General features: G+C 39.2%; 1 protein-coding gene across 2 annotated transcripts; it reads right to left on the bottom strand.

Annotated features, from left to right (window-relative positions):
• Positions 1-40,709: 40,709 nt before the first annotated feature.
• CDH17 (cadherin 17) lies at positions 40,710-142,808 on the bottom strand. 2 transcript variants are annotated; one of them, XM_066266056.1, is made up of 18 exons: positions 142,661-142,808; positions 105,582-105,651; positions 100,462-100,560; positions 89,128-89,262; positions 88,168-88,306; positions 85,699-85,857; positions 85,392-85,591; positions 82,964-83,095; positions 82,491-82,641; positions 78,081-78,296; positions 74,248-74,324; positions 71,788-71,979; positions 60,281-60,525; positions 56,957-57,087; positions 54,392-54,631; positions 47,492-47,608; positions 47,251-47,364; positions 40,710-41,597 (listed from the first exon to the last, which is right to left on the bottom strand). In XM_066266056.1, the coding sequence occupies exons 2-18, from the start codon at positions 105,627-105,629 to the stop codon at positions 41,497-41,499; spliced, it is 2,496 nt and encodes an 831-aa protein (XP_066122153.1). In that variant the 5' UTR covers positions 105,630-105,651; positions 142,661-142,808; the 3' UTR covers positions 40,710-41,496. The 2 variants fall into 2 exon arrangements, with proteins under 2 accessions (XP_066122153.1, XP_066122151.1); XM_066266054.1 differs by lacking the exon at positions 142,661-142,808 and adding an exon at positions 131,148-131,277.
• Between the last annotated feature and the right edge of the window lie 1,371 nt (positions 142,809-144,179).

Genomic DNA, 144,179 nt, shown 5'->3' with positions numbered 1-144,179 from the left:
ACTGTGCCAGGAAAGTACTGGGGAATGCTTACTGAGTGTGTGATGGAAGATTGGCTATTTGGCTGGCACTCACTTTGTTTATCTGGGTCTCTGCACAGTGGCACGGCCTCCTTCCACCGTAGAATTGTCACGCTCTGATTGTTCAACTTTGGCATTTTAACTTGTTTTTCATTTCTATAAGTAAAAGACTATTCACTTAATAATCAGAGGGTTTTGGGTTATTTTAAAACATCCTGTAAGAATTACAGGGATCAGACAGTCCTTGACCTTAGAAAAAAGAAAACAGACATTCAGAGAATGATAAAAATCCAGCTTAGGAACTGTAGTGAAAGAAGGTGAATGTCAGCAGCATTTTTGGAGGGTACTTCCAAAACTTCATCAAGAGTGACCTGGCTTTGTAGAGCTTAGGGTCTTACAGAAAAACTATTTATTTACCTATATGAAATCTTAAACACTGAACAACATAAAAACACTTACTAATCACCTAACACATGTGCCCAGCTCTGTTCGGGGTCCTGGGATCCCAGAAGGAGGGGCTCCCAATGGATCAAGGACAAACATTGATCGTCAGTTATCTCAGGGGGACCTCCAAACTCATTAACAGAAATTTGAATAAGATGAGAGCAGAGCAAAGGACATCCATGTTTGCATGTGAAGGTCAGAGAAAGCCTCAGATCCTTACACCCCATTTCAAGAGGACTTTATATAAATTACTCACTTCAAAAATAATTTGTTTCCAGTACATTATAGTTTAGGGTCTTCTTTCTCTACTTCTATAACTGTCACCACTGCTATGTTTCTTCATCAGAGAAAGGCTTCTAATTGGGCTCCTGGCTTAGTGGTAATAATGAACATTTATTGAGCTCTTACCAAGAGCCAGCCACTGCCCCTAAGTAAGCCCTATCTCATTTAGTCTTAGAACAATCTCATGAGGCAGCTTTTATTTCCAACCTGACTTACAGATAAGAAATTCAAGAATTGAAGGGATTTAGCTAATTGTTCAAAGTCCCACAGTTCAATGCAGCAGGCTGTAAAATGGACAGTCTGGTGGCAGAGAGTTTGCTCTAAACCAGAAATTAGCAACTATGGCTGGTAGCAGTGATGGGATTCAAGTAATTTAACAACTGATTCTCTGCCCTAATGTCTATTTTATTTTGGATTTTATTTATTCATTTTTTTAGAGAAAGGAGACAGAGAGAGAGAAGGGGGGAGGAGCAGAAAGCATCAACTTTCATATGTGTCTTGACCAGGCAAGTCTGGGGTTTCAAACCAGCGACCTCAGCATTCTAGGTCGATGCTTTTACCCACTGTGCCACCACAGGTCAGTCCCCTAATGAGATTTTAAATATAAAAAAGTAATATATGAAAGGTAATTTATTATTTCATACATTTAATACTTAAGTTCAATAAAAGAGGTACCGAAAACTAGATTATGTGATAAGTTTTAAAATATTAATGAAAAAATATTTAATAATACCTGACAAAATCAATAACATTGTTATTTAAGATATTTGCATACTGCTTCTTGATTGGTGTCCTCAGACTTGCAATTTTTTTCACCTATGGATGGAATGAATATTACTACGGGCACTTAGAATACGCTGTTGTGCAGATGAACGTTAAAAAAGAGTAAGCAGCCCTAGCCGGTTGGCTCAGTGGTAGAGCGTCGGCCTGGTGTGCAGAAGTCCCGGGTTCGATTTCCAGCCAGGGCACACAGGAGAAGCGCCCATCTGCTTCTCCACCCCTCCCCCTCTCCTTCCTCTCTGTCTCTCTCTTCCCCTCCTGCAGCCGAGGCTCCAGTGGAGCAAAGATGGCCCGGGCGCTGGGGATGGCTCCTTGGTCTCTGCCCAGGCGCTAGAGTGGCTCTGGTCACAACAGAGCGACGCCCCGGAGGGGCAGAGCATCGCCCCCTGGTGGGCATGCCGGGGTGGATCCCGGTGGGGTGCATGCGGAAGTCTGTCTGACTGTCTCTTCCCGTTTCCAGCTTCAGAAAAATACAAAAAAAAAAAAAAAAGAGTAAGGAGAGGAGGAGAGGGAGGGGGTTGGGGGAGGGGAGGGACACAAAGGAAACCAGTTAGAAGGTGACAGAAGACAATTTGACTTTAGGTGATGGGAATGCAGCATAATCAAATGTCAAAATAACCTAGCAATGTTTTCTCTGAATATATGTGCCCTGATTTATCAATGTCACCCCATTAAAATTAATAAAATTTTAAAAAAAGAGTAAGGAATGTAAGTTTGTGATTTCCACATTGGGCAGCTGCACAGGCTCCCACCTTAGAGAGAACTCTGTTTACAAGTGCCATTTTTACAAATGGTTTGCCAAACTCAACAAAATTTAGGTATCAGTTCTGCTGAACCGGTATAAACCGGCTGAATCCCACCACTGGCTTGTGAGCTATATTTGGTCCCCTGCTTGTTTTTATAAATAAGATTTTATAAAAACATAGTCATGTCTATTTGTTTACTATTGTATGTGGCTGTTGTCATGCTGCAAAGGCAGAGTTGAATAATTGAGACAGAGACCCAATGGCCTACAAAGCCTAAAATATCTGACTTGTTTCCGAAAAAGTTTGCCCATCCCTGCTCTCAAGCACTACACTAAACAACCCCCCTTCCAATTAAATCAGGGTCTACCAGAGGGCACAGACTGCCTCATTCATCCCAGCCAGCCCCTCAGCCTCCAATCTGGGAGATTCCATTATCGATTGTTATACTTCAGTGGACCTTAAAATGCTTGCTTAACTAAGTGGATTTAATCTATATTTAAACAATGCCAAACTTCCTTCTAAAACAATAAAAATTTAGGCAAATATTATATTTACTGAAACTTACATTAGGTGAGACAAATCATGGAGGTTAAGACTAATTGTTCTAACAGTCTAAGAAGGACAACCTTAAAGAACAGGCAACATCTATAGCAATTTTTTTTTTTTAATTTTTATTCTGTGAGTAGCTCTGCAGTAAACTGACCGGAAAAGAAAAAGACAATATATCATTCAGCACTTTGGAGACAAAAACATATAAGCAAAACCTCAAGGAGACAAGAATAAATAAAAGCTTACACTGAGACCCTGCCTTCTTGCAGGCAGCTCAGGAAGGAGAAGCAAAGAATGAGGGGTGATGTGGGGAAAAGATGTGGCCAGTAGACACTTCATCAGTCCTGAAAAGGGCTGTGCATTTCAGCATGGTGTCTCTGACCCAGGTGAGACCACATACCCCAACCCCACTCAGTCTTTGGGTATGTCCAATTTTTGGTCACCAGGGCTGCAGTAGTGTGAGAGGTAGAACAGCAGATTGGTATGGGAGATCCGGGGTATAGTCCCAGCTGTTTTATCCCCTGGTGACTTCCTTGCTGTGTCACCTGAGTAAGTCAGTGTGTTGGGCATAGTGAAATGAACACGAGTATGGGAGCCAGATAGTTCTGTATTTAATTCCCAGCTTTGCTTTTACTTTCAATGTCTTATGCAAGTGATTTCTCTCTGAAGGCAGAACTACATCTTATTCATTCTAGTGTTCTTAGCACCTAGGAAACAATAAGCACTCAATTTTGAATAAATTAATTTCTTTAAACCTGAGTTACTGTGAACATTAAATGAGTAAATAAATGTCAAGCCTAAACACATAGCAAGTACTCAACAAGTATGGCAAAGATGACAATGGGAATAATAATAATGATTTTTATTTTTTATTAAGTGAGAGGTGGGAGGCAGGTAGGCAGAGACAGATTCCCGCATGTTCCCCAACAAGGATCCACCCAGCAAGCCCCCTACAGGGCAATCCTCTGCCCATTTGGGACGCTGCTCCATTGCTCAGCAACCGAACTATTTCAGTGCCTGAGGTGAAGCTACAGAGCCATCCTCAGTGCCCAGGGCCAAATTGCTTGAGCCATTCGAGCCATGGCTGTGGGAGGGGAGAAGAGAGAGAGAGAAAGATGGAGAGAGAAAGAGAGAGAGAGAGAAGAGGGAGGGGGATGGGTGGAGAAGCAGATGGTCTCTTCTCCTGTGTGCCCTGATTAGGAATTGAACCCAGGACTTCCACATGCTGGGCCGATGCTCCACCACTGAGCCAACAGGCCAGGGCCTGGTAATGATGTTAAATCAGCTTTTTTATGCCTTAATTTTCTTGTCTATAAAACTGAATAATAATTATTGCTTCACAGGATCATGTTTGTAAAAAATTAAGATAGGATGAATACAAAAGCATTTCTTTTTCTCCCATGGAAAAAAAGATGAACTCTTTTTCTTGCAGCACTAGTTATACTACATGACAATTGCTTTCTTACTCAGCTCAGTAGCTGAAAAATACAAGGTGCTTAATAAATGTAGGCTAAGTTAATAGCTTTTATAATACATACAGAGTAGCATAATCATAGAAAATGACACTAGACAAATATAACTTGCAATTTTGAAGGTAGTGCTTACATCTCAGCAATACCTTAAAGAATCTTTATAAATAGAAAGCAAGTGGCATACAAATTAAACATTTTATGCTAATGCATGTTTATTAATAATCTCCCATAGTTGCCAATTTTAGGAGGGTTTCCCATTTACAGAGTCAGTATTTCAGATAATGTGCCTTCTGGAAATGAAAATTTTGGGGTTTTGTACCATAATTCTTCCACTTCAATATTATTTGAATCATTTTATCAATGTCAGTAACACTTTCCAAATTTGGTTGATTTCATAAGTTATATCACTACGTTGATATTTCAGGTCAGAAATAAAGGTATTTCACTCACAGAAGCCTACTAAGCATCTCAGGCAGTTAAATCATACTATCCATCACCATCACTTTTGCTCTTCTCCAACTAGTCAAGTCCCATGATATATTTTTAGCTGAACAAATTTTATGAGAAAACATTTCAAGAATCTGTATAGAACTCAAGATGCAGTTAACTTATTTTACTCTGTTTGTAAATCCTGCTATAAAACAAAACAGTTAAGGTCCTCCCACCTACAGTAAAAGTGGACATTTTGAAGGAATAAGACTTGTACACAGCCTAGTAAAAAATAACAAGCTCAAGAACACCAAGGCAAAGCTTCTCACCTCATTGTTGGTAGATTAGTCAGTTGATTGATAGACAGCAGTTAGACCTGCCCAAAATGCTTAATCTCCCTCCCCCCAATGGGACATGAGACAAATGGCTCCTATGCGGCAACATGCAATTCCTGTTATATCCTTTGCAGCTCCATTCTTCTCACACACTCATGGAAGCACTTCCAGATTCAAGTGAGTTGGAACAGTGACTCTATTGGGAGAACTGGAGACCGTGCAAAATTTTTTCCTAACCACTTTGTTGAGGTATAATTTATATAGCATAAAAATCACTCTTTAACAATGTACAAACCAGTAGTTTTAGTTGCTAAATTCAATTACTGATATTTTCTTTAGGATATTTTACCTATAACTTTCTTTTGCTATATTTGTGTAGTTGGGTTTCTTTTTGTTTTACTTATTCTTTTTTATTGATTTTAATTTATTGTGTTTACATAGATTCTAGTGTTGCCCCGATTGCATCCCCCCTCCCCCGTATTCCCCTCAACATCTCCTTTCCCCACTCACCATAGTTCCCTCCCCACTTCCCTTCAGGTTTATCCCGTCCTATCATTCTCTTTCCCTCTGTCCTCTTTTCCTCTGGTCCCTTTGATCTCTCCTCTGTCTCAATTCCATTTCTCAGTTCACACTGTTCATTGGATTCCTCAAATGAGTGAGGTCATATGATATTTTTCTTTTTCTGCCTGGCTTATTTCACTTAACATAATAGTTTCCAGGTCCACCCATGTTGTCGCAAAAGGTAAGATTTCCTTTTTTTTCATGGCCCCATAATATTGCATTGTATATATGTACCACTGCTTTTTAATCCACTCATCCACTGACGGACACTGGGCTGTTTTCAGATCTTTGCTATTGTGAACAATGCTGCCATAAACATAGGGATGCATTTCTCCTTTTGAAACAGTGCTATAGTGTTCTTGGAGTATATTCCTAAAAGTGAGATAGCTGGATCAAAAGGCAGTTCAATTTTTAATTTTTTGAGGAATCTCCATACTGTTTTCCACAGTGGCTGCACCAGTCTGCATTCCCACCAGTAGTGCAGGAGGGTTCCGTTTTTTCCACATCCTCGCCAGCACTTATTCTGTGTTATTTTGTTGATGAGCACCATTCTGACTGGTATGAGGTGATATCTCATTGTGGTTTTAATTTGCATTTCTCTAATGATTAGTGGTGTTGAGCATTTTTTCATATGCCTATTGGCCATCTGTATGTATTCTTTGGAGAACTGTCTATTCATTTCTTTTGCCCATTTTTTTGATTGGATTGTTTATGAGACCTTGCAAATTTTTAAGTTAGTCATTGGCAGTAAGTATAAACATATACTGGTAGCAAGTTTTATAGTAATTAATTACTATATGTCCTGCACCTTATTTCAACACACCAATTGTCATTATTTTGTAAGAGTCTTCAAGAAATGTTGAGATAATAATCTAGATAGGTACCTAGAATGCTTATCCTGTTGCCACTCTATTTCACCTAAAGGGTGGACATGTATTTACCCTAGAGAAGTTGTTTCTCTGTTTTAACAAAGATTAAATTAATCATTTAAAGAAAATATTAACCTTGTATTTCATTAGGCACTCCAAATACACAAGTAAATTCAGTTTGCACACTTTTATTTGGATATGTAACCAATAATATAAATAAAGCCACTTTAAAATGGACCTGTTGGCCTGACCTGTGGTGGCGCAGTGGATAAAGCGTCGACCTGGAAATGCTGAGGTCGCCGGTTCAAAACCCTGGGCTTGCCTGGTCAAGGCACATATGGGAGTTGATGCTTCCAGCTCCTCCCCCCGTCTCTCTCTCTCTGTCTCTCTCTGTCTCTCTCTCCCTCTCTCTCTCCTCTCTAAAAAAAATGAATAAATAAAAAATAAAATGCTCAAAAAAAAAAAATGGACCTGTTGATGACAAAATTGCAACATGCCCTCACCTCCAAGTAAGCAATTCCACCGCATTCTGCCACTCAGGGCCAGCTAATACATCCCAGTACCAAACGAGAGGCTTAGGTCATTGCTTGGCTGGTATACAATGCCTCTTGGCTGCAGTAAGTTCAATGAGGAAATGTTCAAAAAATTAAGAGTAAAAAGAGCCTTATACAATTGTTCTTGTAGAGTGTCTCCTCCTGGTTCCCCCTTTTTTGTTTGTGCAGTTGGTGCTTAAGAAGGCCATTGGCTCTATTTGCAATACATGTAAGTTTGGGTGAATTCTTCAAGCTCCTGAGGCTCCCAAGAATTTCCCAAGGTCTGTTTCTATTTTCCTTTCAAAAGTACCTTTATACAAAGCTTTTATCATTAAAACCGTACAATTTATTTCCAATTAATCAGAATTTTCCATTTCCAAAAACCTTAACTTTCAGTGAGGAAATAAGTTAATACTTAGCAATTTTAGATTGATACTTTTATGAACATATTTTATGACATTTAGAAAGAGATTTTTTCATTGGCAAACAAACTTATATTTTCAAAAGATATAACAGAGATAACAGAAACCTTTGGTAATCCCAGACAAAACAAACATATTTTCTGTTAAGAACTTCAAAAGACATTAATTAAATTAAACTAGTAGTAATATCAAATGCTTTTCTAGACCACCTGGTTAAAAAACACATTTGGAATAGTTTTATATTTTACAGTGTTATTAGTCATTGCAGGGAAGGCAAGTCTCTTTATTTGTCCTTGGCAACCTTCCAGCTTGACTGAAGAGAAGGGAGGAGATGGGCTACTGAGCTGCTTGGATTTTAAAAGTGCCTCTTTGTTTTCCTCCCTTTACATTGAGGTTGTGATATGACCCTTCTCATTTTTATAGCCTGCACAGGGTCTGGAGAGTTGTAATTCTCCTATTGTTCTCAGGATTACAATAGTTCCCAGGCAGGTCTCCAGAAGAAGGCTTTAAGATATTTAAATGACCTTGTTTCTCTTTTTCCTTCCTTTTTTCTGAGTTTTACTGTCTGGAAAGGGGAGTAAGTTCTTTTCCCCACTTTGAATTATTATTACTTTTAGTGGAGTCTTTAATATGAACAAATTGAAAGCTGGTGAATAAAATAATAACCAAAATCTAAATAAAGACAAAACTCAAACAAAATATATATACAAACCAAATTCTGTAGAAGGAGGGACTGAGACACTAGTCTTTAAACCTTATTTCACATTAACCAGTACTATAAATGACCTTTACAATGTCTAGGTGGGACAAAACCCAAATGGTAAAGGCAGAATATTTCTAGTACACATAACTTAGTAAAAATTTTAGACAGACAGATAGACGAGACAGACAAAAGCTTTCAAACTAAAACTGACTCCTCCTATTTCACAGACTGGAGTACAATTTGACATACAAACAAGACAATTACAGTACAGAGACATGGGCATGACGCATAAGTAAAACATGATTAAACCTAATAGCAGAGTTGTTACTTGGTTCTTAACTCTGAAGACAATGAACACAGAGCAAGCAATTAGTATGGCAAGAACTTAATTTAAACCTCAAAAAAGCCACATCCTGGCTATCCTGAGTTGATATTTCATAGATTTATAAGCATAGGTCAATCAATTAGCCAGAATTCACCTTAGGCTATCCTTAAGAATGGATGGTGTGTTACCTATTCTGTTACAACAGCAGACAAAAACTGAAATAGAAACCAGAATCAGACAAACCAGAGAGGAACCTCTAACCTGTTACACAATATTGCAACCCAGGATTTCAGAGCACAACCAGACCAGAAAGATGCCTGCTTGATCTCAGGGCATTCTGGGACAGGGGGTACTGGGGGATAAAACTAGAACTTCCCAGAGTAAATACACACTCAGCAGCTTCTTGAGAAGTACTGTAGTCAGATCCTCCAGGGTCCCCTAGTCCGGGAATAATTTCAAGGCAAATAGGAAAGAAACAAAATAATAGTTCAGAGGGTTATAAACAAAACATTCAAGAAAATCAGAAAAATTCAGGATCCAGTCAAGTTTCTGATATTCATAACTGTATGTTAATGGATTTTACTAAAATATAATTTTTCTCCCTAAAATTACCCTTAGTTTTTACCTGACCAGGCTGTCGCACAGTGGATAGAGCATCAGACTGGGATGCAGAGGACCCAGGTTTAAAACCCTGAGGTTGCCAGCTTGAGTGCAGGCTTATCTGGTTTGAGCAAGGCTCACCAGCTTGAACCTAAGGTCACTGGCTTGAGCAAGGGGTCACTCGGTCTGCTGTAGCCCCTCAGTCAAGGCACATATAAAAAAGCAATCAATGAATAACTAAGGAGCCACAACGAAGAATTGAGGCTTTTCATCTCTCTTCCTTTCTGTCTGTCTGTCCTTACCTGTCCCTCTCTCTGTCTCTATCTCTGTCACACACACAAAAATTTACCCTTAGTTTTCTTAAAGAGCCAAATTAAGATTTTCTTAGTTACAATATTAGGTCCAGTTTTAACTTGGCCTGGTGATTTGTATAAACACAAGAAGAATGGCAATTGATCACATTGGCTTTTTACAGTCTGCTTTGCGAGAACTTTATAAGGAATTTTCAGATTGAGTTTTAATTAACTCCTCAGGGCACACACAAAAACAAGATACATAGCTGCCATTAAGCTCTGTTTGCAATCTTTCTGAAAATGTCCTACTTTGCTGCAATAAAATGTGTCTGTGGTTATAATGTGGTGGCCAAGGCTTGGGCCTTGTGTATTTCTGTCCCTATATTTTTACATGTTCTAATATTTCTGCTATATTAGGGTGCTGCCCTTAAGAGGAACCAATACCTTTTGTCAATCAGCATTTGCATTCTCATAAGCCAACTGTAAGGTCAGCACCTTTGCTGCTTGTTTGTTATCTATCTGTCATGAGATGGTAGTTTACAGGTAATTAATGAAATCAATATAGGACTCATTAGGTCTTTGATGGATGCTTGCAAAAGAGCCTGTAGGGGCCTTGGTATCTGGAATCTGAACCCATGACTTAAGAGCTGCTGTAAAAACCTGAGAAAAAATGGCACAGTTCATGCAAACCTGAGCCTGGGAGTGTCGTAAGTCCCAGCTCTTATGAGCATACCAACACCAATTGGAGCTTGCATTCAGATTCTCTATAGTTTGTGTCTGAGCAACATCCTGGTATTCTTATAGGCAGACACAGTATTGAGCAGTAGTGGTTATTTATTTCACTAACCCCTTCCAGTCTCATAGGGTCATTTCATATCCTGCCCCTAAAGCTTCTACAATTCCTTTGCTAATGTACTTTGTAAACCATTTTTTGAGCCAGCACCCATTCGCTCATGGTCTTCAATGTCTAGGCTTCCTTCTTTCAAATGCCAAGGACACTGTTGATACACTACAATAAACAGCTTTGTGAGCTGCCTATTGGTGACCTTACATCCACATTGCAGAGGAGGTCATGGAGTTGGAGCAAATGGTTGTGCTGCTCAGGGGACAGGAAATTTCACATGCTAAAGGTAAAAGAAAGAAAAAGAGGAAAAAGGGTGCGGTGTCTCCTGGTCTGATCCTTATTAAGATCTCACTGCAGATGTACAGAGGCTATTTCTTCATCTGTGTCCCACTCACCAGGATATGTCAGATGTTCTTTCCCTTTTCCAGGCTTTAGGAGGTCATTTCATTCTTGCGCTCCATGTTGGGTGCCATTTGTCACAGAGACAATAACTACTTGGAGACCAGATGAAGTGCACCAAGGGACCTAGGGTAGACCACTTCACAATTTCCTATATATGATAAATTCATGAGATGGCCCTGACCCCCAGTTCCTATGGGTATTTATTGATACACACAAATGAAGCAGGGACAAGAATGAGGAAGTCGGGAAGGGGAACTTCTTTAGAGCAGACAAAGAAGTTATGGAATTATCTCACTTTTGAGATATCTATCCCAACTATTGGTAAACTAGAATTGCTGATTCTATCCCTATTGTGCTGTGTTCAGCACAGTACAGCATTCAGTACTTTCTGTCAGTGATGCCACTGTGGCTTTTGCTTTGGCCACTGAACTCTGTCCTTATTTTATGTTCCTATTCAGTGCCCCTACAATTACTCTAAATGTAAATGGACTTAACTCACCAATAAAGAGACACAGAGTAGCAGATTGGCTCAAAGAGCAAACCCCACTGTATGCTGCCTTCAAAAGACACACTTAAGCTCCAAGAAAAAAGTAGACTCAAAGAGAAAGTTAAAAAATGATTGTCCAAGAAAATAATATCCAAAGAAAAGCAGATGTAGCCATATAAATACCTGACAATGCTGACTTCAAGACAACATAGGCAACAAGAGACAAAGATGAACATTTCATAATAATATAGGGGATCTATTTCAAGAAGACATCACACTTTTTAAAATATATGCACTGAATCAGGGAGCACCAAAATATATAACACATCTACTAACTAATCTAAAAATACAAACAGATAAAAACACAATTATACTTAAAGAGCTCAACATCCCATTGATGGTTTTAGATAAATCATCCAAACAGATCATCAATAGAGAAATATCAGTCTTAACTGACACACTAGACCAAATGGGAATAATAGACATTAACAGAACATTTCATCCCAGTACACCAGATTATACATTTTTGTTCCAGCATGCATGGAACATTCTCAAAGATAGACCATATGTTGGGCTACAAAACTAACATCAACAAATTCAGGAAGATTGAAATTATACCAAGCCTATTTTCTGACCATAGGCTTTGAAATTAGAATTCAACTGCAAAATGGAAGTAAAGACACCCACAATGATGTGGAAATCAAACAATATACTTCTAAAAAATGACTCGGTCAAAAAAGAAATGAAAACATAGAATAAAAGATATATACAAACAAATGAGAATGACAACACAACATATCAAAACTTCTGGGGTGCAGCAAAAGCAGTAATAAAAAAGGTTACATCATTACAGGCTTATATCAAGAAACAAGAGAGATCCCAAGTAAACAACCTAATATTACACCTGAAAGAACTAGAAAAGAAGAACTTAGGCAACCCAATGTTAGCAGAATAAAGGAAAGAGTAAAAATTAGAGTGGAACTAAATGAAATAAAGAACAAAAAAACTATTAAAAAATAAATGCAAAAATGAGCTGGTTATTTAAAAAGATCAATAAAATTGACAAATCCCTGGCTAGACTCACTAAGGGAAAAAAGAGAAAGGACTCATACAAAATATAAAATAAAAGAGGAGAAACTACCATAGACATCATAGATATACAAAGGATCAGAGTAGAATATTATGAAAGATTATATGCCACCAAATTTAACAAGCTAGAAAAAGTAATAGTTCCTAAAACTATAAAATCTTCCTACACTGAGTCACAAGGAACTGGAAAAGCTAAATAGACCCATAAGTAGTGAGGAAATAGAAAGAACTATCAAAAACCTCCCCCAAAAATAAAAGTCCAGGATCAGATGGCCATACTAGTGAATTCTACCAAACATTCAGAGAAAATGTGTTCTCTAGCCTTCTCAAACTCTTCCAAAAAAATAGAAGAAACAATACTCTCTAACACATTTTATGAGGTTAACTTAACCTTTATACCAAAACCTGACAAGGACAACACAAAAAAAGAAAACTATAGATCAGTATCTCTAAAGAATATAACACAAAAATTGTAAACAAAATATTAGCAAATTAAATACAATACATTTAAAAAATATGTCATGATCAAGTGGGATTTATTCCAAGAGCACAAGGATTGTTCAACATATACAAACTGATTAATGTAATGCACCACCTCAACAAAACAAAGAACATAAATCATATGATCCTATCAATAGATGCAGAAAAGTCATTCAATAAGATATGACATCAATTTATGGTTTAAAACACTCAAAAAATGGGTATAGAATAAAAGTACCTCAATATAATAAAGGCCATATAACACAAACCAGCAGCCAATAGCATACTAAATGGTGAAAAACTGATGGCTATTTCTCTAAAATCAAGAACAAGACAAGGCTGCCCACACTCTACACTTTTATTCAACATAGCTCTGGAAGTTTTGGCCAGAGAAATCAGTCAAAAGAAAGAAATAAAACGCATCCACATCAGGAAAGAAGAAGTAAAGGTATCACTTTTTGCAGATGATATCATCCTGTACATAGAAAATCCTAAAGACTCCAACAAAAAACTATTAGGAACAGTAAACAAATACAGTAAAGTCGCAGAATACCAAATCAATACATACAAGTCTACAGCTTTTCTATATGTCAACAATGAAATTTTAGAAAATAAGCTAAACAAATAATTCCTTTTACAGTTGCAACAACAAAAAAATACCTAGGAATAAACATTACTTTCTTTTTCTTCTTTTCCAAGTGAGAGGAGGGAAGTTAGAGAGAGAGACTCCTGCATGTGCTCTGACTAGGATCCACCTGCAACCCCCATCTGTTACCTAAGCTCTGCCCTTTTGGGGCCATGATCCTAACCAAGCTCCTTGTAGCACCCAAGGCAGAGGCTTCACGAAGCCATCCTTGACACCCAAGGCCAATGAGCTCAAACAAATCTAGCCATGGCTGTAGGAGGGGAAGAGAGAGAGAGAGAAAAAAAAGAGAGGGATGGAGAAACAGTTCATTGCTTCCCCTGTGTGCCCTGACTGAAAATTAAACCAAAGACAACCACACACTGGGATGATGCTCTACCACAGAGCCAATTACCCAGGGCCAGAATAAACTTAAAGAAGAATGTGAAAAACCTATACACCAAAAACTACAAAGCATTGTTAAGTGAAATTGAAAAAGACACAATGAAATGGAAAAATATTTCTTGTTCATGGATCAAAAGAATAAACATAATTCAAATGGCCTTATAACTCAAAGCAATATACAAATTTAATGCAATCTCCATTAAAATCCCAATGTGATTTTTTTTAAAGAAATAGAACAACATATCACCAGGTTTATATGATACCATAAAAAAACCTGGAAGGCAAAGCAATTCTGAGGAAAAAGAATGAAGCTGGAAGTATCACATTACTGACTTCAAATTATACTATAGAGCCACAATAATCAAAACAGCATATTATTGGCAGAAAGCAGATATACAGATCAGTAGAACAGAATTGAGAGCCCAGAAATAAAACCCCTTATATATGGACAAATAATCTTTGACAAAGAAGCCACAAACACACAATGGAGAAAAGAAAGCCTCTTCAGTAAATGGTGCTGAAAAAATTGGAAAGCCATATGAATGAATCTTAACTACACCTGTACTCTTGCACAAAAATTAATTCAAAATGGATCAAAGACCTAAATAGAATATCTGAAATAATACATTATACACAAAAAAACATAGATACTAAACTTATGGAACTTTTCCATAGACAACATTTTATGAATTGACTCCAAAGGCAAGGAAAGTAAAGACAAAAATAAATGAATGGGACTATATCAAACTAAAAAGTTTCTGCACAGCAAAAGAAACTAACAACAAAACAAAAACACAGACAACAAAATGGGAGATGAAATTCACAAACAATGGCTTTGATAAGTGATTAATATCCAATATATATATATAATATAAAGAACTCACAAAGCTCAGCAGCAAACAAGCAAATAATCCAATTTAAAAATGGGGAGAGGACCTGAACAGACTGTTCTCTCAAGAGGACATATAAATGGCCAACAGCTATATAAAAAGATGCTCATGTTCACTAGCTAGTTGAGAAATGCAAGTCAAACTACAATGAGATACCACCTCACACCTGTCAGATTGGCTATTATCAATAAGACAGGTAATAACAAGTGTTGGAGAGGCTGTGGAGAAAAAGGAACCCTCATTCACTGCAGGTGAGAATGCCAATTAGTTCAGCCATTATGGAATAAAATATGGTGGTTCCTCAAAAATTAAGAATAGAACTACCATATGACCCAGTACTGCTTCTTCCATTTTTGGAAGACTTTGAGGATAGGTATCACAACTTTTTTGAACATTTGGTGGAATTCACTAGTGCAGCCATGTGGTCCTGGACTTTTGTTTTTTGGGAAGTTTTTTATAGTTGTTCCTATTTCCTCCCTGCTTATGGATCAGTTAGGTTTTTCTATTTCTTCATGACTCAGCCTAGGAAGATTGTATAGTTCTAGGAATTCATCCAATTCCTCTAGGTTGTTGAATTTGGTGACATATAATCTTTCATAGTATTCTACTATAATTTTTTTTATAATTTTTTTCATATCTATGATTCTATAGTAATTTCTCCTCTTTCATTTCAGATTTTGTTTATGAGTCTTTCCTTTTTTTTTTCTTAGTGGGTGTATCCAGTGGTTTATCACTTTTATTAATCTTTTCAAAGAACTAGCTCTTTGTTGTATTAATTTTATTTATAGTTTTTTTGTTCTCTATTTCATTTAGTTCTGCTCTAATTGTTACTATTTTCTTTCTCTTGCTGACTCTGGGTTGCTAACTAATCTTAGAATGGGCTATTTATGACTGGAAGAAGAGCCATGGAAACAATGACCCTCCTAGGGGCTGCGATGTCAGAAGGGAGCTAGTGTAAATCTCTTCAAATGTTCCTTATCAGATGGGGAGAGGGATTAGAGCAGTGTTTTTCAACCAGTGTGCCGTGGCACACTAGTATGCCGTGAGACATGGTTAGGTGTGCCATGGGGAAATTAAACATGGGTCCCCAAACTACGGCCTGCGTGCCAGATATGGCCCGAGGAGGCTATTTATCCGGCCCACTGTCAGCCGCCTCCATCCGAACATAAACATGCCCCTCACAATCCCTCCAGCTATCAGCGACAGGAAGAGTGGAGGCACCGGGTACACTCACTGACCAATCACCTTCTAGGATTCATCCCGACCACTAGCGATGAACCAATAATAGGTCGCCTCTCATCCACACCCAGGAAGGTCCCCGCTTGGGCTGCCGCGCACTTGTCATTGTGTGGCCGCAGCGAGTAGTTGAAGCTGCTACTCCTCCCCATGGTCCCGATTTCTAATCCTGCTCAGGACTGGAGGTAAATGTTGCCACCATTAGATGAAGCCTCAGCCTCAGCTGGTTATGTCTATCCTGATGGTGTATATAGATATTTGACCTTTTTCTTTTTAAAAGAGGCCCCCGCAGACGGTGATATACAATGCATCACTATGTTATCTATATTGTATATGGCCTCCTGAAGGGTCATCTTCTTAAAGAGCTCAAATCTCTATATACACCATCAAAACAGACAGAACCAAGGCTCCTGCACCCAGCTGACCATGGGATTTGAACCCACAACCTCAGGAAGAACTCTAGTATTTATCAGAATCCTTACCTAGAAAGCAAATTTCTCAATCTGACAGTAGAGATGCTCTGAGGACTTATGATGTTACACAAGTACCTAACATTTTCTAAAATTGATTTTTTCCAGTCTCTATATAGAGAGAATATTTGCCAAATTGATTTGAACCCACAACCTTGATGAAAGCTCCAGTATCTATTAGCAGGACTGTATATATGAGGGGATACATGGGACTATATATATGAGGGGTTACATGGGACTGTATATATGAGGTTACATGGGACTGTATATGAGGGGATGTTATGTGGGACTGTATATGAGGGGATGTTACATGGGACTGTATTTATAAGGGGATGTTACGTGGGACTGTATATATGAGGGATGTTACATGGGACTGTATATATGAGGTTACATGGGACTGTATATGAGGGAATGTTACGTGGGACTGTATATAAGGGGATGTTATGTGGGACTGTATTTATAAGGGGATGTTATGTGGGACTGTATATATGAGGGATGTTACATGGGACTGTATATATGAGGGATGTTACATGGGACTGTATATATGAGGGAGTTATCCTTTTTTATTTAACTTTTTTTTTAATAAATGTAACTTATTTAAAGGACCTCTGCCAGGCATATTTCACTCTTGTGACAGTTTGGGATCTCAGCAAGATGAGCAAGTGACAGTGATGGAGAAGTTTTTGAGAAGGGAAAATGCAAATGCCGAACAGGACCCTGGACAAAATTCTGACCCAGATGAAGGCCCTAGTATGAGTGGTCGACAAAAGAAAAAAGACAAGACGGTGAGCTCAAGGCAATACAGTGAAAGCTATCTTTCATTTGGATTTACTTTCACCGGAGATGAGACAGCACCGACTCTGCTGTGCTTGGTGTGTGGTGAGAAGCTATCCAATAGCGCCATGATGCCAAGCAAGCTTAAACGCCATCTCCAAACGAAACACCCTTCCGTTCAAAACAAGCCGATGGACTATTTTGTATGCTTACGTACAAACAGTGAGAAACAGGCAACTTTTTTGAGAAAAAACACAAAGGTAAACGAGAGAGCCCTCAAAGCTAGCTACCTTGTTGCTGAACTTGTAGCTAAATCAAAAAAGTCCCACACTGTGGCAGAAACATTAATACTGCCAGCTTATAAAGCCATTGTAAATGAGATGCTTGGCCCTACCACGGCCAAAGAGATAGCTAAAGTGCCTCTCTCAGATAACACAATTGCCAGACGTATTGATGACATGTCTGTGGACATCGAAACTGTTCTTTTGGAAAAGGTGCGCATCAGTAAGAAATTTGCCTTGCAACTTGATGAGTCGACGGATATTAGTGGACATTGTCAGCTCTTGGCTAACATGCATTTTGTGGATGAAGAAGCCATTAGACTCTAGAAAACTTCCTATTTTGCAAGGCACTGCCAGAAAAATCAACAGGAGAGGAAATATTTTGGGTCACGTCGGAATATCTTGATAAAAGCGGGCTTACATGGGAAAACTGCACAGGTGTCTGCACTGATGGAGCCACAGCCATGGTCGGGCGCATCAAAGGCTTCGTAAGTAGGGTCAAAGAAAGAAACCCAGATGTTATTGTTACGCACTGTTTTTTGCACCGTGAGGCCCTCGTTGCAAAGACCTTACCAGCAGATCTAGCTCCTGTGTTAGATGATGTTGTGAGCATAGTGAACTTTGTGAAGACGCGACCTTTGAGATGTTGCTTATTTGTGTCTTTGTGTAAAGAAATGGAAGTGGAACATAAAATCTTATTGCTCCACACAGAGGTCCGGTGGCTATCGCGTGGCAAAGTGCTGGCCCGTGTGTATGAGTTGCAAAAGGAACTTAAAGTATTTCTGACAAATGAGAGGTCCAATTACTCAAAGCTACTTGCAAGTGATGAGTGGTGTGCAAAGCTGGCATACCTGGCTGATATATTTCATTATCTGAATGAACTGAACACACGGATGCAAGGCTGAAATGAAAACCTGCTTACAAGCACTGATAAAATGAACGGATTCCATTTAAAGGTGCAGCTCTGGCAACAACATGTGCAGCGTGGCAACCTTGAGATGTTCCCACTCACTGAGAAATAGCATGATGGCAACACTGCTGCAATGTGCGAGGTGATTGGCAGACATTTGAAAACTCTTGAGAAGACGTTGTCATTTTATTTCTCTTCAGTCTTCACAGAATGCCTTGACTGGGTTAGGGACCCATACAGCTCAGTATCCGTTGCTGGAAAGGACATGACTTTAAAGGAGCAAGAGGAACTCATTGAACTGAAACAAGATCGTGGTTTAAAGCTAAAGTTTGCTGATCTTCCTTTGGACAGTTTTTGGTTATCTGTTGCCAAGGAGTTCCCCATTCTGGCCAACAAAGCTATTTTGACATTGCTCCCGTTTTCAACCATATATCTATGTGAGCTGAGCTTCTCAAGCTTGACTGCGATAAAAACTAAAAAACAGAGAGAGACTGAGAACTGTTGAGGAAGAGCTTTGTGTGTGTCTTTCTACCATTCCTGCCAGGATATCCCTTTTGTGTTCATCGAAACAGGCCCAGGTTTCACACTAAGTGAGTATAAATACATTTAGAAACTATATTATTAACTATATGTATAATATGTACTGTGTTAGAGTGTCATTTTGTGTCATTTTGGTAGGTGGTGTGCCCCAGGATTTTGTAAATGTAAAAAATGTGCCGCTGCTCAAAAAAGGTTGAAAATCACTGGTTAGAGGCAAGGCCTCTTAAGCAGCCAGAGCACCACCTTTGGATAGGGCAGGCAGGGCCAACAGTTTTTGCCCCTGGGGTCAGGTTAGAAAAAAATCTTTTCACAGGCCGGATGAATTTTTTTTTTTTTTTTTTTGCATTTTTCCAAAGCTGGAAACGGGGAGGCATCCAGAGCCACTCTAGCGCCTGAGGCAGAGGCCACAGAGCCATCCCCAGCGCCCGGGCCATCTTTGCTCCAATGGAGCCTCGGCTGCGGGAGGGGAAGAGAGAGACAGAGAGGAAGGAGAGGGGGAAGGGTGGAGAAGCAGATGGGCGCTTCTCCTGTGTGCCCTGGCCGGAAATCGAACCCGGGACTCCTGCACGCCAGGCCAACGCTCTACCACTGAGCCAACCGGCCAGGGCCAGGATGAAATATTAAAATTAAAAAATGTTAAATACAAAAATGATTCTTTTTAAGTAAACAAAATTTTATTATGTAATTTGTTTATGAATAAATGTAAGTGAGTGAAAAATTTAATATACAATATTATTTTAATAAAAATATTACATACTGCATAAATATCCAAACTATCACATTCAATCAAAACAATATTTAATTAATAGAATGAGCTTGAAGGGGTTATATCACAAATAAAACAATTATTTTGTTTTACAAACAGCCTGGACATGTTTTCAGTTATCAACTGCAGCTATTGTTTATGCTACAATGCCACTTGATTCAGCATACTTGACCACAAAAATAACGAATTGTTTGACCTTGGGTGTGCACTGGCAAATTCCACCTAAAAGAATGTGGGTTTCAAATTGCCGCTAAACATCAAACAGTTCATATCGAGTACAGATGAGTACAAAAGTTGTAAATCTTTATAATAGATTTTTTTTAAAAAATAAGAGTATCGCGAATCCATTCAACTAGTTGTTGGAAGTTAACCCTAGATTAGTCACACAAGAATTCTTTTCCATGTATCACTGTCTTCTTAAATATCTCGATTTCCAATAATCAAAGATGCTTCCACTTCTGAGTAGCTGAGATTTTAAAAGTAGCAGAGAATATTAAAATTTTAATCATAGCCGCATAAACTCATTACGCGGGCCAGATCCAGGCCGCGAGCCATATGTTGGCCGTGCCTGGGATAGGGAGTAAAATGTGTGCGTGGAAGAGGCTCCTGGAGGACATTTTAGAAGCAGTAAAGGCATTTTCATAATATTAAAAAATAACATTTTTACACATTTTCTCCCATGTGCAAGGTGCTTTTGTGATATGTGATTTCAGTCATTCTGATTTTTTTAATTTAGAATTTTTTTTCTTTTATTGATTTTAGTGAGAGAGGAGGTTGGGGAAGGGGGGAGAGAAAGACAGGAACATCATCTGTCCCTGTATGTGCCCTGACTGGGGACTGACCCGACAACTTCTGTACTTCAGGACAATGCTCTGCCAGGGGTCTCCAAACTTTTTACACAGGGGGCCAGTTCACTGTCCCTCAGACCATTGGAGGGCTGCCAAATACAGTGCTCCTCTCACTGATCACCAATGAAAGAGGGACCCCTTCCAGAAGTGCAGTGGGGGCTGGATAAATGGCCTCAGGGGGCCGCATTGCGGCCCGCAGGCCGTAGTTTGGGGACGCCTGCAACCAATCAAGCTATTCAGCCAGGGCTCATTCTGATTCTTTCAAGAATCCTACTGAGACATGCTTTTGCCTCCACTCTATAGATGGGGAAACAGGCTCTGCAAAATTATAGGACTTGCCCAAAGACTCCCAGACAAGTGGTAAGTTGGGGCTTGATCCCAAGTCTCTGATTCTAAATTAGATGCTCTTCTCTTGTTATTGTGTTTGTCAATATGACTCTTGTTCTTGCAGGTGACATACTTGAGGCCACATACTTTTAAAAGATGTTTGGCAAAAAAAAATTGAGGTAGGGTGGCTTACTGGGCTGATGCCATGACTGAGTGATTTAGAGGGGGGCCTATCCCATTCTCGAGGAGAAGAAAAGAATGAACTGCTGGAAAGTTCCCAGCCAAGTATCATCCCCAGAGCCCAGAATCTTTATTGTCTGGAAATAGGAGAAGCTTTTTAGAGCACACTGCAAAATCTTAGATTAGAATTTCACAGTGCATTGACCTTTAATTGAAAAGCTCTTTGCTCTCTACCAGTAGTACCTTGAGGCCACAAGAGAAGACATTTCCAATATCAATCTTGGCACATGGCAAAGGAGCCGAACTGAGAAAAACTGTCATAAATCAAGGCAGAAATTTAAACTGTTGGTCTCCTAATGTTAGTTGCTGAAGTTTCCCTTTGGTTGTTCATAAATATGATTATAAGTTGGGTTTCTTAAAGCAAGCACCCACCCACCCAGAACTATTCTGTTGCATTTGCCTGAAGCTGTGAGCATTGGGGGATTCTGTGTGGGGCTCTTTTCTGGTGTTGGGTACTGACTGAGTGCCAGACACTAAGCTTACCTTTAATCCTCACAACCATATAACAGCAAGTATTATTATTATTATTGATGATGAAAAGACTCAGGTTTAGGGTGACTTGTTCAAACACACACAGCTAGAAAGGGGTAAAGACAATGATTCTGTGAGGGTCTGCTTCCATTGTAGGTCTGTGCACTACGACTAGCCCATAGTGACCAGAGTGACAAGAGCAAGATTTCATGGCAGTTTTGGTTTATGAGACGTCAACTATGCATATATATTATGTAGTGCTTGGTGTAATCAGAGTTGTCAAATCCCTGGTATTCAGTGAGCTTCCAGTCTAGTGGAGACAGTTGTAGAAGAGACGTCTAGTTGAAATCCAATATTCACGCTCTTTTTCTTCCAAAGTGATGTAATTTTTAAGTAGCTGTGTAAATTACTGTATTTCACAGTCAACTGTCTGGCCAGGGGTGGCTGTGTTACAAAGGTTCACCAATGGGAAGTAAGAAGTAGTACGGATTAACCCGTACTACTTCTTTGTTGTGCTTTTTAAAAGAGTGAGGTCCCTACACTGTCTCCTTCATTTCTTTCTTGCTGCTTAAAATGGAGATGTGATGGCAGGGGCTGGAGGCACTACCTAGGACCCTGCAGTGGAAGCCACATATTAAGGATGACGGAGCAGCAACATAGGAGGATCCAGGGCTCTGATGATTATGAGGCTGTCACATTGAGGCAGGATAGTAAGAAGCCAGGAAACTTCCTAGGCAAGTAAATAGAATGGGAAAACTGAGACAGTTGAATAATCTAGTGAAGCAATTTACAGCAAGATGCAGAATGTCACCTCCTTACAGATAACGTCTAAGCCTTGATTGTGTTTTGGTTCCAGGCCCAGGTGCCTGCAGTGGCTGATGATCCAGGCAGGGCACACCTGGAAAAGCTGATGAATATTCTATTGAAAGCCTCTCCTAAATTCCCAGACTTTAAAAACCCTCTCTTTCCTGGGTAGAGCACACCTGTACTTTCCCTCCCATTTTCCCCTCTCCTTCCCTCTCCCCCCACGTCAGGCGTGCATCTCTTAAACTCTAAGGGTCTTCAGGAGACTTACAACCAGAAGAGCAGTAGGCAGTGGCAGCCCCACCCAGGCTGACGCCCTGAACCTATCTCCAAGATCCCTTCTTCTCCACTCGTTTCTTTCCCATAAGGTTTTTTAGAGAGCCAAAACATCCCTGCTTAGGCTTTCTCCTGTTGCTTCTTCTATGCTAGGCCCTTCCTTGTCTCACTGCCCCCAGCTTTAATAAACTTACTCTCAAGATCACCTGGACTCATGTTATGAATTTTTTCCTGCACAAAATCAAGAACCCACACATTACTGGCTGGCCCCAGGCAGACCTGGAGTGCCAGGTACCCTGTCTGGTAACAGTATCAGCCCTGGATCATCGCTAGATGACCTAGACATTTACCTGAGAGAGAAGTTAACTTTTCATTTAAACTACTGTAATTTATGTATCCTTGTTAAAGAGGCCAACTTTATATCTCAAAAAATAGAAATGTGAACACAAATACCTATAAATCAATGTCAACTAACCTGGTAGTTCCCATGTGTGTAATGGTAGGACTCAGGCAAGGTGTTCCTCATTTACTCACGTGTGCCTCCAGAAAGTGCTTCACGAGTGGCCTACAACCAGTTTGTTCATGTGCACACTTGCTCTGTTCTTCCTTTTCTGCTCCTTGTCATCCAGATTGCCTTCAGTGTGACAAACCTTGGCACAGTCACAGCCCATCACAAGAAGGCTACCACCCAGGCCAAGAATGCTGTATCCACTTCCAACCCTCCATGTTTCTGGATAAAGAGAGGCGCAGAAGTTCTTTGCCAAGCTGCAGAGAGTCTTACGTTGGCTCATCATTCACTAACTGCACTACAGGGTAAACTGGTTCACCTCCTGGGCTTTAGGATCCTCTCCTGTAAAACGGGCATAAAAAGACTGCTTTCTCATAGAGTTTCTGTGAGTAGTAAAAGGGATGATGCATTAAAAGCATAACACAGTGCCTGGCACATGGTGAGTGCTTAATAGATGATTAGCTATTGGTATATTAGCATTAGCATTACCAACCATGGCCCTTAAAATACTCAAACATTTCCAATTCCACCCTACCCTTCTCTATTTGGAGAAGCCCTAAGGTGCAGCTGGCTGCCACCCGCTCTGTGAGGGGTTTGCACAAACTTCAGGTGGCAGTGCTGATTACTACAGTAGTGCTAATATTTGATACTCACCACATTGTGCACGATGGTCAGGCCTGCCTCCCTTATGCAATTGTGAAGCCCATGAGACTATTTTAACAACTCTGACACTGAGGATGCATCTTACCAATGATGACATGACGAAGATAATCGAAAGTACTTTTTTTTTTCTTAGTGTCACATAAAACAATGATGTGTCTTACAACAGATGGCATCTTAGGTAAAATCTGTAGATTTGGGCATGGGTTTTACAATAATATTACTGGGGTCACTTATTCTGTATGTGACTTTGAGCAAGTCACACACTCAGCCTTTCTCTATTGCAGTTTCTGATCCATATAATAGACATAATAATAATTGAATCTCTTATACAGTTGTTGCAAGGATTCAATAGCAATATATTGTAAGACATTTAGAACAGTGTCTGACACATTGTAAACACTGTAGAAGCAGTAGTACAGTTATCTGTGTTCCCAGTGACCAATTTAATATCTTGCCATAGTGGGGTACAATAAATATCTAACAAGTACACCAAAGAGCAAAAGAGTAAACTATCACAGCCATGGGGCACAGACTCAGACTGGCTTCACAGACCCTTCCTAATGAAGCTAGCAGATTTCCCTCCCGTCCTAGGTCATAGCCCCAGCTGGTGATAGAGAGCTGTTTGAGTTCTAAACCCAGGTGGTTTCTGCCCAACATGAGCTCCTCCAACAGACAGTCTTTGCTTTGGAAACTAGCATCTGCCTGGCCCGGACTTTCTCAGAGCCGTGCGATGCCTGAGACTCTTCCTATCAACCTTCCTTTCTTCTTTTCCTCTTTTAGCAGCTATCGAACCTCCATCGTGGTCCAGGGCTCACCAGCAGCCCTCACAGGACTTTCCTCCCATAAAGCTCTTCCTTGTCTAATTCTGTTTGGCCTCTGCTACTTGAGGAGATCCTAGAAAACATATTAGTACTTCCATGGACCAAGGCAACACTTTCTTTCCCATTCTCTGACTGGACAAGCGTGGTGCTGCCAGAGGAGAAGCTGCTGAGCTGAGAAGTGGAACAGCCCAGGAAGAACTTCAACTCATGGGAAGCTTATCCCAGTGCCCACATTTGGCACAAACTGTGCCAGAATTCCAGGGAGCCATGCACCAGGCTACACTTGCTTATTCATGGAAATCCCTTCCCTGTAACTGGCCACAGGAAGACCGTCTGACATCCTATTGCAAAAAAACCTCAGGCAGGATCTTTCCTCTCCTGCCCTGCAGTGAGCCTGACCACTTAGAGGACTTTCCCTGGTTCTCTGTGCCCACTGCCAACCAAGGCCCGTGCTTGACTTTGGTTGTGCCTGAGCACAGCCACAAAATATTCTGCCTTTGGGATCTTTCTTGGCAAGGAACCAAAGGGGTCCAGTTTTATCTTCTGTTACCAAAAATATATGGTTTCTACCTAGTCCTATGCTTAAATCAAGAGAGTAAGGAAAAAGGTTGGGTAAACACAGTGCCATTTTTATTTCCACTTCCCATGTGCCTACCCACCTCTTCTTTCAAATGCAGGCTTTCAAATCCTGGACTTACACATCAGCCCAATTGTTGCAAAGGAAAAAATGAAAATGCTCTTTCTCAATCACAAAAGTACTTGTTTCAGCTGCTTGCCCCTTCTTCATTTACCCTTCCTGTCTCATTGCCCGCTCAGCTGGCTCTTCCAGAGAAAAGGATCACATGAAAAAAGCGTAGGCTTTAGCTTCTGTCCAAAGAAAACAATGACTGTTAGAGACAAATAAATCATAGAGGCCTCAAGTATGACTTGTGCTTGAGCCATCGATATAATTAGACCTTGATTCCCTTAGCCTGGAGAATTATCTACCATCTCAGGAGACCATTCTTCTTGTCATAGGGCCCAGATGGCTTACAAATGACTAACACATAGCACACACATAACACTAAGGAAATCATTTTGAAATGTCAAATGGAGCCAGTATCATGCTAGTATATAAGAAAGAAAAAACAATAAAATGGGAAGTAATGGTATGTATTATAAAAACTATTCTTTGTTTTTTAAATTATCAATAATATTCCTTGAAATAGCCAGCTCTCCAATCACAAGCATATGTCAAATGTTGTGCTTTACAAAAACATATATTTTTAAAGTAATTTTGAGAGATGCATCTATTATATGATGAAAATGAAGCATTGTTGCTCCTTGCTCAGCTCTGGCTCACAAAGGGGGCTGCTCTCCTGCGGGAGAAACCAGCTTCTTTCTTCTCAGCTTCATGTTTAGAATTCACAGGTTCTGACGTGGTGGCAGAGTGAACTGGGTCTGGACCCAACAGGCGCCTCTTAGTTAAAAGACCTCTGTGGGCAGTGGCGTGGCTCCTGACCGTGGGCCCTGGTATGTTCCCTGAGCTCTGGGCCATGATCTGTGTTTGCATCTGGGCACGGGTCCGGGAAGGACTGGTTAGGGTGAAAGATGCCCAGAAAGTTGAGAGGACTGGGGAGCCAATGTTGTTCGGAAGGATGTTGATTTGGATCCTAAAATGAATCATTCTACAGCAGCCTGGTACTAACCTGGCCCTCCAGTGTTGTCTGCAGCAAGAGTTCTTAGCTGTGTTGCACATTAAAATCACTTGCAGAGATTTCTTAACATTCTGAAGCTACAGATGCTGATTCAGCTGTAGATGGGGTCTTAGCATGAGTATTTTTTTAAAAACTCCCCCAGGTGATTTTAACACGTATCCACTGAAGACAGCTGGCCATTTGACACCTCACCACAATTCTTAGGACTCAGCCAGAATGAGATAGGCTTAGGTGAGGAGAAATGTGGGTGCAATGCCAGTGTGAGTGGTGGTTGGGGAACATATGTACATTGTGTATACATTGTGTAGATATCTTCATATATATGTAAAAATGTACAGATAAGTGTAGACAAAATAAAAAGTAGAATTAGCTTTGAAATAGTCTCTTCTTGAGGAAACTTCTGAGTTTGATTGCTACTCTTTCTCTCTTGGTTACTATTTTAAAATCAGTTTTAAAATATTGATATTATGGGCAAATATTATATGATTCCATTTACGTGAGGTGCTTAAACTAGTCAAATTCACACAGTTAGAATAGTGGTTACAGGGGTTGGGGGGAAGAAGAGAATAGGGAGCTATTGTTTCATGGGTAGAATTTCATTTAAGAAGGTGAAAAAGTTCTGGAAATGGATGGTGGCGATGGTTGTATAACAATGTTAATTTACTTATTGTTACTGAACAGTGCACTTAAAAATAATTTAAATGACTTTTCAAAGTTGAGTTGTAAGATATTTTATCTTTCCAGGTAACTAATATTTTTTAAATTTTTAACACTATTTTATTTTATTATTTTTTATATTTTTAATTTATTCTATTAACATGATTTCAAGTTTCCCATTCAATATAACACCCTCAACCCCTTTCATCATGCCTCCCATCTCCCTAAGTATCTTTCCATTCCCATTTCACCCCCTTTACCTCCCTCCCTCCCTCTGCCTCCATCTCCCATTTACCTCTCAGACTTACTGCTCGGTTTTCTCTACCTATGTGCTATGAATATATAATTTGGCTAATTCCTTTACCTTCTTTGATCCTGTCCCCTCATCCTTCTGTTCCTTGTGACTCAACTTCTGTTTCTATTTTGTTTCTCAGTTTACTGTGTTCATTAGATTCCACGTATAAGTGAGATTATATAATATTGTCTTTCTCTTCCTGGCTTATTTCACTCAGCATAATAATCTCCAGATCCATCCATACCATCATAAAAGGTAAGATTTTCTTCTTTTTCAAGGCCGCATAGTATTCCATTGTGTATATGCACCACAGCTTTCTAATCCACTTGTCCACTGTCAAACACTTGGGCTGTTTCCAGATCTTGGCTATTGTAAACAATGCTGCAATAAACAAGGGGGTGCATATCTTCTTTTAAATTAGTGTTTTGTGATTCTTAAGATATATTCCTAAAAGTGGGATAGCTGGGTTATAAGACACTTCCACTTTTAATTTTTTGAGTAAATACCATACTGTTTTCCAGAGTGGCTGCACAAGTCTGCATTCCCACCACCAATGCAAGAGGGTTTCTTTTTTTCCACACACTTGCCAGCACTTGTTGTGGGTGTATTGATTTGTTAATGAGCACCATTTTGACAGGTGTTAAGTAGTATCTCATTGTGGTTTTAATTTGCATTTCTCAGATGATTAGTGACATTGGACATTTTTTCATATGGCTTTTAGCCATCTGTATGTCCTCTGTGGAGAAGTGTCTATTCAGTTTCTTTACCCATTTTTAAATTGTTTACCTTCTTGGTGTTTGTTGGGTGGATAAAATGTATTATGCTCACTTTGTTAAAGATGACGCTGCCCACGTGGAGGCCATTACCCAGGTGATATTAATGTGTGTTGGGGACTGGCTGTGGGCAGGCCGAATCCCTGTAGCCTGGGGCTTGGTTTTGGGATTAAGCCTTTCCCACCCTTTTTGATGTGGGGTGGTACAATCCAATCATGCCTCAGAGAAATGACTTTGTATTAGAGACTTCCCTATTTTGTATATTGGATTAAAGGTTTGGATTTCTACACTATAAAATAGGGGCAGAACGGGAGCTTGCTCTTGGTTCCTGAGATTATCATTAGAGGAGAGAGCAGACAGGAGAGCACATGGAGGAGGCCAGGGGAAGCAGCCAAGATGGCAGAGTGTTGATTGAGAGGCCAGTTTGTGCAGTTTGACGCTGGAGAAGGAAGGAGATGGGAAACAGGTGAATAAAGTCTGGTGAGCTAGAAACCTTTGATTCTAGGAAACTCGGATAAGTCAGTAGCTTTGTGAGCACTGAATGTGAGTGGGTTTTGGAGCCCAGTGTGTGTTTTTACTTGCCCGCCGAGTGCAAGCTAGGTTTAAAGACTATGGCCCACCAGCTTTTGGCTCCATTGTTTCTTTATCGACTGTCCGAATCCAATGCAAACCTGCATGGCCCAGGCTGCTTTGATAGTGGCCGTGGCTTCTGGCTTTACAGTGTTGAGTTTTAGAAGGTCTTTATAAATTTTTGTTATTAACCCCTTATCAGATGTATCAGTGAATATGTTCTCCTATTGAGTGGGTTGTCTTTTTATTTTGTTAATGGTGTACTTTGCTATGCAAAAGCATTTTTAGTTTGAAGTGGTCTCATTTGTTTATATTGTCCTTTATTTCACTTGCCCACAGCCATGTATCAGTAAATATATTGCTGTGAGAGATATCAGAGAGTTTACTGCCTATGTTTTCTTCCAAGATTTTTATGGTTTCATGACTTACATTTAAGTCTTTTATCTAAATTGAGTTTGTTTTTGTGACTGGTGTAGGTTGGTAATTTAGTTTTATTTTATTTTTTTTCATGTACCTGTTCAATTTTCCCAAAGAGACTGTCTTTACTCTATTGTATTCTTGTGCCTCCTTTGTCAAATATCAATTGACCGTCAAGGTGTAGGTTTATATCTGGGTTCTCTGTTCTGTTACATTGATCTATATGCCTGTTGTTATGCCAGTACCAGGCTGTTTTGATGACAATGGTCTTGTAATATAACTTGATATCAGAAAGTGTGATATCTTCCACTTTGTTCTTCTTTTTCAAGATTGCTGAGGCTAACTGGGTTTTTTTGTTGTTGTTGTCATTCCATATAAATTTTTAGAATATTTGTTCTAGATCTGTGAAGTATGCCATTGGCATTTTAATGGGAATTGCATTGAATCTATCAATTGCTTTGGGTAGTATGGACATTTTAATTATGATAATTCTTCTTATCCCTGAACACAGTCTATGCTTCCACTTGTTTGTACCTTCCTCAATTCTTTTTTCAATGTCTTATAATTTTCCAAGTACAAGTCTTTTATCTCCTTGCTCAAATTTATTTCTTTGTATTTTATTATTTTGTTGCAATAGTGAAGGGGGTTGTTTCCTTAATTCTCTTTCTGACAGTCTGTTGTTGGTGTATAAAAAGCCACTGATTTCTGAGTATGAATTTTATATGCTCTCATCTTGCCAAATTCATTTATAAGGTCTAGTAGTTTTTTGGCTGAGACATTAGGGTTTTCTATGTACAGTATCATATTATCAGCAAATAATGATAGCTTTACTTCTTTTTTCCCAATTTGAATGCCTTTTATTTCTTCTTCTTGTCTGATTGCCGTGGCGAGGACTTCCAGAACTATATTGAATAAGAGTGGTGAAAGGGGGCACCCGTCTTGTTCCAGATCTTAAAAGAATTGCTTTAAAATTTTTCCCATTGAGTATGATGTTAGCTGTTGGTTTGTCATAGATGGCCTTTATTATGTTGAGGTATGTTCCTTGTATTCCCGCTTTGCTGAAATTTTTTATCATAAATGGTGCTGGATTTTATCAAATGTTTTTTCTGCATCTATTGATATGATAATGTGATTTTTATTCTTCATTTTGTTTATGTGATGAATCAAAATGATTGATTTGCAAATATTGTAGCAGCATTGCCTCCCCAGAATAAATCCCACTAGATCATGATATATAATCTTTTTAATGTATTGCCAGTTTCCTAATATCTTATTGAGAATTTTAGCATCTCTGTTTATCAGGGATATTAGCCTATAGTTTTTTTTTCCTTGTAGTGTCTACTTGGTTTTGGAATTAAAATAATGCTTGTCTCGTAAAATGAGCTTGGAAGTCTTCCCTCCTCTTGAATTTTTTGAACTAGTTTGAGAAGTTTAGATGTTAGTTCTTCTTTGAATGTTTGGTAAAATTTGCCTGTGAAGCCATCCAGTCCAAGACTTTTGTTTGCTGGGAGTTTTTAATAACTATTTCAATTCCATTTGTTGTAATCAGTCTGCTTAGGTTTTGTGATTCTTCCAAATTGAGTTTTGGAAGATTATATGTTTTTAGGAGTTTATCACCTAGGTTGTCCAATGTTTTGGCATATAGATTTTCATAGTGTTTTCTTATATTCCTTTGTGTTTCTGGAATGTTGTTTGTTACTTCTCCTCTTTCATTTTTAATTTTATTTATTTAGGTCTTCTCTCTTTTTTCTTAATGAGTCTAATTAAAGGTTAATCAATCTTGTTTACCTTTTCAAAGAACCAGCTCTTGGTCTCATTGATCTTTTGAATTTCTTTTTAGCCTCTATGTCATTTATTTCCACTCTGATATTTATTATGTCCTTCCTTCTACTTCCTAAGGGCATTATTTGTTGTTCTTTTTCTAGTTCTTTTAGCTTTAGGGTTGGGTTGTTTATTTGAGCTTTTTCTTGCTTCTTAAATTATGCCTGTAATGCTATGAACTTCACACTCAGGTCTGCTTTTGCTGTGTCCCATAGATTTAGGGTTGTTGTATGTTCATTTTCATTTGTTTCAAGGGAATTTTTAATTTCTTCCTTGATATCATTGTTAATCCATTTATTACTTAATAACATTCTATTTAGCATCCAAGTGTTTGAATGTTTTTTAGTTTTTCTATTGTAGTTGATTTCTAGTTTCATGCCTTTGTAGTCAGAGAAGATGCTTGATATGATTTCAATCTTCTTAAATTTATTGAGACTTGTTTTGTGTCCAAACATGTGGTCTATCCTAGAAATTGTACCATGAGCAGTTGAAAGGAATGTATATTCTGCTGCTTTGTGGTGAAATGTTTTGAAGATATCAATTAAATCCAGTTGATTTATTGTGTCACTTAAGGCCACTGTTTCTTTGTTAGTTTTCTGTATGGAGGATCAATCCATTGATGTTAGTGGGATATTAAAATTCCCTACTATTATTGTATTGTTATTGACCTCACCCTGTTACCAGACTACAATTGGTCTGGAATTCCCATCACCTGCCACCACAATAGCTAATAAGTAGAGACTGGGTTTGCGAGGGAAACAGGCATCTTTAATCAAGATTTCCAGCAATTTGAGAAGACAGGGGGCATATCCTAGCCCAAACCCTGTCTTACAATCTCAGTTGCAAAGACTGATTATATACTTTTTCAGATAAGGTTAGTATAATGGGGGACATGCAGTTAGTCATAAAGCAGAATAGCTGGTTCCTGGCATTGTAAGAATCATCAAGCAGGATGGCCATTTCCTGGAATTACAATATAATTTCTTCTCCATGCCATTTCAATTTAATTGCTGTCTTTATTGCTTCTTGGGACAGCAGTCATCTCCTCAGAGGGTATGGGAATGTACTGCTTCAGTAGTTCTCCTCAGGGGATATGTGAATGTCCAGCTTTAGTAGCTCTCTTGTATTCTTGGGGGAGGGGGGTGGTGCTAAAGACAATCTAGGAAATAGGTTGCATATAGTGCACTAGCAATCATATATATATATATATATTATTGATTGTATACTATATTGATACCATATCAACTCTTTATGTCCATCAAAAACTGTTTTATATATAAAATATTTAGGTGCTCCTATATTTGATGCATAAATATTTACAATGGTTATATCCTCTGGTTAGATTGTTCCCTTTATCATTATATAGCCACCTTCTTTGTCCCTTACTATAGACTTTGTTTTAAAGGCTATTTTGTTGGGTACAAGTATTGCTATCCCAGCTTTTTTTCTTTTCCATGGAAAAATTCCATATACATGGAATTTTTTTTCCATCCCTTCACATTTAGTCTATGTGTATCTTTTGTTCTGAGGTGGGTCTTTGTACACAGCATCTATATGGGTCTTGTTTTCTTATCCATGCATTTGGTTAAGGTTTCTTAACCTTATGTCTTTTGATTGGAGCATTTAATTCATTTATATTTAATGTTATTATTGATATGTACTTAGTATTCTTTAAACCTATAATTCTTTCTCTTGGTTTCATTTTTTCCTTTCCTCTTCTTATAGTAGCCCTTTTAAAATTTTCTTGCAGTGCTGATTTGGTGATAATAAACTCCTTGAGCCTTTTTTCCCCATGGGAAGCTCTTTATTTCACCTTCAATTTTAAAGGACAGTTTTGCTGGATAGAGTAGTCTTGGTTGTAGGTTCTTGTTTTGCATCACTTTAAATATTTCTTGCCATTGCCTTCTGGCCTCAAGTGTTTTTGTTGAGAAGTCAGATGTCAGCCTTGTGGAGGCTCTTCTGTAGATAATTAATTGGTTTTCTCTGCAACTTTCAGTATTCTTTCTTCATCTCTTAACTTTGGCATTTAATTACGACGTGTCTTGGTGTGGGTCTCTTTAGGGTTGATCAGTAATGGTTTGTGCTTCTTGAATGTGTATGGCTTCTTCCTTCATCGGTTTGGGAAGTTTACACTATGATTTCTTCAAACAAGTTTTCTATCCCTTTGTCATCCTCTTCTCTTTCAGAAACCCCTACGATGCAGATGTTGTTTCTCTTCATGTTGTCTCAGTGGTCTGTTAGAGTTTCCTCAGTCTTTCTGAGCCTCATTTCTTTTTGCTACTCTACTTCTATGCTTACATTTATCTTGTCCTCTTAATTGCTGATTTGATCCTCCACTTCACCCAGCTTTCTGTTGATTCCTTCTAGTGCAGTCTTTATTATTATTATTATTATTATTATTATTAATTATTTGAGAGGCAGGGAGGCAGAGACAGACTCCAGCATGCACCCTTACAGGGATCCACTCAGCAAGCCCCTTATAGAACAATGCTCTTCCCATCTGGAATCATTGTTCCATTGCTCAGCAACCAAGCTATTTTAGCACCTGAGGCAAGACCACAGAGCCATCCTTAGCACCTGTATCCAACTTTGCTCAAACCATTCAAACCATGGCTGCAGGAGAGAAAAAGAGAGAAAGAGAGAGAGAGAAAGAGAAAGGTAAGGGGAGGGTGGAGAAGCAGATAGTTGCTTCTCCCCTTCTCCCATGTGCCTTGACTGGGCTCAAACCCAAGATTTCCACATGCCATGTGGGTGGAGTGCAGAGCTCATTCCTAACAGCTGTGGCTGATGCAATGCTGTGAGAACACTCCAGCTCCCAGAAGCCTCCTGGGCACAACTGGGAAGGGTGCTCGCCTGCTGTAAGGAAGTGAATCAGTGTCAACCACACAGCTCCCTGATCTTTTCAGCCATTGGCTATGAAGGACATTCTGTAACATCCTATTGGCTGAACCCATGTATATAAGCTAGTTTACTTCCTGAATAAAGTGGATCTGTGTCACTAAACCTGGTCCCCAGAGTTGAGTCTCTGTATCTCCATCATCCTCACCCCCGATGGACCTTGTCCACAATGCCAGACCTACGCTCTACCATTAAGCCAACAAGCAAGGGCCTTCTAGTGCAGTCTTTATTTCTGCAATTGTATTTCTCACTTCTGACTGGTTCTTTTTTATGATTTCAATGTCCTTTTTAATGTTTATGATCTCTTTGTTTAAGTTCTCATTGTGATCATTTGTTGTTGCTCAAAGATTCTTGAGCATCATAAAAACCATTATTTAAAACTCTGCATCAGGTGGTTTGGTTACTTCCATTTCATTTAGTTCTTTTTTCTGGAGATTTCTCTTGATCATTCATTTGGGTCATATTTCTTTTTCTGCTCATTTTGTCTGTATATTTGTTAGCTCTGTTCTGACTTTCAAATTTTTGTGGTATCTATATGAGGAAGATGGGTTCAGTGGTACTAACCTCTAGGTCACCTGAGTTCCTTGCTTCTGGAATGCTTCTTGAGGGTTTATTTATACTCCTGTTGTAAGTGAATATTGACTGCAGTGGATCCTTTCATGGGAGAGGTTATCCCTTCAGGCTGGATAGCTCTAAGGGGGGTCAACCTTGATTATATGTATTAGATCAGGGGTCCCCAAACTTTTTTCACAGGGGGCCAGTTCACTGTCCCTCAGACCGTTGGAGGGCCAGACTATAAAAAATACTATGAACAAATCCCTATGCACACTGCACATATCTTATTTTAAAGTAAAAAAACAAAACGGGAACAAATACAATATTTAAAATAAAGAACAAGTAAATTTAAATCAACAAACTGACCAGTATTTCAATGGGAACTATGCTCCTCTCACTGACCACCAATGAAAGAGGTGCCCCTTCCGAAGTGCGGCGGGGGCTGGATAAATGGCCTCAGGGGGGGGCCGCATGCGGCCTGCGGGCCGTAGTTTGGGGACCCCTGTATTAGATGCTGTGGTTTGTCTGTCCTGTTGGGCGTTTTAATTCTCTGCTGTGTCTAGTGACTGCTGGACTCCACCTTTGGGCATGCTGCTTATGTAGCCAGCTGGGTCTAGTGTTGATGTGGACTGCCAGCCACATCTAAAAGGTTCTGGATCCTCTTGGGTGGGGTTCAAATACGGGATGTTGTTAGCAGTTGTTTGTAACCCTTCATGGACTACTTGATTGGAGCTAATGCTCTGTTTGTTATATGTGTCTGTATTTTCAGTGCCTGAGTAGTGTGGGAGACCAACCTGTGTATAAGGATTAGCTTTCTCCTGCTGAGAACTGACAGCAGCTCCATAAAATGTCAATTTTCTATAAGATTTACTTCTACTTTATACCTTCTCCACCTCCTCTTGCAGCTGCCTGGGTCTTCTGTAGAAAGACTGTACTGTGGTCTCAGAATGACCTCACCCTGCCAACCACTCTACAGGTTGCAAGCTTCTTTGATTAGTGCAGCTGAGGTTAGGAATACAATGTTAGTAGAATCCTCTACTTCAGGGGTCTCTCAGTCAGGAGCTTAGTACAGGGAAAGTGGCCCCTACTCCAGAGCTTAATCTGTCAGACACTGATAGATACTCCAATTCTATTTCTCCCCGTGAGGTGAGCAGTGGGTTCAGATTTGGTGGGGCTGACAGTCTCCTCTGCAGAAGGTTTTCCAGCTGGGGTGCTCCCAGTCTCAGGGAGGAAGACTAAAGTGTCCTCCCCTGGGGCTGACTGTGTCTCCCAGAAAGTGGTTAAGTCCCTTGAGCAGTCCCAACGATAAGCTCCAGGGAACCCACAACTTGAATGTCCATGTCCCAAGCTTTTTTTCCTTCCTCCAGTGGGACAGGATATCCAGGACCTGGGCTGGCTAACTGTGAATATCTACCCTGTCCAATGCACATGCAAGCCACTGTACAGGTGCTGAAGGCAGAAAGTGGAACTCGCCTCGGCTGGGCCCAATGTCCAACAAGCCCTCCCTTCAGACATGCTACCAGCAAGGGTCATTATGTCTTGAACTACTGCTCTCTGTAGCTGGCCACTGGATGTGCCAACCCTGGCCACCCTGGAAGGAACCTGGCACAGACCAGTGCAGGGCAGGACACTGCCAGTGACTGGCCCTGAGCAACTTCTTTTTTACTTTTTAACTCTTTTTTTCTTATATCTTATTTAACTGAATTTTGGAGAGAGGGGAGAGAGGGGAAAGAGAGTGGGGGAAAGTGAGAAAAAGGGGGGAGAAGCAGAAAGTATCTACTTGTTGTAGTTGCTTCTTGTATGTTATGTTCCTTGACCAGGCAAGCCCAGGGATTCGAACCGGCGACCTCAGCATTCCAGGTTGACATTTTACCCACTGCGCCACCACAGGCCAGGCCCTCAGCAACTTTCTTGGAGCTACAAGCAAACCAGAGTTTGTGGCTTCCTCTGCTCGGCCCAGGTGGACATGGAAATACCAAGCCACAGACCTAGGCTGGCTTTTACCCACTCTGGGCATGGGGGAAATTCAGCCAAAGACCCAAAGTTCCCTGAGAATTGCCTCCTGCTGCCTCTGTCTGCTAGCTGATTGTTGGGCTTGGCCACTGAAAAACACTCCCTGGTAAAGTCTAAAACCTGGAGCAATTTGGGGATTAAGGAAGGTGGTGAGTGTGGCTCCCACCCCTGGCCCGAGGTGTCAGTCTGTTCTGACTTTTTCAGACTTTAGTAGGGTGTGGCCACCAGGAGTCTGGTGGTTGTAGCCTTTGAAACCCAGAGATTTGGCCCACCCAAAGTCTGGACAGTGTCCACTAAATCTCCTATGAGGCATAAGCACCAGTCATAACCTCAGGAGAATGTGGAGAGAATCTCCAGTCTCAACACCAGAAAACTGAGTCACTGATACACCCCCTGCTTCCTGGCTTACTCCTTAGAATGGCCCAGTCTCCATAGGGTAGGGCAAGAGAGGTTCCCGAGGGTGGGGCAGTTGCTTTCTCCCAGGCTGATGCTGCAAGGAAAGGACTACTCCACCCAAGAATGATGGTGACTGCAGTACAGGGGATCCTTGGGTTACAACACAATTCTGTTCCTACAACAGTGACATAACCTGAATTTTGTTATAAGTTGAAACACACCCTAGCCTAAGTCACTTACCTATCTTAACACAGTTTAGAAGCCATGATAAGGTCTAGAAAGTTGCCAAAGCAACATAAATGGAACATTTGCACTTTTAATAGTCCAAAATAGCGTAATCAAGCTTACTGGGGGGATGTCAACTCCCTCACTCATACGCCACATTACTGTGTATTTCTCTGCCATGTGCAACCGAACTAGCTCACCCATGTAGTCTGTAAGTATGATGCTAACAGTATAAGCTGAAACACTCATGTCTCAACTCTTTAAAGTTCTTATGGGAGTGAATGGCATAAACTTGAAATGGCATATGTCAAGGCTGTCATAACCTGAGGACGCCCTGTATTGGAGAATGACTCAGCACAGTGGTTCAGGTGGCCATCTCCCACAGTGTCTCTTCCTGGGCCAACTTTATACTCTTCTCATATAAGTCTAGTCCTCTCAGCCCTCCCTCCACCAGAGCCCTGGTAAGTGGCTATGAATAAGATCTTTGTATGGGCCCTTTAAGATGGTGACTGTGTCTTTGAGAGCTCTCATCTCTTTCTCACAGACAGAAATCTCAGCTCTTTTCACTGCCAAATGCTATGTGTACCTCTTCTAGGCTATGGAGCTCTAGTCTTGGGCACCAGCCTGGGGCTTAGGACCCTCACCTCTCAGGGTCAACCTCCCCGCAGCTGGGAATCCCTCTGGATCCTCAGCTGCCACTCACTTCTGGGAGCAGGGTCACCCTTTTTGCATCTTTGCCTTTCTTACCAGTCTTGCTGTGATTTCTGTGACTCCTTGGTTATTTAATCCTCTTCATTTAGTCCAAAGTTAGTTTTTCAATATAATTGTTCTTAAATTTAGTTGTAATACAATTTGGTCTGTGAAATGGCAGTTGGAACGTCCATCCATTCCATCACCATCTTGGACTCCTTTCTTTTTGGGTAACTTTTAGAGTTCTAAGTTTAACAAGCTTCCATGATGCATATAGCATTGTACTAAATGCTGGAAACAAATCATTTCATTTCCCTCTTGCACTAGATATCTCAGAGGTAGCCTCAACTTCCTGCCTATAGGTTACCTCCTATGCCAAGACCAATACCCTGAGGTCTCCATTCTTAATTTACTGCTCCCCTAAAACCCCTGAGACTTTTTATATAGTTTCTTCCAAGTGTTCCCACTTATACCTCTCAACACTACCACTGAGACACTTTCAATCTCACAGCTATTTTTTAACTATCCAAAAATTCTTGGGGGCATTATAATTCATAAGACTCATTTGCCACTACAGATAGCTCTGAAGGTGTTTGAATGAAGTATCAGGTTTGTATACAGAGAAAGGAATACAGTGAAGTAGGAGTTTAAGAAATCTTTGAATATAATTTAAGTAAACACAAAGAATTAGCAACAATCTTGTCAAATGGGTAACACTTCAATGACAACAGCATATTGGCCAAAACAAGTTAACCATTTCTTTTATCCATTCTTCAAAAAATTATGTGGGAGCCAATATGAGTCCAAATTTGTCATATTGGCATTGAGAGAATTCTTTTATTCCACAACTCTAACCTTAACCCCAACCTTATTAACTCTAACCCTAACCCTAAAAATAATTCAAACTCAAAATGTAAAACCAATCCTAACCTTATTCTTTAAACTACTTCTAACAGTAACCCTAATTTAAACCCAAATCCCAACCTTAAAGATACTGCTAGCTCTACCATTAACCCTAACTCTTATCATAAGCTCAACCCTAACTCGAACACTAGACCTAAATCTAATTCTAACCCTAAGCCTAAACCTAACTTAAAACCTAACCCTAACCCTAATCTTATCTTTACCTCTTAAGCTAACACTAACCTTAACACTGCCCAAATTTAAACCCCAAACCTAACTTCAAAGCTAACTCTACTCTAACCCTAACCTTTATCATAAACTCAACCTTAATCCTAACTCTCACCCTAACCATAACTCACACTGAGATGATTCTGAGAAGTCCCAGACCAGTTGGGGAGATTAAATGGGCACTAATTACAGAACATGAGAAGGGCCATAAGCAAGGTAAAAATATCCACTCTTTTTGTTGCAAGGAGCATAAATTCATTGAGCTTTAAGTAAAAAAAAAAAGAGAAAGTAACAGCTCACAGGATGGAAAAGTCCAGACACAATTGAATCTGGGTCCTCTTAAATAACTCTCCTGTAATATCCTGACTCTCTGTGGTCCTCATTCAGCTGAGAGAGGCTCACCTCTTGTGTTACCAGATTGCTCTAAGTTTACTTCCTACTAGTTTAGCAAATTCAATATAAAGGGAGCTCTTTCCCTAAAGTTGCAACTAAAATTCTAGAAGTGAGTCTTACTGAGATAAAGTACTAATCTCTAAAGCAGGAGGAATAGAGAAAAACAGTATGTGGCTCTACTCAAACTACATAGATTGGTTAGGTGGCAAAGAAATGTTTTCCAGTGAAAAATATAAGTGCTCTTCCCAGAAGAGAGAATGAATCCTGACCTGACAGATTTTCTCACTACAATGTGCAATTTTAGATGAGGCAGTAGGGTGGTCTTCTATGGGAAATCAGAGAAGGCTTCCTAGAGAGACCAATAAATATTTAAGTGGTCTTTTTGACCTTAAGAATCAGTAAGATCTGATCATGGAAAGAAGAGAAGGTTGAGAGAAGGGGCCCATCCAAGGAAGAAACAGCACAAGAAATATGAATATTAATCAATGATTTTAGATGTAAAGATTCTATGTGATCAGTCTATTAAGTGATACAAGTTGTTCCAGAAAGGACATTAAGTTGAGGCAGGAGAGACTCCCTGAGCCCACCTCAAGCAGATTTGTCTTGGAACTGCCTTGATCTTTAAGTAATAATAATATGATTCCTTGAAAATAAGCAAGACAAGCAATAATGCAATTTTAAGTGCCCTAACTGTTAGGTCACAGTCACTCTTGGTCAATAACACACAAGTAAAATAACTATAAAAGTTGCTATGATTTGCCTGACCTGTGGTGGTGCAGTGGATAAAGCGTTGACCTGGAAATGCTGAGGTCGCTGGTTCGAAACCCTGGGCTTGCCTGGTCAAGGCACATATGGGAGTTGATGCTTCCAGCTCCTCCCCCCTTCTCTCTCTCTGTCTCTCTATCCTCTCTCTCCCTCTCTGTCTCTCTCTCTCTCTCCTCTTTAAAAATGAATAAATTTAAAAAAATAATAAAATAAAATAAAAATAATGAAAAAAAAAGTTGCTATGATTTTAGATTATTCTGTAGGTTGGGGTATAATTTGTGAAGTAAATTTGCTTTTGGTGCTCTTGTATTTTGTTTTCTTTTGTTTTGAATTTTAATGTGTGTTAATACAAGAAAGAATCTTACCCTTATGAGACTCCCAACGGCCTCGTGTGAAAAACAAAAACAAAAAATGGTGAAATAGTTTGAAGCACAGGATAAAAGAAAGCAATACTGATGTCTTAGAAACTGAGTTTGAATATTTTCTTTTGTTTTACTTTTTTTACTTTAAAAATTGAAGCCCACAGAGGATTATTTATGAAAAACACAACTCTGTGGCCTGCTTCAGCCATTATTGTTCCTCTCAGAAAATTCTTGAAAATTTTGAGTGGTAGTGTAATGTTGAATGCTGTCAAGCTCAAATCAGGTGTTGACAACAGCTCTGGGTCCAGAAATGCTTCCAAATCTCTAAGGTTCTCATTTAAATTTTTTAAATTCCTAGCATATCTGCCTTAAACCTTTCAACCCATGGTCATGAGAACAGTGAATTTGTATTTCATTATAGACCCCCTCCTCTTGGGATAATTCTACATAGAAGGCAATTTTGATAAACAATAGGTGAGTGTTGTTATCCAGACCTTTTCCAATAAATGCAAAGAACAAGGAAGCAGAGCCAGAGATTCAGGAAACAAAAACAACCACATCCAACATTTATTCTTGATTTTTGTCACTACTTCTTTCATGCTTCCTTATCTCCCCACACACGTTAAATATACAGTAACCAAAACTTCATTAATATACACATAAAGGGAACCATGCGCAGCATGTACGAGGAGTAGGTAGTAAGTAAACCCGGCCAGTGGTTAGTTTCTGCAGTGGGCCTTTACGTGGCCCGTAGTGGGCTTGCGACATTCCCAAGTGGAAAGACCTCAAATGAAGAGCAGCATAAGCCACACTGAACTAAAGAGGGCTGATAACATCAGAGGGTTTCTGTTTAAACTAAGGGATGAGGCTTTTCTTTTCATTTTTAATAAAACTTCACTTTGCCTTTTTTCCAACAAATGTTTTTAAATTACTAAAATACTAAAGGAGATAAGAAGGAGACACAGGATGGATAAAAAGCATAAATGGAATCCAGGAAGACTGATAAATCTCCTTGATGCAGCAAAAATGTACAGACTATTTCATCATCCCATTTTTCCCTAAAAGGGAGAAACACATACATTTTGTTTTGGAATAAATAGTGAAGATTTTTTTTTTGCAGAGGGGAACAGTGTCATGAGAAAATGGAAAATATCTGTAATGTCTATAGTACACAAAATAATGAAAAGCAATAAAATATTAAAAGGCAAGAAGTTATATCTGTAAAAAAATTATAGTGTACATTTTGGATGAAAAGCAAAATTATGGGATTAAATGGTTGTGTTACTGAAATGGCACTTGGTACATAAACTCAAATATTTAAATTCAGTTTCTCAGAGGTTTGGCTTCAGATGCTTGAGCATTTTCAACATTCTCTTTGCCTTTATTTTTCTTCATTTGGAGAAATACAACTGTTAAAATTATACCTGAAAGAAAAAACTTAGGGTCAAATAGATGGAATCTTAATATACACTGTCACATTAATTTATAAAGTAGTACCCTAGTAGGAAAAAAATGACTCATTCAACTTCATTTTTGTTTGTGATACAACAAAGTTTCATTGTCCTGGTGAATAATGGATTCTAGGCCTTGGCCTTCTTGGATAAGCTTATCACTTATCTTGTTGTCAGTAAGTATTCACCAAGTCATAAATCCTATCTAAGCTGGTGGCTATTGCTTGGTCTCTATCAGGGGATATAGAACTTAATGCCTGCACTACTCTGAAAGCTAAGTGTATAAGCATCTGATAAGTTTCTGAACCTTGTCCATAGTCAATAAATGTTGATTCCAGTCCTTCATCCCTTTCTGTAGAAGAAATAGTCCAATCAGAATAACCAGAAAGCTGTTCTCAAATCTGTGCACCAACCTAAAGTCTGCTTTCATTGTGTCCATATCACATTTTCTTTGGCATCTTCTTCATGACTACAGTTTGAGTAGACTACCTAACCTTTTATATTTCCCTCATCTCTGAAATCCTACAAAATTATATTATACATTTTAGCACTAAATGTGTACTATAAATCAGAGACCAATATGGAAAAAGGAGTTGTTGTTTTTTAATTAATATGGCAGTAAGTTCATGGGAGGAATGATGACAGGAAAGACTAGATGCTCAGAGACCCATTAAGAAACTTAAAGGATTCTGGAAGGTGGCCCCTGGTGACCCTGGAGCCCCTCTAAAGCAGTGCTCCAAACCAGAGGGCTAGTTCCCACATATCAATGCATCCACAAAAGCAGAGGCTGGACCTCACAGCCACCATACTAGAGGTCCAGATGGCATATCAGTGAATCAGCAGCAGCTGTGCTGAACACCCCAGTCAGCTAAGCCAGGGGTCTGTCCCATATACCAGTGCAATCATGACAATTGTGGCAGGGCCTTGCAGCCAGCAAGGCCAGTGGCCTGCACTGTCCAACAGCATGGCCACAACAATCGTGGCACAACCACAACAGGAGAGTGCATGCAGCCCACATGTGATATTCCTGGAGTCCCTGGCTCTGGTGAACAGGAAGAATTGTGCCAGTGGGCCTCACAGGACACCTTCTACATAAAGGCACTCTCAATATTTCAAGACATGACTGATCTACCTAATATGTAGAACAAATACAGAGACTTAGACAAAATGAGAAGACAGAGAACTCTGTTCCAAATGAAAGTACAAGATAAAAATCCTAGAAAAAGAACTAAATGAAATGAAATGGAGATAAACAATCTATCTGATAAATAGTTCAAAGTAATGATTATTAGGATGCTCACTGAACTCAGGAGAAATATAAATGAACATAGAAAGAACTTCAACAAAAAGAAAAAAATAAAAGAGAACCAATTAGAACTGAGGAATACAATAACAGAAATGAAAAATACACTAGATGAAATCAACAGCAGATTAGCTAATGCAAAAGAGCAGATATATGATATGAAAGACAGAGTAATGAAAATGACCCAATCAAAACAGCAACAACAAAAGAAAATCAAAAAAGTATTAGGAGAGTGTAAGAGAGATCTGTGGGACAACATCAAGTTTACTACCATTTGCATTATAGGGTTCCCAGAGGAAGAACTAAAGGACAGAAAAGTTACATAAAGAAATAATGGCTGAAAATTCCCTAACCTGGCAATGGAAACAGATACACAAGTACAGGAAGCATAGAGAGTTCTAACATGATGAACCCAAAGAAACCCACACCAAGAAACATCATAATTAAAATACCAAAAGTTAAAGGCAAAGAGGAAATCTTAAAAGTAGCTAGAGAAAAAAAGTTACATACAAGGGAACCCGTATAAAACAATTGGTTAATTTTTTAGCAGAAACTTTGAAGGCTAGAAGGCAGTGACACAATATATTTAAAGTGACTAAAAGAAAAACCTACAACCAAGAATACTCTACTAGGTAATGTTATCCTTCAGAATTAAAGAAAAGACAATGAGTTTCTCGGACAAGCAAAAGCTAAAAGAGTTCATCACCACTAAACCAGCATTACAAGAAATATTAAAAAAACTTTTGAGCAGGAAAGAAAAGACCTAAACTAGGTATGAGAAAATATGTGAAAGAAAAAATCTCACTGGCAAAGGCAAATGTGTAATAACTGTAGTGGATTAACCACTTTTAAAGGTAAAATGAAGATTAAAAACTGAAGACATAACTGAGATTCATGGACATATGTCAAAATGAAATGGTTACCTGGGGAAGGGGAGAGATGGGGAGGTGAGCAAAGAGGGACAAATATACAGAGACGGAAAATGATTTGACTTTGGGTGATGGGCACACAATGCAATCAACAGTTCAAATGTTCACCTAAAGCCTATGTACTATGATTGATCAATATCACCCCATTAAATTTAATTGATAAAAAACAAGTAAAATAATTTATATCAACAATAATTAGGTAAGAGATACAAACATAAACACACAAAGATACATAATGTCAAAAATATAAACAGGTTCAAGTGTAGAAATGCGGTGCTTTTAGAATGCATTTGAATTTACACAATCATCAACTTTAAAAAAGGCTGTTAAATATAGTACATAGGTTGTTATATATAAAGCTCATGGTAACCACTACCAAAAACCTGTAATATATTCACAAAAAAGAGAGAAAGAAATATAAATATAACACTAAAAATATCCTCATCAAATCACAAGGGATAAAAGCAGGAGAAAAAGAATGAAACTGAGAGTTCCAAACAAGATAGACCCAAAGAGGCCCACACCAAGACACATCATAATTAAAGCTGCAAAGGTTAAAGACAAAGAAAGAATCTTAAAAGTAACAAGAAAGACAGTTACCTATAAGGTATCTCCCATAAGACTGTCTCAACACAGGCCGGTTGGTTCAGTGGTAGAGTGTGGGCCCGGTGTGTGGATGTCCTGGGTTTGATTCCTTGACAGGGCTCACAGGAGAAGTGACTATCTGCTGCCCCTCCCTTCTCTCTCTCTCTCTCTCTCTCTCTCTCTCTCTCTCTTTCTCTCTCTTCCTCTCCCATAGCCATAGCTTGATTGGCTTGAGTGAGTTGGCCTTCACCTCAGCTGTTAAAAAATAGTTCCAGTTGCAATGGAGCAACGGCCCCAGATAGGCAGAACATTGCCCCCTAGACTTGCCGGGTGGATCCCGGTCGGGGTGCATGCAGGAATCTGTCTCTCTGCCTCTCCTCCTCTCACTAAAAAAAGAAAAAAGAAAAAAGAAAAAAAAAAGACTGTCAGCTAATATCTCAACAGAAACATTTCAGGTCAGGCCAGAAGGAATTGGCATGAAATAGTCAAGTGATAAAAAATAACAACAACAAGGACCTACAACCAAGATTACTTGACCCAGCAAGGCTATTATTTAAAATTGAAGGAGAAATAAAGAGCTTCCCAGACAAGAAAAAGCTAAAGGACTTTGTTACCAACAAACCAGTATTACAAGAAATGATAAAGGTCCTGCTTTAAGAAGAAAAAACAAAAGAAGAAGGAAGAAGAGGAGAAAAAACACAGAGAAATACAATTAAAAGAATAAATGGCAATAAATATGTACCTATCAATAATCACTTTAAATGTCTATGGCTTAAATGCTCCAGTTGCAAGACATGAGGGAGCTGAAGGGATAAGAAAGCAAGACCTATATATATATGCTGTCTACAAGAGGTCCACCTCAGAATGAAAAATACACACAGAATAAAAGAAAAAGGATTAAAAAAGATATTTCATAAAAATGGGAAAAAGAAACTGGGATAGCATACTTATATCTGACAAAACAGACTTTAAAACAAGGCTGTAATAAGAGACAAAGAAAGACGCTACATAATGATAAAGGGAGTAATCCAACAACAAGATATAACCCTTGTAAACATTTATACACACAAGCTAAGAGCACCTAAATATGTAAAGCAAATACTGATGGACATAAATGGAGAGATTGACAGCAATACAGTCATAGTAGGAGGTGATAGTAGGGGATTTGAACACCCCATTGACATCAATGGATAGATCTTCCAGACAGAAAATCAAGAAGGAACCCTTGGCCTTAAATGACACACTATATCAGATGAATTTAATTGATGTATTAAAAGCATTATACCCTAAAGCAGCACAATATACAATCTTTTCAAGTGCAAATGGGGTATTTTCTACAATAGACACGTTAAGACACAAAATTATCTCAATAAATTTAATAAGATTGAAATCATATCAAGCATTTTCTCTGACCATAATGGTATGAAACTAGAAATCAATCACATAAAAAAAAAAAAAAACAGAAAACACACAAGACATGGTGGTCAAATAACATGATGCTAAACAATGACTTGGATAACAGTGAGATCAAGGAAAAAAATCAAAAGATACCTTGAGACAAATGAAAATGAGAAGACAACCCAAAATCTATGGGACACAGTAAAAGCAGTCTTAATAAGGAAATTCATACCATTACAGGCCTATCTCAAGAAACTAAAGAGATCTCAAATAAAGAACCTAACTTTACACTTATAGGAACTTGAAAAAAGAGCAACAAACAAAGGCAAAAGTGAGTAAGAGTAAGGAAATAATAGAGATCCAGAAATGAAAGAGAAGTAAAATCAAACACCAAAGAAATTCAAAGGATTGTAAGAAAATATTATAAACATCCATACCGGATGAAATGGAAAAATTCCTAGAAACATGCAATCTTCCAAAACTGAATCAGGAAGAATCAGAGAATTTGAATAGACAGATTACAGCTAGTGAAACTGACCAGTAATCAAAAAGATCCCAACAAACAAAACTTCTGAACTAGATGGCTTTACAGGTAAATTTAGTCAAACAGCCAAAGAACTAATACCTACCCTTCTAAACCATTCCAAAAAATTCAAGAGATGAGAAGACTCTCAAGCTCATTTTACAAGGCCAGCACTATCCTAATTATAAAACCAGATAAAGACACTACAAAGAAAGAAAATTGTAGGCCAATATCCCTGATGAACATAAATGCTAAACTCAACAAAATATTGACAAACTGGATCTGGCAGTATGTTGAAAAGATCATGCATAATGATCAAATGGGATTTATTCTTGGAATGCACGGAGTATAATCGCTGCAAATCAACAAACGTGATACAGCACATAAAATGATGAATGAAAATCACATGTTCTTATCAATAGATTTTAAAAAAGAAAAGCATTTGATAAAATTCAGCACACATTCAAGATGAAAACTCTAAATAAAGCGGGAATAGAGGTGATATGCCTCAATGTGATAAAGGTCATATATGACAAACCCACAGCCAACATCATATTCAGTGGGCAAAAACTACAAGTGTTTCCCTTAAGATCAAGAATAAGATAGGAATGTCTCAGTAACTAAGCATAAAATATAACCACTTATTCTCTAAAGCCTCTTATATTTCCCAAAGTAACCAACAAGGCAATGATAGATAGAGAATGGTACTAAAACAGCATCTCCCAAACAAGAAAGTGTGATATGGTTTACTGGTTATCTCTATTCTTGGCTATTGCTTAGATTGCCATTTGAGCAGCCACGAGAGCAGCCCATTAAGACAGACGTTTAGGTGAGCTAATGTTTCTGAGGACAGGACAGAAATACCTGAATCTGAGATATTATACTCACCAATGACCACAAAAGTGGTCAGGAGTGTGCCAAGTGCCATGCCCAGAGTAGGCATCCCAGAATGATGACCTGCTGGCTGGAAACACCTTCCTTCCATACATGAGCAGAAAGTAACTAAAAAGCAGAACAGTATTTGGTGGTTTAAATTCTTAAGTGCAGAATTTCATATCAAAGACAAGAATTACTTCAAACTACCATGGTAACAGGCATTATCCCAGCTTGCCTACAGCAAAATACCTACCTGGTAAAGAGACAGTCCCTTCCATGGGTGGCCGGCCACCGTCATTGATGCGGATTGGGATGTTATAAACTCTCTCCTCAAAGTTTGTGTGTTTGGTGGAGAGTCTGGCATGAGTTCCTGTCCGAACAGGGGTAAAATAAATAACAAGGAACATCTTTAGACCCTGGATCAGCAAGCATAAAGTTCATCTTTGCATCACATACTAAGGGTGACTGGGAAATGGTGAATTGTAAGTATGAGTTAGAATACGCAAAGTATCACCACTCCACATATACCTTCCATAATGTCATAAAGGGCTAAAACACTGTAAAAACAAATACTAAATACAGTCAGTTATCATTATTTCCAGTAGTAATGTTCTATAAAGTTACCATGAACACAAAATTAGAAAGAAAAACTACTTGAAGAAGTAATTGCTAATTTACCCACTAAATTTAATAAAAACTAAATCCTTAACCCAAGAAGATTAGCAAATCTCGGGGAAAAGAAAATAGAACTAAGACAAAGCACATAATAATCAAATAGCTTACAGCTAGTAATAAAGAGAAAATCTTTAAAGCATCCAGAGAGAATATTTCTGGTCAAGATGGTGGCCAAGGTAAACATGGTACTCGCATCCTCCCACAACCACATCAAAATTAAAATTAAACTACAGAACCACCGTCATTTAGAACAGCCTGAAATCTGGCTGAGTGGAAGCCCTACAACAAGAAAATTAAAGAAGCCACATCAAGACTGGTAGAAGGAGCAGAGACACAGGACAGGCTGGTCCCACACCCATGTGTGCCAGTTTAAAATCTGGACAGATATCTTGGCTGTGCAGGTTCCCTCTGAGGAGCAAGGGTTCCAGCCTCACACCAGGACCCCCAGCCCAGATTTCCAGAGCCAGGAAGAGAAGTTCCCACAGCCTCTGGCTGTAAAAACCAGTGGGGATTGTGGCTGAGTAAGACAGAGAGCTACAAGAGTCCTAAGCAGTTCCTCTTAAAGGACCATGCATGAACTTACTTGAACTCACTCCCTCTGAGGTCCAGCATTGGGGCAGCAGCTTAAAAGGAAGCAGGAACATATGGGAGGAACTGGATTGTTGGGCATCAAGATAGGAGCTGGGGGGGGGCAGCTTTCTGCCAGACAAGAGTGCTGGCAGGGATCATTGTTCCTTTTCTGAGATCCCCTAATCCCAAGCTGCCATATGTTAGTTTCCATCAACCTGGCTCTCACTGTACCCCCCCCACACACACACACACACTTAGGTGATTCCTTAAGACCCTGCCACACCTAAACTGTGGGTTACCCAAGTTGTTTTCAGGGGCTTTTCTATACAAATGACCTGTGTTGGCTCATGTTTTGGACTTTCCTAAAATGTCTCAAACACACAGCATCATGCCTGTGTGTACCACACACCTCTTGTAAAGTGGCCACAGGCCTGACACTAGCAGCAACTGGCCTTGACTCACAGTTTGGCCTACCTCAAATCCAGAGCAGGCAATAGCCATCTGCACATCACTCTGTAACTCATGCTGTGTAGCCCTGGCAGAGTACAGGCAGGCTGACTTTGAACCTCCTGTGAGACTCCATAGCCAGTGTACCCATGGACAGTTTCAGACCATGTTGGAGTACAACCCTACTAGCTCCACAAGCAATACACTCCAAGAGAAGACTTGGTGAGTACCAAAGCCCCAGCGAAGCAAGAGTGCTCCAAAGGACCAACTCCTATATAACAGCTTGTCTGCTGTACTTGCAGCCAATCCTCAAAGCTGATTAACTTGGGGGTCAATCTTTCCTAGTGACACCAACAACCAACAACGTTCAACTGCCACATGACAGTACACACAGCCCACCCAGGGTGTCCCTGGAGCACCCAGCTTGGGTGACAGGGGAGGCTGTGCCACTGGACCCTACAGGACACTTACTTACATAGGCCACCCCACCAAGTCTAGAAGACATAACAGCTCTACTTAATACATAGAAACAAACAAGGAAGTAGCCAAAATGCAGAGACAAAGAAAAATGTTCCAAATGAAAGAACAGGAGAAATCTTCAGAAAAAAATACTTAACAAAATGGAGGCAAGCAAGCTATTAGATACAGAGTTCAAAACAATGGTTATAAGGATGCTCAAGGAACTTAGCTAAGAGATAGAAACCATAAAAAAGAACCAGTCAGAAATGAAGGATCCACAAACTGAAATGAAGAATAACTTTCAGGGAATCAACAGTAGAGTAGAGGAAGCCAAGAATCAAATCAGCATTTTGGAATATAAGGAAGCAACACACACACACACACACACACACACACACACACACACACACACACACACTAAAACAAAACAAAAAAAACCCAATCAGAACAACAAAAAAGATTTTTTAAAAATGAGGCTAGTATAAGGAACCTCTGACACAACTTCAAGTGTACCAACATTCACATAACAGGGATGGCAGAAGAGAGAGAGCAAGAAATTAAACACCTATTTGAAAACAAAAAAATAATGATGGGAAACTTCCCTAACCTGGTGAACAAACAGACGTAAAAATCCAGGAAGCACAGAGAATTCCAAACAAAATGAATCTAAAGAGGCATACACCAAGACACATCATAATTAAAATGCAAGAGGTTAAAGACAGAACTGAAACAGACTCATAGACACAGAGAACATGTTTACTATTGCCAGATGGGAAGGGATTGGGGAGGAGGGGTGAAAGGGATTAAGCAGTAAAAATGGGTCGTCACAGAATAGTCATGTGGATGGATGTAAAATACAGCATAGGGAAAATAGTAGTGTTCTAATAACTAGGTATGGTATCAGATAGTTGTGAAACTTGTCAGGGTGATCACTTAGTAAGTTATATAAATCTAATCACTGAGTTGTACACATGAAACCAGAGGCGGATTTAATGGCGGGTGCAACGGGCACATGCCCTGGGCCCCAACTTCTGAAGGGCCCCACAAAACCCCAACTTTATACTTTTTTCTAATGACCAAGTTTGGTTTCATATGTGCAATTTTAACATTAATAGTACATAATATTTTTTATTTATTTAAAAATATGGTTAACATGTATTTTTATTTTCCCTGTCTCTCTCTCTCTTTTTTAAGGGGCCCAATATTTTCTTCTGTGCCCAAGGCCTCAGCCGACCTTAATCCACCTCTTCATGAAACTAATATAATATTATATAGCAACTGTAACTGATAAATATAAAACAATTTTTTAAAAAGTGCCTAGCAAAAAAGGACACATTTTCAGGGAACAAAAAGGAAAAAATGCAATATATAATATTGTGGAGAAATATCTTTTGAGTACTGAAATAAAAGGCTCAATAAATTGAAAAGTATCCCAGCCAAATGTTCTCTGGTCATTATGGAATTAAATTAGAAATCAGTATTCAGAAAGATATAGGAAAAACTCAAATAGTTGGAGACTAAATAACACACTGCTGAATAACTCATGGGTCACAGAAGAAATCTAAAGAAAAATTAGAAAGTATTTTGAACTAAATAAAAATGAAAACAAAATACATCTAACTTTGTGGAATGCAGTTAAACTGGAACTAAAAGATAAATTGATAATACTAAATGCTTATGTTAACAAAGAAAGAAGCTCTTAATTACTTCAGCTTATACCATAATGAAATTAGAACAAGAAAAAATAAAATGTAGCATAAGAAAGATAAAGAAAATACTATACATCTGAGCAATTAAATACAAAACAAAAACACAATAGAGAAAAATCAATGGAATGAAAAGTTGGTTCTCTGAGAATATCAATAAAATTAATAACCTCTATCCAGACTGACCAGGGAAAAAAAAGAAATATTATTTTCCAACATCAGAATAAGGTCACATCACTAGCTAGTCTGCAGATATTAAGAGAATAATAAAATAGTATTATAAATAACTTGTGCCAATATATTAGACAAAATCAAATTAAATAGACAGATTATTTGAAAGATACAAACTACAAGCTCAATGAAGAAGAGATCCATAACTTGAATATCATTGTATCAATTTTTAAAATTGTATTTGTAGATAAAACTTCCTAAAACAAAAACTCCAGGCCTACATGGCTTCACTACCAAACTTTCAAACCATTTTACACAACTATTCCAGATAATTGAATAGGTAGAGCACTTCCTCACTCATTTTATGAGGCTAGCAGTATTCTGACATCAAAACAAAGACACTACAAAAAAGTGTAGAATAATGTGCCTTGTGAATGAATATAGATGCAAAACTTTTTTAAATTATATCAAATCAAATCCAACAATATAAAAGTGCTAATATTTCAAGTAGGCTTTATCCCAAGATCAGAAGACTGGTTTAAGACCCAAAGTTGATTGATATAATTCACCAATTAATGACAAAAACCCCTACAAATCAACAAATCATTTTAATAGATGCAGAAAAAGCACTTGAAAATTTTAACATCCAATCTTAAATTTATAAAAGGAAACACATCTCTCAGCAAGTTAGGAATAAATGATAAAGTCCTCAACCTGATAAAGGTTATCTACAAAAACTTACAGCTAACTTTGTACTTAATGGTGAAAGATGGGATGCTTTCTTCCTAAGATCAGGAACAAGCCAGGTTATTTCTTCTCTCACTACCTTCATTCAACATTCTATGTAAGGTTTTAGCCAGTAATAAAGCCAAAGAAATAAAGACATTCAGATTGAAAAAGAAATAAAATTGTTATTCACAGATAACATGATTGTCTATGTAGAACATTTATGGAATCTTAAAAAAGAGAAAGAACTGATACAAAACCAATACATAACAATCATCAATTATATTCCGATAGCCTGACATTACTTAAAAACTAAAAAATTTTAAATACGATGCTTAGGGGGAAATGTGAAATGCTTAATGGAAATTTTGCAAGAATTACACACTGAAAATTAAACCACATTGCTCAGAGAAATTAAGAAAGACCTAAATAATGAAGACATATGTCATGTTCATGGGTTAAAAGATTCAATGCTATTAAGATGTTAATTCTCTCCCAAATTCACTACAGATTCATACAATCCCCATTGTAAACTCCATAAGCTTTTTTGGTAGAAATGGATAAGCTAGATTTTAAAATGTATATAGTAACATGAAAGACCTACAACAGATGAAATAATCTCAAAAAAGAACAAAGTTGGAAAAATTATACTACTTAATTTTAGGACTTATTATAGAACTAGAGTAAAAAAAAAAAAACAGTGTAGTATTAGTATAAGAAAGATAAAGAGGCCCTGGCTGGTTGGCTCAGCGGTAGAGCATCGGCCTGGCGTGCGGGGGACCCGAGTTCGATTCCGGCCAGGGCACATAGGAGAAGCGCCCATTTGCTTCTCCACCCCCCCCCTCCTTCCTCTCTATCTCTCTCTTCCCCTCCCGCAGCCAAGGCTCCATTGGAGCAAAGATGGCCCGGGCGCTGGGGATAGCTCCTTGGCCTCTGCCCCAGGCGCTAGAGTGGCTCTGGTCTCAGCAGAGCATCGCCCCCTGGTGGGCAGAGCGTTGCCCCTGGTGGGCGTGCCGGGTGGATTCCGGTCGGGCGCATGCGGGAGTCTGTCTGACTGTCTCTCCCCGTTTCCAGCTTCAGAAAAATAAAAAAATAAAAATAACAAAATTTAAAAAAAGACAGTATAAGCCTGGCCAGGAAGTTCAGTGGATAGAGCTCAGTGGATAAAGCATCATCTCCATGCTCCAAGGTCATAGATTCAATCCCCAGGCACAGCACATATGAGAAGCAACCAATGAGTACACAACTAAATGGAACAACTAAGTGGAACAAGTTGATGCTTCTCTTTCTCTCTCTCTCTCTCTCTCTCTCTCTCTCTCTCTTTCTTAATATCCCACTCCCTTTCCTCTGTCCCTCCCTCTCTCTCTCTCTCTCTCTCTCTCCCTCTTGCAAATCAATGGAAAAAAATTTTAATAAAAAATAAAAAGATTGAGCATAGCAAGTATTGAGGAGAATGCTGAGGACTCTCATAACACTGGTGGGAATATAAAATGTTACAAACTATTTGGAAAGCAATTTGACATTTTCTTTAAAATTGAACCATGCAGCTACCATCTGACTCAGCCACTCCACTTCTAGATATTTAACCAAGGAAATGAAAGCATATGTTCCAACAAAATACTTATTCACAAATGTTTATAGCAGTTTTATTTGTAACAGCAAAAATTGGAAGTAACCTAAATGACAATAAGTGAATGGATAACAAACTATGATATAGTCACATAATAGAATACTACTCTGCAATAAAAAGGAATGAAGTTGGACACATACAACAACATGGCTAAGATCCAAAATAAGTCTGCTAGGAGAAATTAGCTAGTCAAGGGAGATTACATATTGTATAATTTTATTTTGATAAAATCTTTGAAAATGCAAACTAATCTACAGTGGACAGAAAGCAGATCAGCGGTTACGTAAGGATGGAGGAGGGGCAAGGGATTGTAACAGGCATTTAAAACTTTTGGGCGTGGTGAAAATATTCTTATCTTGTGCTGACTGCATTTGATGTTGTATACATATGTCAATTTTCATAATATTGTATGCTTTAAATATATGCTGTTTATTATATGTTAATATATTTTAATAAAGCTGTTTTTAAAAATCATTATGAAATCTGTTTCTCAACTGTCAATGGAAATTTTGCAAATGCTGCTCCGATTGTCCAACTATACATCTACACAAACTAAGTGCAATGGCTCGGTGTAAACAATCTTTCCTTCCTCCAAAGCCAAGGCTTTTTCCTCTCTGTAAAGCTTCCCTGTGCAGGTTTCTAAAGCATGAAGTTCCTTCCTGGTGCTTGGGGAAAAGCTTTGTGTTAAGTGTTGCAAACACAACAAGGCAAATAAAAACTGACTTCATCATCCATAAGAGTTTTCCTCCATGTACTTTTGACAACTCACCATTGATTTTGGAAACTTCCCAATCGTTCTGTAAGCTTTCACTGCCAAGGGAAAATGTAAAGTGTGGACCCCGAAATGACTGCTGATCATCATCAGTAGCTTCGAAAATGAGACTTCCGGGTTGTCTGAGGGGATAGCAGAAGAACAAGCCTGTGTACTCCTTCACCAGCCGCGGGGGATTGTCGTTCACATCTGTAAGGGTCAGGTGGAAATCCGCCGTGGTGCTCAAGGAGGATCCACCTAAGGAATTGAGTGATTGAAACAGAGTGTCAGCTTTCTTTATTTCCCCTTAACAAGAAAGAATATTTTCTTTTTCTTTCTTTCTTTCTTTTTTAAAAATATACAATTTAAATAGTTGGGTATATTGAGGTAGTAGAGAGAAAACAAATTTAGAATCAGACATGTTTTCATTTCTTGGTTAAAAAATCATAATGATAATAATAACTAAGATGTATGTGCTAATATTTTATATACATTACTTCAAAATATTTCTAATTTACATTTACAGATAGAAGATTGAGAGTCAGAGAAGTTGTGTGACTTGCCCAAGATCATACAGCAAGAGAGGCTTCCAACCCAGGAGGTCTGATAGGAGAGCCCACGCCTTCCATTGTTCCTCAACACTGACTTGGGCATGCTCGTTAAGTTTTCTAAGCCTCATTTCTTCAGCTGTATGTAATACGTGTGGCTTTGTGAGGATCCCAAAGCCACTATTTTCTAGTGTTCTTAGAAAATAGTGCAGGGCTACACAGTTGTTATTAACTATGGTAGAGTGGTAAAACATTTGGATTCTGTAGCCTGAAAGGTTGGTAGCTGTGTGATTGTGAGCAAGTTACTCAACTGCTATTGCCTTGGTTTCCTCATCCATAAAATATGATCAATAAGTGTTGTATCAGGAATAACATTATACTGAGTGCTTAAAACATGGCTGTCAGTTCAGTGTAAAAACACGGACTGTTCTCATTCTTCCTGACTTCAATCACAGATACTGTTTCTACCATTTCTGGCTCAAACCTGCTCCAGTTCCAGTGAACCCTGGAACCGCTTTTCTTTCTAACTGTCTTCTATGTCCCTGACTACACTTCACTAAGAGAGGAAACACCACAGTGCTCGTGAGGTCACTTCATCTATTAGATCATTCAGGGTTCACAACTGCAAAATGGAGCGGGGTTTTTGAACCCCTGGTTTTGACTTATAAATCTGCTAAATTGTGAGAGGCCTTTTATGCAAAGTGTAGTATTGACACCAGAGTATGTTATAGCAGAACGTACAGCATGAAGGCCCAGTCAGAAGCTTCCTCCTGATTAATTGGGAGCTGTTAAATCAAGAGTCTAAAATGTACCAGTATACAATGTGATAGTATATAGAATGTGCTTAACTAGAAACAAATGAGAAAGAGAGCCAGTGCCCGACCTGTCTCAGCAAAGCTCCTCCGTTCACACACACCACTTCCAAATTCAGCACACTGCATTTCTATCCTCGTTGGTTTCACTTGACTGCAATACTTTTGTTTTCATTAATCTCTTCACATATGGGAACATTTTTATGATTCCCACCTACTGAAACGTTTCCTATTCCAGCTTCCAAACCTAGACCTCCCGTTTTAAAAGTTTATTTTTTGGTTTAAGACTGCATTTATTTAATCATAATTTGTTCAAATCTCATTTTTTTGTGAACCAAGCAGATATATTTACTATCTAATTAGAGGCTCTAATCAGCATAAGATGAACAGAATTCTTACTCTAAGTTGAAAAATTCCATTTAAATGCAAAGAAACGCAATGTTTTAATCACCAGTCTTATCACTGGTAAGCATACTATTTCTGTGAAGTTATTTCAATTTTAATTTTTTAAATTCCATAAGACTCCACATTCAGAACCAGTGGGTGATATACATCATTACAACTGAATTAAATGAGATGCGAAGTTTACGTAAGGATGATTCAAACATCCTTGGCTTATCTAAATAATAAGTCTTTCCAAAGTTCACTCTATTTCATCAAAACACAGACAACCAGGGCCACTCAAACCTACTGAATCAGAATCAGTGTGTGAACTCCTTGTGTTTGTACTGACCAATTTTCTCAGGTGATTCTGGCACAAATCAGGTGAGAACACTGCATAAAACATTTTATTTCAAAAAGGATGAGACTTGAGGTGTTGCAATTTTTAGTCTAAAGAAGAAAGTAATGGTGTGAGTCAACCAGGCAATGGTTGACCCGACTTCCAGGAGAAACCCTCAACCACTTTGGAGAAAGCAGGTAGTTGAGTGAGCACACAGCAACCTTCCTAGAGCTGTAGTTCCTTCAGAAAACGAGAGTGGGCAGCACCCATGAACTCTACGCAGCCGGTAGAAACAGCCCTGCCGATGACCAGGGCACAGGTAGTTCTCACCTTGTACAAAACCAGGAAGTAGTTCCCTCCATTTCTGTACCCTTCTTGTCTTTCCACTATAAGATATTCTGACAAGCTGATCCAGTAAACTTTCCCATCCACTTTCCCTTCCTCCTCTTGCTATTGATGTGTCCCAATCATTTACGTCACCTTTTTTTTTTTTTTTGCTTACCTACTTCAGTTGCCACCACTTGTACCCGATACAGACTTTCTGTTTCCCTGTCCAGCAAAGCCGCGCTAAAGATCTCACCAGTGACAGGGTCAATTTTAAGCCAACCTCTCATGTTGCCTCTCAGTGAATAACTTCATACAGCAAAAAGAGCAAAAGAAAGCCCATATTACTTTACATGAAAATATGAAGATAGTTTATGTATCACTATGCTATTATGTCAACAGTATCTATTGCATATTATTTACCACACATTTAAAATATCATTATTTAATGTTAATGTTTTGTTTGCATACTGTTTTTCTTCAAAACGAGGATTTACTAATCTTTACAAAGTGGTAGTTATACTTGTTTTATTAGAAAAGGTATAGTCACAAACTCTGGGGGGAAAGCAGTTAAACTTTTCTGGCAATCAATTCCAATAAAAACAACCTGGAAGTATCTTATAAAACTGATTAGCAAACCACCCTTCGAAGAAAACTTGAACACCCAATGGTGGAGATGTGTGAATGGGTAGCTACTCAGAGGCTGCTGGTAGCCCAGTGAATTCTCTCATTCAGCAAACATCTATAGAGTGCTGAGAAAGTATCAGGCAGTGAACCAAGACAGGAGATTACAAAAAGGGGCTTTTAGGCCAGTAGAGGAGACAATCCCAGAGAAAGACAATACCAGTGAAATGTGGTAAATGCAATTGAAAGGACCCTATGGAACCCCAGAGAAATTCATGGGAAATCAGAGCGGTCTTTCTGAAGGAGTAGATGTTAATAACTAAGGTAAGAAAAAGGAGGCTGCTTTAAGCAGAAGGGACTGCACAAGCTAATGCAGAGAGGCTTGCAGTGTGGGAGAGTCAGACAATCCAGCAGTGCTGGGATAAAAATGGGAAGCGGTGGATGGAAAAGTTGAAGCCAGAGAGACTAGAAAGAGACACATCACGGGAAGCAGTGGGCAGCCATGGAATGGTGTTAAGCAAGAAGGTGACATAGTCATATTTGTGCTCAGAGGAATTCATTGGTACATGTTAGATGAATTTGAGAGAGACAAAACTAGAACCACAGGAAAACCAATCAGTACAGCCCTTTGAAAAGCAACATATCATAGCCATAAGGATATTCATATCTTTGGAACAAAGAATTCCGCCTCTGGAAATTTTCCCTAAATAAAAAAACAACTTAAAAGAATTATATGCATACATATATTTAAAACATTTGATATAATAATAATAACTGGAAACAACCTACATGTCCAGGAAAAGATAATGATTAAAAAATTATCTGAAACCTATATAATTTTGTTAACCAGTGCCACCCCAATTTAAAAAAAGATACAAAAAAAGTTATCACCCTGGCCAGTTGGCTCAGTGGTAGAGGATTGGCCTGGTGTGCAGAAGTCCCGGGTTCGATTCCCGACCAGGGCACACAGGAGAAGCACCCATCTGCTTCTCCACCCCTTCCCCTCTCCTTCCTCTCTGTCTCTCTCTTCCCATCCCGCAGCCGAGGCTCCATTGGAGCAAAGATGGCCTGGGCGCTTGGGATAGCTCCTTGGCCTCTGCCCCAGGCGCTAGAGTGGCTCTGGTCACAACAGAGTGACGACGCACCGGAGGGGCAGAGCATTGCCCCCTGGTGGGCAGAGCGTCGCCCCCTGGTGGGTGTGCCAGGTGGATCCCGGTCGGGCGCATGCTGGAGTCTGACTGTCTCTCCCCGTTTCCAGCTTCAGAAAAATACAAAAAAAAAAAAAAAAAGTTATGATGCATTAGTTTATCAAATTATTTTTCTCCAATATTAGTATATTTAATATGCAAAGTACAGTGTTAGGCTCTGTGTACAAGTAATGAACAATAAATGGCTGTGAAATTATAAACATGTGTCCTCCCATCAGAATTTGTGACTGCTAAATCATAGTATAGCCCCCACGGGTCTTTCCTTCTTTATAGAACTAGAGAAGGCGTAAACTAATAGAGTAAAACAGTGGGTGAGAACTTTATTTCTTGACAGACAATCAGAAAAAGGTCTTCGAATTTATTCCAAGGGCTTAAATGACAGCTCTTTGGAAGGCAAGACTCCCTTCAAATGTTTACAGAAACTTAATGTATTATCATTAAAACCACATATTTTGGTTTAAGTCATGCTGAACTATTTGTCATGGCTTAGACAGTAGGGCTATTATATAATAAGAGTAAAAGATCTAGGTTTAAGTCGGGTCTATGTGTTCATTAAATATGTGACCTTAAAGAGGTTATAGAGGCCTTGGCTGGCTGGCTCAGTGGTAGAGTGTCAGCCAGCGTGTGGATGTCCTTTGTTCAATTCCCAGTCAGGGCACACAGGAGAAGCGCCCATCTGCTTCTCCACCCCTCCCTCTCTCACCCTTGCTTCCTTTCCTGCAGCCATGGCTCAATTGGAGTGAGTTGGTCCTGGGCACTGAGGATGGCACCATGGCCTCTGCCTTAAGCACTAAGAAGAGTTTGGTTGCTGAGCAACAGAGCAATGCCCCAAATGGGCAGAACATCGTCCCCTAGTGGGTGTGCCAAGTGGATCTCGTTGAGAGCGCATGTGAGAGTCTGTCTCTGCCTCCCTTCCTCTCACTGAATTAAAAAAAAAAAAGAGGTGATAGACATTGATACAGATAGAGATATATATCTCTACATATATTTCTTGGGGATATCAATTCTCATTGTACATTTTTAAGGCAAAACTGTGTGAATCCTACTGCACTAAAAAAAATGACTGAGACTTGCTAAGATGAAGGATTTACACATTTGTTTAACCGCCTCAGCCTGAGCACCGGCCTCCCAGGGATGTGCCCTGGAATAAGTCTGTTGCTCCAGATCTGCTCCCCGGAGAGCCCAGGAACCTAGACACACCGCATCCAGAAGATTTTCTTAACCTTGCCAGGTGGCTGAGTCTGTCCAGTTGGACTTTTGCTTCACTCTCAGTCTAGACCTCCAGTCCGCTTTAGGGGCTGGGCTGGAACTCTTCCCCAAACCTGGGCCCCTGGGATTGTTTCAGACCTGGCTTTAGGCAGCCCTGTCTCTAGACCCGATCTGCTGAACTTCCCAGCTCTCAGTGGGACCTGCAGTGAGTGCCCAGATGGAACCTGACATGCTTCCCACTTCCTGAGCCTGGGTTTTCTCTCCTCTCCACCCAGGCTACTGACCCCTGCAGGAACTACGATCAAGTTCACTATGTGTACTGGCTATGGCTTCAGACCACCGGCTGCTCTTTGAGGAGAGAGCCCTGGAGTAAGGCCAGCTCCTCTGCCCCTGCCAGCCCTTCCTCCTTCCCACTGGCCTTGGTCACAGCACAGCTAGGCTTGCCCAGCCTTGCTCTCTACCTTATGTCCAGACCTTCTGGATCCTTGGCAGTCACGTTGCCCACTTTAGTGCCTATAGCCACATCTTCACTGACTTTTGCTTGGAATACATGCTGGGAAAATTGAGGTGCTTCATTCACATCTGTCACAAAAAGACTGAATGTGGCAAATGAGCTGGCATTGTACTGTACACCAGGCACCAGAGGCTCAGGATTTTCTGCTTGGAACACAATGTTGTGAACGGCTGCTGTTTCAAAATCAAGAGGCTGTGTAGGGAAAAAAGAAAAAGAAAATTAGTTTGGGGTGACTAACTCTCTTTAAAGACCCATTCCTTATTCTCCTTTAAAAACTTACAGTTCTCAAGTCAGTGCCAACCAGCACCTACTTCTCATAATGATAACAGAACCATGAAAAAGTCTGTGCTACAGGATTTATCAGAAGTTTTAATGGGCTAATAGGCATTAATACTCTCCTAAAAGAGCAAATCAATGCAATGCTCCTCAAATTTATTTAACCCTGGGACAGTTTGTTCATTCATTCAGCAGAAACTTATTGATTCTCTCAAAAGAAGAAGACAGTATGGGAAATGCTTAGATAGAGATTTCCACATTATACAGAGAATAATTTTCTGGGAACCTCAGGATCCAAACCCCCCAAAAAAGTCCTTAAATTCATGGGAGGTAGAAGTTAGAAGAGATAATCAAAAGATAGATGACCTGCTCTTGTTCCAGGTCACTCCAGACAGGGCAAGAAACCAATTTTGTTTTAGTGTGAAGAATAATTTAATAGTTAGGGCTACCAAGAGAGAGTTACTTCTAAAACAATAACTTGTCAACTCTAGAAAGTTTTGAAAAATAGACTTAAACAATACGTGACAGGCTAGCATAGAAAGGACTTAAATATCATTTAAACAATTGGTTCTATGGGACATTTAAGGTTTTCCTCAAGGCATAGAGTCCATGATTCTGTGGGGGAAAATTCCTAATCCCAAAGAGTGAAATAACCCCTAAAGTTGGGCTTCTTAACTGGAATTAAAGGGCTTCCAGGGATCTATGATACCCTAGAAACCAAAATCTAAATACTGTATGTATGTGAACTTTTTTCTAGAGAGAGGATATATAGCCTTGTTAGAGTCTCAGGGATACCCACCACCTCTTGATGAGCTGTCTGTCCTTTAACTTTAGTTTATATCCATTTATATAATTGATTAAACAGAATGGTAATATCCATTTGTGAAGAGAAAAACTCATGGAAGGTTTGACACATGATTGCATTAGCTCAGCCTGCACTTCCTTAACATCTGGGGAAAAAAATTCTCCCCCTGACTCAGAAGTTGGCTCAGTGCTGTCCTCCCCAGATTGGCTTCCCTAATCCTTACACTCCATCCCCATAGACAAACTCCGCGTCTTCTGCAATCTCCCAGATTGGCTTCCCTAATCCTTACACTCCATCCCCATAGACGAACTCTGCATCTTCTGCAATCTCCCAGATTGGCTTCCCTAATCCTTACACTCCATCCCCATAGACAAACTCCGCATCTTCTGCAATCTCAAAGGACCTGACCCAGGAGTATGATTGTTTCATTATCTATTTAGATTCTTGGCCCTGGCCGGTTAGCTCAGCGGTAGAGCGTCGGCCTAGCGTGCGGAGGACCTGGGTTCGATTCCCAGCCAGGGCACACAGGAGAAGCGCCCATTTGCTTCTCCACCCCTCCGCCGCGCTTTCCTCTCTGTCTCTCTCTTCCGCTCCCGCAGCCAAGGCTCCACTGGAGCAAAGATGGCCCGGGCGCTGGGGATGGCTCTGTGGCCTCTGCCTCAGGCGCTAGAGTGGCTCTGGTCGCAACATGGCAACGCCCAGGATGGGCAGAGCATCGCCCCTGGTGGGCGTGCCGGGTGGATCCCAGTCGGGCGCATGCGGGAGTCTGTCTGACTGTCTCTCCCTGTTTCCAGCTTCAGAAAAATGAAAAATAAAATAAAATAAAATAAATAGATTCTTGCCAACTATAAACTCTCTGGGAGGAGGAATTGTGTTATATTCATCATTGTTTCTCATCTCTTTCTTGACAAAGAGCACCCAGTACCCATAATATATCAGTTAGAAAACATAAAGATGAGAAAGCCTTGGTCTTCTTCGAGCCTTTGAGGGCTCCGGTGGAAAGGAGTTCAGAGAAGATCTCCACTCTCCAGAAACCCCTTTCCTCCATATACACAAACACACAACATTACAGCCCAATTTATAGTTCAACAGAATGTACAATAGAAAGACTGCCCCTATGAAAGAGGAAGAATTATTGTGAAGATATAAAGTCATTTGAGATATAGAAAATAAGAAGCAATTGACAGAATATAAAAATACAAGATATAAAATGTTGTAAACCAGCTGAGATTAAAGAGAGGATGTTCACAGATATAAGCACCTGCTGTCTAAAAGGTATGGCCCCATGAAGACCTCTTGATCACTACTACATGTTCTAATAGGGCTTCTCTCCTGAGGGTGGGAGTTGGGGGCAAGCTGGAGCTTCTGACTCCCAGAGACCCACTCCTTATCTCAGGGGATAAAGGCAGACTCTCAAAGGCCTACTTTTCATCTCAGGGGAGGAAGGCAGAGGCATCAAATGAAGAAATCTTGGCAGATAGAACAGAAAAGCAGCAGTCCCCACAGTAAGCCCAAAATGATGACAGAGGACTCTGTTCCCACATGGTCCAGCCACTCCCAGACTCAGACAGGCAGCATAGCCATCTGTGTGCTCAGGCAGAAGAGCTGCATCCTATCCTCACCACCAAACAGATTCTAATCTCCTCCCTGGGTTTTCATCCCAGCACTGTGGGCCCCAGAAGTGAAGGATAAAGAAATGTGATGGTATGTCTACAAATGAGAAGTAACATGTGTTACCAGAACAGAACATGTGAGGCCGAGTAGAAAGAGGTGATGGAAAAGACCATGTACATCAAGCTAAACCTCGGGGCTTTGAACATTTTGTCTTTGAGGAGCAGAGAGAGGTGTTGAGCACCAGACTGACAGAGTCAGATTAGTGTTTTAGAACGACAACTCTGGGAGCAGCCATGTGAGGGGTGGATTTCAGATGATCCAGATGCAGACAGGGAGACCACTCAGAAAAGGTGTCAGTGCCTCTTAAACACTTATTGAATGGAAAAAAAGGAGCAGTTTGCCATTGATCAGTTTGCTTAACTTTCACACCAGGAAAAACAGAGCCAAATCTTCCAGGGAAAAAATTAGAAATGAAAGCTGCCAAGTCAGCTAATGATAATCAGCAGAACTGAATCAAGGACAAGTATTGTCAAACCATGTATATCATCTTTCATAATACAGGGATGCACCCACAAAGCCAAGTCAAGGGATCCATCATGGCTGTTGGGATGGTCTGAGATCTTGTCTGGGAGACACAGTCATTAAATAAGCTGAAAAAATATGCTCACACAGCAGTTCCTCTTCTGCATATAATTGCTTGAAAAGTCAAACTGAGTGATTTAGATTCAACCTGAAGGCCGAGATACAAGTGCTGAGGAAGAGGAGTTACAATGGGAGATATTTAACATTATTACTAATGATTGGTGATGAGAGAGAGTGTGTGTACATTAGTTTTCCAAATGACACTGGGGTTGATTAAAAAAAAAAGTCATGTACTGAGAATTCAAAACAACTAGCTTAATGAAGACGTGACAAAATTTGCATTTTTTCTGAGAGACAGACAAACAGGAAAGGAGAGAGATGAGAAGAATTAATATACAGTCGCAGCACTTTAGCTGTTCATTGGTTGCTTCTCATATGTGCCTTGACCAGGGGGCTCCAGCTAAACCAGTGATCCCTTGCTCAAGCCAGAGACCCTGGGCTCAAGCCAGCGACCTTGGGTTTCAAGCCAGTGACCTTGGGCTCAAGCCATCAACCATAGGATTATGTCAATGGTCCCATGCTCAAGCTGGCAACCCTGTGCTCAAGCTGGTGACATCGGGGTTTCGAACACAGGACCTCAGTGTCCCAGGTCAATGCTCTATCTACTGCACCACCACCTGGTCAGGCTAATCTTTGCATTTTAAAAAATTAAAACTGAAACAAAAATCTGAATTTCAAGCAAGGGTGTCCCAGGAGAGTTGATAAACTGGCAGCCTTCAAAAAAATGGCTTTCTTGCTTCGGACACATACTTGGCCTCAAAAGTATCATGATCTACCACAACCACACAACAGGCCAGAGATTTGGGTAGTAATTAATATTGAGTAGAACAGCATTTCCAAAATTTGTTTAATCCTAAGCATCACTTCAAGCATGTGACATAATAAAAAATACATATACTGGTCTCTGTCCCCAGTTCCTGGCACAGAAGCTCCTAAAATCCTTGAAATTTTCTAAGTGATAACAGCACTAAGAGCATCTTCTGTTCTAATGTTTGGCCTTTGACCTCAGTTCTTGAGACTAAGCTTCTAAATTCCTTGGAGTTTTCTGAGTAATAGGAATGTCTTTGGTCTAATGAGGCAACTCTTGGTGAGTTCCTGGATGGGGTCTAGTCACCAGAAAAACCAAGCCCAGATTAGAAGCTTGGAACTTTCAGTCCCACCCCACCCCCCCTTCCAGGAAAGGGAAGAGAAGCTAGAGGTCGAGTTAATAATCAATTCTGTCTACATGATGAAACTTCTATAAAAATCCCACAAGTATGATGTCTGGAGAGCTTCTAGGTTGATGAACACGCCCATGTGTTAGGAGAATGGTACATCCTGGCTCCTAAGGACAGAAGCTCCTACACTCAGGACCATTCCAGACCTTGTCCTCTGTATCTATCTGGCTGTTCACCTGTACCCTTTATCATATGCTTTAACATATAATAAACTAGTGAATGTTAGTGTTTCTCTGAGTTCTATGAGCTGTTCTAGCAAATGATAGAACCTGAGGACGGATTCATAGGAACCTCTCATATATAACCAGTCAGTCAGAAGTATTGATGACAACCTGGGTTTGCAATTGGCTTCTGAATTAGGGGCAGTCTTGTGGAACTGAGCCCTTAACCTGTGGGTTCTGTGCTGTTTCCAAATAGATAGTTTCAGAATTGAGCTGAATTGCAGTGCATCAGGCTGGTGTCAGAGAATTGCTTGGTGTGTGGAAAACCCACACCTCAGGTTTCAAAAGAAAAATGCATTGTGGGAGTAGTACGAAAGTAAAAGAGAAAAACAAAGGTGTTTTCTTTTCCCCTTTGCAAGAGTCTTTTAAAATTACTGATTTCCAGGCCCTTCTTGGGAGAGGCTGAGTCAGCAGTCCCCAATGGGTACTATTTGAATTATCTTGGATTAAACAGATTTGGCTCCCTTAGCAAGAGGGAAAAGCACATCTTTCCACAGGTAGAACCCTGGCTTCAGCCCTAGTTCTAAATGATCAGAATTAAAATAACCCTGAATATTTCGGTTTACTATCTGCTGGGTGCTGTGTTAAGAGCAATATATGTGTTTTCTATTTTCAGATTTAATCTTCCAACAACCTTATGAAGAAGGTGCTACCATTTTAACCATTTTTACCGATCAGAAAACTGAGTCTTGAGAGATTGCATCATTTGGTCAAGGTCACAGAGCTAGTAAGGACAACACGAGGCCTCAACAGAAATCATTTCCTAGGAAAACCAGAAGCCCGGGGTCAAGATCCCAGCTCTGCCATCACGGGGGGGGGGGGGGGGGGGACCTGACTGTATCTTGCCGTGGGCCTGCACCCCATCAGTACCTGGGACTTGTTTCTTCTGCTTTTGTCATAATCAGTGTGAAAAGAATAGGAGAGCATTTGCAGAAGTGCTTCGTAAAGTAAAACAAGCTACAGCTGGGGGTATGGGTTCTCAGTGAATTTTACCTACAATTAGCACATTTGTAATTTAGGTGAACAGTTGCTGATAGAATTGTGATTAAGAGACTTAGTTTCTGAATGTGATACCAAAAGCAAAGGCAACAAAAGCAAAAACACAACAGCAGGACTATATCAAACTAAAAAGCTTCTGCACAACAAAGGAAGGAATCAGCAGCTTGAAAGGGAAACCTACAGAATGGGGAAAATATCTGCAAATCAGATGTGGGACAAGGGGTTAACATGTAAAATATATAAGAAACTTCTACAATTACTCTCAAAAAATCAAATAACCTGATTTAAAAATAGGCAAAGGACTTCAATCGACATTTCTTCAGTGAAGACATACAACTAGCTAACAGGTATATTAAAAGATACTCAACAGTACTAATCATCAGGGAAATACAAATCAAAATCACAACTGTTAGGATAGCTGTTATATATATATTTTAGGTGAAAGAGGGGAGATAGTGAGGCAGACTCCCACAGGTGCCCTGGCCAGGATCCACCCAGCAACTTTGTCTGGGACCGATGCCCAAGTACCGGGTTATTTTTAGTGCCTGAGGCTGGTACACAGGGACCAACTGAGCTATCCTCAGTGCCCAGGACCAGACTTGAACCAATCAAGCTGGCTGTGGGAAGGGAACAGGAAGAGAGGAAAAGAGGAAGGGGTAGAGAAGCTGATGATCACTTTTCCTGTGTGCCCTGGCCGGGAATCAAATCTGGGATGTCCATACACAGGGCCAACATGCTATCCACTGAGCCACCAGCCAGGGCCATAATTTTTTTAAAAAAGAAAGAAAATAAAAAGTGTTGGTGAGAGTGTGGAGAAATTAGAACCCTTACTCACTTTGGTAGGAATGTAAAATGGTGCATCTACGATGGAAAACAGCATGATGTTTCCTCAAAAATTAAAACTAGAACTACTGTAGTACTATAGCAGTTCCACTTGTATCCCAAAGAACTGAAAACAGAATATCTGCACTCTCATGTTTATTACAGCATTATTCACAATAACCAAGAGGTAAACGCAACTAAAATGTTCAGTGATAGATGAATGGGTAAATAAAATGTGGTATATACATACAGTGGAAAATTATGTAGCCTTTAAAAAAGAAAAAAGGAAATTCTGTCATATACTACAACATAGAAAAACCTGTGGACATTATGTTTAGTGAAATAAGCCAGTTAGAGAAGGAAAAATATTTTATAATTGCACTTATATGAGGCACCTGGAATAGTCAAACGTATAGAAAAACAATGTAGAGTGGTGATTGCAGGAGCTGGAAAGAGGGAGAAATAGACAGTTACTTGTTCAAAATTCATCAAGTTTTATTTGTGTAAGATAAAAGAGTTCTAGAAATCTGATATACAACAATGTGCATATAATTAACAATGGTGTACTGTACACTATAAAATGTAAGAGGGTAGTTTCATGTTATGTTTTTTTACCACAATTTTTAAAAACGTAGTTTAAACATTTTTTTTAAAGTCTAGTTTTTTTTTGTGTTTTTTTGTTTGTTTGTTTTTTAATATTTTATTTATTGGTTTTTTAGAGAGAGAGGAGTGAGAGAGAGAGAGAAGGGGGAGGAGCAGGAAGCTTTGACTCCCATATGTGCCTTGACCGGGCAAGCCCAACGTTTCGAACCGGCGACCTCAGTGTTCCAGGTCGACGCTTTATCCCACTGCGCCACCACAGGTCAGGCCTGTAGTTTAAACATTTTAAAATGTATGAACTAAGGTGCCGCAACAAAGAATTGATACTTCTCATCTCTCTCCCTTACTGTCTGCCTGATCCCTATCTGTCTATCTGTCTCTCTCTCTCTCTCTCTCTCTCTCTCTCCCTCTCTCTCTCTCTCACTAAAAATGATTAACATGTTGGTTCAGAATCAATAGTAGTCCCCTTATAGCTAAATGGATAGGGAATTAGAAGTAAGCCTAAGTCATATACAAGAAATCACATTATACATTCAAATTTATTTAAAACACCAAAAAAATAGCAAATACATATAACCTAGGGGCAGTTGGTGTATTCTAATTCATACCTCAAGGGTGGTTGTTGCTTAGCATTTGAAAAATCCTAATCAGAGATTCACACCAGAAGCAGCTACTACAGGTAGTGGTAGAATTTAGCTGGTTTGCACCAGTTCGATAGAACCAATACCTAATTTTTTGTTGAGTTCAGTGAACTGGTCGGTAAAATGGCACTTGTAATCAAGGTTCTCGCTAAGGTGGGCACCTGGGCAGCTGCCCAATGTGGAAATCACAAATTTACATTCTTTACTCTTTTTAAACATTCATCTGTGCAACAGTGTATTCTAAGTGCCTGTAGTAATGTTTATTCTGTCCATAGGTGAAGAAAATTGCAAGTGAGAATGCCAATCAAGAAGTAATATGAAAATATCTTAAATAACAGTTTTATTGTTTTTTTTGTCAGGTATTACTTAATATTTTTTCATTAATATTTTAAAAGTCTTATAACCTAGTTTTGCATACCTCTTTTATTGTACTTAAATATTAAATGCATAAAATAATAAACTACCTTTAGGTATATTGTTTTTTATATTTAAAATGGTCATTAGGGCCCTGGCTAGTTGGCTCAGTGGTAGAGCATCAGCCCAGCGTGTGGATTTCCCAGGTTCAATTCCCAGTCAGGGCACACAGGAGAAGCACTCATCTGTTTCTCCATCCCTCCCCTTCTCACTTCTCTCTATCTTCCTCTTTCTCTCTCTCTCTCTCTCTTCCTCCCTCCTGCAACCAAGGCTTGGTTAGAGCGAGTTGGCCTCAGGCACTGAGGATGGCTCCATGGCCTCTGCCTCAGGTGCTAAAAAATGGCTCCAGTTGTAACAGAGCAAGGGCCCCAGATGAGCAGAGCATCTTCCCCCTAGTGGGTTTACCAGGTGGATCCCAATCAGGGCATATATGGAGTTTGTCTCTGCCTCTTCTTCTCTCACTAAATAAATAAATAAATAAATAAATAAATAAATAAATAAATAAAAAAAATGATTATTAGGGCAGAGAATCGGTTGTTAAATTATTTGAATCCCACCACTGACTCTAGGTCTTAAGTTAGCACTCTCCCAAGCAGCACTAGGAAGTTTGTTAATCAGCAAAATTATCATACAAAGAACTTTTGGGACATTAATGGTATTCAAGACATGCAGTTTGGTTGAAAATATCTCTGTCATCACATGAACATGAGTGTAAGAATCTGGGTAGGCTAGCTGCTTATAATTTCCAGAGTTCCAGGACTCCCGTTCTGTCTAGGGTCACCTTTCTATGGACAGTCAGACCAATCTTCTCAGTAGAATGCTATTATCACAGTGCCTGAGGGACAGAGAGCAGGACTTCACAAGCCCTAAACACAAATTGGATGATCGTTTTTTGTGCCTGCTTGTTAACACTTATATATGGGAGGGAATTCAATTACTTAGTCAATTAATATTTATTAAACCTTTACTGTATGTGCTGGACACTTTGGAATACCACCAAAAACAAAATAATAATGTAACAAACATTTTGGTCAGAGGCCTGCTCTATTGTAACATATGTCCTCAAAGTTATATGGGAGGATACTTGCAGCTCTCACCTAACCACACTGGGGTTACCAACATCTCCCTGGAGGTGCCCATTAGCCACAACTACTAAAATTAAGCTGGTTCCCAACAAGCCACCATGAAAAAATGTTGACATGGGAATCATTCTTACTGAGATGGACAGGACTCTATCTTCTTATAGATCCCTAGAGAGCTCTGGTCCTGAGGGAGGATGGAACATATGCTGTTAGGAGCACCAAAGGCAAACTGAAAAATACCGTTTCCTTTCTTTATTTTTTCTTTTTCTTTCTTTTCTTTTTTTTTTTTTTTTTAAGTGAGAGGAAGGGAGATAGTAAGACAATTCCCACATGTGCCCTGACCAGGATCCATCCACAACCCCTGTCTGGGGCTGATGCTCAAATCAGCTGAGCCCTGGCCGGTTGGCTCAGTGGTAGAGCATCAGCCTGGCGTGCAGAAGTCCCGGGTTCAATTCCCGGCCAGGTGGATCCCGATCGGGCGCATGCGGGAGTCTGTCTGACTGTCTCTCCCCATTTCCAGCTTCAGAAAAATACAAAAAAAAAAAAAAAAATCAGCTGAGCCATCCTCAGTGCCTAAGGCTGATGCTTGGACCAAATGAGCTATCCTCAGTGCCTGGGACCAATGCTAGAACCAATCAAGCACTGGCTGTGAAAGGGGAAGGGGGAGAAAAGGGGAGCAAAGCAGATGGTCACTTCTCATGTGTGCCTTGACTGGTGATCAAACCTGGGATTCCACAAGCCGGGCCAACCTTCTATCCACTGAGCCAACTCTCAAGGGAAAAATGCCCTTTCCTTTATTCTTTCATCTATGGTTCTTTTTCTTCATGTATATAAGCTGAGCCAAAGGGGAAGTGCCATCTTTTCCAAATGTCAGACTGACACAGAATGCTAATGGTTTGAGTTGGTCCACACACACACATCTCGCTGCTGAAACCCAGTGAGACACTCTGTCAGAGGTGATAATGGGATCAGAATTCTGACACTGGCCCAGGGCTTGCTTCAGGACTAGCCCTCTTCTTCTGGTGCATCTATCCATTTCCTGTGAAATTATTTTCTTTTGTCTTAAAGAAAGCCTTTACTTCATTTTACCTTATTCTGATTCACACTTTTCTCCAGAGCTTTTCTTTTCCTTTTCAGCCTCCAGTACAATACACTGCAAAGCTTCAGCATTCAACTATGCTTGCAGACATGCAGAATCTCTTTTGCTATAACTGACCCTTTTTAATTCTAAATATATTGAATGACATTGAGTTCTGCTTCCTATCAAGCCATTTGGTAAACCATTTCTTTTTTTTTTTTTTTTTGGTAAACCATTTCTATGATCAAATGTATAGATAAGGCAGCCACACAGAAAAGGGTTAAGATTTAGGTGTACACAGTGGGGATATGAGTAGATTAAGGGAGCAATGGAAAGATCCTCTACAAAGAAGGAAGTACTATGGTAAGCCAGACTTTGGCTTCAGTCTGTCTAGTCCTTACAGAGAAAGAGACAAAGTAAGAGCCAGTGAGCTTGGCAATATGATAAAAGATCAAAGCAAGGGGCAGGCAGAGAAGCAATAAAAAGATAAACTTATTTATTAAAACTTGAAAGGGTATCTACCAATTTCCAGTCATTTCTAAAGAGGAATCTATGGCTGGCATTTTAGAATAAAAGGTCTACAGTCTAAATGACTCACAGAGTTAATCTATTCTAACACCCCACATTTGCAAAGGGAGAAGTAAAGCCCTAAGCACACACACCCCACCCAAATTTAGCAAATAAAAATATAGACCTCATTAAATTTGAATTTCAGATAAACAACAAATAGTTTTTAATATAAGTATGCCCCAAATATACACAGGACATACATATACTAAAAATTGTTTATCATGCATTTTATGTATTTTATATGGCAATCCTACCTCCCCCCACAAAGCTTACTTGGTCAGTTAATGACAGACTCAGAACTAGATTCCTGGCATTTTGTCTTACAGGAGGATAGGAATGACTGAGAGTAGGCCAGGATTCATTGCCATGCCTGAGAGGTCACTGCAAATACATGGCTTCTGCCTATAGGTCCTTGCGTGGTCATAAGTAAATTAATCAGTGAAAAAGACAAATTCCATTAAAGGGCCACTTACCTTTTTAATTATGACATATCCAGCGTTGGTTTGGGGATCTGTGAAAATCTCCAGTCGCCCCTCATCGTCTCCCTGTGTAATTCGATACAGGATTTTAGAACTCCCAGTAAGTGGCTCATCATCATCTGTGGCCTGGATGGTTAAGATGGTGGACCCAATGACTGTGTCTTCAGGAAGAGTTAGGTTTCCATACTAAAAAGAAAAAAATGAGATTGTCATCAAGAATAATTGCCAAAGGGGTAACTTGTCACTTTAGCTTCAGAATAGACACAAGTCATAATTTGCATCAGCATTCATCAAGTATGTTTTTCTATTGATAAATATGTTGCAGTTGGTTTTGACATCAGTAATACTCATAGACTGATATCCATCATACCAAGAAACAACATCTCAGAAAGCTACTGGTAGGACTCTTAAACAGATTCATTACTCTCACATCCAATACATTTAATAACTGTAATTATTATATCACTGATGATATAAACACTATATATTGAGTATTTATAATGTGGCAGGGACTTTACATACATTAATTAGTCCATAATCAACCAAGGAATAGTAGTTAAGTGCCTGAACTTTGGAGTCAAAGAGTCAAACAGCCTCGGTATATAGCCTAGGCTTGCCACTTCTTAGCAGAATGACTTGAAGCAAGTTACCTAACATATTAAGTCTCAATTTCATCATCTGTCTAATGGAGATAATAATAACATAACTACTTTGTGTTTGCTGCGAGGATTGAAAGATAATGTATGTCAAGCCCCTGATGCCTGGCACATAGTAAGTCTGTATTCAATCAAGATAAGCAACAGCCCTACTGAGTAGCTCTATCATCATTTCCATTTGACAGAGGAGCAAGGAATTAGAAGGTAAAACTCACTCAAGACCACAAAGAATTAAGATTCATACCCACGCCCTGGCTGGTTGGCTCAGTAGTAGAGCATCGGCCCAATGTGTGGAAGTCCCGGGTTTGATTCCCGGTCAGGGCACACAGGAGAAGCACCCATCTGCTTCTCCACCCTTCCCCCTCTCCTTCCTCTCTGTCTCTCTCTTCCCCTCCTGCAGCCAAAGCTCCATTGGAGCAAAGTTGGCCCGGGCATTGAGGACAGCTCTGTGGCCTCCACCTCAGGCACTAGAGTGGGTCTGGCAGCAATGGATCAACGCCCCAGATGAGCCGAGCATCACCTCCTAGTGGGCATGCCAGGTGGGTCCCGGTCAGGCGCGTGCAGGAGTCTGACTGCCTCCCCGCTTTAAACTACGGAAAAATCCAAAACAAAAAAAAAAGAATTCATACCCATGTTTGTCTAATTCTAAAGTCAGTGTTCTTAAACACTAGCCCAGACCATCTCCTGCTCCTCCGCTGAGAATCCGGTCATCTCTTCTGGCTGTCATCACCTTAAAGATGGAAAGAGCAGGGCCCAGGAGAAGACCACAGCAGTGAAAGCACCAGACTCATTCTCTAGAGCCTAGTTTGCATTTCCAACCTCTAAAATCTCAATGCTGGATTCTCACCTTCAATTTAAAATCACTGTCTAGATGTAATACAAGGAACTCACAACACAACGAAGGGAGGAGCATGGAAGCTGAGAAGCAAGTGGTTCTATCTCAAGTTTGCTTTATATCAGTGCCTGTTACACAAGTTATGTTCAATCACACCTCTTACAACCCCGAACACTCTCATAAGTCAACTGCCCTTCTTTGTCACGGTCTTCTTTCTATTTTGATTTATAAGCATCATCACAGGGCTCTGGGCTGACTCATAACTAACTTCAAACAACCTAGTTAAATGGGCTTCTCTCTGCTCCAGAATAAATAAACGAAGACATCCATTCTAAGGGGAACAGTGATAGAACTAGCCCTAAGTTTAAATCCCACACCAACAATAAGGTAAACATTTCTCTTGATGCACTCAACTGATCTTTCTCTCCTGTTTTTTCTTCCCAATGTTTCTAATTCTTGCAAACGTCTTGAGCACATTTTTCTTTGGCTTACACCAGAGATTAGTTTTTTTCTTTTCCTTTGCTATTACTCAAATGTTGTAAAATGAGTTTAAATTGCCAATATTCCAAATATTAAACTTTTTACTAAAGATATTTATTTGAAATCTAGCATTAATTCATGTACTGTCCTACACACCAAATGTATAATGACAAACTGCAAGTAGCCATTCAACTCCTTTCAATTTGGCAAAGATTGTGGTTGCAGCTTTAAAGCAGCCCTTGGAATAAATGAGCCATTGGCAGAAATTTATAAACAGATTGTTCCAGATACTATAACAGTGAATGTTATTGTTCCCTCAAAAATTTCACTGAAGAAGATGTCTGGGTTTGTTACCATGTATTGACTAAGATTACCTGTGAAGTCTGGCATTTTCCCTAACTACTGTCTGTGTCTTTATTCCAGAAGTAGGGATCAAGTAATATGAACAAAGTAGAGAAAACACAGAAGGTGGCAACTACTCACATCTGATTTTTCAAAGATGGGGATCTGATCATTGATATCAATAACGTTGATCTGCACATTACAGAGGGTCTTGAAATCTGAAAATCAAAGTCATATCACAAAATTTTTTCACTGAAAAATTATGCATTAATATCAGAAACCCACAAAAAAAAACATTGGCAAGTGAAGTGACATCCATAGTCACAATTTTGCTGTTGAAATGCAATTTATGTGGAAATGGTATTCACTTCTCCCCACCTGAACCCACAAGCAGGTCACGACAGGAGGTTGAAGAATGTCCCGAAAGATGTTTCCCTGGGCTTCCCATTTGCCTTCACCTGCCTTCTCCACAGTAAGGCTTGTTCTTGAGCAAGACTGTTCCTTTTCTGTGAAGCAACTCGTTTTCTAACTAGTGAAAGTTATGTATCATTCAAAACCCAGTGCAAAACTATGCTCCCAGGAAACATTCCCTGAGCATCCCAGCCAGCTCCTTCCTTCTCTGAATACCCAGCACTTACCATCCTACATCTCCTCTCTCCCCGTGGTGGGAAGGGTCAGGGTACCTGTTCCCTTTACTCCAAGTAAGGGAGGAAGTGGTACAATTAGTCCCCTGGCCTGACTTCCCAGTTTGCTAGAGGCAAGAGAAGTGCAGACAGAGGTGGCTCGTGGAACCCGGGAGAAATGACAGGCTTTGCGGATGGGTTTGACAATTCAAAGACCGACTCAGAGACAGCAGGGTCAACCTGGGTCCAAGATGAGCATGGAGGTTGGGTGGGAACTGGGGTGCCCAGGGAAATACAGAGAATAAGAAACAGCATGATATGTTCTTTATTGGGATCACCATTCTCTTAATAACTATGACGTGCTATATTATACAAAGATCAAGAATCTGGCCTCTGGAATCCCACTGTTTAAATTCTTGCTCTGCCACTCATCAGGTGTGTGAGAGCTTGATGATATCACTCGAAGTCTCTGTGCCTCAGTCAGTTTTGCATGAGATTTAGATAACAAAAGAACTGAGGTTCTTGACATAATAATAATTATTAGCACACTGTAGGTACCAGGCATTCCATTAAGTGCTTTGCCTCAATTAGTCATTCTATCTTCATACTAACTTCATGACATAAGTTCTGTTATAATTCTCATTTAGTTCACAAATGAGGAAGCCAAGGTATAGGGAAATTAGGTAACCTGACTAAGGTCACACAACCAACTAGTGATTGAGCCACAATTTAAATCCATGTGCTTCCTTTGTCCTCTACATCTGCTCCCCACTCTCCTACCTGCTCTGTGTCTGGGAGGCCCACCTTATGAACTGCATCAGTGGACACTCTGGCCCTTTGGGTAGCAGTTGGGTTCTGCCAATAGGAACACTTGAAGGAAGTGGGAGAAAGGGCAGCAGGTGAAAGGTCTGGTGGAGTTCCCCATTCCTAGCAGCCTATGCATAGCCACAGGCACAGGGTCTGCCACTTCCAGAAACACTCTCTTCCCTCAACCCTGTCCTCTGAGTTTCATGTGTTGGTTTTCTTCACCTTGTCCACACCTTTACAAATAATCCCTTCTTTAACTCTTTCTGGTTACTCCTTTAGAGGAGGCCCCTCTATTTCCTGCTGGGATCCTAATGAATATACTCAGTCATTCTTACTCCAGAGCTCCTGCTCAATGCCCTGAGCATATAATCTAATAATAATTGAAGTATAAATAAGTAAATACTCATTAAAACTGGGGCTAGGCCCCAGAACATTTAGAGACAACAAGAATGGCTCAAGATTGAAGGGTCCCAGGACCTGCACTCACTGGCTCCCTGTTCTGTATAAACCTCATTAGGGCCAGCAGGGGTTCTCCAGGGTAATAAGCTATCCCTGATTTTATGTAAAATTATGTCAATTACAACCTACTCTCTAATTTTCTTTTTTTTTCTGTGCCTTGATGGTGGGGGGGATTCCAGCTGAGCCAGTGACCCCTTGCTCAAGCCAGCAATCTTGGACTCAAGCCAGTGACCTTGGGGTCATGTCTATAACTCACAGTCAAGCCAGTGACCCCCACACTTAAGCCAGTGACCTCAAGGTTTCAAATTTGGGTCCTCCGCGTCCCAGGTTGATGCTCTAACCACTATGCCACTGCCTGGTCAGGCTAGTCTCTAATTTTCTGTAGTGTACACTTGAATGTTTAATTTCATCAACACACATACACATATACTGTATATTTATGCATAAACATATTTTATTATATGTATTTCCTATAGATGTATTCATGTATATAAACAATATGTAATCTGATTTTCACTTTATGCACTTACAGCATTGAATTGCTTCAGTTTCCCTTTCATTTGCACAGGGGATCTCTTTCACTTCTCTCAGAAAGCCTTACCATTTCTCTCTCCCTCTGAGTCACTCATTTCTTTCACAAGCCACCTTATACATGTTTATTTTAAATAAAATTTATTTGTTCACTCGTCCATCTTCTCTATCATGAGTGTTTCTTGAGGCCAGGCAATGGATCTTAATCACAGATGTATACTCAATTCCTTAAAGGTGTTTCAAACAAGGCAAATGCTTGATAACTATTTGCTAAAAGAATGGATGGCTGTTAGTGTGAGACTGTTAATTCACCATGGCTTATTATATTCATTATCACCTTTGTTATAACTTTTAACATAATGCTAAACAAATGTTAGGCCCCCAATATTTGCCAAATTACTAAGTTTTGAACATTCTGTATTGGGGGCCTGTCAAACCCAGTTCTATTCAACATCAGTGTAAAGTAAAATATATATATATATATATGATGCCTTTTATTCTCCATACCTATATAATCTGTGCCTCCTAGAACTCTTAGCATAACACTTACTGAACTATTTGTTAATCTAAGATTCAGTCCTAACTCAAAGGAAGATTCTTAACCAAAGAATATGTGTGTCCCTACAATAAGTCTGTCTCTGAATACATGTATTTTCTGTGTCTACACATTTGTCTGAGAATGAGTGCATTTGTTTAAGTGCATAGTTTTCATCAGATTCTGAAAGGGTCTTGAGACTCAACAAAAATCAAGAACCACTGCCTTTGTAATTGTATAAGGAATAAGAAAGAATATCTCCTGATATTGTCAAATGGCAAACTAGAAGCTAATAGGAGAAGACAGAACTTCCTCCTAAATGCATTTTTCCTCCATTTTCGCATAGTAAATCTTTTGAGTCCAAAAAGAAAATTGGAAAATACAATTGATTCTTTTGTTTATGATTATGGTGGTCATTACAATGCGCCTTGCGAACCTCCAACAACAGGGATATTAAATGACAATGGCCCCACTGCTGCACTCTGAAATCCATTATCACATTTGCATAGAAGCCTGTATCCCATGGCTGCCCCGAGCCAGTGACTGAAGAAGGCAGGTGTGCGAAGGTAGGTCCATTCTTGAAAATCATGGACTCCTTCAGCATCCAATTTTGGATTCCCCAATGACCTTGCCAAACTTTTTTATGACTGCTCAGTGGTCTGTGATACTCCCACCAGCCTTTTTTCCCTGTCTGCTTCACTCAGAGTCAGGCTTGTATTACAGTCTGATGGTTCTCCCAGCCTTCTCTGTAAGGCTCCCATTTTTTTCTCATAGGCATTTCCCCTAATAAAATCATTGTATTTTTAACCCCCTCTTGGCATCTTTTTCTTGGAGGACCAACACAATATGTTGCCTGAACTGTAACTTGGACCAGCTGCCTCTGTGCTGCATGTGTATTTCACATAGGAAGCAAAAACTCTTAAACAGCATCCTTCTATAATATACCCAGGCATTAGAACAGCCTAACAAATCACAACTGAAAGGAAAACAACTAAAAGGACAGCAAATGTGATACTAACCTTTGTCAGACACCTCTACTGTCAAGTGGTACTGAGGAGCGTCTTGCTTCTTCAAGGACTGCCTAGCTAACTGGAACACCCCACTGTAGGTCTGGACAAGGAAAAGTCCTTCTCTGGGAGACTTAGGGATTTGATCCACAATTTTGTATTGTAAAACACTGTTGACAGTATTTGCTTCATCCATGTCCTGGGCAATAAGAGTCCCAATGTCGCTCCCTGTAAAGAAGAAAAGAAGAAAATTCATCCATTACAGGCTCTATTTGACCTATTTAAAATGGTTCCACTGGATAAGCAGGTTCCTAGAAAGATTTGTAAATAACATTGAATAGCTGACTAAAGTTCTTAGATTTATTTTGGTTCTTCTAACCCTCTCCATAGTTGAGTAGTTTACTAGCTTGATAGGGTCACCATCACAAAATACTGCATTCTGGGTAGGTTTAACAACAGAAATTATTTTCTCACAACGTCTGGAAGCTACAGGTCTGAAATCAAAATGTCAGAAAGGTTGGTTTCTTTTGAGACTTTTCTCTTTGGCTTGTACATAGCTGCCATCTCCACGCGTCTTCACATGGTCATTCCTCTGTACATGTCTGTGTCCAGATTTTCTTTTCTTAGAAAAACACCATATTAGGGATGGATTCAGTATGTTGTGTTGAGTCTATTCTATATATGTAGGTTAAAAGAGGTACAAAACAATGGCCCTGCCATTTGAGGGGCTTGTGGTCTAGCTCAATAAAATACTAAATTACTCCTTTATTATTATCCAAGGCAAATGATATAACTAGTATTATTCTATAGTCTCCAGTTTGGTATCTTATATTAGCCTAAATCTTCTGGGACTCATGTCCTCAAGTCCTAGCAATACCAATATTAATTCATATTGAATTAAGACCTACACTAATGACATCATTTCAACTTTATTTATTTAAAGACCCTATCTCAGTCCTTGATGGTTGGCTCAGTGGATAGAGTGTTGGCCCAGTGTACAGAAGTCCCAAGTTCAATTCCCAGGCATACATGAGAAGTGACCATCTGCTTCACTTCCCCTCCCTCTCCCCCTTCTCTCTCCTTTCCCCTCTCACAGCCAGCGGCTTGATTGGTTTGAGCAACAGCCCTGGGCATTGAGGATAGCTTGGTTGATTCAAGTATTGGCCCCAGATGGGGGTTGCCATGTGGATCCTGGTCAGGGCATATGAGGAAATCTGTCTTACTATCTCCCCTCCCCTCACTTAAAAAAAAACCCTAAAAACCCTATCTCTAAATAAGTCACCTTTTGAGGTACTTAGAACCTTACCGTATGAATTTGAGGGAGGCATTATAATTTGGCCAATAACAACTAGTGTCCCACAAAAATTTAGGTTCACTTAAAACCTCAATGCAATCTTATTTGGAAATAGGATCTTTGCAGATGTGGTTAATTAAAAATCTTGAGATAAAGTTATACTGGATTTAGAGTGGGCCCTGAATCTAGTGATCAGTGTTTTTAGAAGAAGAAAAGACACAAAGTGACACACTTTGTAGAGGCCGTGTTGAAGAAGCAGAGACCAGGGTCATGTTGTCACAAGCACCTGGGATTGCCAAGAGCCACCAGGAGCTGAAGAGTCAGGGAAGAATTCTCCCCTGGCGGGCGCCTTGATTTCAAACTCAAGTCTTCAGAACTGTGAGAGAACACATTTGTTTTTTTAAGCTACCAACTTTATGGTGCTTTGTTACAACTACCCTTGGACACTAATATCCAAGGCAAATGGTATAACTAAAAAAGGTCAAACCAACAGTGGGTCACTTCTCAGAAACTTTATGAAACAATTGCAGAAGCTGACTCGACTCCAAAGATAACACAGGGCAAAAAACAGGCATGCGTCCTCTCTCCCTCACTGCAGTTTATGGCCGTAAATATTTATTTCTGTGACTGTTTCAGTCCAGAGAGTTCCAAATGTCAGATGCTATGACTCAGTACTTCACCCAGCTCTGGGTGAGGTCTGATAGGTTCTGACTCATCTTGCTCTATGAAATGGAAATTATGTATTTTCCTACAATGCCACTGTGGAGCTAAAACTTGAAAATATCCCATTCGTGGAGCTAATTTTTACCCCCTGTCTCTTATCAATTGGCATCTACTGACTTATATGGAAATCTGAAGGATTTTTATTTGGGAGGAAACATTATGTACATCTATAATGGAGCTGGACACATGTAGATGTATCACAAGCAATAGAGCAGAGGAAAATACATATTTAGTATAGTAGCAGTTGATAGTATCAGTTGCTATTTCTGAATCCATCACAGCCAAGTCAGCTTTGTGGCATACATCAGTTATTGTTAAAAAAAAAAAAAAAAAAAAAAAAAAAAAGTATCTGTGTGCAGGAATGAAAAAGTATCTTACTAAATTCTATGATCCTTTGATGTCTAAGCAGTCCAGCTTTGGACCTTTCCCCAAAACAAGTGAACCTAACACGGAAGACACTGTTCTTCTCTCACTCCACAGAAAACCCTAGCTGTCAGAGGCATCATGAGACTGTTGACATAAGTGACCAGGGAAAGTCCAGCAGAGGGTGCCAATCAGTATGAGTGTAGTATTTGGTGGATGAGCCAGTAGTGAAAGGAGTGCCATGTCTCTGAGTGACAAAGGCCAGGAGCAAGTAACAAATCAAAACGACTCTTTGAGCACTCAGAAATACTGTAGAGAAGTGGTGCTTTTATGAAAGGCTAAATTTCTGTATGAATTTCACATAACACTTAGTAGCAAGTGGGATTCCAAAATTAATATAGGCATTGTTAACTAAGACTTGGATACATGAACCTCACAAGATTCTGATGCTAATATAAAACACCAAACAGGAGAATACAGACTTATAATGGAGTATTTTCATATTTTATTGAGCTAAGCAGTAAACCCCCCAAAAAGCAGGGGTATCATTTTATATCTCTTTAGCCTACATATATAGAATAGCTCAATATGAGTTGATTTATAAGAATTCCTAGCCCATTTCTGACTCATAGAAACTGTGAGATAATAAATATTTATCATTTTAAGCTGCTAAATTTGGTAGCAATTTGTTATGCAGCAATAAATAACTAATACGCCAAATGTTAGGGCTGATATATACAAAGAGTCCTGAGGCATCCTCTGGAAAGGTCCTCCAGGGTTTGTGCCTTCATTCAGCACTACAGGCCATCCCAAGTTTCCAAACTGTTTGTTGGCTATTGTCACACATTACATTGTTACACAACTGTCACTTTTAGAAGGTTCTCTCCTATAATTAATTAAAATCTTTCAACTTGTCATCTAATACTTCCCATTGCAGCAAGAATTAAAATAAATGAAAAGGAGAAGAGTTAAGCAAAACATACTGACAATAGACTGCATATGCATAACTCCTGAGAGCAAGAAGAAAAATATAAGCATTGAGCAAACAAGTCATGCAAGCAGTGCCCACTAAGCCACCAGGACATCACCTAATGTGTCAAAAGTGTGTGCCAAGAAGAATAGAGAGATCAAGAGAAAATGATGAGAACGTCCACAGGCTTGTGAGGATCTGCCCAGAAGGGGGAAAAAGCCTCAGGCATGGTAGTCATAAGACAGTGCTCACCTTGTAAAATCTCTGAAACTTACAGAAAACAACAGACAAAAATATTGCAAGAAAAGCCAGCCTTCTCAGGCCAGAGGCCAGTGGGCTCAATGCCAAGGAGTAATAGATAAGAGATTTCCCAAATCCAGAGAAGTCATAAATCTCCCAGAAATCATAATGTTCTCCTACTAGTCATTCCAGTACAAAACTAAACCTGTCACGAGACACAGTAAAAGAAAACAAAGCAAGTCAAGAACAAAAGGACAGAAATGGATAGGACTTGAATTTTACCCACCAGCCTCCTGAACTTTATTATCAAATTTCTAGAGGGGAGCATCAAGGGTCAAAAGTCTATTTCCAATTGCCATGCTTACTTATTGCAGGGTATTAGGCCTGGGGTGTAAATGCTGATTTAAATTATTTAGCAAATTTGATGAGATTTTTTTCTGTTACTGATTTTGTTAGAGGGCAAATAAGAAGCCATGTAAAAAAACTTTGCAAATAAGATAACCTTATATATGAATACAGAATAGTGGTGTAAGGGGCTATGGTGTTAGTGCTAGCGGTGAGGGTGGCAGCAGCAGCAGCAATAGTGGTAGTGGTGGTGAGGTACCCATAAAAGTTCCAGTTTAAGAACGCTACCCAAACAGTAATTGAGCCAGAATTTTGTACCTATGTGAGTTTCAAGGTGCATTCAACCTCTACAGTGTGTCAGGCATAGACACCTGATCACCAGTCAGGTTTACCTGCCCACCTTGTACAAGACAGAAAGGACAAAAGGGATTGCAGAGTTAACATAAGAATGACACTTCCGCAGCTTTGAACAGTTCTTGTTTCTTACCTATTCTTTCGTTCTCCTGGACCTCAAATATAGTCTCTGTAGATGGACACGTAGGTGGATTATCATTAATGTCTTTAACTTTGACATGAATTTGCAGTGGGAATGCAAGTGGTTTTCCAAGCTCGTCCTTTGCAACCGCATAGAAAACATACTACAACAGGAAGATCAGAGTTACGACACTACTTCATCACTGCCTTTAAAATCAGAGAAAATGACTGTTTCGATTCGATTTCATTTACTCCCTTATTTACAATTTACTTAGAACTGGGAAATGAGGAGAAAAAAAATGAAATGGACCGGATTTGTGTGGATATTATCATGTCTTTGAGAGCAATAATGTGCCGGGATTCAGAACACAGAAGTTCCAGATTTTTTATAACTGCTTTAAAGTAAAATCATTTCTGCTCTCGGCTCGCTGTGAGCATAGGATTTGGTCTTGTCACTTCTGTGAAACTTCTCCCCGTTTTACTCACTGAATCCTTTTCTTCTCTGTCCAAAGGCTGAGTCACATAAACATCTCCTTCCTGGTCAATTGAAAATGGGAATCTTGGCAGCTTCTCCTTCTCAACTAGGAAATACCGAGCACCTGGCTCGTTCCACCGCACCTGCAGGGCCCAAAGTGACCAGTGAGGGAAGACACATCTGGACCAGGAGAACAAGGAAAGAGACCATTTTCTGGTTCTCAGTTTAAAACTTCTGACAACAATGTTTGTATGTGCATGGTTTCTTATGACTACTGAATTACATATTTTATTTTCAACCTAAAATAAGCTTTTTTTTTTTTTTTACCAAGTTATGTTGTTCCAAAAAAAGCACAAAAGGGGTATTTTTCTTCTCTAAAGCAATCTTTTAAAAACCTTCTCAAGAGTTTGTAGGTCATTATTTTGGAAGTCTGACTGTGGAGGCCTCCTATCAATAAAACATCAATCTAAGAAACAAAATATACTCTGTAGCTGCCATTATCTGAGGACTAGGCCGTGATGTAGGATGAGCTTCAAAAATTCACCAATGACTAGCAAAGGAGATACTTTAAACTTTTCTCCATACTATTATTTAAGACAAATGATATATATAAATAAGACACATTCCTTCCCTAAATATTTAGTTTTAAAGGCTTCAGGGATAAGAATAATTACCAACTCCTTGTGCTGTTCTGTAGACCCCTTGGCAAAACCAGTAAATAAAGTCAATTATAAGGCTGGTCTACTTGCTACAGACAGAGCTTGGCTTCTCTGATGTTCTAACATCAATAACACTTATTGAGGGTTTACCACATGCCCAACACAATTCCAAATACTTTTATCTATTATTTCATTAAATTCTCAAAAGTCTTATGAAGTAGAGACTACTGTTACCCCATTCTATAAGTGAGAAAAACGGGGAACAAATAGTTGAAGTGATTTGCCCAAGGTCCTACGGCTGTTTGGAATTGTCACATTAAACTACTCTCTCAGACCAACTTGGAGATGTATCAGAGAAGCAGCATCGTCCCTTGCTGGTTGTTTTAGCACCACCCTCTGCCAAGCCAAAAACCACATTTCTGAGTCTAGGTGAGTACTTCTTCTGCCCTAAAAATTCAGTCTAAGATTTCTCTTGAACTTTCCCCTCCAGTCTTCTTCTTGGGTTTCAAAATACCCAAAGCACTTTCCCCAGGCCTGGGTGTTAGGTGTGGCACCCCCAAATTTCTTTTCTTTGACAGTCCCCCTAGAAAACAAGCATATGCAATTTTTTTAGCATTTACAAATCTTTATGGGGATCATGTAAAATAATAAATAAGAAGACTTGAGTAAAAGCCCTAACTCTGCAATTGTCATGGTATTTACACTTTAACACCTTCTTAGCTGGCAAAGCAGAATAACTCTTGCTTTCATTCTTTTGTTTTTCCCTAATGGTGAAGTTTATTAATTCAACATTAAATAAAAAAAATTCTTTTAGGCTATACACAGTACATAAAATGGACCATTCCAGGGCCCCTTAACAACAACAGTGTCATTTTAAACAATCATAGGGCAAACACAGACTGGGGCTCACTCATAACATTAATACCTGTTATCTACTTTCATAAACATGATCTCCATAACCAGGAGAGGTGTTATTAACCACATTTTACTGTTGACAGGTTGGGACTCAGAATAGTTAAGTGACTTATTCTATGATCAACCATTAAAGTAATAGAGCAAGAAATGGTTTTGGTCATCGGCTTCCCAAGCCAGTGCTCTCACTAACCCACAGCTTTCATGCCAAGGAACATCTGGATCTTCCAGAAAAGATCAGATCTGGGTGGAGCCCACAGTATATTTATAACAGCTAAGGAAGTAAGGGACTTAGGGTGGGATTACCAGCCACAGAGGTGGGAGGGGGAGCATGTTAATGGAAATGAGATGAAGTTGGGGGAGGGTGGTCTCCGATAGTAACAGTTGCCTACTCAACTCTTACTCTTGGCCAGTCTTGTCTATGGCCCTCAGCCTATGATGGGATGAATTTACTGTACAGAGATTTATCCCACAAGAATAAGAAGCAGCCTTTCAATATTCAAATCATTTACATGTACATGATTTGTGTACCATATAAAACCCACTCTAGTGTAGCTATATCCCAGACTACTGACAGGGATCAACAAATATCAATGGAATTGATAACAAAAATCTTTGGAATCTTGGACGAAATTTTCTTTCAAAGATATATATGTATATATCTGAATTCAATTTGGTGAAGCCAAGACTTTATCCATGAGGGTAAACTCCAGACTCTTGGGGCCAGAGACTTTGCTTATTTAGTTTGCTTTATAATTATGTTACATAAAAATGTATATACTGAATGTATCAGTGAAGACCATGAAAGTGGGTTTATACAAAGTGATGCCATTTCTTTAGTGGGTTATAATCATTCCTTTGGCACTACCTGAGTGATTTTGATAGGGTGAGGATCAGTCGAGTTTTCTACAATCTCCACTGGTTCTGGTGCTTTCCAAATATTCTCCATCACTGTAATATCCACAGATGCACTGTCACTGAAGGAATTCTCAATCTGGCCTCCCATGTCCTTCACTGAGACCACCAGATTATAGAAAGAATTCTTAATGGGATCCAATTCTCGAGATCCTAAGCAAAGTAGAAAAGAACAGAAAAGGAAATGTCTCTGAAGATGACACAGATCTATGCCCCTTTTTCTGACTCAGTCAGTTCTCTGAGGGTGTCATTTGACTTACCTTCCTGGGTAAGTGATATTGCCCCTGTTTTGTCGTTTATCTGAAAGTACATGACATCATTGACCCTGGGTAGCTGCATGACAATCTGATAAATAAGCTGGGCATTGGGAGTGGCTGGATCATCCAGATCTGTAGCATTGACATACATGAAAGGCTTTCCTATTTAATGAAATGTAACCAGAAAAAAAAAGATATTAATTGAAACCCAAACCAACCATACCCACTTTTGCCTTCTAAGAGGCAGAGATAGAATGGAGAAAGATGTCATAATTCATATCAATAAGGAAATAAATATTTGCTTCCTTTACTTAGAATGAGGTTTCTTGAAGTATGGTCCAGGGACCTCTAAAGGTCTCTTAAACTGTTTTTTAGGGTCAGTGGGGACAACTTATGTACATGTAAAAACAGATCCACTCAAAGCACAAGTTAATTCAATGGATTTAAGTGTAAGGGAGTACTAAAATAAAGACATTGCTATGGTTTCAGATTCCACATTGTAACCAGCCTTTAACAAAGCATCACTTGTTAAGGTATAGTATCAAAGAATATCCATAGTTATCTGAAAATGCTATTACAATATTCTTCCTTTTTCCAACTGCATATCTGTGTGCAGCAAGTTTTTCTTCATGTGCTTCAACTAAAACAGCATAAAACAACAGAAAGACTGCAGAAACAGACAGAAGAGTCTAATTCTCTTCAATTAATTCAGACATTAAATATTAAAATAATGCCATTATTCTTAATAATTCTTTTTGCCTTTGAAAATATAGTTTTCATTAAAATGTTCATTATTTTAAAAGAATTAATAAATATCTTAAAGTTTCTAGGTTTTAATTTCTAATATGATAAATATTAGTAGATATAACTAGTGATATAGAGGAACCAGCTTATGAGAACCAATTGTTGAATTTCCAGAAGTTTTGTGAGTAAATTATTAACATCATTAGTAACTTAAAATAGGCATGGTAGAAATATTTTTACCACAGAAATTGGTAAATGTTATAAGCAGGGCTTCCTCCCCCCACCCAGAGACAGGCTATTAAACATTTACCAGCATTCCTCTGGATATAACCCACATGTAATATAATTGGATATATCCAAAAGTTCTTTGGAGTCCTTAATAATTTTTAAGGGAATACAAGAGCTCGGAGACCAAAAGTTTGAGAATCACTAATCTAGAAGATCCTATTGATGAAGAGAGAAAAGGAAAAAATGAAATAATCTTATTTAACAGATTCATAGACAAAGACAGTGAAATTGCTCCACATAATAGAGTAGAAAGAATACTTTTCCTGAGTAATTACAAGTTGGAATTTTCTTCTTTGCCAGAAAGAGACAGATAGACAGACAGACACAGACAGACAGAAAGGGAGAAATGATAAGAAGAATCAACTTATAGTTGTGGCAAGTTAGTTGTTCATTGATCGCTTCTCATATGTGCCCTGATGGGGGTTGGGGAGGTCCAGCGGAGCCAATGATCCATCGCTCAAGCCAGTGACCTTGGGCTTCAAGCCAGCAACAATGAGATGTTTTTTATGACTCCATGCTCAAGCTAGTGATTCTGCACTCAAGATGTAAGCCGACGCTCAAGCCGGTGATCTTGGGGTTTCAAACCTGGGTCCTGAGCATCCCAGGTCAATGCTTTATCCACTGTGCCACCACCTGGTCAGGTGCAGATTGGAATTAAAGAAAGAGATAAATTTAATGTAGAGGGAAGCTTGAGACTGAGTTGACAGACATGGCCAAGAATGTTTCTGAGAACTCAGAAATCTAATATTTATGGTTATTTTGTGTACTGTTATGATGTAATGCTCCTTCATCCCCCTAAATCTTCAGTAACGCCTGTGGTACACACTTATGCTTTGATGAGGGGCTTTTCTGGAAATGAAGGGTAGGAACATAGTGAATGGATAAGTCACAGCTAGGTTTGGAAGTAAGAGAAGAAAAAGAAATGGGAGCCAACAGTGACCATGAGAATGTGAGATTCCTGGGAAAATGTGGGAGTGAGCTCACCTTTCCAGAATATTCTAAAGTGTTATATAGCTCTAAGATATTCTCTCAATCTCACTCTAGAACAGTGGTTCTCAACTAGGGGTGCGTTTTCATCCTCCCAGAGAACATTTCGCAATGTCTAAAGACATCTTTGTTGTCACAATTTACGGGTAGGTGTTGCTTCTGGCATCTGTTGTAGATGTCAGGGATGCTGCTTAACATCCTACAATGCATATGACAGCTCCTGACCAAAAAGTAAAAGGGTTAGCAGGCCCAAGGTGTCCATGGTGCCACGGTTTGAGAAACTGTACCCTAGAACAAAAAGAATAATTAAACAACTCCCAGAGGATTGCTGTGAAATTTAAGAAAGTAAGTGTTTAATGAGTGACAGCTCCAGCCGGTAGCCAAACAACTCTTCCCCTTCTGCCTGATACCCTTCCATCTTTCCTCAAATACCTCCAGGCTCCTGCCTATTACCTGGGCGAGAATTCTGCCTTACTGAGCCTTCATATTTTGACTGGAGAAACGTGGGCCGATTATCATTGATGTCCTTTACTTCTATTGTGATAGGGACTGGGCCTTCCACTGTAGTCCCGTGAGCATCCAGGGCTGAGACCTGATGTAGAAAGGAAAAGGAAACCAGCTTGGTGAATCTGGACTTCAAATTACACACAAAAAAAGTCACGAGGGAAATTAGAGCTCTAAGAACCAATACTTGGTAACTATATGGGAGAAAGACAACCATAAAGACCTAAATTGGGACCTGCTAAAATAGGGGCACTATCAGTTAAACCTGGGTTATTAGGACTTTTTCCAGTAGTGGGGTAAGCTAGACACTAGACATGCTTCTTTTCTAAATAGCTGGAAATAAGAGCACTTTGACCCTGAGGCTATGGGAGTACTGTGATGTCCTCTTACAGAGGCATTTCAATGGTCAACCCGAAGATTTAACAGTAGAAGTTACCAAACAAAAAACTTTTGGCTTGCTCTTTTTCCCCAGGATTGGGGAGTGCATTATGCCTGTGCATTCAGATACTAAACATAAAAACTGCTTCTTGCAAGGTCCGAAGAAGCTCCATACCAGCACTGATGCTGCCTTTTTTGTGGATCCAGAGCCCACCCAACAGACACAGGCAGATACCAGTGAAAACCAAGTGTTGGCTTAGTCTTGATCCAGGTACCTGAGCATGCCATACTTTAATATAATGCCATCTGAGGGCATTGCTATGCTAAGGAGCCTAAGGAAGAAGGGATTTTTGCCATACCCTTTAGTAGTTGGTAAAAACAATGGACAAATGGTGTTTACAAAGCATGCCATTAATGTTAGGAGAACCCCAACAGGATTCCATGCAAGGGGTGAAGGTGCCAGTGATACTTCCAGAACAAAGGATGCTCAGAAAGATTGGAGTTAGGTGACATTTTCTGGTCTCAATTCACCTGGAGTTTGTGGAAAGCCCTTGTTTCCCTGTCCAGAGCTCTGATGTGATACAAAAGTCCATCTGGTTCTATTTGAAATATTCCATCTGTCTCCCCAGCTAGTTTGAAAGTCACAGCAGGAGGATTGGCCTTAAACTGGGAAAAGCAAAAGTTAGATGAGTTTGTAAGAAAAAACAATGTTATGGAATTTGTAGAAAGTCACCAATTTCAGGTAACATTTTTATTGTACAATCACTAACTAGGAAGCTCTGAGCTTTTAAAGTAATATATTCTAAACATTTGCTTGAGAATTAACTAACATTCAAACTACAATTCCTTCAAAAAACAATGTATAATATACTTTAATATATTGACAAAAGTCAACTGATGCTCTAAATTGTAACTAGAGCTAGGTGAGATTTGTCTGGGAATATATGAAAGCTAAATCATTACTAACTTCCAAGAAATATTTAAAAGTGTGGCTTTATTGGTAGGATAACAAATGTTGTCATTTAGTACTTCTAAACATTGTGACAATGACTGAGAAATACTTAGTATTAAAGAAAACAATTTAAAAGTGGCTTTAACTTGATAGTATTCTATATGACAATCTCTTAATTACCTTTTAGAAGTGAAGAAAAGATCAACTATAGACAAAGCTAAAATTTTATTTTTCAATTACTTTCAATGTTATTTTTGAATTGCTATTACTATCAATTAATTTTTATCAATATTAATTATATTGATTTTAGGTCTATAGCATATTGGTTAGATAGTCACATACTTTACAAAGGGTTCCTCTTGATATTTCCAGTACCCAACTGGCACCATACATAGTTATCACAATATTATTGAAAAGTTATAGTACTTTTAAGACCACAAGAATAGAAAATTTCCATAAAATAAAGCAGACTTAAACATTGTTCAACCTCAGTAATAATATTTAGTATATTTTATTTATTTTTATTAACAAATTTAAAAATTAAAAATGGCCAAGGTTTCAGGATTGTAGAAAGGATATAAAGAAACATATATTACTGATGGAAATATAAATTTGTATAATCCTTTTGGAAATAACTTGAGGCATTAAATAAAGTGTTTGTAGCCTTTGATAGCAAACATTACTAAACAAAATTTATTTTAAGAAAATAATTTTTAAACAGTAAACACATTTGTTGTGTGAGTAGATTTATTTATAATACCAGTAAAGTTGACAATGCATAAATGGTCCAAAAGAAAGATGATAAAATTATTATAGCACATAAAGTTGACAAAATTTTAATCATTAAAATGTTCATTCTACAAATTATGAAGCAGCTTAAGAAACAATGTTATGATGTAAAGTAACAAAAGTAATATAAGCATAAGCCTAGATTATAATTATAACAGTATCAAAAGTATTCATGTCAGTGGGCAAGAAATGGAATTTTAAAAAACAGTTTTAAAGGGGGTAGGAATGTGGGGAGTTTTTTTGTTATTGTTTGCTTATTGATATTATTTTGTTTATATAATAAATAAAAGTGTTATTATTTTTCATTTTAAGTAAAAGACCTGTATATCATTGGGAAGAGGAGGGGCTATGATTTCTAGAGCTGCCACATCATAGTATTTAACATATTCAGTTTTCAACAAATGATTCTGAGCCATGAAAATTTTAAGAAACAGGCCCATATACAGAAAAAGAAGCAGGCAATAGAAATTGCCTTGAGAAAGCCCAGATGTTAAACTTACTAGATAAAAACTTTATGTTGTCTATTTTTAAGAGTCAGAAAGCATTTCTAAATATCTAAAAGAAAGTATGAGAATACTGTTTCACCAAATAGAGACTATCAATAAGCCATAGAAATGATTAAAAAAAAATAGAAATTTTGGAGTTTATAATAACTGAAAGAAAATTCATTAGAAAGAGCTCTGATCTGAGTGAGTAGAAGTATCAGTGCGCTTAATAGATCACTTGAGATTATCCACTTTGAAGAATGTTAAAAAAACAATGAAGAAATATAATTAACAGAATTCTAGACACAATGAAATACCATCAAGCAAACACATGCATAATGTGATTCATAGAAGGAAAGAGTAAAAGAACATATAGATTATTTGAAGGAAGAGTAACAAAAACTTCTCAGATTTGAGAAAAAGCATTAATCTTCATATCCAAGAAGTTGAATAAATTCCAAATACAATAAATTTAAAGAGACCCAAATTTAGATATATCATAATCAAACATATGAAAAACAAGGAAAGAACCTTGCAAAGATTTATTATATATAAAAGATCTTCAATAAACAGAACAGTAGATTTCTCATGGAGGCAGGAAGGCAATGAAACAATATAACAAAAGTGCTGAAAGAAAATGACTCCCAGTTGTATATCTAACAACGTTATCCTTCAAAATGAGGGTGAAATTAATCTGTAATATTAGAAGAAAAACAAACTTTAAAATAATAGCAATTTAAAACAAAAATTCATATCAGAGACAAAAAAAAACATTCTATAAGCGTCAATTTATCAAGAAACTATAAGTATTATAAACATATATGTACTTACCAAGACCCTAAAATATATGAAGCAAAAACAGAATTAAAGGGAAAATATTGTTGGTGGCTTCAAAACTTCACTTTCAATAATGTATATAACAAATAGAATATTACAGAAATTGGAGGAAATCACAAATATGTGGAAATAACACACTCTAATAACCAACTGGTCAAAGGGGAAATTAAAAAGGAAACTAGAATATATGTTCAGATGAATGAAAGTGAAAATACAGCAGACCAAACCTTATGGGATGCAGATTAAGCAGTATCTATACAAGTATATCTCATTTTATTGAGTTTAACTTTATTGTGCTTTGAGTTTAACTTTATTTGTGTTTTTTACAAACTGAAAGTGTGTGACCATCCTAATCTAGCAAGCACTATTTTTCCAACAGCATTTGATCACTTCATATCTCTGTGTTACATTTTGGTAATTCTTTCAATGTTTCAATCTTTTTCATTATTATATTTGTTATAGTGGTCTGTGACCAATGATTTTTGATGTTACTATTGTCATTTGGGGGGGAGGGCACCATGAACCATGCCCATGTAAGATGGTAAACTTAATTAATAAATGTTGTTTGTGTTCTGAATGCTCCACTTACTGGCCATTCTATTATCTCTCTCCCTCTCCTCAAGTCTCTCTATTCTCTGAGACACACCAATATTATCATTAGGCCAATTAATAACACTTCAATAACCTGTAAGTGTTTAAATGAAAAGAGTCAACCTATGCACAAGTTTCATTGTTGTCTTATTTTCTTAAAATTGCTATAGCCACCCTAACCTTCAGCAACCATCACCCTGATCAGTCAGCAGCTATCAACATTGAGACAAGACACTCCACCAGCAAAATATTATGTCTGACTAAAGATTCACGTGCTTGTTAGTATTTTTAGCAATAAAATATTTTTAAATTAAGGTATGCACATATTTAGAAAATGCTATTGCATACTTAACAGACTGCAATATAGTGTAAACATATATGCATATATATAAACATACATGCACTGGAAAACCAAAAAATTCATGTGACTTGCTTTATTGCGATATTTACTTTAATTGTAGTGGTCCTGGAACTGAACCTGCAATATTTCGAAGCTGTAGCTGTAAATGCTTATAAAAGAAAAATGGTCTAAAATAAATAATCTTCCACCTTAAGAAACAGGGGTGAGGGGAGAGGTGAATAAACTAATGCCAAAGCAAGTAGAAAAAATGAAGATTAGAGTACAAATTACTAAAGTGGAAAATAAAAAAGCAAAGGAAAAAAATCAACAAAACCAAAAATTGATTTTTTGAAAAGATCAGCAAAATTGAGAACTCCCCATTTGGATTTACCAAGAAAAAAAGAGACAAAATTCAAATAACAAAAGTCAAGGCCCTGGCTGATTGGCTCAGCAGTAGAGTGTCACCCCAGCATGTGGAAGTTCCGGGTTCAATTTCCAGCCAGGGCACACAGGAGAAGCACCCATCTGCTTCTCCACCCTTCCCCCTCTTCTTCCTCTCTATCTCTCTCTTCACCTCCCACAGCCAAGGCTCCATTGGAGCAAAGTTGGCCCAGGCGCTAAGGACGGCTCTGAGGCTTCCACCTCAGGTACTAAAATGGCTCCAGCGGCAACGGAGCAATGCCCCATATGGGCAGAGCATCGCCCCCTGGTGGGCATGCTGGGTGGATCCCGGTTGGGCGCATGAGGGAGTCTGTCTGACTGCCTCCCCACTTCTAACTTCGGAATTTTTTTTTTTAAGTCAAGAATGTAAGAGGGAACATCATTACCAATCTTACAGAGATTTAAAAAAAATTTAAGAAAATACTATTGGCCTTGCTGCATAGTATGGTTGGTTGGAGCATTGTCCTAGAACACAGAAGTTGCCCATTTGATCCCCCAGTCAGGGCAGATACAGGAACAATTCAATGTTCCTCTCTCTCTCTCTCTCTCTCTCTCTCTCTCTCTCTCTCTCTCCCTTGCCTCTCAAAAATAAATAAATAAATACTATCATTGTTTTTCATAAATTATACAACCTAAGTGAAATGGATAAATTCCTATACAGACAAAAACTACCAAGACCTTCTAAAGAATAAACAGAAAATCTTAATAGAACTATAACTAGTAAAGAGATTGAATTAGTAATCAACAAAGTTCTCACAAAGGAAAGCTCAAGACCAGTTGGTTTTATTGGTGAATTCTACCTAACACGTAAGAAAAAAATGCTTCCAAAAACTAGAAGAGTAAGGAATACTTCCCAATTCATTCCATGAAGTCAATATCATCCTGATACACAAATCAGAAAAGACAATGCAACAAAATTACAAACCTATATCTCATATGAAATATAAATGCAAAAGTCTTCAACAAAATACTAGCAAACTGAATCTGTTACCATATAAAAAGATTATATACCATGACCAAGTGGAATTTATCCTAGAATACAGCTACTTCAATATGTAAAAATTAATTGATTTAGTGTTGAATTAATTAATTAAAAGCAGAAAGAACATCATTTAACAAAAATCCAACATCCTTTCATGATAAGAAATACTCAGTAAGTAGGAATAGAAGGTAACTTTATCAACCTGTTAAAGGGCATCTAAGAAAAACTAACAGTAACATTATACTTAATAGTGAGACACTGAAAATTTTCCCCATAAAATCAGGAAGAAGAAAAGTTTGCCCAATCTTGCCATTTAAATAACATTGTACTTGTGGTCCTCAGAGGGGAGGAAAAAGAAATAAAAGGCAACCAGATTAGAAAGAAGTAAAATTATTTCTATTTGCAGATGACATTCTCTTACATATGGAAAATTCTAAAGAGTTTTCAAAAATTTATTATAGCTAATAAACAAGTCTAGTAAGTTTGCAGGATAAAAGATCAATATACAAAAATCAGTTGTATTTGTATACAATAGAAAATAGCAATCTAATAATGGTATTAAGAAAACAATTCTATTTACAATAAGATTTTAAAAAGCATACTTAAGAAATTTAACTGAAGAAATAGAAGAGCTATAAACTGAAAACTATAAAACATTTGTTGTTCATAAGAAATTAAAGATCTAATAAATAAAAAATCATCTCATGTTCAAGGATTAAAAAACTTAATGTTGTTAAGATGATCATACTCCCCAAGTTGAGACACTGATTCAACACAATCCCTATGAAAATTATAATTTTCTTGTTTATAGAATTGACAGGCTGATCCTAAAATTTATATAAAAATAGAAGAGACCCAGAATAGACAGAACAATATTGAAAAAGAACAAATTTGAAGCACTTGAAACTGCCTGATTTTAAAAGTTACTACAAAGCTACAGTATTCAAAATAATGTAGTACTCTTTTGAGCATAAAGATGGACATATACATCAATAACATGAAATTAGTAATTCTGAAATAAACTTTTACATCTATGGTCAATTAATTTCTAATGATAGTGCCAAGATAATTCAATGGGGAAAGAATAGGGTTTTCAAAAAATGGTGGTAGAATAACTGAATATCCATGTGCAAAAGAATGAAGTTGGGTCCCTACCTCCACACCATACAGTAAAATTAACTAAAAATACATCAAATGCCTAAATGTAAATGCTAAAACTGTAAAACTCTGAGAATAATAAACAAACATAATCTTCAGGACTCTGGATGAGATAATAGTTTGTTAGATATGATATCAAAAGCATAAAGAAAAGAAAAAATTTGACCATCAAAATTAAAAGCTTTTGTGCTTCAAATTATGCTTTCTAGAAAGTGAAAAGATAAACTATAGAAATATGAGAAAATATTTGCAAATTACCTATCTGATAACAAACTTGTATGAAGAAAATATAAAGAGCCCTTACATTCAGTTAAAAGACAAATAATGCAATTAAAAAATAGACAAAGGTTTTGAATAGATATTTCTCCAGAGAAGATATATCATATAAATAGCCAATAAACACATGAAAAGATACTCAACATCATTAGTCATTAAGGAAATGCAATCCCAAATTACAAAGAAATACCACTTCACTCCCATTAGCATATAGGACATTAAGATATTAGGATAGTTATAATAACAAGTGTTAGCAAGGAAGTGGAGAAATCAGAGCCCTTATACCAGGGGTCCCCAAACTGCGGCCCGCAGGCCGCATGCAGCCCCCTGAGGCCATTTATCTGGCCCCCGCCGCACTTCTGGAAGGGGCACCTCTTTCATTGGTGGTCAGTGAGAGGAGTATAGTTCCCATTGAAATACTGGTCAGTTTGTTGATTTAAATTTACTTGTTCTTTATTTTAAATATTGTATTTATTTCAGTTTTGTCTTTTTACTTTAAAATAAGATATGTGCAGTGTGCATAGGGATTTGTTCATAGTTTTTTTTATAGTCCGGCCCTCCAACGGTCTGAGGCACAGTGAACTGGCCCCCTGTGAAAAAAGTTTGGGGACCCCTGCCTTATACAATGCTAATGGGAATGTAAAATAGTTTTGAGAATGGAGAACAGTTTTGTAGTTTCTCAAAAAGTTAAACTATGACTCAGCAGTTTCACACCTAGGTATATATCCAAGGGAATTAAAAGCATATATCTTTTCAAAAAGTTATATATGAATGTCCATTGATAGCAGTATTCATAATAGCCATAAATATCCATCAATTGATAAGTAGGTATTCAAACTGTGGTATATCCATATATCCATACAGTGGAATATTATTCAGCCATAAAAAAGTAATGAAGTACTAACACATTTGTTATCTCCTTGTTATTGATATATATGTTCTGCTTGTTATTTGCTGTATTATCTCCACATACAAAGATGGTATATTTGACTAGAAGTTTATTGTTTTCTAGTTTCAGCTCTGCCATTAACTTATTTAAACCTCAGTATCCCTGTTTGTAAAACAACCAGTTGGTATTAGAAGTCTCTGAAGTCTTTTCCAGCACAAAGATTTTGTGATCCTAGGAAGGAAATCACCTTCATCTCCTACTCTTCCACTCCAATACACACACACCCATAAAAAGAAACATTCAGCCATGACAACTACCCTACCAATTTTTTTTTTTTTTTTTTTTTGCCAAGAAAAGATAAACTTTGTAGCATGGCTACAGCAAAAGAGAACACAAAAATAAATAAATGTTCTGAGACTATCAAATGATCCTATCAAACAGTTTCTAGTCTGCGGTGTTTGTAAATCAGGGATTGCCTCTACGCACCATCCTGATTTCATTCCATGGAATGTGGGCCTGTATTCACAGAACACCTACTCTCTTCTGCCTTGAGTCTCCTCATTCAGAAGTAACCACAGACTCTCTGACTCACAAATATGTTTGTTTAGCTTATGTGATAATTTTTTTGAAGCTATGTGTTAGTCAAATAAGTTTGTAAATATGATATATATGTTTGCTGGCTTATAATTTGCATTGGGTGTGGGAGACAGGCTGTATGCTGGCAAGGTACTTATAGCCTAAGATTTGGTTTTAAAATTAAGCCTTTCCCACCCTTTTAATACTAAGATCTTCTCAAAACTGAGCTTTTCCCCACACCCTTGACTGTTGAATGATGTGGGGTGGTGCACTCTCATGAGGAATCCCATTTATGCCTCAGATAAGTGGCTTTGTATCAGAGACTTCCTTATTTATATATTGGCTTAAAAGCTTTAATTTCTACACTATTAAATGAGGCAGACCGAGGGCACTCTCGCTCAGATCCTGCTATCAGCATTGCAGAGGAGAGGCAGCCAAGATGGTGGAATGCTGAAGGAGAAGCCAGTTTGTACAGAGTTTGTGCAAAGAGGAGATGAGGACAGAGGTGAATAAGGCTGGTGGGGTCTTTGATTCTAGGAAACTCAGATAAGTCAGTGACTTTGGGAGCCCTGAATAGAAAGGGAAGTGTTTTCCCACTGTGTGTATTTTCTCGCCCGCCAGGTGTGAGCTAGGATTAAAGGTAATGGCCCACCAGTTCTTGGCTTCGTTGTTTCATTACCGTCTGTTGGAATCAAATGCGAACCTGCATGGGCCAGGCAGCTGTGATGGTGGCTGCGGCTATTGGCCATACACTGTGCCAATATTCTTAAGTTAGGAAATTTCACATAAATTTAAATTTTTGATTTTTCTTTAAAAAATCATAAAATTCCAAAATATTGTACCCAAATTCTCACTTGTAAAAACTGTCTGGAGTTCAATTCATCCTATCCCTCTTGATGTACTCTCAATTTGCCACAGTCCCCACCACTCCCTAAAGTTCCACATGTTGAAGTGAATTTCACATTTGCTCAGTTGGGGTTTTCCCTGTATCTATTTTTTGCTATTGTTTTTCTTATCCCCAGATAGCTTCATTCATCACTTGCTTGGCCCTGTGGCAGTTGAGATATCTCATTAAAGACAGGCTCTCAGTTGCACCAAGCACTGGATCAGCCCTGTATGAGACGGATTCCCCACTTTGTATCTCTGGTTTCATATGACCACTGCTTCCTGAACTTCTCCAGCTAGCTGCCCCACAGATAACCTTAAAACTCAATAAGCCTAAAACTTATTAACTTTTCCAAAAACCTACCCCCCACCACTGTCACACATACACACTAACATCACAAACCATTCAGTCAAGCAAGCCAGAAGAAACCTAAAAATTATCCTAAACACCTCTGGGTCCTTTCACCCCACACATTCACTCAGCTCACACTCATTCAATTCCCACAGGTGTGACTTCCTCATATTGTTCCTTATCTCCTTCTCTCCCATCCCCCTTTGGACTTACTTAGAACAGGTCTCCATCGCTTCCACTACAGTTTCCCACAAACCTTTCTACCTCTAGGCTCAGCCTCTTCAACTCAATCTCGAATGGCCATTGAGTAAGTTTGTAGAGCACAGATCTAATTTCTGCACTCCTTGTTTGACTGCTCCAGTGGAGCCTCACAGCCTACCACAGGGTAAAGGGCCAGCCCAGCCCCCGCTGACCTCCACAGCCTCACCTCTGAGTGCCCTAAGCCCCTGGACGACCTATCATCTTTCATTTTCTTGCTAAAGGCACACCCCCACGCTTTTCCTGGTGCTACACTCAGGAACTGCTTTCAATTTGTGAGGGCCTTGTTCATCTTTGAATGCTCAATTTAGGGGTCAGTGAAGCCTTTCTGTTTGCCCACTACCGTCATCATTTAAAGCTGGTCACGTTTCCCTCCCCTCCCCTTTGCCCCTCTGCATCCACCAGACTCCAGTGAGAACCTTCAGTGCATGTGCTTGCATGCTTGTTAGTCTTCTTCTCCCACCCTGTGAGTACGCGGGGGCAGGATGGTTTGGAAGTCATCCTGTATCCCCATGCCCCGCCCAGTGCCTTGCACACGGTAGCCACTACATACACAGCTAATAAAAGAACATGAATGTGTGCCTGGGCCACAAAGTTCTTACCTGCTTATGAAGCATAAAATACATAAATGGAAGGGATAAAAAATGTGAGAGAATTTATAACTAAATGTCCCCTAAGCAAGGCAGAGAAAGTAAGCAAACAAGATGGTCTCTTGTGTGAGCTCCCGCCATAGCCTCCCAGCCCTGTATCCTCTTTCCCTCCTGTTTGTAGCAGAGCAGTCTTTCCTGAACGGGAACTTGATTCGGGCTCATTGTTTTTAGGAGAAAACCTAAGAGCCTTAGGAGTCAGTGCGGCCTGTCTCTGCGGCCTCTTCTCCCCCCTTCTTCTCCTCGCTCTCCGCCCCCTAGTTGCACTGGCCTCGGGCCAGCCCTTGCAGTGTGCTGGCCTTGCTGGCTGGCATCCATGCTGTGCCTTGGCTGGAGTACTTTTCTCTCCCTTCCTCTCCAAGTGCATTTCTTTCAGCCTTTGACTCCCAAAGTGTTTGCTTCACCCTCCCTGCCTGACTTCCCCTACTGGATAGGGTAAGGCCTCTGAAACAGCCTGCACAGCAGGGCTGGACAGAGACACATGCACCCCCGCCAGCCATAGTCTGGGGCCCTCTGCACGAATCTGCACCAATACCAAATGAGAGAAAGGGCATGAGGCAGCTTTCAGCCTCTCTGTGGACAAAACGGTCCAACAAAACAATGGAAGATCTACCATAGAAGGTGTTTTAGCAACCATCTTTTGCTTTCCTGGTATATGGGGGAGTGAAGAAGCTTATCAAAACATCCTCAACTCTTCTAAGTACAAGCGGGTTTCCCCAGGGGATTTCTGGTAAATGAAGTAGCATGTTTTTCTCCCTCTCCATTACATTTCCAGGATTCTATCAGAGCCCTTAATAGCTGAAGTCTGTCATTCACCCCTGCAGGCCACACCTCAATCCAATATCTTTATCAGTTACTTATGATAAAGTATCTGATTTATCATATTAGATCCAATGACTAATGGAGATGACAGCTTCTCAGGGTGCCTTGGCCATCCCATAGGCAAAGGTCCAGGACTGGGCTCAGAGTACTTAGTAAGGAAAAGCAGGCCTTTGGCCAGACAGAGATGCCATTTCAGCGCTACTCCAGAGAACCCACACTTTCAAACACTTCAAGTGGCAACTGAATTGAACAGAGACCTTGATGGTCAGGGCCATCCCACTCCCAAAACTTGTTCTCGTCCCATCCTTGTGGGAGAGGCAGAGCTTATAAGCACCAAGATCCCCACTCCCAAGGTGGAAGAACTCCCCCCAGACACAATTAAAGAGGTCCAAGAGAGGATGTTAGTTAGATACAATGCCTTACAAGACTGAGGCCACCTATCTCTCTGTTTAATTTAGCTTCTGAAATCGTTCTTGATAATGAGATCTGCCAAGACTATTTTATTTTCTGCTGCACAGTAGGTAAGAGTAAAAGTCTGAGAGAACATGATAAATCAAGATGACAGTGATTGAAAGTCGTTATTACCTGGAATATGATTTGACTTGGTTCTTGGCCTTCGAAAATAGAAAATGTCATGGGTTTCAGGGGTCCACTAAACCTCCCCTCTTGTCCAGATCCAGTTGTCTGTTTAAAAAGATAAGAAAATTAGCATCACTCTCTATTATGAATATATTACTTGCTAATCTTATTATGGCTTCCAGGACTGATAAATGAAACATAAAACTTTAACCTGTCTCAAAGCAATGTAAAATCTAGTCAAAACAGGTAGAATGACATCTAATATTTGTTGAGGCTCTACTATATCAAGAAGCTTGCTATGAGCTTTGCATTGCTTTTCTCATTTAACCATTTAAGCCACTGCTTGAATGGAATAGTAACTCCCGTGTTACAAATGAGGTTCAGAGAGGTTAAGATACTTGCTCACTGACACAGCACATACACGTGGAACTAACTGAACAAAAGTGCGTGATCTTCTCACACTCTAAATTCTAGATGGTTTTACACCAGCTCCTTAAAACACCTCCTTTTACTTCTATTCGCTTATAAGAAAATTCATAACACTCTGGAGTTCAAAGTCTTCCCAAGGATGAATGAATTTATAAGGAAAGAAAAGAATATGCAGATGTGTTTACTACAATGCTTGCTTGACACTAGTAACAGTAAATTTTAGTCAAATTTGATCTGAATTTTTACCGTAACTTTAAGAAAAGCTTACTGTTTTAACATTTGACTAACAACCTATATTCATTTAGAAACAAATAAAAACACAAATGTTTACTTCAAGCTGTAGCCCCACAACTGTTCTAAAATCCAAAGACCCTGAACCTGAAAGGCAAACAACCCTGTGCAGATGCCCAAAATGAGGCTGAAATTGTAGTAAGTGGAGGCTGGAACAGTAAAAAGAGCTCACTTAAGTCAGTATGTGCTGAGCTCTGTCCTAAACACAGTCAATCCTATAAATTATTATCATTAGCTCCATTTTACAGGTGATATGACTCAGATGCAGACAGGTTAAGTAATTTGCCCAGGTCGTGGCAGGAAGCAGGATTCAAACCTACAATTCTGAAACTGGCTCTCTTAGCCACTATATGCCCACTACCTGCCACAGGAAGCAAAAGCAGCATAGACAACCTGGCAGAAAGCCAGTCGCATCCAGGGTATGTGGGAGGGTGTGACTCCCACCATTTTTAACCAGAAAAAATGGGGAGCATTCAACATATGCCCTTATTCCATCCCTTTGTTCTTAGAATTACTGCACCTTTGAGAGGACATGCAAGGCAGAGTGAAGCAGGTGGCACACAGGAAGTGACAGCCATCCAAAAACCCACTCATGTAGAGGCAACCTCTGGGAGGAGGGATTTAGCCTCCATATCCAATGCTGGTTTCCTCTTATTCCTTACATGGTTCTTCATACCTCCTACTTGTGCAGAAATCAGGGGTGAAGTAAGTTAAAATCAGAAGCATAGGGCAAGTTAGTGGTTTAAGAGCAAGACAGGTGAAATGAAAAATGTAAGAAGTGGGTGCGAATGGGAGAAAATTTGTTTTCCACTTCTTTAAGGAGAGAAAGTATATCCTTGCCATGGAAATACTGAGAATAACTCAAGAAAAATTAGCAAGAGAGTGATGGGAAAAATGATCTTATACTGTATCCCTTGGTTCATTGAATCTTAAGTTGATACTGATTGTCTAGTAAAGGAACAATAACAAAGAATGCAGAGGGATTTGGAATTTGGTCTCTTCTCTTTCAGTGTTGTGTCAGGCTCTTGGATTAGCTCTCCCCAGCATTGTCAACCTCTCTCCCTTGGGAAGTCAAGTGTTCTCTTTCCCTGACTCCCTTGCAGCTAGGAAGGTGGCCAACTGAACCAGTTCTGGTCCATGAAACAAAAGGGAAAGTCCGCTGGGGTATTCTGGTCGAGGTTTTGTTTTCCTGATGTAAAAAAGACAGACATAGCAGGCATTGCCCTTCACACTTCCCTGTTCTTGCTCAGACAATGGACCTGTATCTGTAGCTATGGCAGCCATCATGAAACCATGAGGGGACAAATTAGCTCAGAAAATGATGGAACAAACACAAAGAAAGCCAAGTCTCTGATAATATCACAGATCTGCTATACCTGCCTTGGATTGCTGCTTCAGGCTTTTTGTTATCTAAGGAAAATAAACCCCTATTTATTGAAGTCCTCTAAAAATATTCTGTACCAACACAATGATTCTATAGACTTCTATCTAGTTCATTTCTTCCTTTCTAAGTTTATTGTCTTCTGGGGGCTTTTCGTCACCTTTGCTCCTTTTCTACATCTTCACCAGCTCCATTAACTTCACTGGAAGGTGGGGCACAAAGAACTGGGTGCCAAGGGCCAGGTGCCACTATGTTTGTTACAAGACCAAAGCAGTGATTTCTGTAGAGTTTCTGCTTAACAGAAAATGGCCTTTATCAATTTTCCACTCACATCAGCAAATGGTCAGCCTTTCAGTTGATCACACCAGTGATGGTATCCAGAGGAAAACTACAAACCTCACAAACCAGCCTGCATTTTTCCTATGTGGATAAGCTGGCTTACCTATCAGGGAAGGAGGATACATCTCAGTGCAAGGTTCAAAGTTGAGTTTTTATATCAGGGCAACAAATCTTTCTTTCTGCCCTTTAACATAACTATTTGGGCTATAAAGATTTCAAAATCCATGTGCACACATGAGTCATCAGGCCATACGGCCAGAATTGATAAGGACAGTGTAGTGGAAATACGTGAAAGGACCAGAGGATTTATGCAGGAGTTAGAGAGAAAAGAAGAAAAAAGAATGGAACTGACATTTTTGAGTGTTTTCATTTTGAGTGTGGCAGCTATGGGACTAGACCCTCCACACACATCATTTCCTCTGGTCCTCAACAATATTAAGAGACTAACTCCCGAGAAGTCCCACACAGAGACACTGATACTGCTACAGTGAAATAAAGCCAGCCCTCTTGCATGGAGACGCATCTCTGAACCATGCTGCCTCACTACCTTCCAGGCCATCAAAAGACATGAGGAAGTGCCAGGTCTGCCTGCCTGGTAGCTGCCCTTATTGCACTTTCCAGTAAGAGTTCTCTGCATTGATTATACAGTATTAATGCCAAGTTATTCTTCCTTCTGGAAGAAGCATAGAACCAAGCAAAACTAAAATAGGTTGCTTCTCCTTGATTTCTCTGCCTCCCTCCCTATTCAGCACCCTTTTCCAAAACATGGATTACTTACTTGCTCTCTCTTCAGTGTCCTTGCAATATACTCATGCAGTGTTTTTAGCCCCCTTATGAAAACCAGTTCTCAGAAAATAACAAGAGAGCGGTTTGAAGTATAGAATATATGACTGGTAACCATTTTAAATTACCATCTCTGCTGAAGAAAACCTTATGCTAAAGGTAAGAAATGTCAACTGAACTTCCGTTCCTCGTAAGAAAAGTTCTGGGAGTAAAGGTGAGTGAAGGCAGGAGACAAGTGTATTCCACCCAATGCTCCACACAGGTAGTAATTTCCTCCTTCAAGCAGAGACAGCTGTGCTTGTGGCTGTCTCCTGGGCAAGGCTCTTGCTGTCAGCAGTGTTTAAGCAGTATTTCTTACTATAGGTAGAAATCCCAGTGGAGTGAGAGAAGAGAAAAGAAAAACTTACTTTCAACTTTTATCCAGGAAGAGAAATGCATGTCTGCTTCTTAGACAAAAAGCAGATGAACCCACTAATATCAAATTATGGTGATAGAATCTTCTCTCTCTCTCTTTGATCTCATTATTGTTTCCTAATATAAGCCCATGATATTTGATTTCTACCTTATTTCTAGAACTGTGTTGTGTGCTGAGGGTGCAAGGATGACTAAAATACAATCTCTTCATCATGAAGGTCTGCATTCATATGAGGGTATACATTGAATATTTAAAATGCTGTAGTAACAATAATAGCTGATATTTATTGAGTACTTAGCCTGCACTGATCTGAAGACTTTAAAAATACATCATCTCACTTAGTTGCCACAACATTCTAAAGGGAAGTACTCTTTTCTGCCCATTTCACAGGGCAGAAAACTGAGGTTCAACATTTAAGTAACCCAAGTTCTTTTCACTAGTAAGTCACGAGGCTAAGTTTGAACCTAAGTCTAACTTCAACACAAATTTATGATAAAATAAATAGCAAATGACATTTAAGAGCGTAGGAAGGAGACAGGAGTTAAATGGGAATGTTTGATCCAGTCTTTAAGCAATCCAAGCAATAAGCTTTGAATCCCTGGTCTTTAAAGTTTAAACTGCAGGTTATCTGCTTCTCCACATCTCACCCTGGGAGTAAGGCTCTGACAGTTTTACAAGTTTAGTTCTATTTCACTCCATAAATATTTTAAAACTAAGAAAACTAGGAAACTAGAAAAACTAGGAAACTTTCTGAGTCTTGAAATTTGACATGTTATTTTTGGATCACAGAAGAAAGGAACCAAGATTTGAGGTGTGAGCATCTAGAAGCTTCCTTATAAAGAAAAACCAAAGGCTTCCCCATATCTTATTTCATAATACAACAAATTGGCAAATGCGTGACATTTATGAGTCCCATGACTAAAATCAGGATAGCACCTTATTATCTACCAGAACTCAAGGTTTCTATTTCTCCAGGTTTCACCCAGATCCAATCTCTAGAAGCCTGTCATTCAATATGGTTAGCTCAACAGATTTCTAAAGACAAATTTAACTAGAAAACTCCAAAATATATATGGGAAGAAAAATACAGACCAGAGCAGGAGAAAATAGAGAAAATAACTTTTTGTGTGTTTCAGTGGGAATTTTTCATGGTCAAAGTGAAAAAAGTCATGATTAAGGGGCATGTATCAGTATGCTTTTATTTCCAGATTCCCCTAGCTATGCATGGATGTCTAAACCTGAGTGGTTAGATACATTTTAAACCTTATCCGAGTGCAATTGGCTTTTAAGAGCTGAGGAGAAAGTACTGACACATAACTTGTAATCATTTCATCAAAAATATCACATTGGGGCAAACTATGTGTCCTCTGTATACAATTTAATTTTGACAAACTTTATTAAAAAATGATAACCATTGTTTCCCTGGTATGAGGTAGAAAGATGGCAGAGAAAAAAAATTAGTAAATAAAGAGCACCCACTTCTCTTACCAAATAAAGTGTGAGGAGACACAAGCAGGGCAGTTGGGCTTGTGCCATTTGTTTTCTTTTATTCAATCTCCTGTGAATAAACCAGAGATAAAAATGATTAGCTACCAGGATGTTAAAATCATGTCTTTCCAACCAGAAAAGATAATTGGATGATATCCAGTTACAAACATAGTAGAATGTGATCCTTAGAGGCCAGTCTTGACTCTATATGGAAGCATGCAGTCAACATCATAAATCAAGCTCATGCTTCTTCCATTTCTTTAAACACTCTGTTTTATTATGATGCAACGTAAGGGTCTTCAATGATAAGCAATATGTATAATTTTCACTCTTATTATATAAATGTTTTTAGCAAATGCCAATGTAACTAGATGGTAAAATTTTAGAGTTCTGATTCAAAGCTACAAGTATATGAAATTCCTCAAGCAGAAAGAACCAAGAATGTTCATAATCTTTCATTCAAGGACCTTACCCATTGCCTCTTTGGTTTTCTAAACATTGATGTTAACTTTGCAATATACTTACAGGAAACATGTACTTCTTATTTCTCCTCAATCTACTAAATAAAAATCCAAATTCTGCCCTTATTCTTTTCTGTTCAATATTATTTTTTCTTTTCTTCCATGGCTTGACATTTCACAGAAATTATACTTTTCACCCTGACATATTGTAACTAACAGATTTTAAGATCTGAGGTAAATTTGCCACATGGCCTGGAAAGCAGGGTTGTTGCCCTTCATGTTGTATTAAAACAAACAAAAAACACATTCAGAGGAAGTTCAAGATGGCAGCATAAGAAGATCCTGAACTCACTTCCTCCCGTAGACACAAATCTGTAGCTACATACAGATCAATTCCCTCTGGGAAAGACCTGAAGACTAGAGGAACAGCTCCTCCCAACAACTGATAAAAGGGCGACATTGAGATGGGTAGAAGAGATATGATCTTGCCATCTCTGGCATGGCAGCACACAGACAAGAGAGCTTCTCCCTGAAGAATGAGGGGCTTGTGCAAAACATCAGGCATCCCAACCTTTGGGACCTGCACCAGAGACATAGTCCCCAAAATGCCTGGCTTTGAAAATCAATGGGTTTATGTCCAAGAGAATCATAAGGCTATTGGGAGTGAAGATTTCACTGTTAAAGGGTTTACAAGCAGATTCACTCACCCGGGGACCCAGTGCAAAGGCAGTAAGTTGAAAAGCACCTAGTAGACCATCTATGAAGGAAATTCATTTGCTAATCTTGAAGTATCTACCAGAAGTACAGGAGCTTGTTGGAACCCTCTCCAGGAACAGGGGTGCTGGTGAGGATCATTTTTTTTTTTTTTTTTTTTTTTTGTATTTTTCTGAAGCTGGAAACGGGGAGAGACAGTCAGACTCCCGCATGCACCCTACCGGGATCCACCCGGCACGCCCACCAGGGGCGACGCTCTGCCCACCAGGGGGCGATGCTCTGCCCCTCCGGGGTGTCGCTCCGTCGCGACCAGAGCCACTCTAGCGCCTGGGGCAGAGGCCAAGGAGCCATCCCCAGCGCCCGGGCCATCTTTGCTCCAATGGAGCCTCGGCTGCGGGAGGGGAAGAGAGAGACAGAGAGGAAGGAGGGGGGTGGGGGTGGAGAAGCAAATGGGCGCTTCTCCTGTGTGCCCTGGCCGGGAATCAAACCCGGGTCCCCCGCACGCCAGGCCGACGCTCTACCGCTGAGCCAACCAGCCAGGGCCGAGGATCATTTTTATATTCTCCCTCAACCTTTTTAGCACTGGCAAGCACCATTTTTACATTCTCCCCCTACCCTGCTAGAGCCAGTGCCACACCCATGGCCCCAGCAATCATTCCCATTGCCTTGCAGATGCATGCAGCCCACACAGGCAATGCCTCTTGAATGCGTGCTCTGGTGGCCAGACAGAATTACATTTCTGAGTCCCACATATCTGAAACAATCAGAAAGACAGTTGGTGGCAGGCTACCATACCCTGGGCACTACAGACAGCAGACTGAAACATATTCTCAGTCTTCCTATAAAAAAGACTTTTTTACTTATCTTGAAGCTTCAGCCTACAGGGCAGGCTTCAAGTATACCACCCAGCTAGAAGACATGGAAGTGTCCTCAGGGAACATAGGCTGGAGGATATCATCTTTGCTCTCTCCCTTCCTTTCCTACAGCTCACAAGTACCTCCCAGAAAAGAGCTCATACACTTGTGGGGAGCCCTGATTTTTGCAACTGCCACTAAGAGGAAACCTCTAGATCGCTTGGTCAGGAGGCCAGCAGGGTTCACAGTTGTGGTCCTACAATACTGTATAAACATACGTGCCTAAAAAGCTGGTGCCAATGGTGTAGCTACCATTCAGCTTGAAACTAAGAGCTCACTGAAATCCCTCCCTCTGGAACACTTACAGGTCTTGTCACACCTTCAAAAACTGGAACCTATCAAGAATGAATCAGGCTTCTTACAACAAATGTTAGAGATACAACCAAGAGACTGAGCAATAGTGTCATCTTCTACACAGGCTATTCTTTAAAAAAAAAAATTCCATTAATTTGAGAGATAGAAAGAGAAGCATCAACTCATTGTTCCCCTTAGCTGTTCTATTTACTTGTACATTCACTGATAGCCTCTTACACATGCCTTGACCAGGGGTTGAACCCATGACCTTGGTACACTGGGATGATGCTCAATACACTAAGTCACCCAGCCAGGGGCCACAGGGTTATTCTTTCAAGACTTGGAGAGAAAGCTCTTCCTCCTGATACATAGAAACAAACACAGAAAGTTGGGTAAAATTAAGAAATAATAAAATATGTTCCAAATGAAAGAATAAGAAAAATCCTTAATGAAATAGATATAAGTAGGCCCTGGCCAGTTGGCTCAGTAAATAGAGCATCAGCCCTGTATGTGGATGTCCTGGGTTTGATCCCCAGTAAGGGCACACAGGAGAAGTTACCACCTGCTTCTCTTTACCTTTTTCTCCCCCTTCTTATTCTCTTCCCCTCTCACAGCAAGAGGCTCAATTAGTTCAAGCATTGGCCCCAGGTGCTAAGGATAACTCAGTTGATTTGAGCATCAGCTCCAGATGGGGGTTGACAGGTGGATCCTGGTCGAGGTGCATGTGGGAGTCTGTCTCTCTATTTCCCCTCCTTTCACTTAAAATAAAAAAAAGAAGAAATAGATATAAGTAAACTACCTATTAGAGTTCAAGTAATGGTCATAAAGATGCTCACTGAACTGAGGAGAAGAGTAAATGAAAACTTCAACAAAGAGATAGCAATATATGAAAGTACAAAACAGAAGTCACAAAGATGAAAGATGTAATAACTGAACTGAAAAATATACTAGAGAGGTTCAAAAGCATATTAGATGAAGTAAAAGAACAAATCAGCAATGTGGAAGACAAAGTAGTGAAACTCACTCAAACAGAGCAGCAAATTTTTTTTAATTAATGAAGATAGCTTAAGAGACCTATGAGACAAGATCAAGCAGAATAACATTATAGAGGTGCCAAAAGGAGTAGAGAGAGAGCAAGGGGTAGCCAACTTATTTGAAGAAATAATAGCAGAGCCCTGGCTGGTTAGTTCAGTGGTAGAGCAATGGCCAGGAATATGGAAGTCCTGGGTTTGATTCCTGGTCAGAGCACACAGGAGAAGTGATCATCTGCTTCTCCACCCCTACCCTCCCCCCCTCTCTCTCAGTCTCTCTCTCTCTCCCCCCCTCACTCTGTCCCTCTCCCCTCCCGCAGCGTGACTGGAGCAGTTGGGCACTGGTACTGAGGATGGCTCCACTGCCTCACCTCAGGCACTGAAATGGCTTCGTTGTGACCAACAGTGCAATGACCCCAGGGGGGCAGAGCATTGCTTGTGGGGGGGGGGGGAAGATCCCATCAGGGCAAGTGTGGGAGTCTGTCCCTCTACCTCCTTAATAAAAAATAATAATAATAAGTAAAAATAGTGGCAGAAAACATTCTTAACCTGGGAAACAAAACAAACATCCTGATCCAGAAAGCACAGAGAGTTTCAAAGATGAACCCAAAATTCCACACCAAGGCACATTGTAATTAAAATGTCGAAAGTTTAAAGTAAATAGAGAATCTTAAAAGCAGCAAGAGAAAAACAATTCATTAAGTGCAAGGGAATCCCCATAGGACTATGAAGTAATTTTAGACCATTGTGGTCAGAAAAGATGCTTGATATTATTCAATCTTAAATTTATTTAAACTGTATTTTGGCTTAACATGTAATCTGTTCTGGAAAATGTTCCATGTGCAGTTGAGAAAAGTGTGTATTCTGTTGTTTTTAGATGAAATGTTCTGTATATGCCTATTAACTTCATATGGTTTAACATGCCATTTTAAATTATTGTTTCTTTATAATTTTACAGAAAGAAAACTAAAAAAAATCATGAATGTGATGAAACAATGTGATACTGAACAACCAAATGGTAATAAAGCAATCAAAGGAGTTGAAACAAGTGAAAATAGAAATACAATAGTCCAAAATTTATAGGATGCAGCAAAGTAGCCTAAGAAGGAAGTTTATAATGATATAAGCTTACTTCAAGAAACAAGAAAAAAAATCTCATATAAACAATCTAGTTTTATACCTGAGGGAATTAGACAGAAAAGAACCAATGAAGATCAAAGTTAGTAGAAGGAAAGAAATAAATAAAATAGAAACAAAAACAATAGAAAAAAATCAATGCAATTACTCACTCGTTCTTTAAAAATATAAACAAAATGACAAACCTTTCAGCTAGACTCACAATGATAAAAAGAAAGAGGGCTCAATATATAAATAAAATCAGAAATGAAAGAGTTATTTGGATTTTTGCATTTGTGTTTGATAGGGATACTGACCAGCAAAGATTATAAGAGAAACTATGAATAATTATATGCCAATAAATAGGACAACCTAGGGAAAAAAGAATAAATCTCAAGAAATATACCATTTTCAAAAAAAACAAGGGATCAGGGAGAAATAGAAAATCTGAGGCCCTGGCCAATTGACTCAGTGGTAGAGCATCAGCCTGGTGTGTGTATGTCTTGGATTTGATTCCCTGTCAGGGCACACAGGAGAAGTGTCCATCTGCTTCTCCACACCTACCCCTCTAACTTCTCTCTCTCTCTCTTCCCCTCCTGCAGCTCCTGCAGCCATGGTTCAATTGGAGTAAATTAGCCCCAGGTGCTGAGGATGGCTGCATGTCTTCCATTTTAGTCACTAATAAGAGCTCAGTTGCTGAGCAACGGAGCAATACCCCAGATGGGCAGAGCATCACCCTCGATTGGGCTTGCTGCATGGATCTTGGTCAGGGCACATGTGGGAGTCTGTCTCTGTCTCCCTTCCTCTCACTGAATAAAAAATAAATAAATAAATAAATAAACAAATAAATAATAAAATAGACCAATTAATAGTAAGGATGTTGAATCAGTAATAAAAACCTCTCAACATACAAAAGTCCAGAACCAGAAGTCTTCACCAGTGAATTCCACCAAACATTCACAGAAAAGTTAATACCTACCCTTCTCAAATCCTTCCAAAATAAAGTTGTAGTAGAAGTAATGCTTACAAACTCATTTCATAAGATAAGCAATACTTTGATGACAAATTCTGCCAAAGACACCCAAAAAATGAACATAGATGCAAATCAGCTTTTCCACTTCTGAGTATTTATTGTTTAAAAACTAATTTGAAAAGGTATACACACTCCTATGCTCATTGAAGCATTATTCATAATAATCAAGATATGATGCAACCTAAGTGTTCATTGACTGATGAATAGATTAAAAAAAACTGTAATACACACACACATACATACAGAATGGAATACAACTCAGCCATAAAAAGGAAAAATTTGCCATTTGTGAAAATACGAATGGATCTTGAGGGTATTCTGCTGTGTAAAATAAGTCAGAAAAAGACAAATACCATATGATTTCACTTATACATGGAATCTAAAAAACAAAAGAAACAAAACAAAACATAAAAGAATGCATAGATATAGAGATCAGACTGATGGTTTTCAGAGGGAAGGAGAGTCAGAGGTAGGCAGAAAGAGTGAAGGGATACCTGACCTGTGGTGGCGCAGTGGATAGCATGTCAACCTAGAATGCTGAGGTTCTGGGTTCGAAATCCTGGTCTTGCCTTGTCAAGGCACATATGAAAAACAACTACTATGAGTTGATGCTTCTTGCTCTTCCCCACCTTCTCTCTTTCTCTCTCCTCTCTCTCTAAAATCAATAAATAAAATCCTTTTTTTTTTTAATTTATGTGAGAGGAAGGGAGATAGTGAGACAGATTCCTGCATGCACCCCAATCAGGATCCACCCTGCAACTTTTGTCTGGGGCCAATGCTCAAATCAACTGAGCTATCCTCAGCACCTGAGGTTGATGTGCTTGGACCAACCGAGCTATCCTCAGTGCCCAGGGCCATTGCTAGAGCCAATCGAGCTAGTGGCCATGGGAGAGGAAAAGGAAAAGAAGGGAGAGAAGAAGGGAGAGAGAAGCAGATGGTCGCTTCTCTTGTGTGCCCAGATGAGGAATCAAATCCGGGACGTCCATATGTTGGGCTGACACTATTCATTGAGTCAACTGGCCAGGGCCAAATAAAATTTTTTTAAAAAAGAAAAGAGTGAAGGAGGATAACTGTATGGTAACAAATGCTAATTAGACTTATTGTAGTAATCACTATGTAATATATACAAATACCAAATTATTTAATGTTGTATACCTGAAATTAATATAATGTTATATAACAATTTATCTCAATTTTTAAAAATGCATTCATTTTACTAAAATTTTAATTACTTTATTACCTTTAGGGATTATGAATGATCTTTGTTGTTGTTTTAATTTTATTTACTGATTTTACGGGGGGGGGGGTGAGAAGTATCAACTCATAGTTGCTTCACTTTAGTTGTTCATTGTTTGTTGTATATGCCTTGACTGGTCAAGCCCAGGGTTTCAAACAAGCAATCTCAGCATTCCAGGCCAATACTTTATCACTGTGCCACTACAGTCCAGGCGCATTATGGATGATCTTAGTTCACTTCATCTTTAATTTATTTTTTTTAAGTTTTTCTACATTGAACTTATCATTAATATACTCAGCATAGAAAAATGGTTATTAAATTCTAGCCACTTTAAAAACTCAGACCCTGAAATTTTTAAATGCCTTACATTTAGGTAGTTTATATTTGAACTTTTCAAAGGTAAAAGTACTATCCAGTTTGGGATTCAAATAATTTAACAATAGGTTCTCTGTCCTTATGACCTTTATAAGTATAAAAAAAGATATACCAAAAGGTAGTTTATTATTTCATGTATTTAATACTTAAATAAGAACAATAAAAGAGGTACACAAAACTAGGTTATGTTATAAGAAAGATTTTAAAAATATTAATGAGAAACATTAAATAATACCAGACAAAAAACAATAAAACTGTTATTTAAGATGTTTCCAACAACAGCTTGTCACCCCTGGTTGTTTGGCATTTTTTCTCTTTCCGTTATATGTTTGTTTACTGAAGTAACAAATGCGAGGGAATTAAAATGTAGTATTTCATCAAAGGAACAATGAGTTTTATGAAATGAATAAATACTACAAGCATAGTTCAATCAAATTTTTTTCACCTATGGACAGAATGAACATTACTACGGGCGCTTAGAATACACTGTTGCACAGATGAACATTAAAAAATAGTAAGAAATGTAAATTTGTGATTTCCACATTGGGTGGCTGCCTAGGCACCCACCTTAGAGAGAATCTTGATTACAAGTGCCATTTTAATAACTGGTTCACCAAACTCAACAAAAAATTAGATGTTAGTTCTGCCGAACCAGTGCAAACCGGCTGACTCCCACCACCGGTACTGTTCCATTGTAGCCTCCCAGATGCCCTGGGAGTTAAAGAAAGAAATGAGTATTTACTAATCATCATCTATGTCAGAGACTTACAGAAGTTTCTTTACAAACACAGTAACAGTGGTGCAGAAGAAGACTCTGAATCAGAAGCTTGAACTGGAAACCCAGCTGTTGGGCAAATGAGTTACAAAATGTATATTTTCTGGTTTTGCTCACTCTTATTGTTAAAAATGACTGCTGCTCATGTGATGATGCTCTCACATGATACAGCTAACTGCCTTTCTGCTCGGGAAGGGGCTTGGTTATGCTAATGTATGTTGGGGGAGGGCTTTCGCACTGAAAAGTTTTAAAAAGAGGAGCTAGGAGGCCATTTTGAGAGAAGAGACCACTGGCCCTGGCCGGTTGGCTCAGCGGTAGAGCGTCGGCCTGGCGTGCGGGGGACCCGGGTTTGATTCCCGGCCAGGGCCCATAGGAGAAGCACCCATTTGCTTCTCCACCCCCCCCCCCCCTTCCTCTCTGTCTCTCTTCCCCTCCCGCAGCCTCTGGCCCGGGTGCTGGGGATGGCTCCTTGGCCTCTGCCCCAGGCGCTGGAGTGGCTCTGGTCGCGGCAGAGCGACGCCCCGAAGGGGCAGAGCATCACCCCCTGGTGGGCAGAGCGTTGCCCCTGGGGGGCGTGCTGGGTGGATCCTGGCCGGGCGCATGCGGGAGTCTGTCTGACCATCTCTCCCCGTTTCCAGCTTCAGAAAAATACAAAAAAAAAAAAAAAAAGGAGAGAAGAGACCACTTTGTTACAAAGAAGGGAGGAGACCACGTGGTTGCAGGGGAGGGGACAGCCACTTTGTACAAAGAAGGGAGGAGACCACGTGGTTGCAGGGGAGGGGACAGCCAGCAAGATAGAGGCATGCAGATGGGGAAAAGGAAGTAGCTGAGGCTAAAGGAGCCTTTGATTCTAGAGAAAAACTGGAAAGAATGGGTTTTGGTGCCCCTGTGTTTGTTTTTACTCATTGGCCAGTACAAGTCTAGAATAAAGGGAAATGGCCCACCATCCTCTGACTGCGCTGTTTCATTACCATCTGCCCCAATTAAATATGAACCTGCAAGGGCTAGGCGGCTATGACAGTGGCCGCGGCTACTGGTCCTAACCCAGCCTTGCTTTTTATTAGCTGTGTGGCCATGGGTATGCTACTTAATATCTCTGTGACTGTTTCTTCAGATGGAAAATATATAGCAATTACTCAATAATAAATGTGGGCTGTTAGGAGTTTTTCACAGGCAAAATGAGTGAGGAATTGTTATTCTTATTATATATATATGAGGAAATTGAGGTTCAAAGTTAAGCAATTCACCTACTGAGACATAGCTAGGAAGTGACACTGCCATTCTTCCAAACAGATCTGTCAGATTCCAAAGTCCAAAAACTCTTTTGACTCCTCCTTTACTCTATATGGCATGATAGCTGCAGAGAAGTAGATATAGGCATTGAGAGGCAGAGATACATAAAATGTATCTATTGTTTATACACGCTTTATAAATTAAGTAGCTTGCCCTAAGATTCTACAGCTATTTTAAGGAAGAGCTTGGACTAAAACCCTTATGGACAAATTCTTTTAATATTTAAAAATTAGCTTTTGCCTCAGAATTAATTTGGTTTATGTGTCTCCAAACATCACTGTAGAATTGTGTCATCATTTTAAACACAAAGGAAATATATTTCTACTGGTTTAGATTGCTTATGTGGTTTGGAAATGCATAGAAACAAATAACAATCCCAGGTTCTAGCATATTGCAATATAAAATATAGGTAAAGGAATAAGTTTCTATTCTTAAGTGTAAGTCCGATTTTTTTATATTGGCAAAATGAACATGATCAGCAATCACCAATATTTGCTTAAGGAAGTAAAAATATAGACAATAATAACACATTTGGCCCTCTTTCTCTTCAAACTCAGTAATTTTTCCAATGCGGGTCCTAACTTGCGGGTACTCTTTCAGTCTTATCTCCCACGCCCTTCCCACACCCAGTAAGCCATATACCCCGATGGACTTCGTGCCCTGAGCTTTCCTGTCTCCATGCTTTGGCACTTGCTGTTCTCCCCACCTGGCACCAGGCCGTGCCTGGAATCAATCGACGATTGATATTTGCTTTATGAAGTTGGATTAAGAGTATCCTTCCTCACCTCTACGTCTGCTTCTCAAATCTCACCACCTAGGTCCAAAGTACTCGTTTATTTTAAAAGCACTGAATTGTTATTAAAAGCTTCTATGATGTTCCAGATCCTGCGCTAAAAATTGGGATGCCTAAATAAGCAGCAGTACAGTGTCTGCCTTCATGCAGCTGAAACTGAAATTCTACTTTCTTCATGATCTCATCCCTGATTTCCAGCCTGAATTACCTTCCTTTCCAAGCCCCTCCTGCCCACATCTTATTTTTCATTGTTTATTTACATGTCCGTGTTATTGCCCCTACCAGAAAATAAAATCCTTCAAGGCAAAGCCTTGATTTTTTTAAAACTGTTATTTCTTAACCTCTTATAGCTCTTCACACTATGCCTTTCATATATTAAGCCCTCAACAGATGTTTGTTAAATTCAATTATACAATGATTTATAAAGCGTGATTGTCTAATATTGATACCCTATTAATTTGTCCAAGTTAGAAGAGAATAGATTTTATAATGAACATAAAGTGTTAAAGGAAACTAATTTGAGATTTATTTTGATGCAAAGTAATGAATTGTTGTAAAAGGACCATTTTATTTTTATATATGCTAACAAATATCTGCTTGGTAAATAGGTTAACAACTGGTTAATATATATCTTACCATCTTGAACTGATTTTTTTTTCAGCACTTTTAATTTTCCAAATACAAATAAAATGAACAATAGAAAAGCAACTAAATGCAAAATAAAAGCTTGTATTCTGACAGGCCACCAATTGGGATGGAATCTAAAAAGTAAAAGTAGCAATGCCTTTATCCTTTGTTTTGTCGTTTACATTTATTCTTATCCCTCACAGGAGGTTTCCAGTGAAAAATAGAAGTCATTATTCTCCACTCTGGTGCCTAAGTTTCATGATTTATTTGCAGATGAATCTCCCACAGAATGATGCAGTTGTTAGAAGTGCAAACCCTGACGTTAGACTGGCTGGTTTGGATCCTGATTCCTCCACTGACTCATGTCTATTCATCTGAAAAGCAAGGATGATGATAATTTCTACCTTTGAGAGTTATAGGCTTCAGTGAATTAACATTTCTAATGGTGTTTGCCAAATAAAAATTCATTCTGTCACCCAAGTTTGCTTAGTCACAACCTTAGACATTGTCTACAGGCATCTCCATTCTCAATCCCCAGCTTTCTGTGGCCCAGATAATGAGAATATTCAAGAAGCAGCCTTCACAGCAACATCCCCACTGCCAACTATTTCAAAGCAAGAATTATGCCAGAAGAGGACTTTGACCTCTTAAACAAGTCTTACCTATATTTCCTCTTTGTATGGACATGATTCCACTAATGAATATCACATCCTGTATCATAAGGATGCTAGCAGGAAACCATATTTATAATTGAAATTGCCTAAAATCATCACACTGTACATATTTAATAGATTTCCCCACAAACACTACTTGGAAAAGGACTAGAGTAGCTTTTCAGAAAATTCAGTGATAATTTATCTCAGCTACCTGAAATAGTTGATAAAATCATCTGCTTGGAAATATTGCTATTTGTCAGGGATTCCCTCAGACTCAAAGATTAAATTCAGACAGTTTCTATGGCAACTATCTGAGAGGACAAGCACATCCTTAGCAACCCAGGTCAAAGGTTTTTAGGGGGGGAGGGAATTTTGAAAAGCACCACCGCTTGTTTTAACAATGGACGACCAACAAATATGAAATCAAGTTGTTGGTCTTGCTGCCAACGGCTGATGCTTTTGTTTAATTCACTACAGCCCACAGAACACTGAAATTCCTCCATGTCTTAAATTTGTGTTCAGGCAGGATTACAACACAAAGGCAGCTAACATTTACTGAAAACAACTTGCCACATACATGCTGAGACTTCTATATGAATTATCTTATTGATTTCTCATAAGAACGCTTTGAAGCAGGTAATATCAAAATTTACCTTTTAAAGGTTAAAAATTAAAAGATGAGGGTTAAAAACAGTCAGACTTGCCCAAGATCACCCTGCCTGGCTAATCCACACCTATGCTTTTTATTCATATATTAATCTCCCTTCTAAGACACAAATATCCTCATATTACCATCTGGTACCCTTTCATTTGTTACAAAAATTCAAAGGAGTTACCATTTTTCATTCAATGGCTGCCCTTCCTCTGCAGATGTTGACATGACTCCCCTTCTCAGAGGAATATACCCAGGAGGTTAAGCTCCTGCAGCACATATATTTCTCTGTTGTATCATCTCTCCTCATTTCCCTTCTGAACTTCACCTCGGTGATCTCCAATATTTTAATCAAGCCAAGTGTTTTAGGGTAAATAGTGTCTCCCAGTCCCCCCCCTAAAAAAAAGCTCATATGGTGGAGTTCTATCTCCCAAGTATCTCAGAATATGATCTTATTTGGAGATAGGGTCTTCACAGAGGTAACAAAGTTAAAATTGGGTCATTAGGGTGGGCCTTAATCCAATATGACTGGTGTCCTCATAAAAAAGGGAAAATTTGGATATGGAAAAAGACATAGAGTGAAGAGGATGCGAAGAGACGTAGGGAGAAGATGGCCATCTGCAAGCCTGAGAAAGATCCTCATGGCCCCGGAAGGAACCAACCTGCTGACACCTTGATTTGGGACTTTGAGCCTCCAGATCTGTGAGACAATAAGTTTCCATTGTTTAAACCACTTCATCTATGGTACTTTGTTATAGCAGCCCTAGCAAATTAATACACCAGGAAACTAATTTTCACTGAGAAAGGTGCTGCCATCCCAGGACAGAAGGAGTCTCAATGGAGCTTTATTCAGCTATTATACATGCAGCACCCACAGCATCACAGAGGGTTCACCTAAAGGAGGACTGAACCTTCCGCTGGGCTCCAACACTCCCAAGAGGCATTTTTAGACAGTCCTGGCATTTCCCTGTATGTCTGAGTAAGGACAAGAAGTCCCTATGTCCCAGGTCTCAAAACTTAAAATAACTCAATATGTAAGCATTGACATTTTTCCCCTTAAAAAAAGCTAAGTGATAGGTAAGCCTTAAATAGTCAGTTATGTCTCATCCTTTTTGTTTTAAAAAAAAAAAAAATCCGGAGAGTGACGTCACGGAAATGGCGCCGTGAGCAGCGCGTCCGACAGCTCTCCCCTAAATCACAACAAATTTATCAACTAGAAACAGAAAAATTTATCCTCGGAGCATTCCGGAGTTCCACACAAACTAAAAGCGAAAGGACTGTTATCACTTGAATCTGAGAGACGAGGGTGTGGAGGAATCTATCACAGGGACGTTCTTTCAAACCGCAAGGAAGTGCGCCTGTGGTGAGTCAGCCCATATACTTGGGAACCGCAAGCCGCCGCCGCGAGCCACCGCCGCGAGCAGCCGCGCGCGCGCACCCGGTCCGGTTGAGCACCGCTGATGTTCCCAGCGGCCCACACACTGCGAGTGGGGGTCGCTGGCCACCGGTGCCCGGAGCGCCCCATTCACGCGCGTGCCTTGGGCATTCCACGCGCCCAGGGCGCCCTGCTGGCCCGCACACCCAGGTGCTCCATTATCCTGCGCCTGGTGCGGTCCAGCCGCCAGCGGCGGGGCGAGCGGGAGAGGCTTGGGAGATTCTCTCCGTGGGCGGGGCACCTCACCCAGCCATTCAAGCTAACAATCAAGCGTTGGGGGAGGGGCGCGCGCAGGCAGCCTAAAATACCTTCGGAAGCACAGCTGCGTCCCAATCACTGAAATTAGCTTAACCCATGAAATCTGCGCACCCTCGGTTCTATTTGATAAGATCTCTCTCAGTTCAGCGATCCAAGACAAGAGGCGTGATATTTTTTAGTGCCTCTCGCTAAAGGGGCGGGGCAACTTCTGATTGATAGAGCCTCCATATTCAGGGATAAACGCTAACAAGAAGGACTTGGCAGATAATAAGGTCTATACTACACTAGTCGTAAGCAGAGACTAGTGCCTCTTCTTCCCTGCAAAAACAGGCTACAAAGTGTGGAAAGCCTGGGTTGAGAGGTCCAACTAAATGATAGGCGCTGAACAGTCACCTTGACAACAATTGACTCCCACCCCCGCCTGATTACACTGGAGGCCCTGACTGTCAGAGCCTTTCCCAAAGCCTTGCACTGAGTGGGGATAGAGTGGGGATTTCCCAGCTCTTTGAGCCTCTTACTCCCCAGGCAGAAGCAGTTGCAGCCTTATAGCTGGATCACCAGGCTGCTAATTCAGAAAGGGGGGACTAGGAGAGAGAATCCAGGAAAGCAAACTCTCTCATCGTTGGACCCTGCAAACGCCAACAAGCCTTTACTTCCAGCAAGACTAAAGCCAATTATATGACATTGCCATAGAATCCCATCAACTGCAAATCCCTACCTAAGAGTGACACAGGGGCAGAGCCTGGGGTACAGAGTCACCGACCAGGAAGAGGGAGAGAAAAGAAAAAGGAAGAAGTTAACCTCTCAAAATCAAGAAAAACCCACAGACTTTACAACTTGATCCACTAATTTTTTGTTGTTGTTGTTGTTGTTTGTTTCTTCTATCTTTTTGCCTTTATTTCCTCCACCTCGGTCCTTCTATTCTCTTCCCATCTTATGCTTCCCCTTTCTTGAACTACACTACCCATGAGTGTTGCATTTTATTTTTCTTCTTCATCCTCACCCTCCTTTAAGGTTATACTCCAAAACACTTAACTCTCACTCTCTCCTCTTTTGTTTTTTTTTTTTGTCTTGCTTTATTTTGTTTTTTTCTCTTCCTATTTTATTTCTTCCTTTGTTGTTCTCTTTTTCTTATTTTTTCCTTTCTATTCGTTTTTTCTTTTCTCATTTTACTTTCATCCCATATAATCCTCAATCACGAACAAATAAGTTAATTTGGGACTCAAGGCTTTTTTTTGGCTTTATTTCTCTTTTTTGCTTTTGTTTTTATTTTTTTTTCTTTTTTCTTGTTTGTTTATTTTTGTGGCATTTTGGGTCCTCCCAACCCAAGGTCTCCATTGTATTTAGTCTTCGCTCCACTTAATACAACAGATTTTTACTTATTATTTTTATTTTTTCTTCTTTATTATTCTTTTTTGGTCCTTTTTTCTGGTTCCCTCTTATCCCTCTCATTATATCTCTTAGTTGACCATCACTTACAAGCAAATCATCTTATGCTTGTCTAAGATTTTCTTCCTTTTTTTTTTTTTTTTTTTTGCATTTAGTAGGTCCCTACTTCCTTTTTTTTTGCCCCTTGAACTCTTCACCCCAAATCAGGCCCTCCATTATAGGCACGATATTTCCCTGAGGAGGGGAGAGGAGGGAAAGAGAAGAGAGAAAAAAAGGGGGAAATAATAAATTATTACTGTTTTTTTTTGTGGGGTGTTTTTTACCTTTTTTTTTTTTTTTACTTTTTACTCTTTATTAATTCTAATTAGTGCTATCAATAAGACCACCCTCAGATGCCGATAAGAAAGAGGAAATCGAATATTATGGATACAAAAGAAAGAGAGGTAACACAAATAGATGTGGAAAAATCTATGGAGAAAAGACAACATATTGGAAGCCTTGGAGCTAAATGACAGAGAATTTAAAATAGAAATCTTAAAAATACTCAGAGAGATACAAGAAAACACAGAAAGGCAATATAGGGAGATCAGAAAACAACTCAATGAACACAAAGAATATATTACCAAGGAAATTGAAACTATAAAAACAAATCAAACAGAAATGAAAAACTCAATTCACGAGCTGAAAAACGAGGTAACAACCTTAGCTAACAGAACAGCCCAGATTGAAGATAGGATTAGTGAAATAGAAGACAAACAACTTGAGGCACAACAGAGAGAAGAAGAAAGAGACTCAAAAATAATAAAAAACGAGAAAGCCCGACAGGAATTGTCTGACTCCATCAGAAAGAATAACATAAGAATAATAGGTATATCAGAGGGAGAAGAGAAAGAAAATGGAATGGAGAATATACTCAAACAAATAATAGACGAGAACTTCCCAAGCCTGTGGAAGGAACTAAAGCCTCAAATTCAAGAAGCAAACAGAACACCAAGTTTTCTTAACCCCAACAAACCCACTCCAAGGCACATCATAATAAAGATGACACAAACCAATGACAAAGAAAAAATTCTCAAGGCAGCCAGGGAAAAGAAGAGTACAACATATAAAGGAAGGCCTATTAGATTATCATCAGATTTCTCAGCAGAAACTCTACAAGCTAGAAGAGAATGGACCCCAATATTTAAAGCCCTGAAAGAGAGGAACTTTCAGCCAAGAATACTATACCCATCAAAGCTATCCTTCAAGTATGAAGGAGATATAAAAACATTCACAAATACAGAAAAGATGAGAGAATTTATCAACAGAAAGCCCCCACTCCAGGAAATACTAAGGGGGGTTTTCCAACCAGATTCAAAGAACAAAAGAAAACAACACCACAAGTAACAGCTCCACCAAGAACACAATAAAACCAAACTTAAACTGTGACAACAAAGGAAAAAAAGGGGGGAGAGGATGGAGATTAACAGTAGCAAAGGATGATGAAGTACAGAAATACATATAAGATAGGGTACTACAATGAATATGGTAGGTACCCTTTTCATTACTTAATGGTAACCACCCTTAAAAAAACCACCACAAAAACACTTGACTTTAAAAAGGTAGCAACAGAGGAAAGAAGTATGGAACACAAACAAACAAAAACAAATGATAGAAAAACAAAAGAGAAGAATCAAACTAGATACAAAACTAACAGAAAGCAATTTATAAAATGGCAGTAGGGAACCCACAAGTGTCAATAATTACACTAAATGTAAATGGATTAAACTTACCAATAAAAAGACACAGAGTAGCAGAATGGATTAAAAAAGAAAATCCAACTGTATGCTGCCTACAAGAAACACATCTAAGCAACAAGGATAAAAACAAATTCAAAGTGAAAGGCTGGAAAACAATACTCCAAGCAAACAACACCCAAAAAAAAGCAGGCGTAGCAATACTCATATCTAATAATGCTGACTACAAGACAGAAAAAGTACTCAGAGACAAAAATGGTCATTTCATAATGACTAAGGGGAAGTTGAATCAAGAAGACATAACAATCCTTAATATATATGCACCAAACCAAGGAGCACCAAAATATATAAGACAGCTACTTATTGACCTTAAAACAAAAACTAACAAAAATACAATCATGCTTGGAGACCTCAATACACCGCTGACGGCTCTAGATCGGTCATCCAAACAGAGAATCAATAAAGATATAGTGGCCTTAAACGAAATACTAGAACACCTGGATATGATAGACATCTACAGGACACTTCATCCCAAAGCGACAGAGTATACATTTTTCTCTAGTGTACATGGAACATTCTCAAGAATTGACCATATGTTGGGCCACAAAGACAATATCAGCAAATTTAGAAAAATTGAAATTGTACCAAGCATATTTTCTGATCATAAAGCCTTGAAACTAGAATTCAACTGCAAAAAAGAGGGGGAAAAACCCACAAAAATGTGGAAACTAAACAACATACTTCTAAAAAATGAATGGGTCAAAGAAGAAATAAGCGCAGAAATCAAAAGATATATACAGACAAATGAAAATGAAAATACGACATATCAGAATCTCTGGGATGCAGCAAAAGCAGTAATAAGAGGAAAGTTCATATCACTTCAGGCCTATATGAACAAACAAGAGAGAGCCGAAGTAAACCACTTAACTTCACACCTTAAGGAACTAGAAAAAGAAGAACAAAGACAACCCAAAACCAGCCGAAGAAAGGAGATAATAAAAATCAGAGCAGAAATAAATGAAATAGAGAACAGAAAAACTATAGAAAAAATCAATAAAACAAGGAGCTGGTTCTTTGAAAAGATCAACAAAATTGACAAACCCTTGGCAAGACTCACCAAGGAAAAAAGACACAGGACTCAAATAAATAAAATCCAAAATGAAAGAGGAGAGATCACCACAGACATCATAGATATACAAAGAATTATTGTAGAATACTATGAAAAATTATATGCCACCAAATACAACAATCTAGAAGAAATGGATAAATTCCTAGAACAATACAACCTTCCTAGACTGAGTCATGAAGAAGCAGAAAGCCTAAACAGACCAATCAGCAGGGAGGAAATAGAAAAAACTATTAAAAATCTCCCCAAAAATAAAAGTCCAGGCCCAGACGGTTATATTAGCGAATTCTATCAAACATTCAAAGAAGACTTGGTTCCTATTCTACTCAAAGTCTTCCAAAAAATTGAAGAAGAAGCAATACTTCCAAACACATTTTATGAGGCCAACATAACCCTCATACCAAAACCTGGCAAGGATGGAACAAAGAAAGAAAACTACAGACCAATATCTCTAATGAATACAGATGCTAAAATACTAAACAAAATACTGGCAAACCGAATACAACAACATATTAAAAAAATAATACATCATGATCAAGTGGGATTCATCCCAGAATCTCAAGGATGGTTCAACATACGCAAAACGGTTAACGTAATACACCATATCAACAAAACAAAGAACAAAAACCACATGATCTTATCAATAGATGCAGAAAAGGCTTTTGATAAAATACAACACAATTTTATGTTTAAGACTCTCAACAAAATGGGTATAGAAGGAAAATATCTCAACATGATAAAGGCCATATATGATAAACCATCAGCCAACATCCTATTAAACGGCATAAAACTGAGGACTTTCTACCTTAAATCAGGAACAAGACAGGGTTGTCCACTCTCTCCACTCTTATTCAACGTGGTGCTAGAAGTTCTGGCCAGAGCAATCAGACAAGACAAAGAAATAAAAGGCATCCATATCGGAAAAGAAGAAGTAAAGCTATCACTTTTTGCTGATGATATGATCCTATACATCGAAAACCCGAAGGACTCCACAAAAAGATTATATGAAACAATAAACCAATACAGTAAGGTCGCAGGATACATAATTAACATACAAAAGTCCATAGCCTTTCTATATGCCAACAATGAAATATTAGAAAACGAACTCAATAAAATAATCCCCTTCACGATTGCAACAAAAAAAATAAAATACCTAGGAATAAACATAACAAAGAATGTAAAGGACCTATATAATGAAAATTATAAAGCATTGTTAAGGGAAATCGAAAAAGATACAATGAGATGGAAAAATATTCCTTGTTCTTGGATAGGAAGAATAAATATAATCAAAATGGCCATATTACCCAAAGCAATATACAAATTTAATGCAATTCCCATCAAAATCCCTATGAGATTTTTTAAAGAAATGGAACAAAAAATCATCAGATTTATATGGAACTATAAAAAACCCCGAATAGCCAAAACAATCCTAAGGAAAAAGAATGAAGCTGGGGGCATTACAATACCTGACTTGAAACTATATTATAGGGCCACGATAATCAAAACAGCATGGTATTGGCAGAAAAATAGACACTCAGACCAATGGAACAGAATAGAAAGCCCAGAAATAAAACCACATATATATGGTCAAATAATCTTTGATAAAGGGGCCAACAACACACATTGGAGAAAAGAAAGCCTCTTCAACAAATGGTGTTGGGAAAACTGGAAAGCCACATGCAAAAGAATGAAACTCGACTACAGCCTGTCCCCGTGTACTAAAATTAATTCAAAATGGATCAAAGACCTAAATATAAGACCTGAAACAATAAAGTACATAGAAGAAGACATAGGTACTAAAATCATGGACCTGGGTTTTAAAGAACATTTTATGAACTTGACTCCAATGGCAAGAGAAGTGAAGGCAAAGATAAATGAATGGGACTACATCAGAATTAAAAGTTTTTGCTCAGCAAGAGAAACTGATATCAAAATAAACAGACAGCCAACTATATGGGAACTGATATTTTCAAACGACAGCTCAGATAAGGGCCTAATATCCAAAATTTACAAAGAACTCATAAAACTCAACAACAAACAAACAAACAATCCAATAAAAAAATGGGAAGAGGACATGAACAGACACTTCTCCCAGGAAGAGATACAAATGGCCAACAGATATATGAAAAGATGCTCAGCTTCATTAGTTATTAGAGAAATGCAAATCAAAACTACAATGAGATACCACCTCACTCCTGTTAGATTAGCTATTATCAACAAGACGGGTAATAGCAAATGTTGGAGAGGCTGTGGAGAAAAAGGAACCCTCATTCACTGTTGGTGGGACTGTAAAGTAGTACAACCATTATGGAGGAAAGTATGGTGGTTCCTCAAAAAACTGCAAATAGAACTACCTTATGACCCAGCAATCCCTCTACTGGGTATATACCCCAAAACCTCAGAAACATTGATACGTGAAGACACATGTAGCCCCATGTTCATTGCAGCACTGTTCACAGTGGCCAAGACATGGAAACAACCAAAAAGCCCTTCAATAGAAGACTGGATAAAGAAGATGTGGCACATATACACTATGGAATACTACTCAGCCATAAGAAATGATGACATCAGATCATTTACAGCAAAATGGTGGGATCTTGATAACATTATAAGGAGTGAAATAAGCAAATCAGAAAAAAACAAGAACTACATGATTCCATACATTGGTGGAACATAAAAATGAGACTAAGAGACATGGACAAGAGTGTGGTGGTTACCAAGGGTGGGGGGGGAGGGAGGACATGGGAGGGAGGGAGGGAGGGAGAGAGTTAGGGGGAGGGGGAGGGGCACAGAGAACTAGATAGAGGGTGACGGAGGACAATCTGACTTTGGGCGAGGGGTTTGCAACATAATTTGATGACAAAATAACCTAGACATGTTTTCTTTGAATATATGTACCCTGATTTGTTAATGTCATCCCATTACCATTAATAAAAATTTATTAAAAAAAAAAAAATCCATTGCCTGACCTGTGGTGGCACAGTGGATAAAGCGTTGACCTGGAATGCTGAGGTTGCTGGTTCAAAACCCTGGGCTTGCCTGGTCAAGGCACATATGGGAGTTGAAGCTTCCTGCTCCTCCCCCCTTCTCTCTCTCTCTCTCTCTCTCTCTCTCTCTTTCTCTCTCAATCTCTCTCTCTCTCTCCTCTAAAATGAATAAATAAATAAAAATTTTAAAAAAATCCATTAAGGGCTTGGAATTAATTTAATTTACCCTGTTCTAAAGTTGAATCATGAATTTCTAAAGAACAAAGAAGGTACAGAAGGAGAGGACTCCAAAATTTGTTTTCAAATGCCATAGGTGAAAGGATGTGATGAATTCATCGATACCAAACAGCACAAATATCCTGTGTGCCATTTATTTCACCTCTGCATTGTAAACTGCTTAGGAGCAGAATAAATGACAAAGCAAGGCCAGACATGCATAAAGACCAGATGGAACGCTCACTAACCCATTGGTCATCAAGTAATGTTCAGATCGTCATGCCCCCTTTGGTCCCACTCACAAATCTCTGGCATAATTATATCATTTTAAGGTTTAGAAAAATCACAGAGGATCAGACCAATTGCCACTCTTGACAAATTGGGGACCCAAGGAAAGCGGCCATTAATAAGCTAGAAACAGACAGGCATAAAATCAGGGCTCCTGCCTAGTACTCCAGGCTGATTGCGAGGGAGGGAGGAAGGAGGAAAAGGAGATGAGGGTGTCCCCCCACCCTGCACACACACAGATAAAAGTCAGCACTTTTTTTCTCTCGCTAAACTTAACAATATAGATATGCCAGTCTTTCAGTATATAAAAAAATCTGGATTTACAAATACATAAAAGTGGGGATGATTATTTGTTTTATCATTAGATTCATGGTTGGGTAAATGGGTTCTTGGGAGGATAGGTGGCTCCCCTTCAGGGCTTAAAATATTTTAAATTTATATGATCAGCTTAAACATAAACTACTGGCATAATCATTCTTATCAAAGAAAAGGATAATGAGTTCTAAGGAATGTTTATTCCTGACTGGTTTTTTTCCTACCTGACATTCCACAGAGGCAGCGAAGGAAGGGGCAGCTGGGGTGAGGAGCCCTTTCCTCAAACTCACACAGGGCAACCCAGCACTGGATGAAAGTATCATCCAAACTAGGTGGGAGGGAATCACCCACGTGGATACATGGGTACAACACAAGTCTGTTCCACCACAGTACTTCCCTGACGGCCTAAGCAGGTTGCCAGTAAGGACGTCAGCATTGAATTCCCTGAAACGTGCAGGCTTGTACCACAGAAACTGGAGGAGGCAGGCAGAGGCAGGCAGACAAAGGACTTGCTTCCTTCCCTATCTAGCAGAACATCACAAGGGCTAAAGAGGAGTGTAAGAATTACTGTTTCTCATGAAAGGTGGCATAATTATGTTTGACAGTGTGTTTCTTCATGTATTGTACAACACTTCTTTGTGTATTTTAAAGTATATAGATCAGTATTTTTTAAAGATAATAACATCACAGATTCTGGCCTTAGAAATTCAGTATGAGGTAAATCCAGATTAGATCTCATCCCATTGGGTTTAAACATTAAGATTTGATAGGGGGAGGCCACTTTCTATAATACTAGTTCCTTTATAAGGTGACCCTGAGGCAAGATTCTAAGGAGCCTGACTGGTGTTGATGCAGTGGATAGAGTGTCGACCTGGGACATTGAGGTCCCAGGTTTGAAACCCCAAGATTGCCACTTGAGTGCAGGCTCACCAGCTTGAGTACGGGGTCACCAGCTTGAATGTGGGACAACTGACATGATCCTATGGTTGCTGTCTTGAGCCCAAGGTCGCTGGCTTGAGTAAGGAGTCACTGGCTCAGCTGGAGCTACCCTCACCCAGTCAAGGCACATATGAGAAAGCAATCAACGAACAACTAAGGTGCCGCAGCTATGCATTGATGTTTCTCATCTCTCTCCCTTCCTCTCTCTCTCTCTCTCTCTTAAAAAAAAAAAAAAAAAAAAAAAGATTCTATGGACAAAAATGTGTAATCATGCTCAAGTATGACAGGTTAACTCTCTGGCTTTTGTAATGAAATCATAATTGACAACTGGGATGGGCAAGAGAGGAAGGAAAAAATAAGTTTAAATTCTAGTTTATTAAGAAATACCATACCCTATGAAATCTCACTCAAGTTAGTGTTTTATAATTCAAACTGCAAAAACTAGGTAGAATTTTGTGAGCATTTACTAAGTTAAGCACTTTGGACAACTTATTTCATTTAAATATCACAATTCTATAGAGTAGGCCCTGCTGTCATCCTCCAGGGCAGGAAAGCAAGCTCAGAGAGGCAAGGAAGATCTGAATGCCAAGACCAAGCACGGACTCTCTCTGTGAGGAAGACGTATTCATCTTCAGTTTAAACATTCTTTAAGAGCACAAATCTATCATTTTCATTTCTTTGTTTCTTCATCAAGAACTGTATAGGTTTTAATATTTAAAATTAATTAAAATATGGAAAGAAATTATTGATTCAGAATATCATGAATAAGAAAATGTAATATGTCAGTTTTATAGAATATTTTAAGAGAAATTGTTTTCTTTGTGCCATAATACATAATAAACAAGTATAGCTTGGACTGTTGCATATACTTAAGTGAAAAGTCAACTTTAGTATAATTAATATCTCAACCACTGAGTGATTGTTTTTATTAATATTTCTTTACCTAATGTAGACATTTCTGTTTGTTCACACAGTTAACCTTGGTAAACAGATATTCCTCTAACAAACTTCAGGACCTCTTTCCTTCCTTAATCAATGAATAGGCTCCAGAACAACAAGCCACATTCTAAATTTGACACCAGAGATTTCTAACCAAATGCAATTTTATGCCAATGAATAAATCTATATATTTCTTTCTATCCATGTAAACTATCACCTATAAAGGCACTAATGTGTGGGCTTTTGAAGAAAGGAGCAAGATGGTGGTCAGCTTTCATTCTGAGTCATCTCTTGACCTGAAAGCAAAGTGTGAGCACACTCTCCTTTCCAGAGACTTCTTCTGACAATAGAACAGGAAGTTGAGTTGCTCACAGGACATATTTTGCCTTTTATAAAAAAAAGAGAGACAGGAAGTACCAAAAATGAAATCTTCACCTTGAACAACAATGACTTTTCAAGGGTTCATCTTACCAAGTTCTAAACGATGCCACACCCACATCTCACTAAAAGATTTAAATATGAAACATAAGAGGCTTTTAAATACTTTTAAAAAGTAAATCCCAATTGTTTTATCATTCTCTTATATTGTTAAACCCCACTTCCTTAGTATAGAATTAGTTGATGTCTTGCATAATAAAAGATATAAAATTATTGCAGTATTATGGGGTTTTCCCCCTTAGAGAATGAAAGAGTAACTTCTCAATTCGACCTAAGTCACCTACTTGAACTTTCTGATGGAAAAGAGTACTAATAGCATGGCGTTCTTTACATGCTTATCCAATTTGCCCTCAAACTACATAGTTAGGCAAGTATCTCCATTTTATGGATGAGAAAATTAATGATCAGAGAGTTCAAGCAATCTGCTTGCTTAGTACCTGCCGACTGGCAAATAATAAAACTGGCCTAACCCACAGCCCAACCCTGAAGACTCATAAACTATATATAGCCTATAAACCATGATAGACTCTCACTCAGTACAAGACTCATTTTGTTTCCTGATGGGAGCTGAATGCATCCATTTCCTTTGTCATCAAAGCATGTACTTTTTTCTATACTGCTTACAATATATTTCTCACTTGCTTAGTTTCTGAAGAAAAATAAAGACAAGCAAATATCAGAGAATATATTGTCCTTCCAATTTCCTACTCCACATCCCCCATCACAGAGAGCATCGGTCCCTAGAAAGTCACCATAATAAAGAAAAAACTGGAACAGAGGTAGGGACTGAATCTTTGAAAGCACTTACGGGCAGTATGTGACTTGACATCTCAAAATAATCACTCATTAGCAAATAGTATATTCACCAGTCAGCTGGAAGAAGTACCAGAAACCAACATACACACACACACACACATCAAGCCTTGTTTTCTCAATTGTGAAAGCAGGTCTGTCACTCTGTTTTCCATTGTTATTTTAGTGCTTTTAAGAAAAATTTCTTTGCTCTCATGCATTTCTCCTCCCCTGAGGTATCCCAGACAGTTCTAAGAATTCCAAGTTGATTCTCATTCTCTGAGAAATAGTTAGAATGTTCAAGTTTTGAAGACCACATCTAAGAAAAGACAAGTTGTGAGAATGAGATTCCAACCTCAATTCCTAGGATACAAGAGCCAGACATCTTAAGACTAGACACTCTCATATTTTAATCACAGAGAATAGGTAGTAATCATTTAAACATATAAAAACTCAACTTTTCCTTAATTCTACTACCAAGTTTGATTCAACCAAAGCCACTTCATCAAATGAATGTGTGAAAGACATAGTAGACAAATAAAAAGAAACTATTTAAGAAATTATGCTCTGCAAGCATAACTTGTCATACCAAAAATAAACTTCCCTTCCCAGCACCCCTACATAGCACCCCTCAAGGAATACATTTGTCCAGAGACTTCTTAAGTACCCCTTCCACCATCTATTTTGTCATGTTAAGGAATGTTTTATCAACATAGTTAAGATGTATTAACACTTACCTTTCTGTAAGTAAATACCAAAATTTGTTAGAAGTTATTTTCTTTCATTCAGCTGTTGAGGCTCTTGCTGGGAGTTGAGTATCTCCCCAGAGGACACTCTGTATGCTCTGCTTCCCCAGAAGCCTCTCCCTTCACCTCAGTCAAACATTAACCACTGACTAATTTTATTGATCTTCAGCAACCATAGATGTCATAAAAGGTATTATTACATTTACTCCAGGAAAGAAATGGGTTTGTACCCCCAAAAAAGTTAATTTGCAATTAATACATCTCAACACAGAATTTTTTAATGTAGAGAAGTAAATTAGAAGACAAGGAAAAGTTAAAGTGCAAAAAATTTCTGTATACTCAACTATCTCTTGAGTATGAGTGAGCTTCAGGGCATCAAAGACAAGAGTTTCATCCATATTCCATTCCATCACCCCAAAACTTAGCAGTGTTGGAGCAGAAAACTCAATTGGCAAATATTTGAGTAGATTCCATTTCAAACACAGAATGCAGGGTGCCATGTCTGAGCCATGACGCAATTCATTGATAACCAGCCACAAGAGACATAGGAAATGACTCAGAGGGTACAACCAACGACACAATCTGGCTGCACCTGTTTCTGAGATCCCAGGGTTCCCTTCAAAGTCTGCATGAAATAGCCAGAAGTAGCCTTCACTTAAAACATAAACCAAGTCCTTTGTGGAGGAGAGACTGTTCCATGACATGACCACTAACTATCTTACAAGCTGGACTCAGGCCAGAAGAGGGGTTGTTTTCAGCAAAACTCCTTTAGAGACTATTTGATTGTAATTGATATTCATTCTGATATTGATCAGCTCTCCTCCCTTTCTTCCTGCTATATGCTGGTTCTTGGAACAGGTTGTTGTCCTAAACTGGTCAATCATGTAAAGTAATTTATCATACATGGTAGCATTAACATACTAGTACCCATGATTATCCCCGACTTTCCCCTATATAATTCTTTGACATGTGCCAAGCTATGCAGGGATCCGTTTCATCTTGCAACCACCCATGACATGCCTTACATATGTAAGTTTCCTTTATCAATTCTATTAATCACTAGGCTGGACAGCCTTTCTTCGGTCTTTCCCTGCTTTCTGCTTACAGAGATAAATTTTCAGTCTCAGGACTTTTCCCCAAGTCTGCGTGTACAAATATCCTTTTCCTCATAATTCTGATCATGGATTTACCTAACAGCAAATAATTTTTTCCACTCAAAATGAGATTTCCAATAAACAATAAATAGCTTCAGATTTATTAAGTCAAGGCCTCTTTTAGATTGATATCTGATCCACACCCCTCAGTCACTTTGCTAATCTATACTGAAGATGAAAAGGTATTTTTGTGTCACATATGTTACACTTTCCATGTTTCTGTTGGCCTTCTGATATTCATTTCTGGGCTTCTCTTGAGCTGTGTTGTGTTTCCCATTTGTCTCAAGGTGTGCATCTGGCACAATGAAAGCACAGGAACACAGTCCACCCTCTAGATGGGCTTCCTCCTTCCCGGATCCCTTGAGAAGACTTCATGACTGCTCCAAGCCTCGTTTATATTGGGGATACTGAAAGTGAAACCATCTAGTCACATGCCAGCGGTCAGCACACCCCATGAACCAGCAGGTCCAGAAAGGACCCTTCTTCCTTTGTCTTACTGCCAACATAACTATGTTTAGGGAAATGTGGACAGTAAGGCTAAGCAATTCTCAAATTCTTAACACCTCTTTCTTCCCATTGGCCAACTAAAATGACCTTGTTCAATAAAATCAAATAGCTTCCACCTGTGTGTTTTACATCCTGGAAACATTGGCAAACATCTCTGTGGCATTGCTCTAAAAGTTTTTGTTTGGAAACTTTTCAATAATGTATATAAAAAGTGATTTTAAATAAGGAAAGTGACTTCTCATGATACTTGATACTATCAATAGCTCTCCCTGAATCTCCCTTTACCCTTGATTCCTTGCCAATATGCCTGGTTTTTCTTCACCTTCTCTGCCAGTCCCATAACAGTCTTATGTGTGGGCTCACGAGATGTCTTGTCACCCACTCTGGAAGGCTGATCTGCTCCAACGTCTCAAGTTTCTCTCTCTAGTCCAGATCTCTCCCTTATTTTGAGCTCTAGTCTTTCATATCCAAGTACTTATTGCCACAGCTCTACCTACATGTCCCATATGCACAACAAACTGAACATACCCAAAATTAACCTTATAATTTTAATTCCTCCCAAACTGATCTTCCTAGGATACCACCCCTACATGTTAATCCTGGCAGTCATCAAGGCTTAGTCAGAGAGTATGCTGTGATTGATTAGTAATTCCTGTCATGGGTACAAATAGGAGACTAGCAATGCATATGCCTGGGATTTCCCCCACCTTGCCTAGGACTTCTGTGACTTGGATACTAGGAGCTCAATAAATATATCAATTTCCCTTCTCTGCTTGTGAGTCTATCATAAAACACCAGAGGGATTGACTCTAGTAATGTCCTTAAGAAGTATTTCCTTGCAAAAAAAAATAGTATTTTCAATAAATAGTAATGAAACAACTACACATCTATGTGCAAAGGAATGAAGTTAGACTCCTATCCCATACCATTCAGGAAAAAACAACTCAAAATGGATCAAAGTTCTCAATGTAGCAGCAAGAAAGTAAATCTTTGTGATGTTGGATTTGGCGATGGTTTCTTAATTGTAATTTCAAAATCATAAACAACAATAGACAAAAAACAAATTAGACTTCATCAAAATTAAGAACTTTTGTTCTTCAAAGAACACAATTAAGAAGGGAAAAGATCAGTGAAACCAAGAGCTGTTTTCTGAGAAGATAAACAAAAATGATAAACTTTTAACCAGACTTATAATAGAGAAAGGACCCAAATAAATAAAATTAGAAATAAAATAGAAGTGACATGGACACCACAGAAATACAAAGGATTACCACAAAATACTATGAACAATTATATGCAAATTAAAAAAATGGACAACCTGGAAGAAATAGAGAAATTCCTAGACAGATACAATTTTCCAAGATTACATCACGAAGAAAGCAGAAAATCTAAACAGACCAATTATCACCAACAAAATTAAATCAGTAATTAAAAACTCTGAGCAAACAAAAGTCCTGAGTCAGATGGCTTCCCAGGAGAATTTTACCAACCTAAGAAGAATTAACACCTATGCTACTCCAAATATTCCAAAAATTCAAGAGGAGGGAAGGCTCCCAAACTCATTTTAAGAGGCCAAGATTACCCTGACTGCAAAACCAGACAAAGACATTACTAAAAAATAAAGAAACTTATAGGCTAATATTCCTGATAAACATAGATGCAATAATCCTCAACAAAACACTAGCAAACCAAATTCAGCTATACATTAAAAAGATCATACACCATGATCAAGTAGCATTTATTCCTGGAATGCAAGGTTTGTACAATATATGCAAATCAATTAACATGATATACCACATAAACAAAATGAAGGATAAAAATCTTATGATCATATCAATAGATGCAAAAAATAAAATAAAAAGCTTTTGACAAAATCTAGCATCTGTTAATGATAAAAAAACTCTCAACAAAGTGGGAACAGAGGGAACATACCTCAACATATCTCAACATAACAAAGGCCATTAGGACAAAACCACAGCTAACATAATACTCACTAGGGAAAAACTAAAAGCATATTTTTAGATCAGAAACAAGACAAGGTTGTCCATTTTCACCACTTTTACTCAACATAGTAGTGGAAGTCTAGCCATGGCAATCAGACAAGAAAATAGAATAAAAGGTATCCAAATTGAAAAGAAGTAAAGCTGACATTATTTGCAGAGGACATAATACTGTACCATGCAGAGTGAACATTAAAAATTAATAAACCACTAGCACTAATAAATTAATTTAGTAAACTAGCAGGATACAAAATTAATATTAAGAAATTAGTTGCATATTTATACACCAATAATGAACCATCAGAAAGGAAAGTTTAAAAAACAAATTTCATTTCCAACTACATAAAAAAAAATGAAACACCAAGGAGTAAATTTAACCATGAAGATAAAAGTCTCATAAAATTATACGACATTAGATCCTGGCTGGTTGGCCCAGCAGTAAAGCATCACCACGTGTGTGGAAGTCTCGGGTTTGATTTCCAGTTAGGGCACACAGAAGTGACCATCTGCTTCTTCACGCCCACCTTCTCTCTTCCCCTCCCACAGCCATGGCTCAAGTAAACAAGTTGATCTAGGGTGCTGAGGATGGCTCCACAGTCTCGCCTCAGGCACTAAAACAGCTCAGTTGTTGAGCAACAAAGCAGTGGTCCCAGATAAGAAGAACATTAGCTCCAGACAGGGGTTGCCGAGTGGATCCCAGTTGAGGCACATGTGGGAGTCTGTTTCTCTGCCTCCCTACTTCTCACTTGATTAAAAAATATATATATGTATATATATATATGACATTAAAGAAATAAATTGAAAAAGATACTAATAAATGGAAGTATATACCATGCTCACAAATAGGAAGAATTAATATCACTAATATGTCCATACTACCCAAAGCAACCTATAGATTCAATTCAATACCTATCTAAATATCAATGAAAAATTTCACAGAACTAGAACAAATAATCCTAAAATTTATATGGAACCACAAAAGACCCAGAATAGCCACAGCAGCTCAGGCACTACAGATTGGTAGTTACAAAATTCATGGGGATGTAAAGTACAGCATAAGGAATATAGTGAATATTATAATAATTAAATATAATGCCAGATGTGTCCTGGAATTATCAGAAGGATAATTTTATAAATTATGTGTCTAATCACTATACTGTACACCTGAAACTAATATAAAATAATATTGAATATTAACTATAATTAAAAATAAAACAGGCTTTTCTGCTTCCATAATTTAAAAAAGAAAAAGGTAAAAAGACAACACACAGAGTGGGAGAAAATATTACAAATTACATATCTGAGAAGAGAATTGTATTTAGAATATATGAAGAAATGTTACAGTTCAATAATAAATAGACAAAAACCCAGTGAAAAATGGACAAATGATCTGAATAGACATTTTTAAAATAAGGTATACAAATAACCAACAAACACATAAAAAGATGCTTAACATAATTAGGCATAAGCAAAATGCAAAGCAAAATCACAATAAGATACGACTTCATACCTATTAAGATACACCCACTAGGATGGCTATAATAAAAAAGATAATAAATATTGGATGTCTGACCTATAGTGGTGCAGTGGATAGAACATCCACCTAGAATGCTGAAATCACTGGTTCAAAACCTCGGGCTTGCAAGGTCAAGATACATATGAGAAGCAAGTACTATGATGCTTCCTGCTCTCCACCTCCATGATGCCTTGCTCTCACTCTCTCTCCTCTCTCTAAAGCCAATAAATATAATCTTTAGGAGGAAAAAAAGATAATAAGTATTGAACAAGATATAGAGGAATCAGAATCTTTATACACTTCTAATGGAAATGTAAAATGATTCAGCCACTTTGGAGAACAATCTGATAGTTTCCTCAAAAACATAAATATAGTTATCATTTCATCCAGTGATTTCACTTCTAAGTATCTATCCAAAAGACATGAAAATATATTTTCATACAAAAACTTGTACATGAGTGTTCATGGCAGCATTATTCTTAATAGCCAAAAATTAAAACAACACAAATGTTTATCAACTGATGAATAAAATGTGATATATTCATATAATATAATATTATTTAGCCATAAAAAGGAATAAAATACTTATACATACTAAAACATAAATGGACATTGAAAACATCATGCTGAGTAAAAGAAGCCAGATGGAAAAGGCCAAATACTACAATATATGATTCTATTCTTATGAAATACCTAGAATAGGCAACTTTATAAAGATAGAAAGTAAATTAATAGCTGCCTGGGGTCAGGAAGTGTGTTTGGTGGGTGACAGATACGGGTTTCTTTTTGAGGTGATGAAAACGTTCTAAAATTTATTGTAGTGATGGTTCCACAACTCTGTGAAATTACTAAAAACAGTTTAATTCACTTAAATGAATAAATTTTATGGTATGTGAATTTCATCTCAATAAAGATGTTACCAAGGAAAAGGAAGCTATATTTCCTACAACCAATCCACCCTGACATGAATACACAAGATATGGGCTAAACATTTTCGGTCACTTCAAACCAGTCACTTCAGAACAGGTTATTTTTGTTTCATTAACATGAATGTTTCAAAGTTTTTCATCATTTTATTTCATTTATTATTTTTTTATTTTATTTAGAAAATTAAATATAATGGGATGACACTGATCAGTAAGAGTACCTAGGTTCCAAGCAAACATCTCTATAGCATTTCGACTGTTGATTATGTTGTGTGCCCATCACCCAAAGTCAAATAAATCATTTTCCATCACTGTATATTTGTCACGTTTTACTCACCTCCCCACAATTCCCTCTTTTCATTTAAATACATTCAATTTTGCTTATTATTTGATCTTCCCTTTTATGTTCTACTTTTTAAAATGTGAGTTAGAATGTTTCAGTACATGAAGATTGTCTTTGCCCTGAGTAGAGAAGGAAGGAGAAAATAAGGTGAACCATAGGACCCTTCAGCCGCTCTCCCTGTTTCAGCTCAGGTAAACTTTCAACTCACTTCTCACCCCAACAAGACTATTTTTCCACATGTAATTCAAGAAATGGGCCAAAATTTTCCCCCTTATAAATCTTTCCACTCAGAATAACGGTAAGCCTAGTTCTAGTAACAACCCAGGAGAATTTCTGGAAAAGCCTTGTTATCTTAAGCCTGTGATTTTCCTTGTGCTACATGATAAAACACAGACACTGATATCTCACATCTGCAATCCACTCAATTCCACTGCCTAAACCTTTCCTCAGGAGAGCTCGCAGCACAGAGGAATAAGGCAAGTCCAGCTTACCAGCAGTGAGTGCTTACAGTCTGCCAGCCTCCCTATAACAAGGCCTAGAGGAGGCCCAGCAGAGCAGACTTAATTAAATAAATGGGGTCCCACTTGCCTCACCTGCTCCTTCCTGGTTTGAACCTGATTAGATTGACCAGTGTTTCACAAATACAGAATTCCAGAGGGACTATTTTTGTTTTGTTTTGTTTTGTTTTTTATTCCCACATCTTCCAAATCCAGCTCCCTAAGCCTGAGAAACAAGGGGATTAGCCTAGAACCAGTATGTTGGGAAAACAGTTATGTTAGGTTTGCTCAATTGTACTTTGCCTGATTAGTGCATGAGCACTTGGCAACACCACATGTGTATAGTCTATGAAAGGCTATGGGTGCTTGCCCTCAGGGCAGATTGTGGATTGCCTGCCCACCATTGTGAGGGGCCATTTTGCTGTTCATTTGCCTGAGAAGAGGTGTTCACTGCCTGTTTGCTTGTATGCCATTGCAAAACTCTATTAAACAAGAATGGCCCAACACTTTCCTGCTCCACAGTTCCTCTATGGTCTACCCAAACCCAGCGTGAACCTGCCTGGCCTCAACCACCAGCATTACATCTGGTGTAGTGGGTAGGATTTGGATCAGATCGACATAAAGCCACCAACACCCTTTAAGGTTAGGATAGAGGAGTGGTCATTGTTCTCCAGTATATGGTTCCCTGTGGCTGTTCTGTTGGGCTGGGTGTGTCTTACAGCCCTGTGAACACAAACGGAAAGCTCTGTATGAGAGGCCATCTGAAGTCAAAAGCTCCAGGATGAGATGTAGACTGAGCTCCAACAGTGGCTTGAATTGCAGCAGTTGCTGGAGAAGGAGTCTGACTGCTCTCAGAGCTATAGTGTGAAATGCAAGCTGAGCACCAACGGTGCCTGGAACTGGAACAATCGCTGGAGAAGGAATTACAGGTTTGTGAGCTGCAATTTGCCCTAGAAGGTGAATGTTGGCAAAGAAAGTTGTTAGAGAAACAACTGCAGGTTCAAGAGCTCGAGCTTAAGCTTCAAGGCAAGAGCCAGCAACTGCAAGAGCTGAAGTGGGCACTGCATCTGTGCTGGTGGAGTGGCTTGGAGTCGATGGGAGTAGGCATTTCCAACTTCTCCTCTTCTGAGGAGGAAATTCAGGCTGAAACTGCTGTCCACTGAATCAGAACCTGACCAGTGGTCACCCAGAAGGTAAAAACCCAGCAGCCAAGAGTCCTCAAGGGCAAACACAACCCCCTCTATAGGTAGTTGAGCACTCTGTGGTCTGGACCTACACTCAGGCAGAGCTGAGAAATTTGGGCAGAAACCCACTGAGCGCCTGACAGCCTGGTTGCTATGGTTGTGGGACATTGGGGGTGGATGGCATCATGCTCTCTGGAACAGAGATGGAGAAATTGGCCAACATTACTATGCACTCTTTTTTGAGGCAGCACCTTCAGAACTATCATGACAACCCAGGAAACTGTACCGTATTAGAATGGGTGATGGCTGCTTTTCTACAGTCTGGCAGAATGCTGGAGACTTGCCAGGGGCAGTGAGTCAGAGGCAGTCATATTCTGAGCTGAAGCAGGTCCTCCAGGTACTAGGTATGAAGAATGCTATTTTCAACCTGAGGTCCTGTGGGCCAGATGAGGAAGTGGTTATGGCAGAGATGAGGAACCTTATTCTCTGTAGTGACCTGTCAGCCCTTTTTGGGTCACTAATGGCTATTTTGGGCCCCTATGGGGGGAAGCCTGTCAATGCAGTTACACAGACAGTGGCAGATTTGGGTGAGATGGAGGCAGCACGGAATCATAAAGCCGAGGGCTGCTGTCTGTGCTGCCTCCCTCCCCACCAACTAACAGGAGAAACCATCCTGTGAAGGTCACCGAACACAGATGTGGGTAGATCTGATTGTGACCGGGGAAGATAGGGAGAAGTTAGATGGCAGGTCTAATAAAGTCCTGTTAGAGCTTTGGTGGCAGCTTGAATTGGTCCAAAAGTTCCAGCCACTGAAAAAGCAGGGACAGCAGGCAGCCCTGGCAGCTGCCAAGAAAATGGCTGGCATTCAGGCTGTATGGTTGTACTATTTCTTGTTGGAAACAGCTGTGGGAAAGAAGGGCTCCGCAAGACTCTTTCTCCCAGTTTGAATAGGGGAAAGACTGAAAAACCCACCTATTTGGATGAGTGGGGGGGTGCAAAGGCCTCATGTGGAATTAGCAATCCACTGGTCCCCTTCTAATGTGCAGCAGGTGTTGGCATTAGAAAATAGCAGGTGTTTTTTTGCTGCTGCTGCAGCAGCAGCAGCAAAAGAACTCTCAAGGTGACACAGACCTTGAGTGTGTCTGACTCCGCCAGGCCCTGTGAGCTTGGACCTGAGGAGTTTGGGTGGGGCTTGAGGCAATGGACAGAGTGCTTATGGAAAGGTGCTGAGGTCTGTTATCAAAGAGCTCTATGGTTAGTTGCCTGTAATGGACCTTGACCTTGGTGATTCTCACAGACAGCTGGGCTGTCTATCGTGGGCTGGTCATTGAATGGTGTAATGGACTCTTGAAGCAGGGACTGTGATGAGAGGGGGCCACTGGCTCCCTTGTGGGATGGATGTGCAGCTTGTGGACAGGGATCCTCAGGTTATGACACAGTTCCGTTCCTATGACAGTGATATAACCCAAATTCTGGTGTAAGTCCCCTAGCCTAAGTAAATTACCTATCCTAACACTGTTGTAAAATCATAATCTAGAACATAAAAACACAACTAAACTACAGAAAAAAGAAAAGAACATAAATATACTGTACTGTAGTAACAAAAAAAAAATAAATGTAAAAAAAATCCCTTACCCTTTATTCCTGTGGTTGGCTTGCACACTGTAAGGGGCATTGCAAGGTGGGAGAGAGTGACTTATTGGGAGGAGGAAGCTGGAGAGGCAGGAGAACCTGCAGATACTGGGTCAGGAGAATTGATTGCCTAAGGAACATGCAAGAGATGCTGGAGATGATTCTACCTGTGCTACAGGTGTTTCATCTTGAGAAGTAGCTGAAATAGAGGGTACAGGATCTGTTGCAGGCCTCTTTACCTTCTTAAAGAATTATTCCAGGCTAGTCTGTAAGTACAATGTAGTCCATAAGTGTAACACTAATGGTGTAAGCTGCAACACTCACATCTCAATTATTTAAAGTTTTTATGGATGTGAGTGTCATAAACTGGAAACATCGTATTGCAAGACTATTGTAACCCAAGGACCCCCTGTAAGAGAGACCCTGATGCAGGGGGGGGGGGAGCGGCAGCACCTGGGGAGGCCCTCTTGCACCGGAAAGCTGCTCCCATCCAATGACAATTTATGGTTTCAATGGACATAGCCCTGGACTCTACAGGCACCCCCCCTATGATGGGTGGCCTTGTTGGCACCATGGTGTAAAGGGCTAGAAGTGGGTCTCCAGTTAACTCCCTGGACAGAGTGCTCAGGGAGACATTGTGAAAGGCACCTTTGTAATTGTCATTTTTGGTCTAGCTTATGCCTTTGTAATTTGGTTGCTGCCGTCTATACTGTTTCTGTTTATGTAATGTACCTCACTTCTCACACAGGGACCATCACAGAAGATACCTGTCATATAAACTGTGAGGCAAGCAACCCTAAACGGGTGGATTGTTGGGAAAACAGCGTGTTAGGCTTGCTCACTTGTACTTTGCCTGATTAGTGCATGAGCATGTGTCAGCGTCTATGTAAGGTTATGGGTGCTTGCCCTGCCTGCCCTCCACTGTGAGCAGTTCATTTGTCTGAGAAGAGGTTTTCCCCTGCCTGTTTGCTCATCCACCATTGCAAGACTCTATTAAACAGGAATGGACCAGTGCTTTCTGGCTCCACAGTTCCTCTACCGTGTGGCCTCGGCCACTGGCATTACACAGCATTATATACAAATAAATGTACATGACAGATGGCTATATCTTCTCTAAATTACAACTATATACAAGAAAACCAATAACAGTTAACAACACAGGACTTGACTAAAAGTTAACCAAAATCTACCACTGTTTCCTATCCCCTGAAAGAGTTTTATGAATACAAATAATAAGTTTTTAGTACCAGGGTTCTTAACCCTGGCTGCATGGAATCATAGGGATTGTGATTTGATTGGTCTTTGGAGAGACCTGACAACAATCATTTTTAAGGTTCTCCTCAGTGCCAACAGCTGAGGTAGAGAATCTCCTGGTTAATGTTGACCCTTTCCCAGGCAATCTCCATAGTATCTTATTTTATCTTCACAACAACCCTGTGGGTAATTATTATTACCTTACAAATAAGGAAATTGAAAAACAAAGAAGATAAAAGTATATTCTCCAAGGTTTGACTCTAGGTCTGAACTTTTTTTAAAATCAAAGCACTTACCAGCTACCCTCAGCTGAGCTCCAGTAACAGCGCACTGAGCATGTCTCTGCATCACTCTACTTTCCTACAAGGAACAGCAAGCAGACAGGGGTGGCTCAGGTCCCCTAAGCAGATTGATCAGCTCTCAGCTCCACAGCTAAAATATCAATGCTTCTACCCCAATAACATTCCCACCAGCAATTCCTCCCATTTCACCTTTTCTGTGAGTTCCATCGCTGGGAATCTTGATAAACTTGCCCAAGTAGATTTCCATGAACTGACAATACCAACCACTCTGTCCCAGGAACAAATCTTCTCTCCAGCTGATATTCTCTTAGATTTCTTCCTGACCTCCTTTGTCATGGAGCAATAATATCACTTGGCTGACAAATATCTAATCAGTATCTTTCAGCTGGTCTGGAGGAAGTTCACCATCTCCCAGAGCTAAAAATAAAAAAGGTGGTTAGCTTTACTGCAGCTCAGCTCAGACAAGCCAGGCCTGATGACCAATATTGTTCAACAATGCCAAGTGCACCTTGCCCCCAGCAATAACTGAATTATTCCTGACTCAGTGGGCTTTCTAAAATGTACCCCTTCCCGTGACAGAACATTCTATTACTGGGGTATCATATGGTTCTCAATAAAACAATGCTGAATTATTGACCTTTGTTCTGGAATTTAACATTGATTTATAAGGACCTTTTACTCTAAACATTCATTTTCTTCTATCTTTGGAATACAGAGCTCTTTGGTCCTTTTCTTTTCTGGTCATGAAGCACAGGAATGTAGGGAGAATTACCAGGGGAGCCAGTCCAGGGGTCTCAGTGTCGGTGGCATATTTCCAGAGCCTGACACAAGCAATGAGAACTCACTTCTCACATCTTCATTCAGATATCTAATAAATTTTAGTCTACTACTATTCTTTAAAGCAAAGTGTTTAGACCATATTTTGGAAATGGACAAATTGGATTCTTAATCTCAATCCCAACACTATTTTTTTTACTTCTATATGTATCACCAACAAAGATATGGAAATCTTAGACCAGACCTTCAGTATCACAGCCCCTACTCTGTGCTCATAAATTCAATGGCCTAATCAAAGGGTTAAAAAAAAAAAACAGGTGAGTTAGGGATCTTCGTTAGGAAGCTCTGAACTCTGTCAAAAAATACCCCCAAGATATTTAAGTGTCTATTGGAAGTGGAAAGAGGAGATTCCAACATTTTCCATTAACTACTTTTCTAAAAAGCTTTTCAACTCTATCCTGCCCTTCTTAGGAGTACTTTCACATGGGCCTCCCAATCACACTCAGACCAGAAACAAACAGCAATTAGCCTCCTACGTCACAAGCCTAAGCAATTAGGGAGCTGGTCACCCTATCTCAGGTTATTACAAAGGCCACTAGAAAACTAAAATTAAATCAGTAACACTTCAAATCATATACAAAGGAAGCCACAGACACTTACGCTCAAATCTTTGTACAGGTTTCTATTTTAAAAGCTAAAAAATAGCAAATATCAATGAGAAAGCTTGAAATGAGCCATCAGACATCATAATGAGCATGATATGAATGTATCACTTCTGGCCAAATAACTTCTGAAAGTATGACGAGAACTCTCATTTCTACTGATAGCTGACTAGATAGCTGCCTTGACTTTATAGACCTGTAACTGTGTTTTTATATTTTGTGGAGCTTACAACTCTCCCCAGCACAGTTTTCAAACGTAGCCTATCTAA

Source organism: Saccopteryx bilineata, chromosome 3 (genome assembly GCF_036850765.1).
Source record: "Saccopteryx bilineata isolate mSacBil1 chromosome 3, mSacBil1_pri_phased_curated, whole genome shotgun sequence".
NCBI lineage: Eukaryota > Metazoa > Chordata > Mammalia > Chiroptera > Emballonuridae > Saccopteryx > Saccopteryx bilineata.
Note: the sequence above shows the minus strand (reverse complement) of the source record. Positions and strands in the feature narration are given on the sequence as shown.

Bases quoted from the DNA above. Each gene is read 5' to 3' on its own strand.
- CDH17 (XM_066266056.1), bottom strand. From the start codon at position 105,629: ATGGCACAAGCCCAACTGCCCTGCTTGTGTCTCCTCACACTTTATTTG. The intron at 71,980-74,247 runs GTGAGTAGTTGC...TTTTCTTTTTAG, and splicing joins CCATCTTTGAAAAATCAGAT to TATGGAAACCTAACTCTTCC. The intron at 57,088-60,280 runs GTAGAGAGCAAG...TGCTGTATGAAG, and splicing joins CCAGAAGGTCTGGACATAAG to TTATTCACTGAGAGGCAACA.